At 44.7% G+C, this 144,179-nt stretch overlaps 2 protein-coding genes across 2 annotated transcripts; one reads left to right on the forward strand and one right to left on the reverse strand.

Moving 5' to 3' along the window:
• Positions 1 to 11,289: 11,289 nt before the first annotated feature.
• On the reverse strand, positions 11,290 to 72,781 carry PLA2G4A (phospholipase A2 group IVA). Its single transcript, XM_032696988.1, has 17 exons — positions 72,645 to 72,781; positions 66,022 to 66,103; positions 53,380 to 53,528; positions 49,985 to 50,098; positions 47,110 to 47,147; positions 44,630 to 44,771; positions 37,075 to 37,211; positions 32,268 to 32,490; positions 30,779 to 30,893; positions 26,955 to 27,092; positions 26,558 to 26,650; positions 23,700 to 23,771; positions 21,744 to 21,998; positions 16,886 to 17,070; positions 13,776 to 13,971; positions 13,422 to 13,579; positions 11,290 to 11,631 (listed from the first exon to the last, which is right to left on the reverse strand). The coding sequence occupies exons 1-17, from the start codon at positions 72,675 to 72,677 to the stop codon at positions 11,500 to 11,502; spliced, it is 2,262 nt and encodes a 753-aa protein (XP_032552879.1). The 5' UTR covers positions 72,678 to 72,781; the 3' UTR covers positions 11,290 to 11,499.
• Positions 72,782 to 116,981: 44,200 nt separating this feature from the next.
• Positions 116,982 to 123,716, forward strand: PTGS2 (prostaglandin-endoperoxide synthase 2). The gene is made up of 10 exons (XM_032697067.1): positions 116,982 to 117,178; positions 117,548 to 117,664; positions 117,775 to 117,918; positions 118,366 to 118,509; positions 118,888 to 119,069; positions 119,869 to 119,952; positions 120,129 to 120,375; positions 121,289 to 121,575; positions 121,739 to 121,886; positions 122,030 to 123,716. The coding sequence occupies exons 1-10, from the start codon at positions 117,124 to 117,126 to the stop codon at positions 122,434 to 122,436; spliced, it is 1,815 nt and encodes a 604-aa protein (XP_032552958.1). The 5' UTR covers positions 116,982 to 117,123; the 3' UTR covers positions 122,437 to 123,716.
• Positions 123,717 to 144,179: the final 20,463 nt, after the last annotated feature.

Consider the following 144,179-nt stretch of genomic DNA (forward strand, 5'->3'; position numbering starts at 1 on the left):
CATGTGCTGAGATCAAGGAACCAGGATCCAGCATGGTACAGAGAACCCTCAGAGCAGAAAGATGTGCTGAGATCAAGGAACCAGGATCCAGCATGGTACAGAGAACCCTCAGAGCAGAAAGATGTGCTGAGATCAAGGAACCAGGATCCAGCTCTCACCGACCCCTGCAATCCTTGCCGCCAACCTTCCCAGGAACGAGCCACCTGAAGCCCGTGTTCTAGAGCTCTGCTTTCAACCAAATCCTGAGCAATGTCCCGTTCTCCTCTGCTTTACGCTTACTTTAATATTATTTCCTGCAAAATCCCGGTGTGCAATGAGTAGGGAGTGTGGAAATCACGAGCTTCCAGCCCGGCAGGAGGAACGACCAAGAGGTGGCGCCGGGAAACCAGCAGATGCTGCCTGTGGGACTGGTTTGAACTGGGGGAACCGCCCAGGATCAGGTGGAAACAGAGACGGCAACCTGGCAGATTCTTGGTAAACTATAAAAAGAGGGACAGCCCCTTCCAGCCTCGATTCCCAGCTTTTCCAACTTCTCGTCCTCCAGTCACCTGCAGCTCGGGTACTGCAGCCCTGACCAGCCCAAATAACCCATCTGTTCTTTCCCCACGTCCTCGTTGATTGATTTATTCAAGACAGACCCTCGGCTCCTTCTACTGGCCCCAGCTTCAGTTTTATCCACCCTTTACGAGAACATTTGGACCCAGTAAATGCAAAATTCCATAGCAAAAATTCCTATCACATTTTCGGTCCCTTTTTCAGTTTCATTAAGCTGAAATTTCTCAGCTTTAAAGTGAGAATTAAATATACAATATTCACATTTTGAGCACAGACTGCTGAATGGAGAAAAACCTTTTAGTCTATAAATTATAAAGCTAAAAAGACCCAAAGTGCAAGTCTGTCATGTCTTGATCTTTCATGATACGAACACAAGCTGATGATCAACAAAACATTGAAACAGGGAAAAAAAAGAGAATGTGGGGAGATACTGGTTAAAATTTGTCTATGAAATTCACTGTCAAGAGATTTCACTGAGGACAAGACATTATAAGCATTTAAAAACAGAGTTTTACAAATAAACACAATATTTGCAGCATTTTGAGAGATTAATAAGCCAGTTCCTCAGAGAACCCAGTCACTGACAGAGAGCTAAGACTGATACAGCTGGAAAAAAAGATATAAAAGTGTATAACTGGAAGATACATTTATATATATATATATATAATGTAATGTGAAGATATTATTGGCTGATTTTTCTATAGCTGAAGTATTAAAGCTTTTCTGAATGCAAATGAAAGATACCTCAAGCTTAACCCCAGTTAGCAGCAAGGAAAACATCCTGTAAATCCACCCCATGGTTTTATCAAGAGAAAGGAGCTGAAGATGAAGTGATCTTTTAATAACTATTAAATGGTATTTGTCTACATTTGTAGCCTGACCAACCTGGTCTAGTGGAAGTTGTCCCTTCCCATGGCCAGGGGTTGGAATAAAATGAGCTTTAAGATCTCTTCCAACCCAAACCAGCCTGGGATTCCATGATTACTCAGAGGTGTCAGAAAAAAATGGGGGTGGACACCACCAATATTTAAAGGTGTTTTGAGACAGCTCCGAGATTCCGTCCTGCCCTGAACTCAATGGACCCTCTTCTGTCTCTTGAGGAGGGAAAGGGAGCCCTGGAGGTTTCACCCTCTGGAATTCATGCTGCATCCACCTGCTTTAAAGCCCTGTTCCATCTGGAGTGCTGAGTGTTTTAATTAAACCATTTTCATGGCCCAACAACAGCAAGACACCAGAGCAGTGAAGTCAGACCCAGCCACGCAGCGTTTCCTTCACACATCATTCCTGCCAAGCCCACGGGTGGCTTTTCAGCCTGCTGCTCAGGCTTTTCCCCTGCCTGCATGGGGTACATTTTCCCCCTTGGATTGCTCTCTCCACTGAACAGCAGGATGACAACAGGCTCAAAGCCAGCTCAGGTGTGAGCAGCCAGTTTGCCAGCAAGGTGCTGGAAACTCTGCAAAGGGAAGAATATATTTATTCTCCCCGTGAAGCTTAACAATATGCTTAAATTATTTCACTTGAAAAGGGAGCTTTTCATGCATATATTAATACAGCAAAAGCCTGTTCCATTCCCCTGTTCCTCATAGCACATTTTTTTTGACTGATGTCTAAAGTCACCTCCAGCTGCCTTTGCAATTTGCTTGATCTGCTTACTAGCAAGCAATCAGTGGGAAACTCTGCCACTTTCTTTGTCTCCCACATTTTTCTCCTAAGCATAAATTACTTCAGGAGAGCCCTCTCCATCTTCTCCATAAGATTTTTCAAGCACAGGAAAATTAACCTCTTACCCAACCCAGTGCGTGCTCTGTATTTATTTACACCATTTATTGTGAGTGCCAAGCACTGGAACAGATCAACAAATTTCTTCAAATTACTCCCAAATTTCTTCAAATTACTCCCAAAAATGACTTTAAACACTGCTAGAACAAAAAGCCTGTACAGTGCCTGGAATGACATATCTCCTCCCACATCACTGTCCATTTTAGAGCTAAACCTGACTTTAATTAACACTTTCACTGCCACACCAGCTGTTGTCCACGTGGCTGAACCAGCCTCATCCTCAAGGACCTGTAAAAGTAACTCAGGAAAAAGTTCAATATGTTGTTTTTCCTTCCATGGTCTTCACTGTGGTTTAAGTGTTTGCAGAACCTCAACAACGTGGGATTTCAGCACCAGGCCTTACCCTCAGGTGCCTGATGTGCTCAAATTCCTACCAAGAATATGGAATTAAGATCTCCCAGAAGTGGAACTTAAAGTTACCGTTTTTTGCACCGACAAAACTTTCTCTGGAACCTTTTTCGCTTTTCACATCAAAGAAAAATATCCTGTATTAATTCTCAAACCAGGAAGCGTCAAACGAATTGTTAAAATTTCCAACCCTTACAAATTCATGGAGATATTTCAAGTAGGTTTTAGACAGTTCTGAAAGTGTCCCTAAATTCCAAAACAACCTTCAATATGGCTTTATGTGGTGAATTCCAAACAAATTTATCTACTAATTGGAGAGAGGTGATTTTGGATAAAAATACAGACCCTGGTGCAATTGTCTTTAATCAGAATCCAGGTGAATATGAGCCACAGTCTGATACAATATTTTAGTTGTCTTCCAGCCTCAGGACTTTGCAATTTGTTGTCAGGAAGACAAAATAAAGCAGGTGACTATTACAAGAGAACCCGTGAAATAATCACAGCCTTACTCATGTGGGTAAATATTAACCAAGAAGGAACTAAAAGTTTGTTTAGTTCTGGGTTAAAGACTCAAAACAATGCTGTACTCACGGGGGGCTAATTGGTGTTCCAGTGTGGCTGAAGGATCAAGGAGCTTGGAAGTGCCACCAGCCAGGAAAAGGAGGACTTTTGTTAGTGTTTTGATGGATGTGCAGCTCTTAGAGAGGGATGTCTGTGGCAATTGGAGGGGAAGAAAGGATGACATTTATTCTCTCTTGCTCGGTTGACCTCTATTCCTTTTGCTCTTCATGGAATCCTGGAATGGTTTGGGCTGGGAGGGACCTTAAAGCCCATCCAGTGCCACCCCTGCCATGGGCAGGGACACCTTCCACGAGCCCAGGTTGCTCCAAGCCCTGTCCAACCTGGCCTTGGACACTTCCAGAGATCCAGGGGCAGCCACAGCTTCTCTGGGCAACCTGTGCCAGTGCTCTTCCCTCATCCCTGCGTCTGTGGGACTCCCCTTACTATGGAATTCTGACAAAGTAGATATTTGAGATTTTCACTTGCTGCTTACGAAGTGCAAAAAGCCCCAGAAGCCCAAGAGGTGGTGTGTGCAACCTTGTGGCCTTCACAGGTTTTGAAGCTGGGGGAATAAATGTGGGAGATGAGAGTAAGCAAGTTTTGGAAATAGTGGCAGGGATTTTTGGGATCAAACCTCCCATCAGATTATCAGCGCGTGTAAATAATCTACACTGCACCTGAACCGACCTCTAAAATAACAAACAAGAGATCTTATCTGGTGGAAGGTGTCCCTGCCCAAAGCAGGGGGCTGGAATGAGATGAGCTTTAAGGTCCCTCCCAGCCCAAACCCTTCCGAGATTTTTATGGATAAATGTGGGGAATGCCAACAACAGCGGTGGAAGTACTGAAGTAGAGCACACCCAGAAAGCATTGCCCAGGAGCCACAAAAAGCAGAGTTCCTTCACTATCTGCTGTTAAATCTGGCATATTTTGAATGTTTTGTTTGATCTGTCCCTTTTAAACAACAACTGCTATAAATATATGTATATTTATGTTGCATATAACACCCTTACATGTCAAAATTAAGTCCAAGTACAGAGTCTCGTTTTCTTTCTTGCCTACTCAGACCAGAGTGATAGATACATAATTTATCAGCTATTTATCTTACTTATTTAGGTCTTTATAGCTGAAAATACCTCCGGGCAAGAAAACACTAAGGCACAGAGCAAAATATTGGAGACACGTGAGGCTCACACACTGCAGTTTCCAACCACAGGGCCAAGGTCACTCTCCTGGGCAGACACTGACTTACTGTAATTCCTACGAGATAAAAGAAAGGGCCAACACTTCTTCCTTGGTTTGTCAGCACCACAAAAGCGTTGGAAATCTGAATTTTCCTACTTTTAGAAGCAGAGGTTGATTTTCTTTTTGTTTTTACACGCTGTTGTCCCTGCTCATTACATGAGCTGCAGGGCTGGCACAGGGGTTTATAGCCACAGAACCTCTAGGAAGTGGATGGTCTGATATGTAAATCACTTAGCAATTAACCATGAATTAACTAACTAAACTTAGGGTCTTGAACAGCAGAACCAGGTTAAGCTCAGAGGCTCAGGGCATGGAGGCACTGACAGTGTCTTCTCCATGTTTTCCTTTACCTTACCTAAAGAATCCTAAAAACACAAAGCTGCTCAACAATTCATTCATTACTGTCCTGTATCCATATACAGAATTATACTACAAAAAGAAATGAGTAGACTTATAATTATCTTTACTGCATTACCTGTGAAAAGTAGAGAAACAGAAAAATGAAGTTTTGGGGGTGAGATTGATGAAAAAATCTGGTGACAAATTGGCAGCCATTCATTACTTTAAAGGAAGACTGAAGCCTGTTCAGTTCTGCATGTAAATAATTTCTGTCCCAAGGTTAATTAGCCCTTTTGCAGCTTGATGGGCTGATTGTGTCTGATGTGACTGATTTGGTCACAGCTGGGGGACAACCAAGTTGCTCAGAGGTTTTAATGTCCTGCAAAAAGTGTGTTTGTGCACCCAGGAGGAATCTCAGGAATCATTAAATCCTCATTTAGTGAGCTCACAGATCACAGCATTCAGCACCTGGGGAAGGGCTTGATCACCTCTGTGTGCTGGGGGAGGCTTGAACTTGCCCAGGTTTCAGCAGAGCAGCTCATTGATCCCTGGCACTGCCCTTCCTGCTCTGGGTTCCATTGCTCTGCTAAAGCCCCCCAGCCCACAGGAGCGAGGGGGAATTGGGTGGGATGTGAACACCCGAGGACCCAAAGCATTAGGAAGGCACTTGAGCACTGTTTCTTCCTTCTCCTGGGAGATAAAGCCGGATTTTCAAATTATTGTTATTTTTCCTAAGCAACCCGTGTTTATTTAGACGCCAAAACACCGTCGCTTGGCTCTTACCTGTGGATTCATAAGATGAAGTTTTGTGTTTTGCAAGAGTTTTTTCCTTGGTGTCCCACCACACAGGGAACTGGGAAAATATGAGTAAAGGCTTTTTCCACTGCAAGGATTTGCCATCAGAAAACTGTGATTCAGTAGCATCTTTTAAGCCAACACAGTTTTGTTAAGTGCATCTTACAACATCTGAGCAATCATGAAAAGCCATTTCAGTGCAGTTGAATCTTTCACTCTGACATTTATTACATTACACAGCAGAGCAGAAGAGTTTGCTTTCGTCACACAAATGTTGGGATTTTACATTGGGGTAAAACATTAACACTTCACCAAACTGAGCTGTTTAGACCCGGTCCAACTACTGGGCTCTGCTTCCTCGTTCTGATTTGAAAGGAAATCAAATTTAAAATAGCAAATTCTCTTCAAGTCCATATGCAAGGCTCAGGTTACCACCTTCCTGTGCACTCTGTGCATGTTTGTCCAGCTCAGCCACCACTATTTTTGCAAGAGGAGCTTCGGCAAGGACAAAAAAGCATCAGTTCAAAACAGGGAGAGGTTACTGGAGGCAAAACTACTTAACTGGTGTTTTCCACCAGCTTTATTGGACCGAGGGGAATGTGCTCACCCTGCACAGGCTGCTGGGGGCTGATCCTTCCCAACCTCAGTCCTCAGCAGTGAGCGGCAGGGTGGGACATCAGGAACAAGCTTTGGGGACTGCCCAGAGCACAGGTCCCATTTTGGGTTCAAACCTCCCTCCCTTCAGCCTCTGCTCCTGCCACATCCCTCATCCCACCACACAATCCACTGGCTAACAAGTCTCAGTTCACAGCCAACAGGGAGAGCCCCGGGGCTACGGATGGGCAGAGGGACCTTCACACCCACACCCACCGGCTCAGACCCCACCTCAGCTCTCTAAGCTGGGTCTGTGTCTGTCAGGATTAGATAAACAGGGTCTGACCGTCACACGAAAATGTCCTGGAGCAAATCCCTGGGGTTTCATGAAACCAGACCAGAAGGAATGGCATTAAATCCACAGCTGCAAAGCATCAGTGTTTCTGCTTCCCAAACACTCTGGCAAAACACTCCCCCCGCTTTCTTTCAGAGGCGTCACGTTGATTCCGGTTTGTGTTTTCCAGCACACGCCCTGAACTAAACGTCTGGAATGTGTTAGGCACAAGTGGGATGCAGAAGGTGCCTCCTCCTCGTCTTCAGTGCTTCCTGACCTGACTTACACAAGCCCCATCCCCTGCACTCAGTGCAGGCCCAGCCATCCATCCTCACCATTCCATCAAAACCAAAACTGATGGGGAACAGAAATAAAGCTGAATTACAAAATGACAGCAAACTGTATCACTTTAGAATCATAGAAACATGGAATGGTTTGGGTTGGAAGGGACCTTAAAGCCCACCTCATTCCAACCCCTGCCATGGGCAGGGACACCTTCCACTAGCCCAGGTTGCTCCAAGCCCCGTCCAAGCTGGCCTTGGACACTTCCAGGTCTGCGAGATGCAGTCTTAGTGATGGAGTTTGTTCTGCAGTGGCAGAAGTTACAGTTTCACACCCAAAATAAGATCAGAGTTGCCTATTTCTTCCCTGCTCACTTTTGACTTGGCTAAAAATACATATCTGGATGAGAATTTGAGGGAAACCCAAAAGCCAAAATCACCTCATAGTCCTCAGGTTTCTGTGACCAGTTTGGCCGCAGCCTTCAAGGAGGATGCACTGGGAGAGCATTTTTCTGATTAAAGGCAAAAGTACAAAGTTGGGCTGTGTTAAATTCACTGAGGTTTTCCTGGCAGGTCTTGGGATGGCCTCAGGAATGGGGCTGCTGCCTCCAGGTGAAGATGGAACCATGGAGAAGTCCCAAGCATTGCTGAATGGTCCCCCACTGTGCAGACATCAGACACCCCTCCCACCCAGCGGCCTCATCACAGTGGGCTTCCCCTTAGAGCCCCTCATTTGCCCCCACCCATTCTGGGACCCAGCTGTACTTGTGCCATCCCTGAGATCCAGGTCTATCCTCTCACACCAGGATCCCCCCCAGCTCATGCTGGGAGTGCCTGCTTTGGCACCTCTATTCCCAAACATTTCCTGATAAAACCTAGAGACCAGGAGTCTTTTAGCTTGGCCTGTGCTGCCAAATTTCTGCTTGAGCCAAGTATGTGGGGCTTAAATGCCCACATAAGGAATATTCCTGTTCCTATTGCATCCAATCTCGTGGGTTTGGGTTTGTCTAAAGGTTGTTAAGGATTCTCCCTTCCCTTCCCTGCCCCAGTGCCTGCCCTTCGCACGCACAGCGGTGTCATGTTTGTGTTGCCATGGGGAATTCCTGACAGCCTCTCCTTTTCACCTCTCGTGAGAAGGGCTGGTGGATGGAACTTAATGGGATGAGTCACATCCCTACCCAAACCTGTCCCAGTGAGTGCCACAGCAGCAAGAGTGATGGGGGGGATTTAAAGCTTCAGGAAACACAAGTTATGTAAATACAAGTGCTTCTTTCACCTTGCAGTTCATGTATTGGAGGAGTCTTTATAACATATAGCAAGAAAATTTTTCATTTTTTAAATTATATTTTCGGGGTAAGTATAAAACTCAACCGAAACTCGTAACCCAGTTTACAGTCCAAGTGTCCAAGAAGACACCTGGGAGACGCTGTGGAACTATTATCTTTCCATCCCAAACGGGGAGTAAAGACCCCAACAAAAGGAGTGGGGGAGGAATATCCTTTTTTGGTTGCTAAACAAGGAGAATGAACAGGAAGCTGTGGAAAACCTGAGTTTTACGGCACATTGCATCTAAGTTCTTTGTGCTTATCTTTTAAGACTAAATAAAATAGTCTGGAGACATTATTAAATTCACAATCCTTCTGGGACAGGAATTGTTCCTGATCAATGATAACTGACAAATTCAGCAACTGAGCAAGAAAAATGACACACGTTGGGAGCCCTTCCACAAACTGCTCTCTAATATAGCCTTGGAATGGTTTCACCCTTTGAAACTCCTGCTTATCCCAGCAAAAAAATAAATCAGCATCCACAGAGAAGTAGGAGCCAACTGGTTAAGTTTCATCCCACAGACAAAACATGCCCAGGGGAATGAGGAAGAGCACTGGCTGTGGAACCGTCCCCTGCCAAAAGGAATTTTCTTCTCACTGCTGCAAGCACGAGGTCAATGCTCCGGTGCCCTCACGCTTGTCAGGTCAAGGGGATTTTATTCTGAGCATCTGCTGGTGAAGAAAAAGGCAAGCAGAGATTCCCAACGTCTATCCCAGCAGCTGGAGCCTGCCAAAGGTCCAGGGAAAGAACACGAGCTCAGGGCCAAGCTTGGTGTGAGACAGAGCTCAGCAGAGCTGAGCTTACCTACCACGCTGAGTCCTTCCCACTCACTCCAGGCCTGCCTGGTGGCACTGCCATGCCCTTCAGGCAGAAAGCACCTTCCACATTCTGCACCTAAAGTCAGGTCTGACATCCAAAATAACTCATTCTCTAAACCCACCTTTTACTGCCTCCTAGGGAATGTACCCTTGGTTGGAAAAAAGTACTGCAGGAATAAACCAGATGGACCAGGGACTGAAGGGAGGGAAATGAGAAATGAAGGACTAACTCTCTAGGCCAAGGGAAAACTCTGTGTGTTTGGCTTCACATCATGTGTCAGAAGAGGTTTTTTCTTGCATTATTCCTCTCTTTTCACGTTATTTTTAATATAAAGTATGGCTAAGGCTGTAAGGCCCAGTGTTCTGCTCTGCTGAAGAACAAAATAAGAACCATTTTCTATGTTTCTGATCATACAGAGATGGATTTTTTCCATTTGAAATTTATGGATGCAGATTTAACAGAGGCTTTTTTTTGCAGACTGCAGTGAAATCACAGCTATTAATTTACAAAGGAGCCTCTGGGGAGCCCAAACCACTTCTAATGTCTGAAAAATCACAGAATCCCAGAGTGGTTTGGGTTGGAAGGGACCTTAAAGCTCATCCAGTGCCACCCCTGCCATGGGCAGGGACACCTTCCACCAGCCCAGGTTGCTCCAAGCCCCGTCCAACCTGGCCTTGGACACTTCCAGGGATCCAGGGGCAGCCACAGCTTCTCTGGGCAAAACCTCAGAACGAGGGGTTTTGAATGATTTTAGCAGAGGAAGGGGGGCTCTGGCAGACAGACAAAGGGGGAACCCCCACACCAACAACCCCCCGAGGTCCCAGCAGTGGTGGGTCGAGAGTTCAGTGCACGTGGGGACACTGTCACCCCTCCACAGACAGTCCAACCACGAGTTTTGATGTACCTGCAACCCACAGCAGCACCTGCTCCTGCTTTTCAGCGACCAGAATCAGCTGGTGGATCCAAACAGGCCCAGAGGAACTTCCCTTCTTCCCCTGCTTTTTAAGAAATCCAAGATGAAAGGCAGCAAAGACCCACCACCCATTACCCCCAGTGTCATCTGCCCCACACCATCCAGCTGTTCCACATCTCTTCACAATGACAGTGCAAATATCACAGAAATTATCAAAATAAACTGCCTGAAAACAGCAGGTGGCAAGTATAGTTTTATTTGTTATCATCTGATAACACTGTGATAATACAAACTGTATAAAGCATGATAAAACTCTTCCATAAAATAGAGTAGGTACATATTATAAAATAAAAAAATACAAATATTACATTCCCAAAGGGAAATATAACATTAAAAAGAAAATATTACAATAATATAATGGTACCAGTTCCTTCCTGTATTCCAAAATTCATGGAAAATGTTTAAATTATGCAGCACTAAGATAAGTTACTTTCATTTGCTTGCTTGATTTTAAACATGTGCTAATTCAAACAGAAATAAAACCTATTGATCAATGCAGAAAATGTTATTTAATCACAGAACACTGCATGTAGACTTAGAGCAACCTGGGATAGTGGAGGTGTCCCTGCCCATGGCAAGGGGTGGAATGATGGGAGTTTTAAGGTCATCCAACCCAAACCATTCCAGGATTCTGGGATGCAGTGGCTGTTCAAATAAATGCATTTTAATTACTTCCCTTCCCGTGGACTTACAGATTTTAGCAATTAAAGTCTTTGGAGATGCCACTGCATTTTCTGTGCATTTGCAGAGTTACCTCAACACTTGTTGAGATGGGACTGAAACAATCTGTGGCTCTGCACCATCTTTCATTATTTACAGGACTCAAAGATATTCTTTCAAATAACCCTTAAGACATGAACTACTTCACATTCTTACCTGGGCACATTTTATCCACCCCCAGTAAACATTCCCACTGTCCCTTTGCAGAAATGTGATGGTTCAATCATGGTCAAATGCAAAAATCACTGTCAAGTTATGTATAAACATTTTGGTCAGGAATACACAAACTAACAATAATTTAACACACAGGTGCCAGTAGCTCAAGGAGTCAAGCAACATAATTTGGAGGATCAAAAAAGAAAATGTAAGAGGTTTGGGGCTTTGCTAAGTGGTACAGACGTTGTTAAACAGCAGAAAGGTGGATTTCAATCTTATTTTTTTTCTAATCCCATCTAACCTTTCAAGCTACGCCCAGTTTACATCAATTAAAAATCAATAACCCCCCCCAAAAGAAACCAGTGTTTACAATTTTATAACGGGGGGGGGGGGGGAAGACCCTGAACTCGATGATCTCAAAAAAAACCCCCTAACTGCACAGCTGTTAAAATCAGGATCTCAGCATACTGAAATGTGTTTAGTTTAAAAAACTAGCAGTACAAAATGATACCGAAACTCGAGAAGTCCCGAGCAAACGTGTCGAGGGGTGGGTGAGGAGCTGCTGGAGGGGTTGTGGCTCCAGCTGCAGGGGCAGGACCCGGGCACGGCCTCTACGTGTGGTTGTTGTTGAGGTGGCTCTTGTTGAAGAACCTCCTGGCCTCCACACTGCTCAGCGACACCGAGCAGCGCGACGGGTTCTCCCTGCGGTACTCGATGCTCTCCAGCACGGCCTCCCTGATCACCTGCAACACAGGGACAGCTGAGTTCAGGGAGTAAGTTATGGACCCACAGAAAAACCCCTGCCTCTGCTCCACCACTGAGCAAAGGCACTGATGAGTTTTATTAAAAATGCTATTTGCTGACTGGATAAAACACTCATTTTAATGGGGTCAGTAAAGGTATGAGGTCCAGTCACACAAAAAATATTTATTAACTGACAGGAAAAGCCCCTTCTGATGGGAACAACTCTTGCTTCCATTTCTAACTCTGCTCCACCATTGAAAATGATGAGTTTTATTAAAAATACTATTACCTGACAGGATAAAACACTCATTTTAATGGTGTCGGTACAGGTACGAGGTCAAGTCACACAACAAATATTTATTAACTGACAGGAAAAGCCCCTTCTGATGGGAACAACTCTTGCTTCCATTTCTAACTCTGCTTCACCATCGAAAATGATGAGTTTTATTAAAAGTGCTATTACCTGACTGGATAAAACACTCATTTTAATGGTGTCAGTAAAGGTACGAGGTCAAGTCACACAACAACGTCAAGTCACACAACAAATATTTATTAACTGGCAGGAAAAGCCCCTTCTGATGGGAACAACTCTTGCTTCCATTTTTAACTCTGTTTCATCATCGAAAATGATAAATTTTATTAAAAATACTATTACCTGACTGGATAAAACACTGATTTTAATGTGGTTAATAAAGGTACGAGGGAGGCCACCGATGTCAAAGCACATAACAAATATTTACTAACTGACAGAAAAAGCCCCTTCTGATGATAACAATTCTTGCTTCCATTTTTAACTCCACTGAAAATGATGAATTTTATTAAAAATACTATTACCTGACTGGATAAAACACTGATTTTAATGTGGTTAACAAAGGTATGAGGGAGGCCACTAATGTCAAAGAAGCCACACAACAAATATTTATTAACTGACAGAAAAAGCTCCTTCTGATGGGAACGACTCTTGCTTCCATTTTCAACTCTGCTCCACCACTGAACAAAGTATTTTTAATAAAACTCATCAATCCCTATTACTTGACTGTATAAAACACTGATTTTCATGTGGTTAATATAGGTATGAGGGAGGCCACCAATGTCAAAGAAATCACACAAAAATATGTGTGTAAAAAAAATAAATCAGTGTAAATACAGCATTTACACTTGAGTCCCAATGAAATTCGGAAGGGTAAATCAAAGCATTGAGAAAATCCATATTTAAAGGATATAAAAATAATGATAGAATATAATTATTATTATTTTAAAAAGGATAAAGAAAAAAATAAATATTGAGAATGATTAAATCTTTACTTTTGCTTCCTTTGTCCTGATGTAACCATTTTCTTTACTACATTGATAACCCCCTCCCTGTGTCTTTATCTGGGGTGATCATTTACACTTGTCACTCTGCAGATGTTGGGATCACTATGTTGTGTTGCACCTACCATCAATTACAAATAATTATTATTGAGTTAGAAGTAGAACTGATAAAGAAATCAGTAATAAATCTTAATCAGCAACTGATAAAGAAATTTCCAATTTCCTCTTTTTCCAGTTAGAAAAATCAACATGCTTAAAAATCTGAGTATAAAATCCTGAACATACTATCTCCACCCCCAAAGTCCCTTTTGCTCAGTTACTCTGAATGGTTTGGGATGGTGAAATGGCAAAAACAAGACAAGAACCAAATGAGAAAGTCAGGCAAACACTGAAGCAAAGGCCTGTATGGAATATTTAGGGTTTTACCACATCACCCACTCCCCCACTGAACAACCTTTAAACCCTCCCAACATACATCTATGTTATTGAGGGTGTTGAACTCCATCAGGTCATGGAGCCTCTTGAAAGCCTCGTTGGGATACTGGAAGTTGAAGGTAGAGAAAGGTGTATTTGGATCATCAAAAATGTCAAAGTCTGCAAAATCCTTCTCTTCCTGTGTTTCCCTGGGAACGCCTGCACAGAACAAACACAAAAACACCACCGAAATGTTAGGTCTGATCATCCACCACCTGATTTTGGAATGGCTCTTTTGGATTCCCTCAGGGCTGCAGACGCACTTGGGAGTTATTTGAGAGCCAAAACATTTGTGGTGCATAACTACCATGTCATTCCACAGGAACAGGGATTCAGCAGCAGGAACTGTGCTCACCTGGAGCTTTGTACTTCCTGAAGTCAATGTTGGCCAAGACAAAATGGATTATGGTGGGACAGTCCTTCTCTGAAGAGGTGTCCTTTGGTTTGAACACATAGCACTCCTTCAGGCCCTCTCTGTCAAACACATTGGGGTCTATTTTGGGGAAAGGCAGCTTGTTCATTCGAGCCCATTTCTCAGCCAGCAGAATTTCCTGAAGAGATACAAAGATTCAGGTGCATGAAAGCATCCACTGAAAAGTGAGGAGGTTTGGAGAGAGACGTGGGGCAAACTGGTTGGTAGAAGCAATTAAATAAACTATTCAGGGCCCAGGAAGGACAAGGGGCTGTTGGGGAAGTCCAGAGGAGGCACTAAGATTATTAGAGGGATGAAGTATGTCTCCAATGAGGAAAGGTTGGGAGAATTGGAATTGTTCAGCCTGGAGAAAAGAAGGTTTAGGGTGACCTAATTGTGGCCTTGCAGTGCTTGAAGGGGCTACAAGAAACATGGAGAGAGATTGTTTACAAGGGATGGAAGGACAGGATAAGGGGGAAAGGCCTCAAGCTGCCAGAGGGCAGGGTTAGATGGGATATTGGGAAGGAATTTTTGGCTGTGAGGGTGGGGAGGCCCTGGCCCAGGTTGCCCAGAGAAGCTGTGGCTGCCCCTGGATCCCTGGAAGTGTCCAAGGCCAGGTTGGACGGGGCTTGGAGCAACCTGGGCTAGTGGAAGGTAGGATGGAGTGAGATGGTCTTTAAGGTCCCTTCCAACCCAAAGCACATCATGATTCTGTGATATGAAGGACTGATCAAATCAATCTCTGATTGATGACCCAGAGTGGCAAACTGAGCACCTCCTTCAGCCTCTCAGCCTCCACCACCAGCGCTGATTCATGGCAGGCAAAGAGCTGGTCTGGCCCACAAACCTTGGAGTGACTTTACAGAGGGAAAACCATCCCTAATTTGACCTGCAACTGGAGTATCAGCACTATGGAAACCAAGGAGAGTTCACAAACACCAGGCCATGCATTGTTGTGCTCGGAGTCACATCACAGCCCAGAGCGGTGGTTGAAAGCACACCGAGTGCAGAGAGCTGGAAAACAGGCTTTTTTCTTCCTCATGACAACTCAGTAAACAAAATAATTTGTAAACAATGACTCAAGAGCATGCAATGAGGGCGTGTGAGAGGGAGGAGAGGGAAGGTCAACAACTTTAATCGTGGTTTTCAATGAAACAGGACCCTTCTTCGGGCGACTGTCTGAGATACGCAGGAGATTAAAAGATAGTGGGTGTAAAATGATAAACCAAGAGTGGAGTCACTGAGCTCAGCTGGCTAATTTCCCCAGCAAAGCACAATATTAGTGCTACCATAGAGACAGGCCCACTCTTGAAGTGGCATTTGCTCTTTGCAATGCAAGCAGAACCAATGGGACACACAGCCAGCAAACACAACTGGTTCCTGGCCTTGAAACCATGAACACAAAGCCTCTGCCTCTGGACTACATCTCTTCTTCTAACCCACCTCTTCGTGCCTCAGGAACAACACTCCATCCCCTTCAACAATGGCTTCAGGAAAACAAAGGCACTATTTCTTTTTCCCATCATTTTTTCTTGTATCAGAGGATTTTTTTGCCTTTTTAAAACTACAGTTTAGAGAAAACTCCTCAGGACGCCACTTGACTTCCAACCAATCTCTCTCCATGGTCCCCAAAACGACACAAAAAATTTCTGCTGATGAAGACAATGCTCAGTGTGTAGGGTAAGAGTAACAGGGATGACCATACACAGCCTTTTGCACAGGGTCTACGTGTGGAATGTTAAAAAAGGGAGGAAAAAGAGATTTCAGAGAAGATGGCAGCGCTGTGTCAGCAAATTTAGCTGATGGGTAAAGTATTCATGATAAAAAAGGAGATATATTCTTATGCAAATGGAATATTAAAGGAAGAAACGCTCTGGGATTCAGTGAATTAAGAAAAAAAGGAATTAAGGATCTCAGCACTAGGAAGAGTCTTCTCAGTGCTCTGTTTTTCCCAGTAGCCCCAAGAGACCTAGAGATTACAGAAATTACTCCTTTTTATTCTCCTGAAACTTGTTTGTCTTTGCATTTGACAACACTGATCTCGAGCTCATTTTGCTACTGCTGTTATTTTCTAACATCCTCAATATTAAGATGAAGGAAAAAAATAATCTGTTTGTTCTAACTGGAATTTGTCTGTAAAGCAACAAGCAACGTCAGTTGTTTTTCAAACAGAAATGTTTTCTGGGTTTCCTTAAAAATTCTTTTTGAAATCCTCTTTGAAATAAATATTGCCTCTTTTTTGAGAATCACAGAATCATTGAGTTTGAAAAAGACCTCCAAGATCATCAAGTCCAACCTTCAACCAAATCCCACTGTGCCCACTAAACCGTATCTCCAAGTGAGAACCTCACAGTAGCCTCTGAAGTGCTGGTTTTTCTGTACCAGTTACCAAAATGATCCCATGTTAAGCCTTTGGGATGAGAAGGAGTTCTGTGGATGCACAGGTTGTACAGACACAGCTGTGCTTTCCACACCTGCTACACAAAACAACCGTGTCATTTACTCCCTGTTTTTCTGGTGCCATTTTGCTCTGGCCTGAATGGATTTAAGAATCCTGCTGACACCAGAGCTGGGATGATCCCAGTGAGATGTAAATGGACAGCTAGCCCAGCTTCCAAGAGGTTATTTAGCAATACTAGAGTGAGTAAGATGATGCATTTCTGCAGGATGATGACATTCATTTACATCACAGCACACAGGGAGCAGCTGGACAGAGTTAGAGCAGCAGGGCAAGGACAACTGACTTCATTGTTTAATACTGACATAAAATAAAAACTCTGCAATCAGCATGAAAGCAAAATTTCCACAAAAACAACTACTTCAAATGAATTTCCTTCCTTTGAAATAGCCTTCTTTGTGTTAGTTGTGCCATGCAAGTCATGTAAACAGGAACTGAGACACAGGGCACTATTCTGCTTGAGAAATATTCCAGTGTTGTAGCTATAGTAGCACCTTCTGGAACCATGAAATGTGGGAACAACAAGACTGGAAGAATACAACTGAGTCAACTTGAGCTCCTGACCCCAAAGGAGGGGATGGCCTGTCTTACTTACCTTGAAAGGAGGGCTGGAATCACTTGGCCTTGCTGAGAAATCAAAAGAGATGATGAGATCTACGCCTCTCTGAGGCCTCAGGATGAGGGGGTATGGCAGGTTAAACGTCAGCCCACTGTCCACAATGTGAATCTTCTTGCTTTTCACATCCAGTGGCTCATAGATCCTCTCAAACTCATCAGGATCTGTGCAGAACACAGGGAAACAAAAAAAAAAAACCTCAGGACATACGAGTTAAGAACTCAAGTTTTGATGGGCTTTCCAGTGTTTCCCCAAAGACTGGAGATTGCAAAGGATTTAAAATGTACAGGACATCCCAACTAAACATACCACAAACTCAAGTGTAACTCAAGCTCTTAACAACTGGAGAATGAGGTGGGAAAAAAGGAGCTGGAAAGGCCCTGTCCCAATGCACAGAAATGGCTCCAGGCAACACTGAAGGGGACAAATGACGAGGTTTGATCCCAGCCTTCCCACCTTCACCCCATCAGCTCACACACAAAGGAAAGAGTTTATGGGATGTTAAGAGACAGAATCCAAATGCCCATCTTGCAGTGCCAGGAGAGTGGTCCCAGACCCTTTTTGGGTGGTGCCCAGAGATAGGATGAGCAGCAATGGACACAAACTAAAACACAACAAGGAAGAACTTCTTTCCGTGGAGGGTGGCAGAGCCTGGAACAGCTGCCCAGGGAGGGCCTGGAGTCTTCCTGTCTGGAAACATCCCAAACCCACCTGGATGCTTGCTTGTGTCCCCTGCTCCAGGTGACCCTGCCTTGGTGGGAGGAGGGTTGGGTGGGTGATGCCTGAGGTCCCTTCCAACCCTAACAATCCTGTGATCCCCTCAGTGTCCTGTAACCCCTGCCCAAATCTCTTCCCCCAGATTCCCTCTCCCTGTCCCTCATCCTCCCTAGGTCTTCCTCCTAAGAAGCCTCAGCATGGCTCTGCTTTGGTGTGATGCCTGTCCACCACCTGCTTCTGTCCATTACATTGGGACTATCAAGTCTTGTTTTCCAACTACACCAAATCTGATGACCTGACACTCACTACTCCACCAGGAACAAAAAGAAATAGTGACCTATATCCATATCTCAGACTGCAGCAGAATTCCCTGTGAGCCACTCCCTGCCAGTGCTGTCCCAGTCTGGGACAAACCAGTCTCCTCTCCAAGCCCAGCTGAGGGCTGAAGGAGATGATGCTTCCCCTGTAACCCCAATATTCCCTGGATGCAGCTCAGGAAAAAACAATCGATTTTTCTGAAGTCTCTTTGCCCCTAAACAATCCCTGCTGGGCTTAAAACTTTTCCCATGACAGTCTTTTCTTGCTCTGGATCTTTTCCAGTGCATGGGTTTGCTTTTTGATTGAAAACTAATGCTCATATCTGTAGAGGGCAGTGTGATCTAAGGAATGCTGGATAGGATAATATAATTATTTCTGGTGTAATTAAACTTCCCAGCACCTGCTTATTTGCAATGGAAGTAATCTGGAAAAAAAAAAGAAGACATTTTAAAGTGAAGAAAATCCATCCAAAATAATTCAAACTCTTATTCCTATCACTTCAGGATCCGTGAGAAAAATTTACTGCTACGAGCAGCAAAAAAAATCTCAGAACAGATGCTTTCACTTTTTATCTCTGTTGTTATTTATTAGAGGACATTTTTCTAAGAAATGAGGCCCCATTGTTCTACTATTTGCCTTGATTTCTAAGGGAGAGAACACTTTTAAATCATTGCCTATTGCAAAAGGGCTGTGTTTATAGCCCTATTTTAGAACCAGATATATTTCATAATAATGACTTAGCATAAATCTATGAAAATAAATTAGTATTTATCAAATTCACCATAATTAAAAAAATGGTAAAAATACACTTAATACATTTCCTTTTAGCACACGTAGAGAAGTTCTGATTTCCTCTTCTTGTTTAAAGACATTTCAAAAGTAATTAAATCCTTGTTCTCTATAGAATTTCTAAAAATTGTGGAAACATTTTTGTTCATGTTTTGCCTTTTCTCACTTTACAAAAATTGGCCTTGGACGCTTCCAGGGATCCAGGGGCAGCCACAGCTTCTCTGGGTAACCTGTGCCAGGGCCTCCCCACCCCCACAGGGAAGAGTTTCCTCCCAATATCTAATTTAACGTCATCAATAAATTTATAATGACCACAGAGTGGCTTTCGTGATTAAGGGAGAAATTAAACTTATGAGTTTATCTCATACAGAGACAGATATTAAGAACTGTTTGGAAATAAAAAGAGAGACCATGTTCTATAGAGACCAAATTTGTCCCAAACAGCAGCTCCAGTGGAAATATGGGAGATGAAAAGGGCATTTGCTTCTGACGTGCATCTGCCATAACAGTTTCCATAAACACTGAAATAAAGGAGCAGAGATTAGGGGTTATTTTTCCCTATTGTTTTCACGTGGCATTTGCTCAAGTCACTTTGGTGTGTTGTAACATCAAGTAAAGCAACAGAATAAACTCTGAGCTCACAATGAAATCATTGAAGGGGGGTGTAAAGCTTTGAAGTGCATTTGAGATGAAATAAGGAAATATCCAGCATAAATAGAATCTACTGAAAAGCAAATCCAAGTGTTTTACTTCCAGACCAAGCAGCTGGGATTTCTGCTGCAGGCACTGCAGCCCCTAAATTCAATCTCAGGAATGACTGTAACATCAGCTTAGGCCAGCCACAGTTCATCCTCTGGGAAGGTCTGGCACAACTGGAGACCTAAAGTATTATTTATATCCTTTTTGAGTCACTTATTTCTCCTTTGGAATGTCTGGTAATAAAGGAAAGTCAGTCCTAAAGCATTACAGACTTCTCTCTGTACTCAAGCTGACAGGTAAACTGCCAGTGGTAGAATAAATATGCAAAGCTTAAATGCATCCAGTGCCTTGGTAACAGAAGCATTTTAAATTTACACCAAAGTTTCCTTTCTATCTATCTATTTCCTTTCTATCTGCTCCTCTGGGCTCCTCAGCACTTGCAAGGAAAATTCACAGCAATAAAGTGCAGATACACTTATCACACCACCGAATGATTAAATTTTACAGCAACTGCTGAAGCTTCAAGGGGTTTTTAACTATTCTTGACTATAATATTGCAGCTTCTCGTAGCTGTCGGATTTGTGTCTTCAGGTTTCTGAGCGTGGGCTTCAGCTGACACTAAAACAACTGCTGTTATGTGAAACTTTTCCCGCACATTTTAACCCCAAGAAGTTTCAGGCCCTCCAAAGTAATTGTCTCAGAGGTGCAGGCTTGTTTTGTCAACCCAGAATTTTATTTCCATTGAAATTAAACCCCAGGAAGTCAACAGTTGATTCCGAACATTATCCACATGTCTTAATTATGCAAAATTCTCATCGACTGTCATTTTTTCCAACCATAAAATTTCCCACCCGCTTTCCTGCCTCTTTTACAACTACTATAAATATTAAGACTACTCAGTTGTAAACATCTCTGAGATGATAAAAATATTTAGAAAGTGGAGTCCAGATGGAAATGACTATCCAGCCACTCCGAGGGATTTGTTACATTAACAAATACACATCAGAGCGCGGCTGCCACTTGAGCTTGTAAATGACATCTGGTATTTACTGCTGCAGAAGGAGCAGTTGGGACAATCTCTGAGCAGAAAATAAGGGCTGAAGTGATGACTATTGTTACTGGGGATGGGTGGGAGAGCTGTGGTGCTATAGCACGGAAGGAACACGACCTTCAGAGAGCTGCAGTTCCTCAGTTTGATGGAACACAATCACGGAATGGTTTGAGTTGGAAGGGACCTTAAATATCATCTCATTCCACCCCCTGCCATGCCCAGGGACACCTTCCACTAGCCCAGCCTGGCCCTGAACACCTCCAGTGAACACAACAGCATCAGAAAAATACTAGAAAACTAACTGATTGTCACTGAGAAGGCTGCAATGAGCACTGCACAGCAAAGCTTCAAAAGCCAAATCAAACACAATCCCTAATTCTTCACATCAGAGCTACTGTCCCAAACACCACGTAACCCGTGGAGTGGGGGAAGACTTTGAACTCCTATGGCAAATTAATATTTTTCTGAAATTCTTCTCTTCCATCTGCATTCCTACTTAAGCCAACATGAAACGTGGATGCATCTGCACGTCACCCACACTGAACTGTGAGTGGCTGGTCAGGTGCTTCCACACTGGGAAGAACACGGTGTCAGCAAAGCAAAGATCTACAGGCTGTGTCAGGGGAGGTTTAGGTTGGATCTCAGGAAAAGGTTCTTCCCCCAGAGGGTGGCTGGGCACTGACCAGGCTCCCCAGGGCAGTGGGCACAGCCCCAAGGCTGCCAGAGCTCCAGGAGCTCTCAGGAACAGGGTGGGATTGTTGAGGCCAGGAGTTGGACTGGATGGTCCTGTGGGTCCCTTCCAGCTCAGGGGATTTTATGATTCTACAAGTGCAGCAGTGTGTTGCCCCCAGAGATTTTTCAGAAGACAGCTACAAAATTGTGGCAACAGGGAAGCCCCGCAGGAAAACAAGGAAAGGTTTTATTTTCATCAATAAGAGACACGGAACAACACAGGACACCCTTTGGAGAAGGCCAAGAGAGTGAGAAAGTGGATATAATGAAGGGCACCCTACACAAAAGCAATTTGGTCACCTCTGCCAGCAATTCTTTCTAAACAGAGAGCCACTGTCCCTCCAGAAGGGACTGGCTGGGGACAGGGGAGGGAGGCAGCAGACACAAGTCACTGCACGGTGCCCTTTGAGCCCCCAGGTCACCTCACAACCTCTGCTGTCGGTCAATCCTCACAGGAACATTCTCCAGCTCCCAGGTCCACGCTTTTATAAACCTCCTGGTGTGAACACCCAGCACTGTCTGTGAACTGACCTGCAACGGCCGCGTCGAGCTCGTCCTCCTCCACGGACTCCTGGGTGAGCAGCTCTGCCAGGGGGGACAGGGGGTAGCAGCTGTTCAGGTTCAGCCCCAGCATGAAGTTGTGCACCTTGCCAGCACGGCCCTCCCGGGTGTTGAAGAGGGCACTGTCCCCCACCAGGGCCATGAGCATGCGCTGCACCCAGCTCTCCTGGCTGCTCTCCTGGCTGCTCTCCGGCTGCTCCGGCCGGGCCTCGGCGCTCCCGGTGCCTGCAGGGGCAAGGACAACACCAGAGCCTGGGTGAGCACAACACTGCTGGGGCTGCTAAAGCAAAGGACCTGGAAAAACAATGTCACAGCATCCTTTCAGCGAGCTGTGGGCTCAGGGAGGGAGCTTTGCTGCAACCATTTCAGAGGAGCAGAGAGAATCCACCCTCGACTGTTCATCTGCAGTGTAACAGTGTGGATGTGCCCCCCAGGAAAATACACTGGGAACATGTTAGATGACCTGTCTGGACCAGGACAACGAGGCTTCCTCTGTGCTAGCACTCAGAATGCAACTCTCCTGGGCTCAGGGACAGACAGACCTAAGTTGCCAAAATCTGTGCTCTGTGTAGACGTAAATTCTTCTGGATGTGCATTGACAGCCTTCCCCATCCTTTGCTGATAGCTAGAAAACCATTTTTCCTTCAGAAGGCATGAAAGAACGCATGGAAAGGCTAAAATAATTAAAATTAAAAATAATTAGCATGGGAATTCTAAAATATCTGAAAATACACTTACAGTAAACTGCAGACTACAATTAATATCTGGTTTTAATTAACTGAAGAGCACAATGAAGCAATCAGACTTTGATGTCTGCAGCTAGAGCTCACAGTAAAAATTACCTGGATTGGCACCACCTTGCATTCCTAAACTGTCAAAACTTAAATTTTTGGGGTGTTTTGTATAAGAAGATAATTCAGGCTCAAGCTTGATACTTTAAATCCAGCTTTTAAATGTGCCTCTTTAATCCATGCCTTAATGGAGCTAATTTTTTATATCAGGAGGGAGAAAACAAGCACCATAAAGTGTAGAGGTTCAGTATCTGTACAACATTCTATGGAAGTGAGAGGGATTGCCAAGGGTTTGCAATCACAGATTTGTAGGTAGTTCACTATGGCTACAAACTATGAGGGAAATGGAGTGTTTGGTGCTGGCTGTAATGATTAAACAGGAAACCCACAAATAAACACAAAACGTGGTACCACCTACAAAATTATTTTACACATAGGGAGAATTGAAGAAGTAATCATGGAACTGAGGTAGTGACATAATTCCCTGTCTCATGACACAGGATTTTCTTTTCTTCCTGAAGATCCTGAAATCACAAACAGCTGCATTCCCATCTTTGTTTTGGTTGTTAAAATTATAACCAGGGGGTTTTTTTCAGTTGAAAATCATTGTTGGCCCCAAAAACATCATCAGAAAGCATTATTAGGCTGAGACTGAGCCCCTGACTAAAACCACAGAAATGCCCAGCTGGTTTAGATACTTCAAGATAATTTTCAATCAGATCTTTTCTTCCCACTCCCAACACTCCCTCTGTGGTTGTGGCTCTCCTGGGAAGCTGGATTTGGGCACTGTTACAAACACTTGAGCCAAGCTCTGGGAATTTCCTGTATCAGATATCATTTCTACAGATGCTAGAAGACACCTGTGAACGCTGGAACCACAAATTAAACCACTCTCAGGTGAGTGTTTGATCAAGAAACCCTTGAGAACAATGGAAAGTTTCAGTTTGCTGGTGACAATTCCAACGTGGCTCTGAGCTCAGCTGCTTGCTGGGAACACACCTCTGGAGCTCACTGGCTCAGCAAACCACATTTTGGGGTGGATGTGGAACTCCAGAGCTCTGGGAAGCCCTGCTGGGCTACACAAAAGCTGCGGAAAAAAAGGAAATTAGGAAATGAAAACTGATAATTTCTTTACCTTTTGGATGCTGTGATTCATCTTCACTGTCTGAGCTGTCATTGCTTACGAGGTGCTTGAGCCTGATATTTTCTGTTAAAAGAAATATAAAATTCCTTTAAACTGCTGGGCTTTAACTCTCACAACAGCTCAGAATTTCACAGCAATCTGAGTCATAAAACTGGCCCAGTCTTTGCAATAGAAAGTACAGCTGAAAAGACTGGATCTGCTGTGGACATTAGAGCAGAAGATATTGGCTTTAGCCTCCAATTTTGGGGCTGAGAAAACAAAATGTAATCCCAAAGCAGTACCTCTCACCCCCCTCTGCACCACGTGTCTGACACACTTCATTCCCAGTGATTAAAAGTTAGATGTTTACCTTCTGTCCTCTCAATAATTCCTAGTGAACTAGGAAGAAAACACTAATCTCTGTTAAGTATCTGCTTTTTTTTTTAAAAAAAAAAGAGGAATGCTTAACATCATTCATACATATATGAATGGGTACCCTTAGAAATAGTGGGAGAACAAAAGCCAAAATAATTATGAAAGTTTTGTTGGAGTGTGTGTGAAAAATAAAGGCAGTGCAGTTGAACAGGTAGAAAATATGGTTTGCATCTCAGAACATCAAGTGAGAGAAACGAAGCCAAAAATGAGTGAGCTTCCCTGGCAAAAATCTGCATTTTGGGAGGTTAATCTTTGTTTTTCAAAGGCAAAATGAACACTGAAACAACAGCACATTCCACTCCCCAGGTCAGCTTTGTGGGGGAGGTGAAATCAGGTGAGAATGGATTTTAGATTGGCAATATTATAATTTTCATTAACTGTGGAGGGCAGCCTTTCTTGAAATACAGTAGATTCCCAGTGTTTTAGGAGTAGCCTCATCTTGGAAGCTTTTATCCTACAGAGACTGGAGCCAGGCACTGAATTCCAGTGAGGAAAATGTATCCAGGGGAAGACTTTTGAAGACTAAACCCCTTTACTCCCTAGTAAAGTGTATGTTAGGAATCATCTCTAATAGAAATGTCACAGAATCATTAAGGTTGGAGAAGAACTCCAAGATCATGAAGTCCAACCACTTGAGGCCAGTTAAAATAAACAGAATGTGGGTTGTTTCCCAATGAAAGTATTATCAACTACTTGATTTTTTCCATTAAAAAATGAAAATAAAATAACACCTTTTTTTCTCTCACAGAAGGATAAGTAGATGCTGGTGGCATTCCCATTCTTTGGGCTGCAAATTCCAATACAGGTTGTAATTTCTACCCAGTGTAGTATTAAAGCAATGGCAATTACACTTTGCACTTTTTTGCTAAGTCTAAATTTAATTCCTCAAAGGTGGGAGAGAAAATTGAAGACAGAGTCACTGTAATATCAAGTGTATAAACGCACAGCTTCATTATGCTTGGGAATGAATATTGGATACAGATGACCAGCACCTGAAATTATTTTCTAAAGAGGGTTATGCCCCCTTAGATTTACATTCCACACTCCAAAAGTCCCCACAAAAATCACAAAAGCTGAGTCATTACATTTTTCCTTCACTAATTTTACTTGTCAGTACTCAGTGGGTCCTCAATGACTATTCAAAAACACCCTTGATGGACAAACACCTAAAAATTCCTGAGCCATGGCAGAGGAAAACAGGTCAAAAGAAAAATTCCTGACCAGAAATGGAGGCTAACAAAGCCAACAAATGCATTTTTTGGATATCAAATCATCTCTTTACAGCAACCCCCATGGAAAATTCATTGTTTACCCTCCCAGGTGTGATTTACACATCATCCTGGGGGCAGCACCAGCTCTTCTGACGTCCCCTGGAATTCTGGCCTTCACTTTGGTGGCCCCAAGGTGTCACTGGGACATCTTCAGCCACATTAATATTTTCAGAGCTGGTCCCACTTCCCAGGGTATTTTTAAACTGAGATGTGAAATGAGTCAGAGATGACAGGTAACATTCTGTCTCTCGATATCTTTAAAAAGCAGGAACACACTTTTCCATGATCACATTTATGGACAGGGATCCTCCAGGAGCAGGTGTTAACACTCATCACAAATAGGAACCCAGAGGTCTTATTTTCATCCATAAATAAGGAGGTTATCAAACAGCTGAATTCCATCAGTTAGGAGACACAGACACCTAAGGGACATGTGTGGGCTTTTTGTTGGGTTGGTTTATTTGGTTTGGGTTTTTTTTATAAATCATCTCAATATCCATTTTTTTTTTCTTGCTCTTCAGAAAAATCTGGCTGTCAAGTGCAATTTATTTATTGGTCAGGTCCTTCCTTGTAATGCTGCCCTCTGAATGGGAAACAGAAGTGTAAAAACCTTTCACCATTAACTACATTCTTGAATGAAACACAGTAAAGTCCATCTAAAATTCCAAGTTAAAATTCTTTCCTTCCAGTCATCATACCATTTGTGTGTAGAATGAAACCAAAATCACTTAATCAGATACCAGGAGGTTGTGGGCAGAATGGAACATTAACAATCCAGAGATGATAAAATTTAGGACTGTTTTAGTAATCCCTTGATTAAACAGTGCAATGTCAAGAGACTACATAAGTGACTATTGAGTCCTTGCCAGCTTCTGATCTCCAAAAATCAGCATAACAACATAAAAAGAGGATTTGGATGCTATGAACTTCCTGTGGAGAGCTGGATATGTGTGTGTAATGCAGCATCACTGAGCAGAAACACAAGTGAAAGGAAAAAAAGAACACTCCTAACCCTCCTTCCCTACCCCTGCAGCATCTTGCAAGGTCAGCAATTAAAGGTAATTAATTAAATGACTCCCAGCAGTGCCATCCTCCCACAGAGAGAGACTGCACTGAATCCTGGCAGTAATTGCTTTGCACAGCAGAATTATTTACTAATATTACCTAATTCTTCTTCCATGGTGGGACCTTTATTCTGAGAGTTGGAGACACCAAGCACTCTGTTAAATAATATGGAAAATGCACTGCCCCAAACACCTGGAAGAGGGAAATAAATAATGAATGGAGGTCAGTAGAAGAAAAAAACCAAACACATATTTTAATAATCTAAGCAGTTGGTTTCTCTCTGAACTCACCTCTGATTTTGGAACATGCTCAGATGTCCAAACCAGAAACAAAACAAGAAATGCCAATCCATGTCTGTGAAACCTTTCCAATTAATCTCTTCCAACAAATTGAGAACTCTACTTCTTGTCTCACACTTTGTGTGACTGCATTTAAAAGCCCTTGTCCATGAACTACTGAAACTATTTTTATTTTTAAGCCTCTGTCACATACTCACCCATGAGGAAATGCAAGGGATTTTCATTGTACTTCTTCACCACTGTCCCCATAAAAAACTTGCTGCCAAACAAATCAGGAGACATAAAAGTGCCATATTTGGCCATACCAATCTCATAGGGACTGAATTCCACCCAGTCTGCAAAATCAGAAACAAAATTGGCCTTAGTCAGCAATCTCAACCTGAACAGAACTGAGAAGGAAAACACAGAAATGAACGAAACCTCTGTGCAAGCAAAGAAATTGTAGTGAACTGAGAAGCTAAATAACCAACAGGAAGGCTTTGAAGAAGCCAAAATGTTGATTTCAAATGCAGGGCAGTGATGTCTCAACAGGGAAGGAATTCTCAGTCTCGTTTTCTGTTATCACAATCAACCTGGTGAAAAAAAAATGAGGCTGTAAAACCAGAAGCATTAAAGCAGTGATCATGAGTGAGAAAAACACAATGACATCTGGTTTCCATCTCAAGCCTCACCATAATTCCCTGCCACACCAAGTGTAACGTGGGTCTGAGGGCCAAGTTTCTTTTCTTTCAGTGTGATTCTATCAAAAATGTGAAAAGCAGGGATAAAAGTGGCAGAAAAATGATTGAGTATCACAGAAGTTGTGAGATATTCTAGGAGAGGTATTTGGATTCCACTCAAACCTGAAGTTTATGGTGAAATCTAAAATGCAAAGGCAAAGCTGAGAGGCAGCTGATAAACTTATGAATTCTAACACTGCCAAAAATATTTTTTTTAAATCCTTTTTTATTGAACAGAGCTCAAGAAAAATATGGAATATTTCATATTCAATGCATTTCTGATCTTGGCAGAAAATTTCAGAAGTGATTTACGTTCTACTGATGTAGGCCTTCTTTGAAAATGGATTTTAGCTGACTTGGAAATACTTTCTTTGATGCCAGTAGAGTCACTTACATCAGAGAATTCATTTCAAAAAAGCAAACAACAACCCAAATTTATCCTACATTTTTAGTCTTTCACCCATTCATCTGTTTTCCTTTCCCTATTTTCAGCAGTGATTGATTTGACTGCTCGTGTAAACAACTCAGAAATAATTCTGCAATGGAAAGGCAAAAGAGACAGCTTTGAAAAATCCCCCCACGTCATGGAATGCCATCCATCCCTCAGGATATTCCCACTGAACGTGAGGTGGACACTTGTCCTGAAAAGGAAAGATTTAATCCCAACTGCAGCAAGTTTCGTTTCACAGGGCAGTGTTGATCAATGCTAAGTCAAACACAACACAGTGTCTTCCAAATAAATCACCCCCAAATCTTCACACTCGCTGGACAGAAGGGAATTCCTTTGAAGAGCCAGTGCAGGAATGTCACAGTACTTCCCTTTAGCTGTATAAATGGGCCAATATTTAGATATTCAGAACCAGGGGGCAACAAAGCTGAATGGAAACTTAGAATTAATTTAATCTTTGAGAGTCCACCTTCAGCTTGAAGAGAATTTCTGAGATCCCACACCCTGCTTAGGGAAATAAAGTCTCTGCCTTAAAATTAGAGGGCTTCAGCATTAGTTTCTGCCATTCCAGAAGCTCCTTGAGACAGTGGCCACTAACAGAGACTGGAAGGTCCCTCTGAAACCTGGAATTTATCCCTCAAGGCTTCCCAAATTAATTCTGTAGCACTTAGAGAGCAACAGACTCACTCTCAGAGACATAAATTTACTGTAATAACTGTCAAGAACAACCCCCCCCAAATCCAAACCAAACATTCAGCTCCACTCCCTCTTTAACCCTGGATACCAGTATCTTCAGGTAATTTTTTTATCATTACACAAGCTGTCGTAATTAAAGAGCTGTCTTTAACTAAATTACTCTAATTATGTTCAGTTAAAATGGTGAGTGCAGTTCTGGGTAGGCCACACCACATGGGGTCACAAATGCTCTTGGTGAGGGAAACAGGAGGTCTTGTTATGTGATACAATTAACACATCTCAACAGGGAAGGGCTTGCCTCCAACCATAATCAAGTAAATAAGGAAGTGTAAAATAAATATTTCTGCTCAAAACTTACTGTATCTTTCACATCAGGAAAAACTGTTCAGTTCTATAAGAGGGGGGAAAAAAGCCTAAAATAGAAACAATAAAATCCAGCATCCTATAGAATGATACAGATGACAGCCCAAAAAAGCAAACCCAAGACCCACTGCCAGAGGCAACACCTTTTCTAGACCAAAGTAAGGCCTTCAGGTGCTTCTGGTCTTGCTTAGACAAAGTCATTCTTAACTAAAGATGTTTTTAAAGCAGTAAATAAGTAATGTAGAAAAACAGCAGCTCATCTAAAACTCAATATACTTCTATTTTCCAACAAAAGGTATCAGTTTCTTAAGCAGGAAAGTTAAAGACATTTTCCCATGACAAATTTAGCCTAATTTACACCTCATTTTCCATTACAGCCAAAGCTTTGAGAGCAACTGTTCCTAATAATCATTTTAGGAAACACAATGACTTATAAACCTTGGGCAAACCACTTGGTATTTCCCTTCTCAGTCCTGTACAGAATTATATGTAGACAGACACATCCTTTGTGTAGCATCTTGCACAACTGGACCCACTCTAAACTGAGGTTTCTAGATGGGATTAAAACCTATGGATTAAATAAGAGCAAAAGTCCCTTCTGCCCCAACAGCAGTTGACACTGGGCAAGAGGTAAAAAACAGGCAATATATCTAAATTGTTTGTTCCATTTTGATCACAGCATCATTCAGGTTGGGAAAGACCTCTAAGGTCATCAAGTCTAAGTGTTACTTTCACCCTTCTTAGAAAGGGGATTAATCCTGTATGACTGAAGACATTTCCCTTTAGGTTTGTGATACATTAATGTTAAGCAGTTTTTCCCTGTTGGAGACACCAGATTCCTTTTTATCCTGACTCCTGCTCAGCTCCTTCAAGGAGAAGGAATATTCTTTGCAACTGCTAGGAAATCACTTTTTTAACATATAGAGAACAAAACCTGGCCACCACTTCCCGCTTCTCAGGGCTGTTATGGTGTCAGACTTATTCTCAGGTTAAAAAAACAATAGTTTTCCAAAATGGTCTAAGAACAAGTCTCCAAATCCAAGAACGATAGAGAAGTGAAAGATTGTGGACCCAAAATACAGGCTGTGTTCTCTCCACCTACAAGAAAAGATGCATTTTAAAAGCAAGAAAAGGGTCAGTTCCATGGTGTGCCACAAGCAATCCATCCATCTGATGCCTGTTTTCCACAGCCCTGTAACCTTGGTGCAAATACTGCACCAATCCAGGGAATATCCACCTACCCAAGTAAGTGATCCCGAACCACAGAATGGTTTGGGTTGGAAGGACCTTAAAGCTCATCCTGCCATGGGCAGGGACACCTTCCACCAGCCCAGGTTGCTCCAAGCCCCGTCCAACCTGGCCTTGGACACTTCCAGGGATCCAGGGGCAGCCACAGCTTCTCTGGGCAACCTGTGTCAGGGCCTCCCCACCCTCACAGGGAACAATTCCTTCCCAATATCCCATCTCCCTGCCCTCTGGCACTGGGAAGCCATTCCCCCTGTCCTGTCCCTCCATCCCTTGTCCATAGTCTCTCTCCATCTTTCTTGGAGCCCCTTCATGTCCTGTAAGGCCACAGTCAGGTCACCCCAAAGCTTCTCCTCTCCAGGCTGAACAATCCCAGCTCTCTCCCCTTTCCTCCCAGCAGAGCTGCTCCATCCTCTGCTCATCTTGGTGCCTCCTTTGGACTCTCTCCAGAAGCTCCATGTCCTTCCTTTAAAAAAGGAGCTTTTTTTTGTGATCCACACACTTCTCTCTTCTTCCCACAAGTGACCCAACACCCAGACTGGAGCCATACCTGCAAACATCAGCTCTGACACGTCTGGTTTCACATGGAGACATGTAAAGAGTGGCAGAGCACACTGGGCATTATTGGTTTTCTCTCTCATGTTGCTCAAAGTGGTGTCCATTCTCTGCAGGAAAGAAAGATCAGTTCCAAACAGATCCTATAAAGGCCTTTATATATTTTTATATATATATATATTTATATTATATATATATTTATATAGGGATATATCAGTATATATATGTAATATATCTATAAATATAGCCTATTTATAAATATAGTATAATTATATTATATACTAATACATATTCTAGATAAATATATAAAATACAGAGAATAGAGAATATAGACAATATAGAATACAGAGAATAGAGAATATAGACAATATAGAATACAGAGAATAGAGAATATAGACAATATAGAATATATATGTATATATTATCTAAACTACATTTATATATTATATGTTTATATAAACGTATTTCTATTTTTACATTTATATGAAGACTTGGGAGACTCCTCCTTTCTCTGAAATTTGAGAAGGAAAATGGACAAACTCAGTTACTTCTAGGAAAAACAGAAGAATTGGTACAAGGAAATAATTTGCCTGAGTACCTTTTGGCTGCACAATTCAGGAAGGAGTGGGAGAGGACACAGGAGGAAGATGAAAGAAGGACACATTACAGAAGCCAAAATAACATGGCCAAAAAGCAAACAGAATTGCTGGACAAAGCAACATCTGGGTTTTTATTTAATCCCTTAGTAAACAGGGACTTCTAACCAACCTCACACCATCATCAAGATCCCTTCAGCATCAGAATTCTGTATATCTGTTACTAAGAGCTGTGTTGCCTGTTTTTCAGTATTTTAACTGTTTAAAGCCTAATAACAATTTACACTCATGAAAGACACAAGTGTATAAAACACCCCTGTGACTCTATTTATACATTTTAATCTTGCCATAAGAGCAAATCCAACTGCTGCTCACCTGACACATTTGGACTTGCAGTCTGTGTGCCTGATTTAGCCAAGAGTGTCCAACCCTAACTGACCCAAGCAGGATTGTTGAACAATAAAACACAACAGTATGAAGCTCTCCTGTTGTCTCTTTTCTCAGAAAAACACATAAAAATAGACAGAGATGTGGATCGTTCACCTTGAAATTAGTACTTTGTTAAACAAATGCTGCTTTTTTTATGGCAAACTGTGCAGGAAGAGGTCACACCACATTGTAAATTTTGTTGAAATGGTTTGAGCAGGAATTTTAATGTTGATACACAATGTCAAGAGCTTGCTGTAAGTACTCAGAGGTCGAGTTCATCCCCCAGAGCAAGGAAAGCATTTTACAAGTGTCTTATCCAGTATCTGCCTGGCTATAACTTTAAATATTTCTATTGTTTTGCCAAATGTTACCAAGGTCATTTAAAAAAAAAGTAGTAACAGTGGTTACTATGCAATAATTTCACAACTCTAACAGTGATAAGAAAAGCCCAGAACTCACATCATGGATAAGTGTTTCCCCTATCAGCATTCCAAAGATATCTGTGAAGGTGACAGGCTGCCCTGAACTCTTCTTATTCCACAGGGCTTCGATGTAGCGTTTGACTTTCTGAGGAGTGAGCAGCAGGAGGGGGTTGTGGCTCACAGAGTTCATCAGCTCTTCATTGATCTCTTTTGGGCCCTTTGCTGGAAAGTCTGGGTGTGAATACAAAGTCGACATGTACCTGCAATGGAAAGCAGGCCAATGATCAAACCTGCTTCAGTGGCAGTTGCCTGAAAGCTACAATAAACTCATAAATAATTTGATACAATTACTGATCAAATCAGGTTAATTTACTTACCATTTACACAGTAAATTGTCCCTTCTTTTTCCTCCAGGCACAGAAAGCTAAACCATTTGTTCTACATGTAAGCACACAATCCAACATTCAGCATACACTGCCATATGTGTATGATGGAAATGACTAAAGTGTCCTCATTTATCTGTTTAAGGGATAACAGAAAGAATCCTCCTAAGCTGTAGTAGGAGCTCCTCAAGTCAGGACACTGAAATTTGGCAGACTGGAGGTCCCAGAAGTAGACACACACAGTTCTGTCACTGTAAGATGTCCCTCTCCAATTCACTATCATTATCCAAAAATTCCTACAATATCTCAGTATATCACGGAATCCTGGAATGGTTTGGGTTGGAAGGGACCTGAAAGCCCATCCAGTCCCACCCCCTGCCATGGGCAGGGACACCTTCCACCAGCCCAGGTTGCTCCAAGCCCTGTCCAACCTGACCTTGGACACTTCCAGGGATCCAGGGGCAGCCACAGCTTCTCTGGGCAACCTGGGCCAGGGCCTCCCCACCCTCACAGGGAGGAATTCCTTCCCAATATCCCATCTATCCCTGCCCTCTGGCAGTTTGAAGCCATTCCCCCTTGTCCTGTCCCTCCGTCCCTTGTCCATAGTCTCTCTCCATCTTTCTTGAAGCCCCTCCAGGCCCTGCAAGGCCACAGTCAGGTCACCCCAAAGCTTCTCCTCTCCAGGCTGAACAACCCCAGCTCTCTCCCCTTTCCTCCCAGCAGAGCTGCTCCATCCTCTGCTCATCTTGGTGGCTCTCTGGACTCTCTCCAGCAGCTCCATGTCCTTGCTGTGCTGTTCCCCAGGGCTGGAGCAGCTCTGCAGGGGGGTCTCAGCTGAGGGGGCAGAGGGGCAGAATCCCCCCCTGCCCTGCTGCCCACGCTGGGGGATCAGCCCAGGGCATTCAGGGCTGCAACACTGCACTGCTTTCCAGGATCTGGATGCTTCCAGAACAAGCTGAAGCACAGTAAGTACAACCTGTGCAGAGAGTTAATTGACTGGGAGGATTCAGAAGAGACCTATCAGGCAAATCTTGATGTGTTACTGAGAAACAAGTTGAGTTTACTCAAAAACAAAGTTTAGCCACACGTGCAGGAAACCGTGGCTTTCACCTGGTTGGATTAAGCAACACCAAGGCTCAAGATAGGCTGTCCTAATCTCCCAGAGGCTGATTTACTATTATTTACTCAATGACCTGGCTCAGGTACACATCCCATACTGCAGGCACAGCTCAGACACACAGAGTCAGGCTGGCCCTGAGGTCACTGCCCAGCAGTTTATCTGTCCCACGTGTGATGCAAGAACTTGACTCATGGTTCTGGCCCAGGCACCAAAGCTGAGCATGCACGTCAGCTCCTGGGAGCAACAACAGCAGCAGCTTCCATGGGAGCAGGGAAAGGGAAGTGCAGGATGGAGAATCAGCACAAGGTTGAAGAGAGATGGCAGAAACACCCAGGGAGGTCAATGCATTGCTCCAAGGTTAGGCATGCAGCTGAGGGGACAAGCAAAAACCTGCCTCTCCTGCCAGGAAAGGAATTCTCCACCCTTCAGGAAAGAAAAGAAAAGAGCATTAGTCCCAAGTACTAGATTGCATGGAAAAAAAAAAAAAAAAAGAAAGGGAGTGTCAAAGTGTCAATTTATTTATTCATCAAGCAAGGAAAGGCTGAAGAGGTGACATCAGACAGCAAAAGCAAATTTGTTCAAATACAACAGTTTCCAATATCTGTTTCTGACTGAAGCAGTTCAGATAATCTATTTTAACACAGATTTTATAGGTTTACATTAGATCAGCTACGTCTTCCCAACTGGGTTTTCCCAAAAGGAGACCTCAGAGCTGACGTCTGTTCAGAGTGTGGACTACAAACCCTTCCCTACAAACACACTCCATGTTTCTCACACTCCATTGCTCTTCATCCAGCCAAATGATGTCTTCTGCTTTTCACAACTCTGAACAAAGTACATCCAGGCCTCTCAATGGACAGTGATAAATCTGCCCCCACCACTAGTGACAGAAAACCCAGATTCCGGGATGCCAACCTTTTATGGTCCAATCTGAATGAGAAAGTTACTCTGGTTCATAGACACTCCTGGCATTTCAAGACCTCCTGGCATTCTGAAAGCTTCCATCTAGTCTGGAACTGGGGAAGCAACCTCCAAACAGTGGAAAATAACTGACAAAAAACCTCACAAAAGGAACAGGACTGGTCACTATCTGTTTCAAAGAAGTTGGTATCTCTTGAGGTTAAGATGTGCGGAACCAAAATTCAGGTGCTTTCTTAGAGTTAAACCAGGGGATAAAACCCATCCCAGGCAGATTCCCTGCTCCCTTATACTGGGCTATTCCAACAAAAAAGTCTCTTCCTTTCAAAGAAAACACACATTCACATAACCTTACAATTTAGACTGGCAGGACCCTCGAGGTCTCTACTCCAACCCTCCTGCTCAATCCAGAGCCAACTTAAGTCAGCTCAGGTTGCTCAGGGCTCTGTTCAGTCAAGTTCTGCTCTTGTATGAGCGTCCCCTGAGTCAGACAGAGAGAGGCTGACACCAAACCCAGCCTAGTCAAGTCAGGATGGGTCAACACATTCCAGTGCCTGGACACTCTCACTGCAAAATGGATTTCCTAATGTTCATCAAATTACTCCTTGCCCTTTCTCCGTGTCTCCAAAAAGAGTTTCTCTTCTTTACAGCTCATCAGGAAGCTGAAGATAACAGTGAGATCTCCCCCCAGCACTACCTTTGCCTTTAATCCAGCTGCCCCACTTCCTCACATGCTCCAGTCCCCTAATTAACTCAGTGGTACTCTAATGGAACTAATCCAGTTTTTCAATACCTTTCCTGTACTAGGTGGCCCTAAACTGGATTGAGATGCAGCTCCAGTTTTCAAACTGGTACAGTTACAATAAAATCCCGTTTTGTGACATTTGGGACACGTTTGACACATATTTTTGCCTTAAAAAGTTCAAAATTTTCTTAGGATGCAAAATCCTCTACTGCAAACTGGTCCAGTGGCATTAAAACCAAATTTTACAGCTAGTCAAAAAGAAGGCTGCCATTTTTCACTGAATGAACAAAGTGTGATGGTAAGGAGTTGAAACTGAATTTGTCAGATGTCTTTGGCTGATGAAAACGACACACCTTTAAAATATGTTACATCATTTCAGCTCAGAAACGTCCAAACAAATAGTTTCAATGTTTGTAATAAGATGCTTGTAATAAGTGTAATTTGGGATCGTTTTTGTAAGAGCCAAGAAGGTGAAAGGCAACAGGTTCATAGCACTGGGCAGGGAGAAGAGAAACCTTCTCAGTCATTAGTGGTTGAGGCAGACAGGATTCTGGGGTTCAAAGCATTTTGCTGCCTGCAGGCCCCTTTCACACACTGACATCACTCTCATCTTCTCCTCTGGATGTTATTCCTGTAACTGGGCTGCAGCACTCCCTGAGTCAGACACAGGGACATCATACCTACCTCATTAGGGCAGCCTGATTGAGGTATCTGGGAAGATCTTCACTCCCATCTGACTAAAAACCAATGTAATTTCTAAATTAAACAGTGACGATGGGAGTGAGACAAGGCAATCCATAGTGGGATGCTCTGAAGCACAGCAGTCAGATCCTAGGCATTCCCAGTAAATCCACTAAGAAGGGGACTATTGGGTCTGAAATGGAGCAAAAGACCTATCAGAGAAGCTCTGAAAAGCCCTCCTGAAGTATACAATCCATGTTGGATTGACTGAGTCATCAGCTTCAAATCATAAGGGATTTTTTTCCCCACATTTCATCAGGAAAATAAAACAACACACAAAATACAATCTGGGTTTGTTCCAACAGCTTGAATTCCTAGTATTTTGGTTATGGAGGTGAATGAACCAGTTACACAGTCCTGGTACATGCAGTATTGGGGGCTGACACAGAAATGGGGGTGTTTATATGTGGCACCTCTTTCCATCCATTCCTGCTCTCAAAGCTCTTAGGAAGATCACCTGGATCCTGAGATGTCCTCACCTTTCAAGGTATTCTGAAACACTTCCATACTTCAGAGAATCCCAGACTGGTTTGAGTTGGAAAGGACTTTAAAGACCATCTTACTTTACCCCCTGCCAGGGGCAGGGACACCTTCCACTAGCCCAGGTGGCTCCAAGCCCCATCCAACCTGGCCTTGGACACTTCCAGGGATCCAGGGGCAGCCACAGCTTCTCTGGACAACCTGTGCCAGGGTCTCCTCACTCTCACAGACTAGAACTCCTTCCCAACACCCAATCTAAACCTACTCTCTGTCAGTGACTTGCCCCACTGCCCCACTCTGCTGCATGAGAGCTGTGTCTCTACCTCTTTTCCACACTGACAGTGCATGTTTAAAATTTGCTGTTGATTTTAACCACAGAAATAAGTCAACCCTCATGAAAATTCATTCTTGAACCTCCTGAAAAAACCTGAAGCAAACCAAAAGACAAAGCCCTTACCAGGTGGATCCAGAGAGCCCAGCAACATAAGTGGCACAGTCCAAAACTCCGGATTCATAAAGTGCTTTCATGACTCCAGCAAACCCCACCATGGCACGAAATCCACCTCCCGAGCCCAGGATTGCTATGACTGGGACCTGCAGAGAGGAGAGGAACAGGGTGTCACCACAGCAGGTCCTGTAAACACTTACAAGTGGTAAATAAACATTATATGCCACCGAATCACAGAATATCCTGAGCTGGAAGGCACCCACAGGGATCATCCAGTCCCACTCCTGGCCCTGCACAGACACCCCAACAATCCCACCCTGTCCCTCAGAGCGTTGTCCAAACCCTCCTGGAGCTCTGGTAGCCTTGGGGCTGTGCCCACTGCCTTGGGGAGCCTGGGCAGTGCCCAACCACCCTCTGGGGGAAGAGCCTTTTCCTGAGATCCAACCTCTGTCCTGACAGAGCTCCAGCCATTCCCTGGGTCCTGTCCCTGCTCACACAGATCAGGGATTGGAGCTGCCCCTCGGGAGGAGCTGCAGTCCCTGGTGAGCTCTGCCCTCAGTCTTTTCTTCTCCAGCTGAAGAAGCCAAGTGCCCTCATCTGCTCCTCCTATGGCCCCTCCAGACCCTTCACCATCTCAGTGTCCCTTCGCTGGACACTCCCCAACACCTTGAGATCTTTCCTACACTGTGGCACCCAGAAGTGCACCCAGCCCCTGACGGGAGACCACACCATGAATGTGTATGTCATTAACTCACAGCCCCTTCTTCTTCCCAAATTGCTGGATGACAGGAACACTCTTAGACTGTAGTATGGGATGAAAGCTCTGCTGATCCTGAGCAAGGGGAGCCAGGAACCAGCCAGCAGCAAGGGAGGTTCTGCCAAGCTGGAACAGTCCGAGAAGGGCAGAGCAGACTTCCTTCCAGCTCCCTCCCTGTCTTGTACCAGCAGCACCCAGGAGGTGCAAACACAAGCAGGGGAGACCCTGAGCAGATGAGAGGGGCTTTGCCCCTCTTGGAGGAAGAAGGAGGGGCACAGGTGCCCAAGGCTGCAGCCTGAGGACTTGGAAGAGCAACAGCTCAAGCAGATGCTGTCAGGCTCAAGTGGTGACACCAGTGAGACCCTGGGCTTCCTGACCACGAAGCCTAGTTTGCTGATGGAGGTGGTCCATGGGAAAATAAAGAATCCACCTGACCAAACTGAAGAACACCTTCATGAACAGACTTGTCTAATTTAATGAGGAAGATTTCAGACATCAGGATGCAACCAGAGACACTTCTTTTGGGGAATATCTGGGTCGTGGTCAGAAAGAAAATATCATGAGGGATTTGTGCCAGTCGGATTCAGACTGTGGGATGAAATGGTTTTCTCTGAAAACCAGAAGTTATCTCCTGATCTGCTTATGGTCCTCATAAGAGGGATTTTAATCCCCTGCTGAAAGGGGAAATCCCCCTGTGCAGACTCCTCCTATTTAGGTTCCTTACAGGTACACAGAAGTAATGTCTGATTCTTCTGGTCAAGGAGTAAAATACATGGTGAGAGCCAAATACTGTCATTCTGACCCTCCTTAGCTTCCTGTCTGCTGCCAAAACATACAGAATTTCAAGTTCAGTTCACTTGTACAGATTTGTGGCACTGCTTCAGACCTGAAAATACTACCTACAAATTGAGTGACTAACCACATCAGGTCTCAGCATCAGTAAGTTGTTGCCCCCACAATGTCCTTTTACTTACAACTTTAATTGCCTGGTATCTGAAGAATTAGAATTTATTTGAAGAAGTCACCACTTGTAGCAAGATTTCTAAACCAAAACATAGTCAGAATTTCTTTAGAATGTCTGTCCTCCTTATCCATAATCCAAAATAGAGAAGATATTAAATTTAGTTATTAAATAAACTATCTGGTTACAAGACCACAAACACTTTAAAAGCAATTCTAACACCAGCTTTAACCCAATTCATATCTTTCTGACAGAGCCAAAAGCAGTAAAAGTTACTAATCAGAAACAGAAGACAGACAAATATTATTTTGGCCAGGAGTTAAAAAAGACATTTTGTAATAAAAACATCTGATATTACTGCATAGCATGAAGACAGTCTCAAATTTACCACTACCTTGCAAAAAACTACCAGAGAATTTACAGGAATTTATGTGGATTTGTACAACTCCTCAGCTACCAGGAGAGAGACAAGCAGACATGGTGACACCATATTAAAAATGTATCTACAGGGGTTTATTTTCTACTTCTTTCCTTCTTCCTTCCCAGCCTGACTGCAAGGCTGTTCCCTTCCAGTGCACAGTTTCCCCAAGGATCTAAAAAGAAGCAAAATCAGACAAAAATTCACTTGCTACCACTATCACGTGTTTTGGCCTGAGCAAAGGGCCCATCTGGTTCCCAGTTTCCAAAACCCAGAAGAATTTTCCACTCTTCAGTGGTAATAAAGTAACAACCTCTTGGTGGTTACTAAGCATTAAAAGAATGGCACAGCTGGGCAGAAAGGCCCTATCTGATCAAACTGGTAATCTGTCAAAAATCTCCCTGAAAGGCAATTTAAGGTGCCAATAGATGGGATTAGTTATAAGAAAAGATCCACGTGACTCCTGAGTTCTTCTGGTCCTTTCTCCAGACTCCACACTCCAAGCCACGACACTCCCTGGGGACTGACAACACACTGTCACAAGGACATGACCATGAACAACAACTAAGGAAGTTGAGAGGCTTCCAGTCCCCCAAAACTGCTTATTCTTGATGCAGTAATATCATTTGATCACCCTCATAAGTGTTAGTAACAGAAACCACAGGTATTCCCTGGCACCAGCACTCATCATCAAGCTCCAGAGATAAATATCTATCCAAAAAATGACAAAGCACAGGTAAGGATTTAGGATGTGCCTGTTTTGTTAAGCCAACACCCCAATAGTGGAGCAGTTGCTTTGAACAGAGGAGCAGAGTCAGTAATCACACCTTTAATAATGTACCTTAGGCTCTGAAAGCTCTTTACAACCAACCACTGCCCACTCAACCTGACCAGACACATCCCAACAGGATGGAAGATGTTGGTTTGCAGGTGCAAGCCTGGAAAAACCATGTAAGAGCACTTCCAAAGCACTACTGCTCCACCACTCTGCTCATGGGTGAAGAGGCACAGGCACAAAGGAAAGTCTGAGTGTTCTTCAGGATGCAGAGAAATCCGTTATGGAGATGAGCAATGAACGGTGGGTGAGGAGAGTCACCAACATCCTGACTGCAAACACTTCCTGGAAGCTGGATCCAGAGGAACCCTGGGCACCACAGAGCCCTGCACTGGGGAGGGTGGGGATACCGAGGGGGACGTGGATCAAAGCACCGTCACAGAATTGTTAAGGCAGGAAAAGACCTCTAAGATCATCATGTCCAATGTCAGCCCAGCACCACCACCACCTTCACCACCACACCATGTCCTCAAGTGCCACGTGGTTTTTGAACACTTCCAGGGCTGGGCACTCCAAACCTCCCTGGGCAGCCCCTGCCAAGGCCTCACCACCCTTTCCAGGAGGAAATTCCTCCTCCTGTCCAACCTGACCCTCCCCTGGCACAGCTGGAGGCCGTTCCCTCTCCTCCTGTCCCTTGTTCCCTGGCAGCAGAGCCCGACCCCCCCCAGCTCCCCCCTCCTGTCAGGGGGTTGCAGAGCCAGAAGGTCCCCCCTGAGCCTCCTTTGCTCCAGGCTGAGCCCCCCAGTACCCTGGGCTTTGCACAGTAAATAAAACTTTTAAATGAGGAAAACAAATAACTGAAGAGATGCATCTCCTGCACATTTAATTCATTTATTTCAGCCCACTGAATAAAGTTCACTTACAGAATAAGTCAAGTGATGAAGGTTCAGAGTCCTTTCCTGCTTTGCAGAGGAAACAGGAAGGTTTCTTAAGGTAGCTTTTTAGCTCCAATTCAGTTTCCAACATGTTTAAGGGCATGAAATGGTAACATTTGAAATCAAATACACCAAATACAGGTTGCCCTCTAGGACAAATAGGGCAGAGGCAGGGGGAAGTGGCTGCAGCCAGAGCACACAGGGCAAAGAACCAAGAAGCCACCTCACAACTGAAGAAGGGAGAAAAGAGAGGATACCAAGGCACCCACACTCCTCCACAGACACGCCCTGAACCCCAAGTCCCTTGTACAGAACCAGTGAAACTGGGGCAGAGGTACTAAACCCATTCCAGCACATCAGTAAATCCAAACCAAAAGGGTAAATGACTCATGTGAAAGTGATGCCATGAGTCAACAGCAAAAAAGGGAATTGAATCCAAAAGTCTTGGAGACAAAAGCCCAATGCTCTAATTCCTGGCCACACCACCACCCCCCATTCTCCATGGCTGTGCCCATTTGGGAACCACCAGAACCACCGTGTTCTACAGCTGCTCTGCACAGCACAGTGCTGAGGGACACAACTAGTTCTGAGCAAAGCAGCTCAAACAGCCTCCAAACACACTCCACTGAACATTTTGACAACACTAAATGTTTTGTCAATACATCTGCACTGTTTTGGGATCCAGGGGACAATGTACTGCGTGGACTGGCTGAGCACCACACATAGGAACATCAAATCCTGGAATGGTTTGGGTTGAGAGGGACCTTAAAGCCCATCCAGTGCCACCCCTGCCATGGGCAGGGACACCTTCCACCAGCCCAGGTTGCTCCAAGCCCCGTCCAACCTGGCCTTGGACACTTCCAGGGATCCAGGGGCAGCCACAGCTTCTCTGGGCAACCTGGGCCAGGGCCTCACCACCCTCATAGCCAATAATTCCTTCCCAATATCCCATCTAACCCTGCCCTCCTTCAGCTTTATCACAGCCCTTGTACAGTTCCCCTTCAATCAACAGGCACCTCATCTCAGGTGCTGACTGCTCCACCACCAAACTGGGCAGCAAAATGGCAAGGATTGGGAAACAACTTATGTTTTAAGAAAAGCAAGCCCTGAAAAAGGCATCTCAATCTTATCTTCCAGTAATGGAGCAAAAAAGCTGAGCCATATTAAATCTCATTTTGGGAATGAGTGATGCAGATGTTTTTATCCAAATACCCTGGAAACACAGTGCACAAAGTCTGAATGCCTGTGGTGGAAAAAAATGCCATAGGGCATAGAAATGATTATTAAAAAATTGTTCTGCATATCCAGCCACAGAGAACTGTATGATTCCTTCAAATGATTACAGTATCTTTAGAAAACTGCTCAAAGCAAGAAAAATTATAAAAATAAACTGAGCAATAACACAGGTACGAGAAATTTCCTCCTCTGTGTTTGCAGAATGTGCCTCAGGATTAAGGAAGGAAATCTGGAAGTAGTCACTTCCCCATCCAGGGATGTCTAATTAATTGAGAGGTACTGAAGTCGCTCAGCATCCCTGCAAGGCACACATGGAGCTACTCACTGAGGAAGCAACTGGGGTGAACTTTGAATAAGTGACTTGTTTAAGATTCATCAAGACTCACAGACAGCTAAGACTACTCAAAATGTCCCCTGACTTCATGTTAGGACTCCAAACATCCTACAAATCCTCCTGCTATCTTCTACCTGTAGCAATAAAAGTAAAACTACAGTTTAATTTGAACAAAAAGAGGTTTTTTCATTGCTAGAAGCAGTTAAAAATTCTGACAAGTCAGCTTCGAAATACAGGCTTGGCATTTGAAAAATGGGAGGATCCCACTGCCTCAGTCCTTCCTGGGGTTGATAAACCTACAGTTACTGCCTGGGAAGATGCAATTTAACTGATAAAACTTCAGTATTTGAGGCAGTGAGGGATATCAAGGGAAGATGAGGACAAAAAGAACATGAAATCTTACTCGGCCTTTACAATAATTCACACACATCACCTGAGGCCCCGAGTATCACTCCAGTTCTAACTGGATCCTGGCAGAATATCCACATCCTTTCTGAGAAAGGGACTATTATGCTATAGAATAGACCAGTGTCACATTGACAAATACCTACTCTGGTAAGATCTGGATGTGTTAAGATAAAAATAACTGAAGTGAAAATTAAGAAACCTTGAAAATGTTCCTTCACAATACAATTTATCTCACTACAAATAAAATATGCCCAATACTTGTTAAATTCTTTCATCTTCCTCAGAAAGCTCACACAAGCACCATTTTACAAAGCAAGATAGAGTTGGCAGTTCAAAAGTATACAACAATAAACATTTACCACCTGCTCAAAACTTCATAGGAATTTAAAAGTAATTTTTTCAGTGTCAGCTGCAAGACTGTCACATTCTGCTTATATTAAAATGCACAATGGCAATGAATTAGTCAACCCAAATTAATTCATGGACTCTGTTCATTGCTTGACATGCCCCACATACACACGGTGTTCCCATCACAATTCTGGGAGTAGAGCAAGGAAGAAAGAGGAGGATGGAAAAGGTGCTACAAAATCAGTGGACCTGTACCAGGTGTCTCCTTAATTAACTCTAAATAATGCAATGTTTTATGAAATCACTGAAGACATCAGCAGGTGCTGGCACTCTCCCCCTCACTGTGATGTGAGGCCCTGGCACAGGTTGCTCAGAGAAGCTGTGGCTGCCCCATCCCTGGAAGTGTCCAAGGCCAGGTTGGAGCAACCTGGGCTAGTGGAAGGTGTCCCTGCCCATGGCAGGGGGTGGAAGGAGTTGGGCTTTAAGGTCCCTTCCAACCCAAACCATTCTGGGATTCTGTAAGTCTCTAATGTGACCCAACCCACCATCATTAAAGCTGCAGTTCCTCATGTTATCGAGGAAATAAACTTCACAATCCTAATCCAATGAAACAGGCTAAAGGAAAAGAAGAAAGGAAGAGAATAAAATGATTTCTAAGCTGATTCTAAAATTAAACCAGCTCATCTCCTGCCTAATCTTTTAATATGAAGGTCATAGAGCACAGGCTGGGTACTGAGCATGCAGGGGCAAATTCTGCCTTGGGTGAGTGCCCACAGCCATGCCAGGCTTCTGGAGCAGCAGATATTTCACACACCCTCAAGGCATTTTGCAGATGGCAATCTCCCCTCAGAGCCAACACCTTCACAAAGCATGGAATTCCAAAGGGAAAAGTTAGAGCAGTTTGTTTAAGGTGCCAGTGCAAATGAATCACAGAATCTCAGAATGGTTTGGGTTGGAAGGGACCTTAAAGCCCATCCAGTGCCACCCCCTGCCATGGGCAGCAACACCTTCCACTAGCCCAGGTTGCTCCAACCTGGCCTTGGGCACTTCCAGGGATCCAGGGGCAGCCACAGCTTCTCTGGGCAACCTGTGCCAGGGCCTCCCCACCCTCACAGGGAACAATTTCTTCCCAATATCCCATCCAAGTCTCCTTTTTTAGTTTAAAACTATTCCTCCTTGTCCTTAAACATTAATCTATAAATTTAGAGCCAAGAAAAAATTACTGTCCAGCCTAAATATCGTATGTTCATAGCAGAAAAAGAGGTTTTTCCACTTCTATAACTTGTCTTCACATCAAACCCTTCCACCTCACACACCTCAGTCACTCCTCTGAAAGGTAAATGCAGCATTCCAAAGGTGATGCTAAACTTGGGGTGAACTCTCCAGACTTACATCACGGGCAGTGGTCAAGTTCTTGCTGTTTTCCTCTCCTAGGAATGATTTGAGGCTGTGCATGATGTTATCTCTCCTCTGCTGCCGAAATTTCTTCTCCTCATCACACAGGGCCATGCTGAACCGGAGATCTGTGGAAGAGCTGGTTTGCAAAAGAGACAGGCTTCAGCAAAAGGCATAATTCCAGAAAAGAATTCAAAGTATCACCCTGGGAAACGAGTGGAAGTAGGCAGAAATTCCTTATCGAATTTAATAAGATGAAATAAATTATATTATTCGTGCAATAATTATATTATTCATGCTCAGCTGTTTCCATGGAGTGACGGATGCAAAGTACAATGGAATACTGTGTCTTTAAAATATCAATTTTATATAGAACTCATTAAAAAACAAATAAATACAGCAAATGAATTCATCACTCATATACAATTATAAATCTACAGCACAAATCGTACTGGCAGGCCACAGGAAAAACTCAGCCCTTTTCCCCAGCTTTTTCCACACTGTGCTCTCAAACATGTACACAAGGCTGTGTAAGCACTTCAATGCTGTATTTAAATAAAGCTGCAACTTCAGCTCCCACTTCCCATTTCAGGTATCAAGGCAGGACAAACAGTCTGACACCCCAGTTGGACCAGTGAACTCCTCACTGAGCCTGTGTCACTCCAAGGGTTTGAACCCAGTCACCTCCCAGCAGAGGAGAGTGCATAAACCCCTCCTGCTCTCCACCTCATTGAACTTCCCATCCTTGTAATCATGGAATCACAGAATATCCTGAGCTGGAGAGGACCCACAGGGATCATCCAGTCCAACCCCTGGCCCTGCACAGACACCCCAACAATCCCACCCTGTCCCTCAGAGCGTTGTCCAAACCCTCCTGGAGCTCTGGCAGCCTTGGGGCTGTGCCCACTGCCCTGGGGAGCCTGGGCAGTGCCAACCACCCTCTGGGGGAAGAACCTTTTCCTGAGATCCAACCTGAGCCTGCCCTGGCACAGCTCCAGCCATTCCCTGGGTACTGTTGCTGTCACACAGAGCAGAGATCAGAGCTGCCCCTCAGGAGGAAGCTGCAGACCCTGATTTACCCTTATTTACTAAGCTAATTATTAGTCCTATTAGCTTTATTATTTAGTAAGACAAGCTAAAAATGCTTGCTGTGCCTACTTTGACACATTAGGTACCAGGCAGCATTTGCCCAGTGCTTTATGAAAAACATACAACAGTGAAATGGATCCATTTAGGCTCAGATTTGTCAGACTCCTAAAAAACTTAGGTAAAAAAAGTCATGGGATTAAGAAAAAGAGGGAAAAAGGCTGCCTGGAAGCAACATTCCACAAAGATATATATGATACTCTGACTCCACAGTCTCCATGTATATCAGAATAGCAGCAGAACTTGATCAGATCCTTTAGTTTAACATATTCCAAAGCCTAAGAGCAAATGGAACCAAGCATCTTCTGCTTATTTAATGTCAGAGATAAGAAATACTTGTAATGTTCAAAGCCTGGATGGTTTAGGGGTGGTCTCAAGGCCCACCCACAGCTGCATCTTTCCCAGTACAAAACAAGGAGCAGAAATTATCCCTGGGGGATGTTTGTCAGTCTCCAGAGTCATTAGGAAAGAGGGCAATGCTTACAGTGCTCAGTGCTGCTATTTATAGTTACACATAAAAAAGGATTCTTTAAATGCCTTGCTCTCAGAAATTAGTTTTTAGACTTAAAATATATTTTTTCTGATTATGCCTCAATGTGGTTTTTGATCTTTTTCATCAGGACAGGTGAAAAAAGAGGGAGAAAGACAGCTGGAGAGGGGAAAAAAAGGGAAAAATAAAGGTAGGCATCTGCTGAGCCTTACATGTGATAAAATCCTGGCCCTAAATCTTCACTTTTGCCTTCAGCACTGTGTGGTATTAACATTTAAATAGAATTTAGGGGCAGGTCTGTAAGGAGTAGCCATATAGGCTGAAAGTTCATGTGGGATGCAAAGTTCCCACAGAAGGTAAAACAATGAGGATAAAGCTGAACCTGAGGTCTGTGGGTTTATGAGAGAAAAAGCCGTTGAGAAGGAAGGCATTTAACAGAAACCAGGGTGAGAGATTCACACAGGATGGCCTTGGGCCTGCACATGTTTGGAAAGGTCACACCTATTATTCCAAATAATGGTGTTCAGCCAGTGACAGAATTACAATGTGAAAATAAACCTGGTTTAAAATCTCCTCACTTTTACTTGGTATTTCTATGCTAAAACAAGGAGGTTTTGCCCTCTATCTAACATGTTTTTAAGCAAATCACACCAGGTATATGTGGGATTCTTGGGGTTGTCCTGTGCAGGACCAGGAGTTAGACTTTGATGATTCTGTGGGTCCCCTCCAATTCTGGATACTCCAGGATTCTCTGAAAATTCTAATGAACAGATTAAAATAAAGAATAAAAAAAAAGTGCTGCTAATACATTTTCCACTTTTTTTAAATAGGAGATACTCACCATACTTCAAGAGACAGTTCCAAAGTCATTTCTGTGACCTAAACAAAAAAGATTTAGATACAGTTACACCACTTAAGAGTTAAAAAACCACAAATACACTTGGAACATAATCTATTGCAATCAGAATATTCCTTTAAATCACTTTGTTAAAGGAAGGATACTTCCAACATACATGAATGAGTTTCTTTTCTATGGATTTTTTTTGTTTTAAAGTACACAGTGTGTTTCCAAAACACACCACTAGCACTGAATACAGTGGAAAATGTTGCTCAGGTGCTGACTTCTATTCATCAGATCCCGTTGCCTTGGCTTTCTTCCATTGATAATCCCTGGCAGAGCTATTCATCTTTGGCCTGAAGGGATCTAATTCTCTTCACCCACTTGGGATTCTTTGTTTCTCCTGCCACTGGTGTCCCAGTTCTGAGCAAACTTCATACTCAGCCTGTGTCTCAAACCCAGAGCTGTGAGGGCTCTGTGTTCCACATGAGCCACCAAGTGCCTTTCCACAGTCAAATATGCTTTATTTATCCATCAGGCACATTGCATACAAGTTTCTGAAAGATGCAGTAAGTGTCACTACATAATGATTTCACTTGCTATGGCAACCACAGGCTATGGCTTGGTCTGCTCTGCCTTTCACAGAGCACTTTAAGGGGTTGTCTGCAGGCAAAAGGCTAAAAAATTGTTATTGAAGCATGTTAGGCACAATCCAAGAGTAGGAGCTGCTCAAAGTAGGACAGAATGGAGAGGTATTTTCACCTCTCTGAGCAGTTTCCTATGCAGCAGCCACCTCAGTGCAGCCTTGTAGTAACAGACTCAGTGCCTAATTTCACTCTCCTCCAGCTCTACATGGATTATTCTCCTTGTTTGTGGCATGTGGTCACCAGAAACAGAGCTAGAACCCCCCAGACTGAACATCTGCATGCCACTCAGAGCAGGGAAGGGTCTGGAGTGCAAAGCTGCCTCTGGCTCCCACATCCCAGTACCTGCCCAAGGGCCAGGAACAACCTGAAACAGGAATTGCAAATGAACAGGGAGGTGGGAGAAAGAAGAGGCAAAGGAATAACAAAGGGAGGACATGAAGGAACAGAGTGAAGAGTCATTTAGGAATCACTTCAAAGGCAGGGTAACAATTACATTATTCCCCCACCTGACATTACTAAGTTAGAAAGCACTTCAGGAACCACACAGTGATCCAATGCTTAAAAAATATGTATGAAACAAACCCTTGGAGGGAAACATTCCAATAGGGAATATCATGCCATTTTCTATAGCTTACACAGACTGCCACAGAAATCTCAGGAATACATGTTATGTATTCATTGTCTCCATCAGGCTCAATCTGACTTCATGTTCCCTTACTATTTGTTTATAAATTTCAGAGTGTATCATTGGCTTTTCTTTACACTGATTTTCCCCCCTAAAACTCTCTACCAAGCTTTGCTGAACGCTGATGAGAAGTTAAAGCCGATGTGTAACGTGGGAAGGCCTTGTATTACTGGAATGAGCTTTGTAAACTGTCTTCAAAATATATTCATCAGCTCTTTCTCACCACCTCACCTCATGCCTGGCAGAACCAGGGCCTGCACTCAGCTCACACCCTGCAAGTCCAAGAGTTACTGAAGCATTTAGTTAAATAAATATGCAGAAACTTCCAAAAACGCAGCGATTTTAAAAAGAAAAAAGAAGCAGGGTATCAAAATTCCCACCACCCTAAGGCTAAGCTAAATTAAATGCTAAATCTTCTATATTGAAACTCTCTGGTTTCCAATAAATAGGCCCTAAACCAGTTATTTGCTGTAAGCACACTTTTAAAGTTATGTCACATGGGAGAAAGCAGAGCAGTCACAAATCAAGACCTCTGATCACGTAATAAACCCCAGCCCAAAAGAGAAATGCAGACAGGATTTGAAAGGTGTCCCTGCCCATGGCAGTGGGTTGGAACTGGAGGAGCTTTAAGGTTCCTTCCAACCCAAACCATTCCATGATTTTAACACATGCAGAACAAGCTCAATTCCACATAGATTTGACAACAATTTCCAGGAGTTACTGTGCAGGCAGACAATTCCTGTTGAAGTGATTCCATCTGGTTTGCAGACATGTTTAAGGAGAATAATCCAATTACTGCATTGCTGTGTGTTAAGCAGGGCTGTGTTACAACAAGCCACTCACAGAAAGTGAAACATGTAATAATGAAAGAATTCCTGACAGCTTTGTGGAAGCCACAGGCATCAGCAGGAGGGGCAGTGCACTGACCAGCAAACCCTGAGTAACCTCTTACACTAAGGCCACAAAACTAAACTGCATCAAGTGGAGAAGGAACTGGTTTAGCAAGAGAAAGTTTCAAACTAGGCTTTTAAAGAAGATTCTCTCAGCAGGGACACACAAAACAGTGGCATTGTTTTGCTCAATTCTGCTCTCAGCAGGGCTGTAAAAAGATAAATACAGTGCCTTTAGGGTGACAGTGAAAGCTTAGAAAACTTCAGACCTTTCAGCTTCAGAGCAGGGTATGAAGAGGACAATCCTCACCTCAGATGCCTCTGTGTGCCCCCAAATTCTCAGCTATTTCCTGACTGAAAGGCTGCCACCCTTACCCCATGAGATATCCTAATCCCTTCTGGAATTCATAAAATAGCTGGGTATTAAGAAAGAACATACATACATAGTACTGAGGGAGACTGACAGGAACAGAAACAGCCCTGGATCTCCTTCCATCCAGGAATGAACATCAAGAGCAGGCCAAGGGTTTTCCTCACACTCCAACAGAAACATTCTACATCCCAGTCTACACAACAGTTCAGGTGTTCTTTGAAGACCCTCCCACCCTGTTCAGAGCTGCCCCAACAAAAGCAAAGCCACGAATGTCCCAACTTACATCATTGAAAGTCAACTGGACCTCCTTCTTTTCTCCCAGTTTCAGAGAAGAGATGGGAAATGTGGATGTGCCAAGAGTCTCGTCCATAACGTAGTTGGCATCCATGAGAGTAACCTAGAAAAGACAGCTGGGTATTCAATTCTACTTCAATAAATCCCTTTTTAATGCCATAAGAGTAAAAAAAAATTATATGGAAAAAGAATGGGCTTAACCCAAGCCAGTCAATGCCCAGAGCCAACAGACATGTTCTTTAAAACAGAATAAACTCATGTCCAGTGTAGGTGGCACCTCCAAGGTATCCAACTGCAGGAGTACACCAGGACTATCTCCAAAGGGTTTTTCATCCAAGCACCCTTCTGTCAATAAATCTCACCATCTTTCTAAGCAGACATAATAACTTCACATTCTACGCATAAAACACACAATTACTTCAAATTTCCAGTCAGTAAAACTTCCCTATGGAGAACTGTCCATAGTTTTCAGTGTGATAGACCAAAAAACAAACTTTTCACTGAAGAGAGAATCCACACATCCCAGCCTTGGATGTACAGACCAAGATTTTTAGATAGAACCCATACAGAATATGCCAAGTTGGAAGGGACCCACAAGGATCATTGAATCCAACTCCTACATCCCAGCCTTGTGTGTACAGACCAAGATTTTCATAGCACTGATTTGGCAAAGTGTGCAGCATTCCAAAAAACACAAAGCTTTCCTCTGTATCCAGCCAGACCTTCAAGTCTCTTCTCCTACTCTCCATGTCAGAGCACATACCCTCCAAAATGTGATCATCTCCAAAGATGTCTGGGGATACCACAGAACACCATCCCATGCTTTTGCTCTAATCCATGTGGATCTAGGTCTGGCAGTCTGGTTTCTTCCCCAGGGGCTGCCTTCCAAGTCCTTAAGTAAGTTATTCAGAAAGCATTTCAGTCTCTATTAAATGAGTTCTTCAGACTCCTTTGACTTACAGTTTTTTCCACTTTGTGGAATTATATCTTTTAAAATATCATATGTTTGTGGCTTGGATCATATCTTTTGCATTAAACAAAAGGAATCAAGATACAATCACTTGATGTTGCTACATCTGAGTTCAGCCTCTTCTCAGCTACAAAGAATCTTCTTCATCCTGTGCCACAAGCAACCCTTTGAAATGATGAACTGTATTTTAGGACAGAACTTATTATTTTAATGGCATCTACATCCTGTTTCCTTGTAGAACTTTACACTCTGAGGAACTGCCTCTTAAAACCAGCAGGAGAAACTTCTCAGTGGGATTTTGAAGAGCTTCAGAGGGAAAACGGCACTTGGGATAGAGTTAAAGGTGTAGATTAAAATAATCCATGGAGTCACAAAGACTGTGGAGTCTCTGTTAGCCTGGGAATTCACAAAGAGGTTTTGGGTGGGGAGGTGGCTTTACAGATTGGCATTCTGACACTGCACTCCATGCAGAATCCAAAGGGTCTTGCCCACACATCAGCAGAGCCATAATTAACCATTACTACATGGTATCACCTGCTGTTTGCTGACCAGCAAACAGTTATTGTAAAGTTCCATTTCCAATTTCTACTTACAATCAATCTTGTTGTGTTTGTGACTTCAACAATTTTATCCTTTCCAAACCCTTGAACGAAATTTTGTACATTAAATTTTGTACAGTAAATTCCAACCCTGCCAGAGAAGCTGCCTGAGGGTAAGGGAGGGGGCAGAGGATGGCCCAGGCTCTGCTGGGGGGGCCCAGCAATGGCACAGCAGGAACGGGCAGGAACTGATGCCCAGGAAGCTCCACCTGGACAGGAGGAAGAACTTCTTTGCTGGGCAGTGACCCAGCACTGACCAGGTTGCCCAGAGAGGGGCTGGAGTCTCTTCCCTGGGGATATTCCAGACCCCTCTGGACACAATCCTCTGCCCTGTGCTCTGGGATGGCCCTGCTGGAGCAGGGAGGTGGGACCAGATGAGCCCCTGTGGGCCCTCCCAGCCTGACCCATCCTGGGATTCTGGAACTACAAGCACAGTCTGACCCAGTCTTTATACAGTGCAGTAAACCCAAGGAATTTTCTTATTTTCTATTCCTCAGTTTACCATTTTGCTCAACTTTTGAAGATCTTGAGAGCTGCTACTGGCCACATCAATTATTTAGCCAGCTGTAGCTCCTGCAGATCCTCCAAAAAAGCACAAGATCTGCAAAAAGAGGGGTAAAATTCTTTGCCCCAGAGATTCTGTCAGAATCCATAAAAGTGGAATTGAAACAATTTTAGTTCCCATACTGCAACAAAGGCAGATGAACCCAAGTTCTTTTCTTCCTGGCTGTTTCATGAAGAAGCCAGAATCATTCCACTCCTTTCTAATTCCTGCTGTCTATTTGCCTGACTTGTTCTTAGAAGAGATTTCAAACCTTTCTCAAGTTTTCTGTGGCCAATTTGCACCCCTACAACCAAAAAATCTGGTAAGAATGCCCTCAGCTGACTGCTGCACCTGACCCAGCTGGTGGCAGCTGTTTTGGGTGATCTGCTTCCTGCAGAGCTGTGGTGGAGCCATTGGGAATCCCCTCAGATTCCCTGTCCCTGGATGTATATGACAGTCCTTCATGCTCCACTGAGCCAGCCACGGGATTGTGGAGCTTATCCCTCTCCCCAGAACATAAGGAGCTTGGAGGAAGCATAATTCCATTTCAGATCCAAGAGATGATGGTCACAGGGCCAAGGAAAACCTTCACAGGCTCCAGCTCTGTCCCAGTTGGCCAATTTAGACTGAACTCCATGAGCTTGGCTCAGAAGACTGCACGTGTCAGGGCCATCCCACAGGAAGAACAGAGCTAACAAAGGACCAGAGACAACCTTAAATGCTTGCCATGCCCACTTATAAAATACTCAGATGTAACACTCCCCTTCTGTACACAGCCTGGAAAGGTTTAACACCCTGAGATTAAACGGTGGCTTAACCAACAAGCCTGCACATGGAATGGTCCCCAGAACAGCACTGGGTGGGCTCCCAGCCCTTGGCTCCAGGCATGGAGGAGACAGCAGAACCACACTTTTGCTTTCTGTCTCCTCAGGGAGAAGCAAAGAATGGGCAGAGACTTGACTTTAGCCCCACCTATTCCCTGCCTGTAATAGCTGAATCAGTGCAGGAAGCAGGGAGTAAATGATGGCTGAGGTGAGGAATAGCAGGTACTATCCCTCAGGAGCAGTCCAAGAGGTGACTCACAGGCATGTCTTATAATGACTCTCAAGGCTACCCCTTGAATAACTCAACTTATACACAACACCAGGGCTAAAAGAAAAAGGGGGGATCTTGAGACAACAGATGCCACACATGCACAAGCTGCTGTGCTTCACCTTTCCAGGCACTGCTCCCTTCCACCTTCCCAGCTGCAGCTCAGCCCTGGGATTTACCTCCAGGACATTCTCCAGGTTGGGGTCCAGGATGAACTCAAAGGTCTCGTTCCACACGGGGTTCACGTCGTTGTTGAAATGCTTCGTTCTCTTCCTGCAGTCGGGGGCGGTCGGGATGAACAGCTCCACGTAGGGGTCCGGAGTGTCAACTGCAGGGCAAAACACACGCTCAGGGCAGGGAAAACTCAGCTTTGGGTTGTAATAGTTGTTGGTACAATGATGTGAAATCACAGATCACCTCCTGGTCTAGGACAGAGAAGTGTGCAGCTATATAAGTTACATAAATATAACGACAGGAATGATACAATGATATTAATCTCCCCAAAAGAAACAGGAATTGGGATTTAAGAGAGGAGGAGAAAAGCCTTGCACAAACAGAATGGCACTAGGGTCGAGTCAAGTTCATCGGGAATATACAAACAACTGCCAGGCAAGTTTTAAAAGTTTTCATTTCTTCCTCTCTTCCTAGCCTTTAATTTCTTTGGCTTGTGCCACACAAGTAAGTATTCCACAAAACAATGAAAACAAGCAGTTTGATCCAGAGTTTTGGATCCTCTTTAACCTTTGCTGGTTTGGGAGTGATGGAGGCAACCAGTGTGCTGCAGGAGAGCTGTCCAGATGGGAAACCACTGCAGTCACCACAGCTTTGGGGAGGTCACCACAGAACCAGGACCTTGTTTACACAGGATATTGGAATAACAACTGTGCACAACACTGACTGGAAAAGGAGATATGGCAACTACAGCTGAGCAGAATTATCAGGGGGAGAAAAGTACACATTGACAGAACTCATCGGATGTGTCTAATAATAGTCATCCCTGAGGGCAAGGAATGCATTCCTGGCAGCCCTAAAAATCCACTTTCCAACAAGTCAAAGCTTGTAGTTTCTTTCTCTTCAATGAGGGTTTTTTCCTGTCAAATTAGGCCAAGGCTCATGATGTCCTTCATGGTAGATTTTTCTAAAACATTGCTCAGATTTCAAATCAAACCAACTGTCTTTGGGGGGAAAAAAACCCCATAACCAACCAACCAAAATAAGGGCTCTCTGAAACCACTCAGGAGGTTTGGAATACGTACCCAGACAAATTCTATTCAATTTTATTCTAATTAAACTTCTCGAGGAGTTTAATTAGCCAACTGCTGCTGGTCACACTGCTCCCTGAATAATGAACAAGCAGCTCTTTACAGCTGGGGATCAGTGTGGGAAGCCTTAAAATAGCAATCCTTGTTACCTCCTATGGAATTATGGCTGATCTTGTCTCCTTTTTAATGCCGGGGGAACAGGGGGATCAACACCCAGTCACCTCTCCCTGGCAGATGTTACAACCTGCCAACTTCTACATTCTCTCTTTTCAACCACCACACAAAGTTGTGCCAGAAAGAAGGGAATCCTTCTTGGAACTAAACATCCACCAAGTCAGAAGTGACAAGGTCTCATCTGCTAAGTCTGGACATCAAGCATCACTTTCGCAATAAACACACACACTTGTTCTGCCAAGAGACTGAACTTGGCTACAAAAACTTGGGTTTTTACACAAAATCACAGTGCTGAACAGAGCTCTGGGCAAAACATTCCTCTCCATTCAGTTTTTCGTGTCATTACATGAACCGCCTTATGTTATAAAAATCTAATTTTTTCTTACAAATACAATCCCCAAATGGTTTCCTCTCCATATTCAAAACCCCAAAACACATGGAAATCTCAGACCTCTGGCACAGAGATGCTATTACTAACTTCCTATCAGGCTAAACGTGAGGCAGAGAACAACTAAACTTAGAAAAGTCAGCCTTGGTAGTTCAGCATTGAGAAGCCACCCCCTCACCTCCATGCCTTTATTAGCTTTTAACCCAAGGCAAAGATTTAATCATCTGCCCTTTCATGTTTCAAAGTTTATTTTGAGCTATTTTCAGCTAAGAAAATGAAAATCTATTCTTTTGTAACTTCCTTCTTCAGATGAAGAGGAAAAAATACACTGGAACACTGCATGCTGTGATTAAGATATTGCTATAAGCTATATTATATTAATCAAAATCTTAATCCTTATTATTGGATGGGGACCAAAAAGCTAGATGCCAGCAAGCAGACAAGTAACAGAAAAGTTCACTTCATGTATTTCAAAACATTAAAGTTGTCAAAGGCAGATTAAACAGTGTGTGCCCTTTTCCATGGATGTTTTTATTCCTGTTTGTGCACTTGCCAATTGATTTGCCAGGTAATGTTAAAAAAAAACTTATCTGAAAATGCAAGTAAAAACAGCTTGATTACTGCTGTTGTCACAGAATCCCAGACTGGTTTGGGTGGGAAGGGATTGTTAAAGCCCATCCAGTCCCACCCCTGCCCTGGGCAGGGACACCTTCCACCAGCCCAGGTTGCTCCAAGCCCCGTCCAACCTGGCCTTGGACACTTCCAGGGATCCAGGGGCAGCCACAGCTTCTCTGGGCAACCTGGGCCAGGGCCTCCCCACCCTCACAGGGAACAATTCCTTCCCAATATCCCATCTAACCCTGCCCTCTGGCACTGGGAAGCCATTCCCCCTTGTCCTGTCACTTCAGGTCTTGTCCTAAGACCCTCTCCAGCTCTCTTGGAGCCCCTTTAGATACTGGAACACTGCTACCCATATTTTGATTTTAAAAGGAAGAATCTTTGTGGTTAATGGGTCAACAGCTGATGTTTTGCAAGTTTAATCAAGACAAGAGAATTATCTATACCTGATATATATCTATATCTGGACTTGATGATCTTAAAGGTCTTTTCCAACCTTAACAATTCCATGTAGGGACAACCCTACCAGGGAACTGCTCTTTTTTTCCAGCTCCAGTACTTGAAATAGAACCACAGACTTAAAAGCAACAATATGTAAGGATTTGTCCTTGTTCCTCAGGACACTTCTGAGGAAAATGAGGTTTTTGTACACTAAGCCTTGCTCCAGGCTAATCCTTACACACGTGCTCTCCTGTGATTCCTCTGCCACAGCATCCCAACGTTAGAGCACAGGGAACCCTTGGAAGGATTTCCAATGGCCACATGCATCCCCACAGGATGGGATAATTCCATATCCCTCTTTTCCTGGCACTTTTTGGCTGCTTACAATAAGTGCAACTGAATGTCCTGGAGAGCTTCAGAGGGAACAGCACAGGGAAGGCTGGAACACAAGGGACCAGAGGGATTCCTCAGGAACAAACCAATCTGAACTGACAATTCAATAGCTAAAACCCCACCTGCACACTTAAAAATAAACTTAAGAGTTCCAGCACTGCTGCCAACGAGGGTCCTGCAATTAGCAGCTGAAAGCTGTACGTACCCTAAAGCTAATTAACAAAACATCCATAATCATGTCAACTCCCAGCATCCTCCAGGGGCTGAACACACATTTCCAACAATAAAAGCAGACTCAGGATCTACACTGCTATTTTTAAACAGCTCAGGAAATGGCTGAGAGGTAGAAAGTAAGGACTCCATGACTTTGCCTGGTTTGATTTATCTCCTGGTTAAGTAATTGCTATAGGATTTTCCCTTTAAATTACATTATGAATCACCAAGTAAAACCCACAAGGGACAGTAATTAGGGTCAAACACTCTCACATTAAAAAATGAGTAATGGTTTAACAATCTGTCTGTTAAAGAAACCTGTAAAATCTTCTACACTGACTGGAAAGCATTTGATCTTATGCTATTAATTTGATGAGATGACTGTTGGCAGGCCCCTATATTAATATAATTAATATTTCAGATATATAATTCATGTTTTAGTCATTTCAATTATTTCAACAGCATAACAGTCATAAAGAAACTATAGAAAGCCTGTTCAAATATAAAATACCAAGGATGAAGCCAATACCATCACACATTAAAATTTATCTTATTTGTCCATCAAAAGTCAAAAGAAAAGTTCTTCAAGTATCTCAAAGTCTGTTTTGCTGTAAAAAATTCCACACCATAAGGATTTGACTCTTTTTCCACATGAGCACGTCACAGACACCCGTGATCACAATGGATATGAAATAAAACTATACAAACTTTAATTCCACTTAATATATGCACCACCATTAGAGAAACTTCATCTGGATCCACATTTTTTGGTCCCGTGATCTCCAGATATCATTTTTAAGTAATTATAGGAATATTCCAGCAAGTCCATGGCAGAACTTCTTTAAAGAACTGTGTTAAGTTTGGTTGATTGGAGCATTTTGCTTTCTGGGTAACCATTATTATAATTAATACATGCCAATATATTTTATATTGATATGGATTATTACATATATACCAGTTACCATATATATTATACAAATACCAATACAATACATCAATTATGTGTAATATTGGTGTGTGTATATATATATATATAAAAATGGTAATAACCATTAATTTATCCACCATTAAGTGCAATCCCATTCATAAAACCTCACTAGGTCCCAAATGACCATCTTTGTCTATTTTCCACCTTTTTTTTGGCTTCCTGCATTACAGTACAGCTTGTTTAGCACAAAATCACACTGCAGCTGAGCAGCCTGACTGAGGCCAAGCTAATATTGAGAATTGCTGGATGACCTCTCCCTCTTCCAAGGGGGAAGAAGCTAAATAACAACTGAATTGTTATTCAAATAGTGAATTTTACAGGGCTCACTGGACAAGATGCTTCACAGTGGCTTGAAAATACAAGTTCCTCTCTCTGCCACAGTCAGGTGAAAATGTAATGAATTGTAAAATCATGGGGTTTCCCAGTTTCATGTGACTTTCCAGTTTTAAAAAAGGGAATTCTTAAAAATGGTACTTACCAATAATTGTCAAGTACCAATGATTAACATTTCCCAAAAACCACGTTAACAAATCAGTGAGTTATTAGATTTGGCTTAGCCTTGCTCTGTTCCACCCCAGTGAGAGACTAACAGAGGCCTGAAAAAGATGTCTCCAGTGTTCAGGAGAACACAGGCACCAGGAACTGATTAATCAAAGAAAGGAATGGAAAGAAGGAATGGAAAAAGGCAGAGCCACAGGATCCCACACAGGGACCAGGAGCAGGCCCCCCATTCTCACGGAGCAGATACCTGAGAGGCTCCAGAGGAGGGGGTGGATTATTTGCTGCCTGTGTTTCAGGTATTACAGGGACTGCCAAGCTTTAGGCTCTGGGGATTTTGCAAAGGGGATGATGCAGGGTGAGATTTCACGAGCGGAAGGTGACTCCAAGTGAAGCAGCTATGCCATGGGAAATCCTGGCATTAGGTAACACATTCATTAAAAATCAGCAGTGCCTCTATTGCAGTGCTTTGCAGCCCCAGCATTGCTGCAGTGAAGGGGAGAACTGAACTCCCAGCACAGGCACTGCATCATCCACCACCCAGTGTGCTGCTGGGGGACATCACTGGTTTCACTGATCCAGCCTTGAAAGGGGAAAAAAACCCTAAACAGGTCAGCTGAATGCTGCATAGGGCCACACCAGATTTGTACAAGTGCCAAGAGCAATATAATATTCCTTACTCTACATTATTTCTAAGTTCCTTTTGCAGACAGATAGTGAAAAGTGACTGAAACACTGATCTTGCAACAGCCCAGAGAAAAATAACATTTTTCTCTGTAGTGTGCCAGAAACTAAGGGGTTTGGGGTTTTTTAATTAATTTAAATGCCTAGTTCTCAGTGAAACATCTCACTCTACCACCAAGACACATGGGAGAGAAGGTGGCCTGGCTCAGCTCCAACTGTGGGTCCACAGCAATGCCAGACCTGGACAGGGATAATTTGGTCTACAGTAACTTTAGGTATATCATCACATTCCTGCTAAATTGCTTCAAAGCCACAAAATGACTTTTAGTCCAGATTTATGTTAGCTGATGGAGTATAGATTATTCCTAGCCTGGCATAAAGTCTGCTAATACAAATTTACACTGGCAAGGTTCTCTGAATCCACAGAACAAGTTTACACTGGATCTGTGCTTGGTATCAAGAGGTTTTAGAGGTTTTGGGTCTCTACCAGCAGCCCTAGAGCTTGACTTACTATATTGCTGAAGTGCAGCCTCAGGGCCTTGATAGAGAAGAGGTTCTTCCCTTGACTTTTTAATTCAGACAATTATAAGGAACGTTTTTCAAACACGGAGCTGCCCCAACTGGAGCAGAACCAGAGCTAAGTATAGGCTCAGGCTCCTGCATAAACATCACATCTTTGTAAAACCATCATCACTGCCACTGCAAGAAGCTCCAGGAAACCCCAAACTGAAGTGACACCTGGGAGTTGTTCCTCCTGCTGTCCAACCTGAGCCTCCCCTGGCACAGCCTGAGGCCGTTCCCTCTCCTCCTGTCCCTTGTTCCCTGGCAGCAGAGCCCGACCCCCCCCGGCTCCCCCCTCCTGTCAGGGGGTTGCAGAGCCAGAAGGTCCCCCCTGAGCCTCCTTTGCTCCAGGCTGAGCCCCCCCAGCTCCCTCAGCTGCTCCTGCTGCTCCAGCCCCTTCCCAGCTCCCTTCCCTTCCCTGCACACGCTCCAGCCCCTCCATGTCCTTCTTTCATGAGGGGCCCAACACTGAACCCAATTCAGATGCTTCAGATCACACCTTTAAAACAAATTAAAGGTCTTTTTTATACAGCAGACAGCAACCTGCAGAACTCCTTACCAATGGAGCTGTGGGTGAAAAGACTTACATGGATACAAAGAAAACAAGTGAAGTTTCTGCAGGAGAACCTCAGTGAGATCTAATTACACCGGGAGCACATCCAGCTCAGAGAGTCCCTCACTGAAGGCAGTGGTGGAGAGGTGTCAGAGGAAAGTGTCACATGCTTACCCTGTTCATATTTTTCCTTTATAACTCACTATGACTGATGTTCTTCCCGATTATCCCTTAGGATCAGGCATTAGACCAACCCTAACACAACTTCAAAGCACTCCTGGGAAGGGGGATGAGAGGGGAAAGAATAGAAAGCAGGAAAAAGTCAACTTATTACAGAGGATAAATGGCACAAAATAAGGGAGACTCCTCCTAAATGGAGAGAGCAAAAGGCTCAAACTGGAGAAACAGTGGTGTGCACAACTCCTGGAGAACAGCCCCACCACAGAGCTCTGCCTGGAGACAGGACAGCACGTGAAGCAGGAGCACTTCCCAGCCACCAGCAAGCTCCTTTCTCCTGGGGCTGCAGCTGGTCCCAGCCTGGCAAGGGCCTGGAGCAGAGGGACAAGGAGGTTCTCCAACCAGAGTCCCAGGAAGATGGATCCCGGGTCTGGGCCAGCACGACTGCTCCATGTTCTCAGTGCAACAGTCATGGGAGAGCCCTCCCCTGGGATGAGAGCAAGTGTTCACCAACCTTTGACAGAAACAGCCCCTGCCTCAGTAACTACATGGCAAGTACTCACAGACACAGTTTGGTTCTCATCAAAAAGATATTTTTTGCAACTGAAAAGAGCAGCAATTCCTGGATCAGCTTCACTGTGGAACACACGAACCTTTTTCCAACGTTGCTGTCCCTCTGAAGCACTGGCTAAGCCTAATCAGGGAAAGAATACTGGGAAGGAAACAAATCTGGCATTTAGTTGTCTCGATGATCTCCCTGAGATCTGCAGCAGACACCTCTTGAGCAGTTGTTAGTAGCATTGTTCATTTTTTAAGAGCCACATGGACACATATTTCAGTACCAGCCCTGGCTCCTGATGCAGAGGCACCTGCTGTGGTCAGTGGTGGAGCTCAGAGCACTCCAGGCCATGGCAAACAGCAGGGCCAGCACAGGGGCTGGCAGAAGGCTCAAACCTTATGGCTCCTGGCCACGAAACCTGCATGTGCAGCTTGTAGGATGGGGAGGATTGGCCAACGCTGACCTACTTCTCCCAGGCTGTTGGAATGGAAAAGGGAAGGAGTTTGACTTGTTTTCCTCTTGCAACTCCCTTGCAAAAATCAGAACCTGCTCCAGGGCCTTGCAGGAAGAGCCTTAGCTGATGACACTTCAACAGGTATGGTAGCTAAGCCAGGGGCAGGAGCAGCCAGCTGTGATCCTGAGAACAGCTGGATCAGTCCTGAGCCAGCTGCTGTAACACCAACTCCAACACAAGCAGGCAAACCTCCAATTCCTCCAGTTGTTAGGCCAGGTTTAAAACCCTGCAAACACCTACCTAGGCTGCTCTAGACTGCTGTGACTTGGGTTTTAGCTAGGCCAAGTTCAACCTCAGGAGCTCTGGTTGATGGTGAACAGCCACACTAGTGGCTGACACCACACTAGTTCAGCCTAACTGCAATGGAAATGCATCTTTTATTCCAACAGGGAAGACAGCAACTGGGATGGAAGCTAAGTACCAGTGTCATAAGCTGTCAAACTTTAAACCTTCTTGAGAAAAGATTTTTTTCCCCTTGAAATGGCCCAGAATTACAAATGTTCATTATCAAAGCATCAAAAGTAGCTGAAGTAAGTAAAAGCTGCAAATCCAAAACAGGATTAAGGAAGATTAGCAATCATTAAGAACAGTCATAAAACTGGTTCCCTCTGTAGATGCTTCCATTTGTTTTGAAAGCCATTATACTGAAATGGATCTTTAAAGATACAAGACAAATTTTACAGTGCTTCCTTTGACCAAATTTTCCACCAAGCTCCCTGAAAATCCAGAAGGGGAGAGATGCTATGGAAAGAAATGCAAGCATTTCTCTTCTACAATATTGCAGTTTGGGATTCTGGTCATTTTTCTGCAAGTTCTTGTACTGTCATGGAAGAAAGGAAAGGCTCTACAGTTTGGGTGGCATCTGAGTAGACTCAAAACTAAACATCTACTATATAGGAACACACTAGACCAGAGGCAAGATCTTTTCCAAGAGCTCCAGTTAGAGAAGTGATTTTACAAGGTCTGGAATCAGCAGAAAGCTAAGCATTTAAGATAACTAAATCCTCACCAATGCCACGCAGATTCTGTGATATTTTATCTTGTAATAGGTTTGTGTGGCAGGTTTTGGGCAGCAGGGGAATAGAATCCCAGAATGGTTTGGGTGGGAAGGGGCCTTAAAGCCCATCCAGTCCCACCCCCTGCCATGGGCAGGGACACCTTCCACCAGCCCAGGTTGCTCCAAGCCCCGTCCAACCTGGCCTTGGACACTTCCAGGGATCCAGGGGCAGCCACAGCTTCTCTGGGCAGCCTGTGCCAGGGCCTCCCCACCCTCACAGGGAAGGATTCCTTCCTAAGAAATTTCTTTGCCTCTTTTTGTGTTGAACTGTTTTTCTGCCAGTTCAGCTGGCTCACCCCCATCACATGTGTCTGACAGGTGGTACAAGGGTTGCAGCAGGAACACCAGAAAGAAGGAAAGGTCTAGGGGATAAAGTGAGTTTAGTTGTCTTTCTAACTATCCTACTCTGTTACAGTTAACTGGCAAAAAATGGCAGGAATCTCCTCAAATTGAGTGTGTGTAGCCCATGTCAGTAAGAGGTGAATGATCTCCTCTCCTTATCTGGACCCAAGAGAGCCTTTCATCATATTTTCTCCCCTGTATTGTTGATGGCAGGGGAGTGATAGAGAGACCAGCCAAGGTCAACCCACCAACATCTGCTGCAGTTACTCAGCTCATAAATCTTCCTGTAAAAGATGCAGCCAGAAGAGCTGAGCACAGTGAACAGAGCAGTCACTAAACCAGAATTTACATCTGGGCAAAGCTGCATCACCTGGATGTTGATGGGATGATGGTATCTTGGACTGACATAATCACCTTGACAGAGACACCAAAAACTGAAACAAGTTAAATCAGTACAGAAAATACTTCTATATTAAGGCAACAGTAAATGGGCAGATACCTTTAATAAGAAGGGATATGAATGAACTTCTGGAAAGAGGGTCTGCTCTCAAACTTCTTTTGCCCCCTCCCAACCGTGCTGGGTCATTTCTTACAGTAAATCTCATTTATCACCCCCAACCATGCATTCACAGAATGACAAATTGGTCGAAGTACACCGACTTCCTTCACATATGAAAAGCATCTGGATGGAAAATTTCTATTATGCAATTATTGCCATTTTGGTTTATTTTGATGTGCTCTATCAGTGAGTAGCAAGAACAGCTACTGTAGCTCAGCTACTCAGATCCTGGGATGACCAAGATTTAGATTTGGTTGCTTGTCTTTGTCAGATCACCTCCCAGAAATGTTAACTCACAGACACAATGGGAAACCACAGCCAAACAGAGAGGGCTGGAGGCTATCCCAGCTCCAGCTTCCTCTGCTGTTCCACCACAAAGAGCAGCCAAGGCACTAAAAATAAGTCTTGAATCAGCAGAGCTGCCTGTGTGACCTGGTCACTCCTAGAAACACACTGCCTCTGGAAGCTACACTGTAAGTGGGCACCTGTGACCTGAATTTAAGGATAACACAACCATTTACACTCCTTATTAACAAAGAGCTCAATAAATCTTGAAAAACATGCTTAAAATATTGCCTGGGCTTAAGGAGACAGAATTCAGGGCCTCCATGCCCATCCACACCACACCTTCCAGCTACAACTCCTTGAGCAGAGGCAGAGTTCAGAGCCTTAAGATGAAAATATCACACCAAGCACTTCAGTATATTTAATAAACTTAGATTGACCCAGATTTTTCAGAGCAAGTCTTGGAAAAACTGACACGGCAAAAAGAACAGCAAAACATTACACAAAATCCCTCATGTTCCCCCATCACCACCACAATGTAAAATTAACTCTCTTGACCCCAGAACAATAACAGCAGAAAAAAAATCAGGGGCAATCCACCAGAAGAGCCAACAGCTTGGTAGTGTCCATAGTGGGACAGTGTCCATGAAGGGTATTCAGGTACCCACCCCAACCACGTCACAGCCACCCTTCCTGGCAGTGATTCCTGTCCTTGAGACAAGGAAAGTTCAGAAATTCCTTCCACAAGTTCCAGTTTTGGCAAATCAAATTAAAAAATAAACATACATATATACATATATATATATGTTGGCACAATCAACTGTAAAGACCCTTCAGCACTCACAGCTTCAAGCATCTCTCCTCAGTAATTAACACGATCACTGATTTGATCAAAGAGCTCCCAGGCTCCAACACACCAAGCTTTGTAAGAGCCCAGGAAATAAAAACGTTGTTCACTTTCCCAAAATAAAAACAGACACAACGATCTGTTTCTCTCACTGTGGGGGATTTGCCAGGACTCCAAGAACCAGCCCCGGGAACTTGGAAGCTCCCTCAGAGATGCCCCAGGCTACAGAGCTCTGGTAGCTGCCTCAGACAGGAAACAAAGCAGGTTTTGGTAGCCCTTAGTTCTGACAGGTTTTATCAAAATAAAATCTTCTTCCTGAGCAGCTTTTTGGTTTTGATGATTTGCAAAGATAACAGGGTGGGGGTTTTTCGGAAGGAAAAAAAAAAGAAATTACATTAATGGATTGCACTTGGAATTTATTCTATAGGAATATAGTGGACAAAAATGCCATGGTCTTCTGGCTTTCTTCACCCTTTCCCCACTCCCTTTAATATCATATCATGGGGTCCTCTCTTCAATCTCCTTTTTTTTCTTCCCACATTCCCCACACTGTCTCACAAAAGAGAACTCTGAGTCTGAGAACCTGTGTTGTCCATCTTCTCACACACACAAACCTGTGGGCTCCTTCTTCCACTCTTCCAGCACTTCTCCTGAGGTTTTTTGGTATAAAGATTATATAAATATGTATATACACACCCCACTGCATCTTCTCTGGGTGTTCTATCCTTTACCCCACAGGAGATGTTAAACAGATTCCCAATTCCCTCTTTTTCCCTTCACCAGGGCTCCCCTTTCTCCCCTCATACTTGGGGCTCTTGAACATTCCCCTTCCAAGTGTCCTTCCCCCAGTTTTACTATCAACAGTAGACTTTAACTCTGAAAACCCACTGTTAACCCACTGAAGTAAAGCTGAGTGTCAGAGCAGGAATTGGAAAGCATTTGCATGTCCAAGGAGCCTGATGAGAGAGCAGGAGCAGGACACCACACTCACCCTCCCAACCCCAGCCTTGGGCTATGCCAGGCTCTGCACAGAGTGCCAGGGAAAGGGAGAGATGACCTGGCAGCAGAGCAGTTAGACCTGAGGAAGTGGGAATATCCTTTCTGCAAATTCAGCCAATATTCTCTCCCTCTTCCCTCCTTTAGAGCAGAGAAGAGTTTTCATGGGTTGTTCTTCCTGGTGGTTTCCTGTTCAGCTACACAGTCCAGCAGCCTCACAGAAAGGGGAAGAAGTGCTGGTGTCATGTATCTCCCCACCACAAGATCTGCTGACCCATTTTGGGTTGGTTTTTGAAATGGCTTTTATTTTTTTCTCCTTACTGCACTGACTCAGCAGAGCTCTGGGCTCCTCTCCTTTGACGTGTTCCCACCAGCAAACCACAGCCTTCTGAGGCAGCAGCAACTGCCAGTCCCACAGGACTCACACACTGAGCCAAAAAGCTAATTGTAGGTGTTGATCGTTGTAGGCAAATCGTTTACAACTCACTCAGCTCTTCTGGATCAGTGGAAAGAAGGAGCAGCAAATCTGCTCCGAGTGAGAGTGAGCAATGACACGGGGACACTGCCCTGGCTTTAACAAGACAGACAAAAAACCACCCCCAGCCCAGGAACAATCATTTAATGCACGACAAGCTGGATGTGTCATCACCTCCCCCTGCCTACGGCAACAGCCTCATGGAAGAAAGAGCAAAATAGAAAGAGAAATACTCACGCATGTCACCAATGGCTCCCTTGGTGACATTTGTGGCTTTCCTTACTGTCACAGTGAATATGTGTGAGTACTGGTGCTCCACCTGGAAGTCAGAGAGTTAGAGGTGATTAAGCTCCAGAACAACAACAACAACAACCAAAAATCACCTATGAAAATAGGGTTTCGTTTGGTCCAAAAACAGAGAGAGGGATATCACCCAGGCAAAACGTAAGGGAAACTCATACTGGATAGAGCATCTTAAAGCTGAACTGCACCCTGCAGCTTTACTGGGAGGTCAGACCTTGCACTGGGGCTGCTGGATTTTCCTGCAGCCACACCTACTAATCTCAATGAATAACACTCCTCCTCTCCACACAACCTGCTCCAAGGCATTTAGTCAGTCAGGGACAACTGGGTACGGTAAAGAAAAAATAAAAAAGGGGTTATTTTACAGTTTGTCTTTGTAATTACCTTCCCCTGGTACAAAGAACAGGAGGAATTATTTCCAAGTATGCGTTCTGGAGCAGATAAAAGCACGCTGCACGTGCAAGGGACAGAGTCAGTGATACTTGGAGTACACCTTTTAGCACACATCAATATTCAGTGGGAAAGCATCCTTAAGACAATGGAATTTATTTAAAACCCAGCTGTTAAAACATTCCCCAGCAAGTTCTGTGCAGTTTCTGGGGGTTCCTGTTTCCTGCAGAGCCCAAGCACACAGCAGGAGCAGGTCTCTCCTGAACAAACTAGGGAAGTGGGAAAAGATGCGAAGTTAAGAAACAAAAATAAAAAATTTAATAAAAAGACGTCACCAACTCACATCTACTGTTGCTTTATCTACATAGCCATAGATTTGACCAACTCTGAGACTGACCAGTGCATGCTGCAGGGCAGACAACACTGGCTTTACAGGGACAGAGCACAGAGATTGTGGGTATATCTGATGTGCTGGAGGCAGGATCAGGTCTCCCACAATTGCCTCCCAGCCCTCACACCTCCACTGCTATGTTAAAAGCCTGTCTTAGGACACTTGAGCTGTCTGGCTGCCCACAGTGCCCAGACACTGACTCACACCCTGCTACAGCATACCTCAGGTTTGCATTTCCAGCACTGAAACAGGGATATTTTCTATCTTTTCCTAACCCCCTATTAACTTTGTGATATATTTGGCATATCAGTCATTGGGGCCAAAACAACCAGCCAAGTATCAAAGGTCTTACAATGTATTCCAACCAGAAGGAAAAGGGGGAAAGACCAGAATCAAGAAATTCACTGGAATTTATTTAAAACCACAGACAATACCCTTGGTATGGGACATGCTTTTCAGGCTGTGCCTGGTGCTTTCTTGCTGTGTTTTCATCTGGACACTTCCTTTTTTCAAAACTGGTTGTTCCAGCCAAGCCTCATTATTTCTCATCTACAACTCACCTACAGAGTCTAGAACCAAACTGGACCCCTCTAATAAAAAAAAAAATACTATCTTATAGGTATCTTACATATCATTTCCTCAAAAAACCCAAAAAAAGCCACAACCAACTACAGACAGCAAAAGTGGCTTGTGAGTGTTTAAGTAATAGTTGTGTCAGGATACATTAAAAAGCAACTCAAACGATACCAACCCAAATCCCTGCACAGCCCCATCCCCATGGCAAAGCATCCAGGAGACACTGCCCACAGTGCCACCACGGGATGAGTTCACTGCAGCCACTGCCTGCCCCAGACACTGCATGTGGCAGCTGCCTTTGGCTGTGATCACCCCCGGGTTGGGACAGCCAGAGGCTCCATCCATGACTGTCTGTCTGTCCAGCAGCACATTGCAGCTCTGGGATCCCTCCCCTGTCAGCTGCAGGAGCTGTCAGGATCAAAGAACAAGGCAGCAGGCAGGGGGAACTGTGTAATGCCAGCTGTTACCTTACAAGTGGTGCACTGAAACCCTCATTGGTTCAGTGGTTCACCAACCATAGGAAAAGTGGAATTCAGACTCTGCCTGTTCCTCCCAGTGGGACTGTTTGCTCACCTCCAAAGCACCAAACCCAACAGAAAGGGTTTAGGTGTGGGAACCCACAGCTGGTAAGAGCCAATACCTACTGAACAACCTGCCCTGTGCTGGCATGGAGACATACCCAGGATTCCATGACATCCATCACCACCTGCACTGCAGCTTCCAAGAGGACATGGATGAACGGGAAGGAGGATGTGACTTCTCCGTGAATAAATTTCTGCCCAGAGTTTTCCATCACAGTGGGGTAAATGGGGATTTTAGTGACTACCTGGGAAGAGCTCATTCTATGTGAACAGTTATGTGAAGTTCTGTCATTCACCCTGCTCCAAGAATTTTCACAAGCTGTGAATCTCCCAAACCCAACAGCTCTCGCTGTCCCCTGTTTTCAGTTTGCTGCTTAAAAACACCCAAAGCTGCTTTATCAGTGTGTGCCACCTTCACACAGGTCAGGTTGATGAAGGGCTGGTTTCACAACACGGCACTGGCCTCAGTTTGTTCACAGACTGATGTATTTCCTTTGTCACATACAACCTTATAATTAAGAGAAACAGCCCAAAGTACAAACACACCACCCTTCTCCTTTTTCTCAGCTCTTAAGAAAGAGCTTGTCCTCACTGGAGAACACAAATCAGAGATCACCAAGCATTTAGCAACGAGGAGGAGGATGGAGTTATAATTAAGTGACAGGGATGGGACATGGGTGTGCTGCACTCAGTTCTCAGCTGATACATGAAATTCATGTGCAATTCTGGTGCCTCAGAGTCCTCGGTGGAAAACGAGGAGACTACACGATGCTTCCTGACAAAAAGCACTCTGTAAAGTCATCTTCTTGCATCTCCCAGTCCTACTCATGAAACTTATATGCCTAAAAAAAATGCCTACCACCAAGCCACCACTTACTAGTGCATTCTCATTCCAGCAGGACAGAGATCATCACTATTTCTACTACAAGTCAATAACTGTTTTGCTAAACAGTTATATTATCATAAAAACTGCTTTTTATTGACTTAAACAGCAACCCCCACCATTCCAGCTGTTATACTGCCAGGAAAGTTAAGTCTGGTTTAAGATCTGGGATCCTTTGAAAGGAAGGCATGTACACAGAGGCCTGGCAAAACCAGAAAACATTATATCCTTTCCCCATGCCTCACACTGAGGATTATAATTATAAAGAGTTATTAATATTTGGCCATAATGACAGACTTGGAAGAAATTTGTAACTACTAAAATAAATGATCTCCCTGTTTGTAAAAAGAAAAATATACAGAGATACACAGGAACCTCCAAAGTCCAGATCTCTTCTTACACCAAAATAAACGTTTTTCACGTAACTTAAGTACAATAGGAAATTAGGGCAATTTTCCACTTAGGATCCAGCTTCTAAGGGGATTAAAAGGATTACATGTCCACATTTCAGAAGCATTTTTTGGTTAGTTTTTGGAGTGAGTTCTGAAGTCATCAGATGCCCCCTGGAAACACCACAAGAAATGTGTTGATTCCAAATACCTCTACAAATCCAGCCCTTGCTGCTTTAGATGACTAAGCTGCATTTTCTCAAGTGACTTATGTTCACCTTAAACCTTGATAAAAATCTGTACATTGCCAACCCCTCGAGTACTTCTGAAAAACAGAGGATGGTAAATAAATCACTTAAACATTGCAACATTGAGTGGAGCAACATCTGCATTCCTTTAAAAATTGACGACAGGTTACAAATTTCAAAAGCTCACAACTAATTCTAGTGGAAGGTGTCCCTGCCCATGGCAGGGGGTGGAATGAGATGGGCTTTAAGGTCCCTTCCAACCCAAACCATTCTGGGATTCGATGAATTTAAAAAACTCAAACCTACCATCCACAGTGGCCTCGCTTTACAGGTGCATTTCATCTCACTTCCTCTTTGTCCAGACATTTAGAGAAGAAAGGAGAGAAAGGTTTTCAACCTGCCCTCTCTGAGCATGGGGTTTCTAAATTATGGGACTCCTGTGGGCAGTATTCTACTCTACTGGTTCAATACTGGTTTTCACCCAGCTGGGCACTGCCCAGGCTCCCCAGGGCAGTGGGCACAGCACCACGGCTGCCAGAGCTCCAGGAGGGTTTGGATGATCCTCTCAAGCACATGGTGTGACTCTTGGGGATGGGCATGAGCAGGGCCAGGAGTTGGACCTGATGACCCCTGTGGGTCCCTTCCAACTCAGCATGTTCTGGGATTCTGGGATTCCAGGTATCCTGCACAGTCACGATTCAATATCTCCCATTCTCACACACCTTTCCATCTCTCCCAACTCCTCTCCTGCCTCCTTTCTTCCCCCCTCACCTTTGCTTGCCTTCCTCCCAGTAAAATTTCCCTAATTATCTGCTTTCCTCCCTTTAACATACTTTACATCTTTTACATATTTGTGAGCACACAAACACCATCACCTTCCCACTCTGGGGCTGGGAAACAACCTCACACCGAAGTCTCCCAGAACACAGGTGGGTTTTACCTACAAACTTTCCGGACTTGCCAAGAAGGAGGAATTTACATGTCTCCAATATCATATTTGTGTATTCCAGAATGCTGAGTCACAGAACACAACTCCATCAGGAGACTGCCTTGCACACCAACCCCAATCAGGAAGCTCTGGCACGGGCAGATTGCATAAGTATTTAATAGTTTTACTTCCTCAATGTTAAGGTCACTTGAGCCCACAATTGGGCTGGAAAAATGACAATATTTGCCTGTTTACCTAAGTAATAGATTTTCAGAGTCCATGCTCTTCTTTCACAGGGTATTTCAATTCAGACAAACATTTGTGCACACACACACACAATTTTATCTTGAAGCCATTTTTCCCACTGTTATAATATTTACCTCCCATATCATTGTAACCAAAGATGTATTACATATCTTAAGTTTCTAAATCTAAAGCTTTTTTGGCACAGACTGCACCTCCAGTAGCTTTTTATTCCTCAGAGTCTTTCACAAAATGTGAAAAAAAGATAAATAAAAAGATCAGAAAACACACAAATCAGCAAAAGGACTTTTAGGGAGAATACTTTTGAGTCTTTTAATGCCAAATGTTCTTAAAATCCAAGATTTTTGCATGGATACGAGCCTGCTGCCTTCCAAATTCCAGTAAAAACTTCCGTGGAATTTCAATTTTCAAATTAAGAAACCTCAAAAGAGTTCCATTCACTTTTCAAGCAATTAAAAGATCAGCTCTCGCATTGACAGCGTTTACTACAATATATACTGGTATCAGAAGATCTTTCAGGGGAATGATTCAATGAACTAGAACCGAGTGCCTCAGAGACCTCTCCCATAAAGGTACAGATCATTCCAAGCATTCCAGCCAGGAGAGGGCAGTGATGGCAAAAGGAGCAAGTCAGGGAATTGTTGTAACACAGTTAGAGACATCAACCCGCAGTTGGTCCTTCCAGCTGAGTTCACAGGCCTGTGGAGGAGCAAAGCCGAGAGCGGCACGTGCTGGCTGCAAACTGGAGCAGAGGATGTGAGCGTGTGGGGTACAAACCACAGCACTGATAAGAGATCACTTCAAGGAAGCCCAGGGTGTATTTTTAGCCATGCTTTAGAAGCACAGCACTCTGACAAGTGTGGTTATCTCTGGGTACACGTCACTGTTCCTGCTGGGGGATCCCGGGGCTCTTCCGAGAAGCCCGTGATAGGAACACGCCCGGTGTGGCTCCAGATTTCAGTCTGAGCAGGAATTGCCATTTCATGTTTACTCTGGAAAGTCACTTCCAGGAGGGCTACATGGGAATATCCCAGTGTTCAGTGAGCCACTGCCTCGCCCCACAACGGGCAGTTCTGCTCCCCTTTCCCTTCTCCTTCTCTTGTCCCTGCTTCTCCACTACACAGGTTGTGCTCACATGGCTCCACCCTCCCCCTGGGCCAGCTCTGACAGCACAAAACGGATTTTCTAATCATTCCATGAAATCCTGGAATGGTTTGGGTTGGAAGGGACCTTAAAGCCCATCCCTGCCATGGGCAGGGACACCTTCCACTAGCCCAGGTTGCTCCAAGCCCCGTCCAACCTGGACACTTCCAGGGATCCAGGGGCAGCCACAGCTTCTCTGGGCAACCTGTGCCAGGGCCTCCCCACCCTCACAGCCAAGAATCCCTTACTAATAACTTTTTTTGGTCTATTTTTGTATTGAGCTGTTTTTTCTGCCAGTTCATCAAGGTCAATTGTCTCCCTAAAGACATGGGTTTGATAGCTGGGACAAGGGATGCAGCAGGAACACTGGGATAAAGCAGGAAGGCAGAAGCAGGAGCTTTCAGTGGCAGCTGCTGTTGAGTAGCACAGACCATTTCACTCAGACCTTGAATTTGCAGGATGTATTCTGAAGATTATCTTTGAACCAACATCATTGATATACACTAGTTTAAGATTTAAATACCCAAAATTGTCAACTGACCCCTCTATCCATACTAATGAAAAGGGAAAGAGTTAGTCAGTAAATAGAATTGTACCAAAAAAATTGTTCTGTAAGAGATAAAGTTACACACACTATTTCTTTAAGGAATTAGTAACAACTGCAATGTTATGTGCTTATTTAGAGTACCCTTTAGTAGAACACATTATACAAGACAGGATATATTACAGAAGACAGTATACGCAGAAGATTCAGAGCTACTTACCACAATGTGCTGGTAAGGATCTATGACAGACATTTTTGCTTAATTTTTATTCAAGGCAACTGTCAAATATCTATTTCAATTCCACAGAGGAGAGGCTTTCTCGTTTTTCAGAGCAGAGTTAAGTATGAAAGATCCTTTCCCTACTAAATAAAGAAAAAATATAATTAAAATTCTTATGTTCCTTTTAAACTGTATTTTGTAACAGCACAAATCAGTTCCTCTGCTCTAGGAAGGTTCCCAGCACTCACTTGTTTACCAAGCAATTAATTTCAATAAACTATGGAGATACAGATATTTACTTGCCTGAGCTGTAGAAATTTCTCGTGCTTATTTCCTCTACCTCAGGGTAAGAGCGGGAATCAAATATCTTGAATTCCAGTCATCCCAGTATTCTACAAACAAATAAAAGAAGAGAGGCATCACATTCATCCCTTACATACATTCTAATATATATGCTTCCATACATTACAATCCTAGTTAAAACCAGGACTGAGAACTCTAAAGGAGCAGCAACAGTGCCCTCTGTAAACCCAGAAAGGCAATTCCAGCCAGAGCTGTGTGTCACCTCCAGGCCACCCCAGCTCTCTGGAGATGCTCAAGAGGCTGTGACAGGCAAACTGCAAATCAGCTGGAAGGATTTAAACAGACTCTTCATAGGCCACTGCTTTCTGAACCCTTGGTGAAGATCAGGGGCCACCAGAGACCTTCAACTTCAGAACTGTTTCCAACCATCAAAGGGAGGTTACTCCTTTCTGCATCTAAAAGTCCATGGGGACTGCTGCACAGGATCAGTTCTCAGATCCAGCTGGACCATGATCAGACCTGAACCATCACAAAAACGTCAGAGTGAAAAGAAGCAAAGCACCACATGGTCCTTGGTCCCAAGGAAATGATTCCTAATCCTCAATTCTGAAACGGCAGGATAAGCCCTAAAGAATGATGATTTATATCACTCCCAAACCCCTGGCTCTCAAGCAATTATGTGCAGGCATTACAATAACAATCTAGTTTTGTTATGATCACTGGAACATTACAATATCCCTTCATTAACCACTGAATCATTAAGGCTGGGAAAGCCCTCCAAGATAATTGAGTTCAACCATTAATCCAGCACAGCCAGGTCCACCACTAACCCACCACATCTACGTGTTTTTTTGAACATTTCCAGGGACAGTGATTCCACCACTTCCTTGGGCAGCCTGGGCCAGTGCCTGCCCACCCTTTCCTGGCAACTCTAACAATAGCTTGAGGCTAGAAATCACCCTGGGCTTATTTATTTGTTTTTATCTAAGGAAGTCTGAATAAGAAAGACTTCAGCACTGGAGTAAATGTGCCCAGCCATATCAGTTTTGGAGGAACTGCTGGAATTCAAAGGCAATCCAGAAAAGGGAACAGCAAGTGCTATCCAATCACTGTCATGAACAGGAATTTTTTAAATCATAAATCAGAAAATACACATTTCCCCTAAGTGCACAGGCAACTACCAACAAACACCACATTCAATTTGAGAGGATACACAAAACCAAGCTGAGGATACTGCTCTGTCCATGGAACTAAGAAAACAGGTTAAGCCTGGTTCGAGTTGTTTGTCTTGCATCCTAAAGGCAGAGTTCCAGTTCCCCAGATGATCACTGGACTGGCTTAGACATGAGATCATTCTCTCTTTTCCTATAACCCCCCACCTCATTTATTTCAACATCGGCAGGAAACGCATCTGGGATGCTGCAAACAACAGCCTCTTTGACTACAGGGCCGGGATGAATCCCCAAGCACCACCTGCCCTCCATGTTGGATGAGACAAGGATGGTGCAGACAGACAAAAATGCGATCACGTCATCACCAACTGCCTCCCAAACACACCCGCGCTCACTGCGAGGGAAGGACACACGGACAGAGCTCTCAACAGGGACAAAAAGGGAGCCTTGATGTGACAGACAAAGCCCAATATCCTGGTTTTCTGTATGGCACATCCCACCCCAACTCCTGCTGGTGTTACTCCAAATAGGAACTCTTGCTTTGCTGTCTTGTCAGTCTTTCAGGATGCACTAAACAGAGGCAGGTACCCAAACCCAGGCATCCAGTGCCATCTCAGACATGTGAGTGCACCTGGCAGACAGACACATATTCATGCCCTTCCAGGAGCCAACATCTGAAGCAGCAGCAGACATCTATGTTTAAGTGACTCGAATACTTACTTATGTCCTTTACATTGGACTTCATTCCTATCAGAGTTACTTGACCCTGCCATAATTACACCACACCCTCTGCAAGCTCACGCTACATTATCCATAGAGTTTGGGTTAATAGATTCTATACCTAAAAATTTTATTGTGGCAGAGGAGCCAAATACAGCACTACCAGAAGGTCCCTATTACATCCACCAAGAGCCATGAAGAAAGTCTTGAAGAATTTTTGCTTCAAACATCTGCAGTAAAGAGAGCAGCAATCCCAAAATTATCTCAATGCTGCCCATATACACTGTCCATCCCACAAAGCCTAGTGGAAGAGTCTTCATACCATCTCAGATTATCCTGAGTTGGAAGAGACCCACAAGGACCATCCAGTCCAACCCCTGGCCCTGCACAGACACCCCAACAATCCCACCCTGTCCCTCAGAGCATTGTTCAAACCCTCCTGGAGCTCTGGCAGCCTTGGGGCTGTGCCCACTGCCCTGGGCAGCCTGGGCAGTGCCCAACCACCCTCTGGGGGAAGAACCTTTCCCTGAGATCCAACCTGACCCTGCCCTGAGCCTGGGTACTGTTCCTGGTCCCTCCAGAGCAGGGATCAGAGCTGCAGCCCCCGCTGAGCTCTGCCCTCAGTCTCCTCTGCTCCAGCCGATCTTCAGCTAATTAAGGGCTGCAGCACAAGCACACACAAAGACCTGCACTTGAGCTGGAGAGTCCAACCCTTGACAGATGCAGGGGAAGCCTCTGAGCACATCTGCAAGGACACACTGATATTACTAACACAGATTGTTTTGTTTCCCTGATAGCTGGTGGTATCACATTATCTGTGAGTGTGCTGTTCCCAGGGCTGACAACATTCCTTCCTAAAGGAAAAGCACCTCACAGGCCATGCTGCTGCAGCAACATGAGCATACATCCTGTGTGGACAGGGCTTGGAACAACCTGGGCTAGTGGAAGGTGTCTCTGCCCACGGCAGCAGGTAGAACTAGATGAGCTTTAACGTTCCTTCCAACTCAAACCATTCTGGGATTCCTGTTGTTTTACTGACGAGTGTCCAAGTTTACAAATTACCACACCAAACAGCCTCTTGAACAGGCCACAGTTCAGCCAGGTCATCCAATACAGAGACAGCTCCCCTTTTAAGTCCCTAAATCTCACTCTCATCCAAAACTGAACTCTACTTTCATCAGTCCAAGAGTGTTAAATTGTTGAACACAGTTTCAGACATCATGAGTACCAAGTGGATAGGTGGATCACTGGTTAAATCAAGAGTCTTTGGGGATCTCAGCTCACTTTCACTTGTGGTGACAGACTGAAATGGAGAGGGGATTACTGTCTGAGGAGACTGACAACAGCAGAGCTACTGTACAGAAAGAAGTTACACACACATACACACAGATTATTACAGGAACATTTTCATTCTCAGTGTTGACATAATAAATTCCTACAGATAGCTCAGTTTTACAGGATATATCAAGGCAAAGGACAGGAAGAATAATGGGATTTTCCCAATTCATGCTGAGCATGAGCTTACTCCAGAGTTAGTGTGACTGAGCAGAAAAGCTCTGGAAGTGAGTAAAGCACAACCCAGTATAAATCTCATCACCAGAATACGTCCTCACAACTGTAAGAAAAATCGTTAAAAAGAGATTGTTTATATCAACCTGGCCAATTCCTCTTAAAAAAAAAATCAAATACATGGACAATTTGAAAAATCAGAAGTGATGACTCACCAGTACAGTCACTAACGTTCAATCTATTGTGATAAGAGTAAGGGGTACAGAATAAGCTAAGTAATGACTCAGGTTTTTTGTATGAATGTCAGCAGCCATTTATATCAAATCAGATTATAGCATTTTATTTGGTTAGATTGATCCTGTGATTGTATAGCAGAAATAACAAATAATCTGTTTCCACATGACTTTTCCCAGCATCCTGGAAAATCACTGTAATGCTATTTCTTAATTTAGGGCTTCCCACACGAGAAGGAAGGATTACCTCTGACTCCATGTAGAGCACCCATCACCTCATTTTGATTACAAATGGGAAAGTATTTGCTTTGCTCGTATGCCATGTGGATCCGTGGGTTGAGGCCAATGGTGTGAGGGACAAGGCCAAGTGTCACCCTCAGGTCACAACAACCCATGGAACTCTCCAGGATGGGGTAGAGGGGCAGGAAAGTGCCCAGTGGGAAAAGCCCAGGGGGTGCTGGTGCTGGACACGATCCCAGAGGTGCCCAGGGGGGCAGGAGGTCAATGGCCCCTGGGCTGTGCCAGCCATGGGGTGTCCCAGCCCCAGGGCAATGCCCATCCCTGTGCCGGGAACAGCTGAGGGACCTCCAGGGCCGTGCCCAGGGCTGGGCCCTCAACAAGGGACACACGGAGGGGCTGGAACGTGTGCAGGGAAGGGAAGGGAGCTGGGAAGGGGCTGGAGCAGCAGGAGGAGCTGAGGGGGCTCAGCCTGGAGCAAAGGAGGCTCAGGGGGGACCTTCTGGCTCTGCAACCCCCTGACAGGAGGGGGGAGCCGGGGGGGGTCAGGCTCTGCTGCCAGGGAACAAGGGACAGGAGGAGAGGGAACGGCCTCAGGCTGTGCCAGGGGAGGCTCAGGTTGGACATCAGGAGGAATTTCCTCCTGGAAAGGGTGGTGAGGCCTTGGCAGGGGCTGCCCAGGGAGGTTTGGAGTGCCCAGCCCTGGAGGTGTCCCAGGAAGGCCTGGCCGTGGCACTCAGTGCTCTGGGCTGGGGACAAGGGGGGCATCGGGCACAGGGGGGACTTGATCTCAGAGGTCTTTTCCAACCTCAATGATTCTATGGGTGTTCTCCCCATGCCTTGCTAAGGAACCATGGGTGGAAGGATGGATTCTGAGCAGAAGAACAAAGAAGCTCAACCTTTGTGCCACATTTTTGAAGGACACTGTGGGGTGAAGCTCAGCAAGGAAGTTGAAATCAGCATAAACAGCCAAACAGGAGATTTTAAGATTGGGAAACCACATTGGACTTCCTGCTATAGAGGATGTAATAGATGTAATAGATTAAATCTTTTTTTAAAGATGACCTGTCTGCCTGTAAGCAATTACTGAAAGTATAGGTGACCCAGCACCAACTGAAGGAGAGCCCTATAAATAACCCAGCTGAAACTCTGGAAAATTTGCAACAATCACTACCAAGGTGCACTTAAATCCTATCTAGTGCTCCAGGCAACTTTACATGCCAAAAGTGAGGAAGACAGAAGTGGCAAAGTAATCAGGCCAGTTCTCTGTTGCAGTCCATGTTACAGAAACCTCCTGGAATAGGAGACAAGGCTTGGTGAGCCAGGGGCATCACTCCAACAATAAACTTTGTTAGGTTGGATTTAGTCCAAGCAGAAAAAAACCCAAACAAACCTTATCTTCCTTTCTGCAAATAATGGCCTCACCAACAGGGATATTCAAGAGGCTGGAAGCATTTCTGCCTGAATACCCACACCTGTGTCACGTTGACCATGGAAGTTCCCATTTCCTATCCAGCCAAGTGCTGTAGTTTCCCCAGGATCACCAACCACAGGTCTGAGGAAGAGGCAACTGATTCAGGGCACAATGGTTTATGTCACACCAATCCTGCTTACGTTAAAGGACAGTTCACAAGAAACTCACTGCAACAGCCTACAAGAGATTACAAGAAAAATCTGTCACCATATGTGAATTCACCCTATGGCAAACTCACAGAGGTATTGCACAGTGGAACTGAGTAAATTCAAAGTAAGGAGTTCATTTATTCCAAGAATTAAAGAGTTCCTTGAGTTAATATGTCTACATAACTGTTCTCCAACATCACATATTACTTCAACTGACATTGCTTTAGAAATAAAAACCAGTCTTGAATGGGAAAAAAAAAAATTCAGCTGAGAGATGCCAAGAATATTCTTGAAAATTGCCAATGATCACTATCTTTTTCTCTGGAAATTGAAGAGCACAAGGCAGAGTCTCAAAATTTGTCAAAAAACCTCAAGCAGTTGATGAGTTGGTCAGGCTCTCCATAGCTAATGTGGGAATCAGCCAGCTGGCTTTTCTAGCAAGAAGGCCAAAAAACAAAGAAGAACATGAAAAATCGAATGAAAGTTCCACAAAAAAGAAGAATTATTGGATTATAGATCCTGTAAAAACAATTACAGTGTACTACTCAAGTCCACATATTATTTATGTCATTTCAAGATCATCTCTGCAGGTGATTTGTTATATGGCACAGTGCCACTGGGGAAAGCAGATAGAAAAATGCCCAATATTTCTGTACATTAGGATTTTGGAATTTATTTATGCCACAAATAAACTTTTAATCACAGAATCTCAGAATGATTTGGGTTGGAAGGGACCTTAAAGCTCATCCAGTGCCACCCCCTGCCATGGGTAGGGACACCTTCCACTAGCCCAGGTTGCTCCAAGCCCTGTCCAACCTGGCCTTGGACACTCCCAGGGCTGTCTGACAGTCATTTAAGGGTAGTCTTACTTTTGGAAGCCCAGCTTAAGGCAGCAGAGAACAAAAACTCACCCTTCAAGATCCTGGGTGCCCCAGGCTCTCCAAAATGGAAAAACTCCCAACCAGTGGTATCTTCCAAAGTGTTGCCAAGAATGCAAACACTTATGCAATAATTTCTAAAATTAAATGATACACATCTCTACTGCAACACCTGACTGCACAGAGTTGTTTGTTGAATATATTCCTTTAAAACACGGGTGAAGGGAAGGGAAGGAAAAAAATCTCCCCTTGCTTTAAATTCTTACCTGGATCTTTGGTAAAACTTTCCACTCTGGGAGGTGCTGGTCAGGAACTGCTGCCTGCCAAAACCTCAGGAATCCCCCTCAAAAAGCCTCCTTGGTGCTGTGGAAAGAACTGTTGCTGAAAGTTCTAGAGCACTAGATTGAGCCTCCAAAAGTCTCCCTTCCCTTGGCCTTAGTTGCAGCAAGGAGCTCAGCCAACTACTAAATATTTCTGGGCCAACGCCTTTTAAAGATTTTATTACAATCATGAGAGTTCAGTTCTTACATATCTTTAACTTTTCCACACCTTCATTCCTTCTTCTGCTTCCCTGCTGTGGAATAGGAATGGGTTTAAAGGAGAAACTTCAGGGGAAATATTAGAATAAGCTTTTATTTGAGTATTACAGCACCAAGGTTGTGGGTTTGATCCCCACATGGGCCATTCACATAAGAGTTGGACTCAATGATCCTTGCGGCTCCGTTCCAACTCAGAATATTCTGTGATTCTGTGTATTTATATTTTTGGGGGGAAGAAACATGCATGCAAAGCTGCCTGACGTGCTCAGGCTTCAACAGCAGGTGACAGTCCTTCTGCATTACAGTTATGCAGTGGTTTCACACAAAAACCAACCACAAAAATAGCTAAAAACACAAAGAGCTGCTAAAATTAACAGCTAGCTTCTAGTCAGGTAAGGCATGTCCACAACGAAATTTAGCTGAAAGTGAGGCAAATATTTCCTTTAAATATCTTTTTGATTCTTTTTTCGATTAGTCTCGTATTTCTCAGGATTTCCTGCCCCTTCAGCAGTCAGAGCAGGGCTGGAGGAAGGGCTGCACACACGCGGTGTTTCATCATCTCCCACTCGTCGTGTCTGCACAACGTGACTCAACATTACAACTTTCACGTCCTCGCTCGACATACGAGCCCTGCTCACTGTCTGCAGTGAAGGGACAACGAGGCAGCACTTCCTTTGGTCTCCATCATCAGAACACAAAGCTGTGACTCAAGGAAATTAGTGTGGACTTTCTAGTAAAAGCAGTCATGAGCAAACTTCTGGCGCTGACATTTTTCAGTCTCTTTGAACGCTGCGAGTAAAATTTATATGGAAATATTTTATGGCTATTGCCAAGCTGGAGTCTAAGTAACAAATATATGTTCTACACACAAGGACACAGACAAAGGCAAATACAGACATGCCTGAGACATATTTTTGAGGGGAGAGATTAAGTGACAAACACTATGAAAGATTTTGCAAGTACAAATAACTTTATAACCAACTGATTTAATAAATCAACTGCCCAACGCATTTCCTTGAGAAGTCTGTGGTTGGACACCTTTGTAGCAGAAAGTACACCCATGCCAGTGGTCTTTTGTCCTGTATCCAAGCTCCAGGTAAAGCCAGGCAGCCTGGAGCAAAGCCCACCTGTCCCCACACAGTCTCCCTTGGCCAAGGAGATGTTCATCCCGGGATCTGAGCTCTCACAAAGCATCCCAGACTGGTTTGGGTTGGAAAGGACCTTAATCCCAGTTCCACTCCCTACCATGGGCAGGGACACCTTTCACTAGACCAGGCTGCTCCAAGCCCTGTCCAACCTTGCCTTGGACACTTTCAGGGATGGGGTAGCCACAACCTTTCAGGAGGAAGAAGCTCCTGAGTTACCAGCTTGCATTTGAAGCTAAGCTTAAGTTGGCAAAGCATTTACTCAGGGGTTTTGATTTTCTGTACAAAGTCAGTGAGGCTTTGTTGGCCTGCCCCAGCTGGAGAGGGCAAACAGCCCACTGCCGTGCTGCTCAGAGACAACCCGAGGGAGGGGCACACCACTGTCCCTTCCTGAGCTTCCTCTTTCAGTGCCATGGCTCTCACAACTTCTCTGCAGCTCTGCCATCCCTGCCCAGCCAAGCAGTTCCTGCTCCTGCTCTTTTCCTGGGGCTTGACTTTTCCATTCCAGCACTTCAGCTGAGGTCAGAGTAACACCCGCAGTAACTCCAAGCTGTGGCACCAGCTCTGCCGATTTAGGAAGTAAGCTTTGAATTGGGTCACACTTCATACTTAAACAACTACCTGAAGTGCTACTGTAACCAACCCAGCCAAGCCCTGAAAGGATAAGGGGAAGGACCTAAGCTGCTATGAACTGATCCAGAACATTCCCAACTAAGGCTCTGGAGACAGGTTAAAACTGACAACATTTTCATACAATTATTGGAAAATTTTCCCTTTATCATAAGAAAAAAAAATAATTTTCTCTTACTGCAATCTGATACTACCAGTACCAAGAGATTAATTACATCCATGGTTACACCAAGCAAACCCAACCCACAGAACTAACAAAAAAGCAGTAGTTTCTGGGTACCCAAACCTTCAGGAATGTGATACAATCTCAGTCATTAAGGAGCTAAAAAAGATGACCTCAGAAGTAAAAGGACAGCAATCAATGTCATGAAGAAACTCCAAATTTACATAAGAGCTTTGCAAAATAAGAGACATAAGGGGGACTTTCATGAAGATTGGTTGAGAAAACTTAGGTGAGCTATGACCACTGTAACTGTGAACTCTTACCAAACTATCTAAGTTTGGGAAGTTCTAATTCAACTATTTCTTAAGACACCAAGGGTTTACTGTCTCTCCTGTCAACTCAAAGTCTCTCTCAGCATATTAAGACACTCACTGATGTGCCAGCTCTGTGGTGAAAGCCAGCCTGGCCTTGGACACTTCCAGGGATCCAGGGGCAGCCACAGCTTCTCTGGGCAACCTGGGCCAGGGCCTCCCCACCCTCCCAGGGAACAATTCCTTCCTAATATCCCATCTAATTCTCTCTATGTCAAAAACACCCTTATAAAAATTTAACCTACATTCACTAGGCCAAAGTGGAGTTGAAGAGCTCATTGGAGTGAGTCTGAGTATCATCACTGAACACAACCCATAAAAATACACTGGATGTAAGAAAAGCCAGGATTTGCTTCTGAGCATCCTCTTCTTAGGTGTTGTACCAGCTGCTGTTCTCATCTGCCTCCAGGTTTTTCCCTGGCACTGCCTTTGATTCACCGTTGGTTACTTGGAAAAACTACTCTTTCTTTGTAAAATAACAATCCAAAACCACCAGGGTTGTGAAAACTTAGCAGAGTCCTGCCTTTATCAGAAGGGGTGCTTTGGTTAGGAACTCATCACCTATCCTCCTTGTATTCAAACAACAGCACTATAAGAACAGTTAGGTTTGTATTTTATCAAAAATGCCTAGGTCAAGAGATGACCATTATTACAGATGTTTATTTAGGCACACATCCATATTTATGAAATTAAAGAACAGAAGAGTGCATTTTCTTTTACAAATCTCCACTATAGTCTATTTCTAAAAGGCATAAGACAAGAGGAACAAGCAGAAAGTTTCTAATTAGTTACATCCCCCAGGGCTACAATCACCTTCTCCCCAAAATGTAGTTTTATGTTTTTCCTACGGGGTCAGGCAGCAGCTGCTGATTTTGCATGGAGCTCCAGTTTTGCATGTGGAGTCCAAAGGTCCAGTTTTTCGGAGGGAACATGCAAAGTGATGGTCCAGGCCACAGCCAGAGCTGCTCCATGTTCAGTACAATTATCCACAGGTCCTGTTTGTTTTCCTGCTGACATGAACAGGTTTTAGGATGGGCCAGAATGAAACCTCTACTTGGGGGCATTTATTTTTAGCATCCATTTGACAATGCAGCAAGTTAAATGCATGAGAAATGCAGTTCTAGGAGTTAAACCCTTTTTATAATCTCAACCCTTGAGACACAAGGGAGGGGGGTGGAAACAAATCAAACAATAATTCCCCAGTTTAATAGAAAAACCTGGCCTTGTAGTTTAGTAGTCTGGCATCCAATGCCATGGACCAGACAGGATGAGACAGCCTGTACATGTGCATCCAATTATTATCCCAAATCTCCATCTACCACAACATTCTACCTGTCAGTCATGTCCATCGTGCATGTTTTACAAAATGCAGTTCCTCAGGGGCTGGGACTATCCAGTTATCACAAGAAATACACACTTTTACAGATCTTAAAGTGTGATCTCTGTGTGTGCACAAATAAACACACAACCTTCTAATCTTGGTAAATCTAAAAGGATAATTCATTATGAAAGTGCACATTCCTACAGATCTTAGCTAAGGATACAGGCACTGATAATAACAGTATGAGAAGTTTTACTGATTTATGTTGAGATCATTCTAAGGAAAACATCAGATAAATATCAAAGATGAGTCAGTTCAATGGCTTTACTATCAGGTAACCACAAAAAACCCCCACAGATGTGAGTGAGACAAATCAAATATAGTTCTGAACTTGTGTACGTGGAAGCTCTTGACCCTGCACTTTCTGTCTCCTCCGTAAATATCCATATTTAAGGAACCTGGAAAGATGGAAAGACAAGGATTTTTGTTTGCAGGCTACTTTATATTTTGAAAAATATGCCTGAAAAATAACTTTGTTCTCAGCAGACACAAGCAGCACTGGATCCTTCTCTCCAGGTTCTAGGATGCACTGTTATCAGAGCTACCACTCATCTGGAAGATTAAACATCACAATGCACAAATTTAAATTAAGTGCAAACAGAGCTGTGCAGCCTGGCCAGCAGTTCAGTGTGCTCAGAGACACACCACAGGTAGGATCCACCTCACTTAACTGTGACACCAACCTCACAAGGGTCTGCACCTTGCAGACAGCAAGGGGCACTCCCAGCACATCCCTTCTGGGGCCTGGTGGGTTATCTGTGTAAAATCACATTGATTTTATCATGGAAGCACCTGTTTTCCCTCCAGGGATTACTTGAAGAGTCAGGAACACTCACACACTGACTCCTACTCCGGGTGTGTTGTCAACCCAGATCCCAAAATCATCCATCACTACACGGCATTCCCAGCACGCAGCCTGAGCCGAGATGGAAAGTGTCACGTCAGCAACCTGCTTTCTGGGAAAGGAAAACACCCTGGGAGTAAAACTGCAGTGTCTGTGTTCCCTGGCACACCTGCCAGCTGAGACAGGACCAACCCAGTTTTAAGGTGAACAGAGATTATTATGGGCATTAGAGAAAGTGAATAAAATCTGTACATTTATCAATACATGTCTGATATGTCTCCTTGCCAACACTGAGGTCTTATTTTTTACAGACACTGTGTCATTCTATACAGTATCACAGAATTCCAGACTGGTTGAGGTTGGAAGGGACCTCAAAGCCCATCTCCACCCCCTGCCATGGGCAGGGACACCTTCCACTAGCCCAGGTTGCTCCAAGTCCTGTCCAACCTGGCCTTGGACACTTCCACAATATGTTCACACTGAAGAACTAACTGATATTTTTAAGTCCATAAAATCTCACTTGCAGTATTGCCACAGTGTTTTCCATTTTTAAAAATTAGGCTAAAGTAGAAGTGTTCACTAGTTCCTTCCCCACAATCTGTTTAAAAAATAAAAGAAAAAAAGTACTGGGGGCTTCTTGGTGCTCTGTTTGCTCCTTTTTTGGGGACCACTTTCCCCTGTCCTAGAGATCACCTCCTGTCCCTGCCCAGGGCCTGAGTAACTCTGCCCAGACATTGACACACAGCCTACTGGAAATTGGTACAGTCAGGAAACTTGGATCATCTGAGGTAAACAGTAAATGAAAACCCTCAGGAAAGTCTGAATACCAAGCTGGTGAGGGGCTGCCTTTTTTTTTTTTTTAAAGAAAGAATTCTTTTGAAAGTATTCTGTTACTACATCACATTATTATAACCTAGGGCAGTGATGAGATAATTTCCATTACCAAGGCAGGTTCTGGGATTTGTTTTTCAGACTACTGAGGAAGACAGTTATATCACTGAGGCATAGCAAACACAGACATGAGAGTTCATCACCTCACAGCAAGATCCTGCTGCCCCCAGCCATGAAATCAAAAAGAAATCCTTCCACAAATTATGTGGAGTTTCTGTTTAGAAACAGATATATGAACCAAAAACAGACCAGCTGTAATCTCAACTTAAAAGTGTGTCATGACTGGCTTTACCCTAGTGAAAGGACTTGGTTTTATTGCTTAAATCTTGCCCAGACTGTAAGGCACCGATATTTTTGACATGTACTTGCCCATTAATGTCAAACAATTAGTCAAGAATTCAGTTTTGCTCCATCAAAGTCACTCCCCTTCCTTGGATACTGCCCTGAAGGATACAGAGACTTTGATCCACAGCAGTAGCTTGTATCAGGTGAAGAATAAAATGTTTTGGTTTGAAATTTGAATTTCATTTCCCATCTCTCAACTCCATCTGTTAACATAGGCCATATCATACTCTGAGCTTTTATCTCTTGAGCCAGAAAGTTTCCATGGAAAACCAAGTATTTGCTCATGTTTTGTAGTAATTTTTCATACACTTGAACCTCTAGGTACAAGCAGGAGACCCCTCCTTCTCTGGCTGCTATGTGAGTCTGTCCCCAGTATTTTCCAGCCCAAGCCATTGAATCAACTTAATTCCATTTGAATTCACAGTTCCCAAGTCTCCAGAAGAGCACCAGTTCCACTGCCAATGCTGTCCCCTTCCAACTTCTACAGCTCCAGTTCCACTGCCAATGCTGTCCCCTTCCAACCCATATGGAATTCAGCAAAGTTGCCACATCCCTGAATGTTGCACATCAATTAAAACACTCAAACAGAGCCATTCCTATTATTCCTAAAGCAATGTGCACCTGGCACTGGATTCAGTCCCTTGGCAAAGGAGAGCAGAGTTTATCCAAAACATCAGTGAAGTTGCTCAATGGCTTTGCAGGAACTCCTCTGAGGGAAATACTCAGGGCTCAACCCCATTCTTCCCCTTTGTATGATGAAAATTCACAAACTGAAGGGAAAAGTTAAGGCAAAACCAGGTTGGTTGAAATGTTTCCCATTCTAGCTGGTTCAGGCCAGCTGGCAAAAGTAACCTATTCAAAGTGGCATGGAAATTATGCTTCTGATAACTACATTCAATGAAACACTCAAGTTAAAATGAAACCTTAGTGACGCAGCAGCACTAAATAAGTTTCCTTTTTTTCCCCTTTGTTTTTGGCTTTTTGTCTAATTCTTCTAAGAAAAACAAGTCATAAACAGTGCTCAGTTTCAAGAGTCAAACTGGTGCTTTTCCAGTGCAGATGAACTGGCCATGCAGGAGGAGATTAAATTCAAGCATAAATCACTACTTGCATTTTTCTTTTGTTATGGATCCCTGCCATAAGGGAGCAAGAGAGTGTAAAGAGGTGGGCAGGGATAACGTGGAGATTTGAAGAGACAACAGTGGTAGAGGAGCACTCTATACTGTATATTAAAAACTTTCTTGTTAACGGAGAGAAAATAAAATATACACATTAGTTTTAAGTTCATTGTTCCTCTCTGGAATTCTTAGCAGGCTGAACAACCCTTGGTAACCACAAAGAAGCTGATCCCATGCATCAATGGTTTTGTGTAAATCTGACCCTACTGAGCTGCACAAGAACATCTTTCTGCAGGAACATCTCCTGCAGATACAAGTCCTACCCACAGCACTGCTCCTCCCTTGGGATTGCAGACAGGAGCCTGTAAGGAGCCTCCACGGGGGCAGAGTCACACTCAACAGTTCAGGTGGCCCAAGGGATTTTCCCCAAAGGAAAAGCACAAAGTGCCTACGGACAAGCCCTGCACAGCTCCAGGTCACAGCAGTTCAACCCAGGGTCAGCTCCAGGGAAGGGACAAAACTAGTGCAAACCCTGAGCTACTGGGGGAGCACCAGCACAGGAACTGGTCCTACCACGGAGGCAGCAGCTTCTCGGGGTGATACAGCAGGACTGGGGAGAGGTCAGACAGGAACACAAATTAACCTCTACCTGTAATGGCCACTTCGGTGCCAAACAGACACGGATAACCCCAGGAAAACCAGTGTCCAAGGCCAGGCTGGACGGGGCTTGGAGCAACCTGGGCTAGTGGAAGGTGTCCCTGCCCGTGGCACGGGGTGGAACGAGGTGGACCTTTAAGGTCCCTCCCAACCCAAACCATCGTGCGATTCCAGTCCGTGACCAGACCCCGTAACTACAGACCCCTGCTAGAGTCACGGCCAGCAACTCCTACCGGCACCTTTGTGCCATCGGACCCAAAGCAAAGTCGCTGTCGGAGCCGTTTTGCGAAACTCTGCCTGCCTTGCCCCGTCTCCCCCCGCTGTCCCCGCACCGCAGCGCCGGGCGGGGGGAGCCCGCGGGGCCGGGCACGGACCGGAGCGCCGGGACCCCGCTCAGCTGCCCCCCGGCCCCGCTCGGGCACACGAGCGCTGCGCCGCCCGCACCCCCCGAACCCTTCGCTGTGCGGCACGGACCGACCGCCGCGCCCCGCGGGGGCTCCGCTCCCCGGGCTCCGCTCCCCCGGCCCCGCTCCCGCCCCGCGCTTACGGCTGCCGGGTCCGGCGGGCTCGGTCCGGGCTCCGCGCTGGGCACGTCCCGCTCCCGGTCCCGCTCCGCGGGCGGCTCCGCGCTCCGGGCGGGAGGTGCCGCGCAGCCGCCGCCTCTTAAGGAGGATCGAGGAGCCCGCCCGGGGACAGCGGCCGTGGGGGAACAGCTGTGGGGCGATGGCGGCTGATGGGCTGAGGGCCCGTGTCCTGCAGCTGGGGGGCCGAGGGGCTGAAAGGCGGCAGCGGCTGAGGGGCTGAAGGGCCGCGTCCCTCCCGGGACGGCGCCGAAAGCAGCGGAGGGAGCCCCGGGGGGGCGGGCGGCCTTAAGGGCTTGGCCGTGAGGTGAGGGGCGGGCGGCAGAAAGGGATAATAAAGTAAATGGAGTTCGCGTTAAAATCACTCTCGTTTGAAACATCCACACCTGTCGGGGGATCCTGGGCGTGGCTTTGCCCGCCGCGAGGTGTTGGATTCAGCAGGTGTGACACGCACGGTCTGTAAATACCTAATTAACAACACCTGCGTGTATCGTGCACAACACTCTCACTTGCAAACTCTTCGTTTTGAAAGGATGAATGATAAAACAGCGGTAGCTGTTTCAGGAGAAGGCAACAGCCCACAAAGTTCCGCCAGCTCCGCCAATGTGCAGCTCTGTCATTTGGTTTTCCTTTGGTCCCTTTTTAATCTAAAAGGTGGATTTTTAAGTCAGATTTTCTGGTGTGTGTGTGGTCACATTAACGTTTCTAAAAAGCACCCACAAAACTTACCAGAGCAAGTAAGTGCAGGGACAGTGCCTTGACCATATTTGGGCTGGTCTCTCCTAGAGGAAGGGGAAGGGGCAATTAAGGGCTGGTCTGGATTGGCTTTAATTGCAACGCTGTCATTTTTATTAATTCTATCACTTTTGCCCTTTGGGACGCTATAAGATGACCTTAAAATTCCCTTCCACATCTTTTCTGTTCTGCTTTAAAGGAATTAATATTCGAGTATTTTGAAATATACATAAGAATATTTATAAATATAAAAAGTATACAAACATACCGAAGAGTATTTATAAATATTATCTGCTGCATTGTTTGCTGCTCAAGGGGCAGTGGCCCTGAAGTGAAGGAGGGCAGAGTCAGATGGGATATTGGGAAGAAAACCTTCCCTGTGAGGGTGGGGAGGCCCTGGCCCAGGTTGCCCAGAGAAGCTGTGGCTGCCCCTGGATCCCTGGAAGTGTCCAAGGCCAGGTTGGACGGGGCTTGGAGCAACCTGGGCTAGTGGAAGGTGTCCCTGCCCATGGCAGGGGGTGGGATGAGATGAGCTTCCAACCCCAACCATTCTGGGATTCTGCGATTCTTGGATTAAAACCCAAAAAAGTATTTCCCACCTGGAGTTGTGGTGTTCACGGTGAGTCAGTGGGAGAACCTGACAGGCTCAAATCTCGGCTGCTGCTCACCCACAACTCGCCCTCTCAACATCACAGGTCTCAAAGAAGCCAGTTCTCCTCTGGACACACCGGAAGATGAGACTGAGTTTCACTTCAGTGTTGATGCCAAGCTCTTTCGAAATACCCACTTTTGTGTAAGAATTTGCTGGGGCTTTGTACATGCTTAGTGCCTAAATTGGAGCTCACTTCTTCGAAAAATGTGGTCGTGAAAAAGCAAAGATGAAGGGGGGAAAGAAAAAGGCTTCGATGACACGACTGGGACCTCCTCAAAGTGTGGAACACCAAAGGATTCTCTTCCACAAGTGAAGGGCACATAAGGACTGCTCATATTCCTAATGTCTGGTAAAGTGGTAGCCACAATTAGAGGACAGCAAGCCAGAAACCTCATTTTCTACATCATCTTCCTGCTCCCCTGCTGTGCTGCGCTGCAGGAGCTGAGCCACTCTGGCCATTACTTTTGGCCTCGTGGTCTGTCTCATCTCGTAAGGAAAAAGGGCAGGGTAGGAAAGCGCCGTGCTCTGAGTGCTGTCACAAAGAAGGGCGAGTTTATGTTTAGAGAGCAAACCAAGGACTGCCAGCTCAGAAAGCACTTGTTTGATGTGGACACCCACATTCTCATCATGCCTATTTGAGGGAACATTAACCAGAAACATGCAGCAAGCCCATGACAGTGCTGTTATTTGGGTCCTTTTGTCTTCCACATCGACCGCTGTCTGAAGATCACCTCATCTTTGGGTAGGAAAGGACTCTAAAATGTGTCAGAAGAGCTCATTATCGGTCTTGGAGACATGTGGAAATGACAAAAGATGTGAATAAACCAAGTTAGTTTGCTTGTCCCCTTTGACTGCTGGTTGATTGGCAAGGCTGAGGGTCTGACCACCTTGTCTGGGCTCTAAATCCCCCCAATATACAAATTTTAAGCATCCAAGACACTGCTGAGCACTGGAGAGGCAGTTTTCAGAGCTGCCTGTGTCTCAGAGGTGACTGTAAGCACCCACAGCTCCAGTGCAGGTATGATCCCTGTTCCTGGAGGTCTTGTTGCTCCACTTTCTCCCTGGCACAGTCCTGCTCCAGCCACAAACTTCTGTGGAGCCACATGTTGCTCACAGGCTTGATCAGCTGCCCCTGAACTCTGCCAAGGGAGGGTCATCTGCAAACCGAGGGCTTATCTCCAACTCTCTTTCTTGGCATTTTAAATTTGTCCAAAGCACGATTCCCAGGGTTGTATTTTTTGTGGTTTTACAGATAGCAAATGCTGGAATAAACACAACCCCCAGGAAACAGGGGAACTCCAGTATTTCCATCATAATTCCCAGAGTTACTTCTGATAAGCAAAACTCTAATTTTTCTCTCTGTCCAAGGAAACAACTCAGGAAATTTTACATTATGACTGTTCCTGTTATTTCATTTAATTATTTTTGATCTTAATCCTACTTCTTCTTGAAAATTATGAGTGGGGTTTCATGATTTATTTATTTTTTCCCGTGAAAAAGGAAGTTTAGCAGCTGTGTCCCCCCATCTCTCATTCTTCCACACACACTGCAACTCCTTACTCACTGTGGGAGGTGAGTGTGGGTTGTGCCTGTGGGAGGTTTTGTGGGGTCCTCATTGACTAACCTTGGAATGGGTAAAGAAACCTTTCCATTGTCTTTTATGTGAAGTTTATTTTTCTAATTTCGGGCGATTTCGACCCACTAACAACTATCTTGTGCAAGCACACAAAGGCCTCCTCTGAAGCAGAACTGTAAGGGAAGCCACGACAAATTACAGAGGCCCTTTTGATGTGCCCTCGAGGGCATCAAAGCTCAGGCTCAACTTTAGGCAAACCATGGAAAAGTGAGAGTGGAATACCAGGACAAACACGCAACTAAGTAAACAAAAAGGGGTGTTTCGTCAGATCCTTAACACAAACCCACTATTTTCTTCCAGACACTTCATGATGTATCAGAAAAAGATCACTCTTTAATCAGGCTTACAAACCAAGGTATTCCATGGAGGGCATCCTCCTGCTCCACATTCCTGAGGCATTCCTCAGATACTGGCTCTTGTCAAGGTAAAATACCTCTCTTTCTGTGGTGAAAATCATTCAATCCATTACCTATAACACCACAGGGGGAGAGGAAATTGTCAATCCTGCTATTGAGATTTCTCCTGGTGAAAAATGGCCATTTGCTTACCCATTGCATCACCTGAAATGGTGTAGCTGGGGCCCTGCCTGGAGCTGGACTTTCAGGCTGCTGCCTCCTGCCATTGACAGCTGGCAGAATAAATGCACCCCTAATTTCCAGTTTGTTCCTCTAAGACAATGTAACAGACATATATGTCACAGAAAAGTGACATTTCCTCTAAGCCAGTTTGCCTCTGCCCTTCCTCCCCCACACCCACATGCAAACATTTCCCCTACCACTTAAAAAATAATTAATAACTCCGGAGGACTTTCCACTGTGAAGGAGAAAACTTTGCACTCAAAGGGACTCCTGAAGGGAGTTCTCAATCAGGTGTCTGATTCCTTGGTATCCCTTCCCTTCTTTCTCCCCCTCCTTCCACCCACAGGGTGGTTGTCTGAGGTTGTGGCCGAGTCACCCATGGAAATTATGGAAACAAACACGAAGGGCTAAAATAACAGCAGGTTTCAGACACAATCCTGCCATCCTGAAATATCTTCTGAGAGCCTGAAGTGCAGCACGTCGGGGAAACCTTCACATTACGGAAGAAGTCAGTGTCTGTAATTGCCTGCTATTATATCTCTGCTGCCACGTGCTTGAGAGGAAAAATCATGTGATTTTTTTAACAGATTAGCATAGTTATACACTAAGGCTGATCTTATTTATGCAAGGACATTTTAAAGGAGATGAGTACAGGATCCAATATCTTATTAAATTATACTCTGGAGTACCAGTTACATTATAGATGTAAATAAAGTTGCCTCAATTTAAACAAAAATCAGTCACAGAAAGAAGCAATAGACAAAAAAAATCATGAATGGTATGGAGTTCAGTATTCTGAAGATCTGCTGCCCTCACTGTAACTCCTCATCTTCCTTCTTGCCCAGGGGAAAAGTGCAGGAAGCAGAAAATGTGTGAGATGCTCCTTTCCCTGTGCACACCAGGAACTTCCTCCCCTGGGGGTTGCACCAGGACCAGGATTTTTCAATAGATGCCTGTGGATATAACTCTTATAATTACTAACAATTATCAAGAAGGACTATTTACAAGAGTGTTCTAATGACAAGAAAAGGGGGAATGGCTTCAAACACAAAGAGAGTAGATTTAGATGGGATATTGGGAAGGAATTGTTCCCTGTGAGGGTGGGGAGGCCTGGCCCAGGTTACCCAGAGAAGCTGTGGCTGCCCCTGGATCCCTGGAAGTGTCCAAGGCCAGGTTGGACAGGGCTTGGAGCAACCTGGGCTAGTGGAAGGTGTCCCTGCCCATGGCAGGGGTGGAATGAGATGGGCCTTCAGGTCCCTCTCAACCCAAACCATCGTGTGATTCCATGATTCTGTGATTGTATCTGTCCAGTCTTTTTGACAGACAACCTCCAGTCTCTGTACCATCCTATGTGCAAAAATTCCATAATTTGAGTTGATAAAAAGCATATGTTTTTCTTCCCTGAATGAACACATTAAGTAACAGAGATTCCAGCAAGGGTTTCCACTGGTTATTGCTCTCAGTTACAAAATCTGAACACTCCTTCCTACTTTCTTCTCCTCCTTTTACCAGTTATTAATCCATGAGAGGACTGTTGATATTTACCTTCTTTTTCAAAAATCACAGTTTTTCCAGTTGGATCACTTAGTTTTGTTGACATCTTCAAAGTGGAGGGATGATTTCCCCTTGAAAAAATTATATCCCAATCTGTGCATGTTCCTTCTGACAAACCTTTATCCGTGGAAGTTGTTCAAATAAAGAAAACATTACTACTGATGGGAGAAATATTTGCAGGACTCACTGTTTATCCTGTTTTTGGAAGTGTTTTGGGTGCAAAGAGACTCATGGAAAAACTGCATGATTAAAAAACAATATGGAGTTATTTCCTGAGAAATAAGTTTCTGCCCTTGGCAGAAAGGAGCAACTTGACCACTTGCTGTGTGTCCTCTGGAAAGAACTCACCCAATTATCACAAGGAAACAAGAAAGGAACCCAGAGATTTTATGAAAGACATTTTTCAGGAGATAAATTTTGGTTAAATAGCTGAAGGTAGTGTTTGGACAACCTTGTTTGCCCTTTTGAGAATAATGGCACCATAAACATTCACACACTATTATTGACATCACGGGTCACAGGTTTTATGCAGAGTTCATCCAGTTTCTTCAAAGGCAACACTACACCTAAAGGGTAACTTGCACATTTCCTCTCCTAAATGAGACCATTTCTGTACTAATGTCTTCTTTTTTTTCCACAATTACCATTATTCCTCTGCTTCTCTCTCTCTTAACTAAAATCAGTCTGATTTTGCTTTGCTTTGCTTTGCTGTGACCACAAGAAGAGACTCAACACCCACATCAGAAATTATAATGGGAACCCAGGAGTGTAAAGAAGTCCAGGTGTGACAGATCAGAGTGAAGAAGCTCTTGAGAAATGTGTTTCCTGAGTGTTGCATCTTCTGCTTTCAAATCTTTGGGTTATTTTGTCTTCATTCTGCTGACTGATACTTTGTTTTTCTCATGTCCACAAGCTAGTTAGATATAAAACCCCTACACCAATGACATGAGACACTGCAGAGTGGTGGGTTTATTTTTAGTATGTCCTAATATTCAGTAAAGTTCCCAGATATTATCAAAGGGTCTTTGACTACCAGGAAACCTTATTCCCTAATGCCCTAAATCTGCTATATTGTTATGACAAAACCAAAGCTCATAAAAACATTCCCTAACCACGAAGAAACACCCTGTAAAACAATCAACTCAAATAGGACATTTTACTAACCAAAGAGAGTTATGGACCCTCAGTCTTTTTCCATCACAGGGAAATAAAGATATTTTTGTGTGCTGAGGCTGAATCTGAACTTTGAAAATACTTCTAGAAGAGCAGAACTACAATGTACAAATGCAATCTGGTTCCAAGCATCAAATAATCAAAAATAGGTCTTATATGGAACCATCTCTCAACCTGCAGTTTTTAAACTTGGGCAGAATTGAGCCCAAATTTGCAGAATTGAGTATTTTTTTATATTTGCAGAATGAGGAAATTGTATCTTTTTCTGGCTTTGTTTTTGTTTGGCACTGTGAGAAATAGGTCAGCTGGAAGTTCAAAGTGTCTGAAATGTTTGCCTGAATATACAAATAAAAACAAGACAATCAGGAGCCAGCTGTTTCTCAGGGACTGTACAGACCTACACATCTCTTCTGAGAAACTATGAAATTCTTTCTTTATCTTACAAATGGTCAAAGGTGAGAGCAGACCTGAAGGTTTCTCGCCGAAAGCTGAATTTTTGAGGTGCTGCTCCTTATCAGACTGATGCTGGCAGTTAATTAAATGCAGCCATGAATCCTTCCATGACTTATTTCGAGTGAAGGATTCTAATGATTAAGGACATCTGCTCCCAGAAATGGCTGGAACACATGAAGAGGAAGCAGAGATCACCCACATCACCCCACCCAGCAGCAAACCATCATCACTCTCCCCAAAGGAACAAACCGAGAGCTTTGCACACAGAAGTTAAGAAACAGAAGTAAAACCTGGAAATAACCAAAGCCACCAACACAGAGATCAACAATTGCTGAGAAATGCGTGATGCACTCTTATGTATGTTTTTACAATCCTACTGACAAATCTGGGCAACCCAATATAGCAAGAAAAAAATGTGCATTTCGTGCCCCAGAACCCGACTGTCTCAATTAGCCTTTTTGCACACTGCTGAGCTGCAAAAACACTCTGGGTAATTTTCCTGTACCTCCCCTCACTCTCTTTAAACTCCCCAGTGCTGCTGCTCAAGGCTGTGAGAGGCAAAGAAAGCCCTCCAGCCCTGTGACCTCTGTTCTGCAGCTCCACAGACATGGGTTCTGTGCTGGGGCAAAGTGGGTTGGGGGCATCTAATGCAGCCAAATTAATAAAGAATTAACAGCTCTGGGATGGATGATTCCTAAACGTGTGCTGTGCCTTGGGCTTTTCACTCATTACCCTTCACAGGAGTGAGAGGGACCCTTCTAGAATCAGGGAATGTTTTGTCACATAAGAAAATGAAAGAGAGATTGTAAAGGTCCAAATACAATTGAGCTGAGGGATTAGGGGGATAAACAGAACCACCAAATCACAGGATGGTTTGGGATTGGAAGGCACCTCAAAGCTCACCTCATTCCACCCCCTGCCATGGGCAGGGACACCTTCCACTAGCCCAGGTGGCTCCAAGCCCCATCCAACCTGGCCTTGGACACTTCCAGGGATCCAGGGGCAGCCACAGCTTCTCTGGGTAACCTGTGCCAGGGCCTCACCACCCTCACAGCCAGGAATTCCTTCCCAATATCCCACCTGACCCTGCCCTTGGCAGTGGGAAGCCATGAAGGATATGTCCACGTGCAGCTGTTAAATGCAATGTTACAGGCATTACCTCAGGCTCAGTGAGTTCTTAAGCCATTCCTCCTGAATGCTGGACAGGATATTTGGCCTTTCCTTGCTCTCTTTTCCCCAGGGTACACTAGTGACCAATGCCAAAGGGGTGACAGTGAGCAAAGGCATGACCACCTCATCAAATGGACTCGATGACCTCAGAGGTCTCTCCCAACCTAAACAGCTCTATGATTCTGTGAATACAGGGGCTTCCTTCCCACAAGGGCAGCAGCTCTCACTCTTCTGGGAGGGTCTCCCTCCACAATCCTGCCTTTAAACTGCAAGTCTCACTTACCCACTGCCTCAACTGCACACCAGATTGCAGAAGACCAGAACAGGTCTTGCCTGGAAAAGAACAGGCTGCAACCCCCAATTTCAGCACATACACACCAAACATATCAGAAAATAGTGTTGCAACTGTTGAAACACCCTTGAGCTTCATGAAGCTCTGTCAGGGGAGGTTTAGGTTGGATCTCAGGGCAAGGTTCTTCCCCCAGAGGGTGGTTGGGCACTGCCCAGGCTCCCCAGGGCAGTGGGCACAGCCCCGAGGCTGCCAGAGCTCCAGGAGGGTTTGGACAACGCTCTGAGGGACAGGGTGGGATGTTGGGGTGTCTGTGCAGGGCCAGGAGCTGGACTGGGTGGTCCTGTGGGTTCCTTCCAGCTCAGGATATTCTATGACCATATGATTCATGCTTAATCTACTCACCCTTTACAAGTATCATTATCTACTGGAAAAGAATACACAATAATTTTCCAGATAAAACAAATCTTATACAGGAATTAGTAGAGGATGTTATTATATGATAGAGCATAATCCCTTTTATTAATGACTAAACGAGTGCAACAGCTTAGTCCTCAATGATTATGCTTCTTTACATTCCTGGATATTCCCAAAATAAATTCCCTGAAGGGACTTAACTCCATATTTACCGTGAGTACAACAGGGCTTACTCCACTGAAGTTGCCAAGTAAAACAGCTGAAGAAAAAATACAGATTAAACTATAAACTGTATTTCTGTTAGTCCATGACATTGGAATGTTCCAGTGTGACAAACGAGCCCATTGCTGGAGACAGTCCTGTGCCAGGACACTTCCAGGAGCAGGCAAGTGAATGAAACCCAGGAGAAAAACAGCACACAAATGATTTTGGTAATTTCATGGAGACTCTGGTGAAGAATGATCATGGTAACAAGGAACTCGAGCATGTGAATTGTTAGAAATGGTAAAGATGCAGAAAATAAGGAGAACAGACTTCTTGTGCTTGAGACACTTCCGGAATTGATCTTTGTTCCACCTTTTCTTTGGGAGAATTCTGCCCTGTGAAACAGCCCTGGCTGCTGCAGGGGCCTCACCTACAGCTGCCTTTGCCCTTCTGGGTTTGCACACCCCAACCCTTCTCCTTTTGTTCTCCTTGCCTTTTTTTGCAAACTCCAGCAGCAACATGAATCCTTCCAGCCCTCAGCAAGTGTTGTCAATCCCCAGACCTCAGCAAACCAGACTTGACCCAAGTTCAGCACAGTTTACATCAGCATTCCCTCTAATTTGATGCCAAGCCCCCAGAGCTTATTCCAGCATTGTGCTTATCAGAATAAACCCTTGTTTCCTTGCTGGCTGCCTCTTCCCTTTCCATGTGGCAGGATGGCATTTATTTCAATGAATGTAAAAATCTTCCCTGCTGCATTTTCCCTAATCAAACACATCTCTCTGTGCCCCCAAACAAAGCATCCTCTGGAGAAAAATTGTGCACAAGCTCTACAAATTGTTGCCATAAATAACCTGGCCCTCTATGGTTCTGAATAGGACTTGTCACTGCATTTTTTATTCTGTTGTGCACATATTTGCCAGTGGAATTGAACACCACATGAAAATGCAGACAGGATTAAGGACTTCTATCTCAGTCCAGTTTTGAATCAGCAGAACTAAGAGGTGGTGGAAGCTTCTCTAACCAGGACATCACTGTTGAAGTCCCACTGATGCCAAAGAAATGTAAGTGTATGCTTTATTTCAATTGTGTGTTTAAAGGCTGCTCTGAAATGGGTCATAGATGGTCACCTTCTCTATTTGTTCAGAATCCTATGGGATCATTTCCATCAGGGAAATTCACTCTTGTGTTCACACGTTCATTTTTCCAAGACAAAATCCTTTCTGCATTCTGGGTGTGGAAACCATTCTAAGCCTAACCAATTCTAAAGAAGAAAATTCTAAAGGAGAAAATTCTAAAGCACGAGTACATGACAAGAACAAACTGCTTTTTGTATAATAAACTGTTGAAACCAAACCATTACTGTGCTTAATGATTAATTTGCTACGTCTTTGGTTTCAAGTTTTGCCTAAGGCTGCAAGCTGCTCTTCCAGGCCATTACTTGTTACAGACATCCAATTTCCTTAGAATTTATTATAACACTACAGAAGGGTAAAGGTCACCAAACAAATCTAGAAACCTTTTCCACCCATAGTCCTCCTTTCCAGTTTGGTTCTCAAGCCTTCTGATTCCTGTTGGCCCTCTAGGAATATAACACATCACTAAGGAATAGATGTGAAATGTTATCATTTATGAAATAATACAACCATAGAATCACAGGATGGTTTGGGGTTGGAAGGGACCTTAAAGCCCATCCAGTGCCACCCCCTGCCATGGGCAGGGACACCTTCCACCAGCCCAGGTTGCTCCAAGCCCCGTCCAACCTGGCCTTGGACACTTCCAGGGATCCAGGGGCAGCCACAGCTTCTCTGGGCAACCTGTGCCAGGGCCTCCCCACCCTCACAGGGCAGGATTCCTTCCCCATATCCCAACTAAATCTATCCTACTTTAGCTTAAAGCCATTCCCCCTTGTCCTGTCCCTCCATTTCCTCGCCCAAAGTCCCTCCCAGCTCTCCTGGAGCCACTTTGGGCTCTGGAAGGGGCCCTGAGGTCTCCTTGGAGCCTTCTCTTCTCCAGGCTGGACAGCCCTGACACTGCCAGGCTGTCACTGCCAGGCAAGGACTCCTGGTTCCTTGGTGTCCCTGCAGGCAATGGGCATTTCTTGCTCTGCCTGCTCAGGGTGGGCACATCCCCCTCTGCTCCCAGGCCACCCTGAACTCAGGCTCTCAACACCAGAGCTCTCTGCTCCCAACTACTTGAGAGAAGGCAACTAAAGTGTGTGCTGCCAAAAGCCCACTGTCATTGAGATGGAATGTATGTCCTAAGCAGGACTGAATGAATTCCCAGTGGCTGAGATAAAACATTCAGATCAGCTGGACTTGGAGAGGCTCTACCAGATGAAACCTCCACTGCTCAGCAGGATGGTTTTCTTCCAGCAGCCATTCCCAGTGCAGTAACGGGAGGACTGGCCAAGTATTGCTGGGAAGAGGAGAGAACAGGACAGTTCTTTTTCCCCTCTCTCCTGCCTCTTGTTTGTACCTGCTTTGCTTCTTTCTCCCAGGCTTCTTGCTACCTGCCCTTCTTCATGTGCTGCTCAGCACCCTCTGACGTTTCCTCTGCTTCCCGGAGAGAGAATGGGATGATCTGCAAGACATTATTGTCCTGGGATCCCTCCCTTGTATCCAGAGGAATATTTCCTCCATTAGTTTGCCTGCTATTTTTAAAGACACCTGAAACTCTTCTCCTGTGTGGCCATAGATGGTGAGTTGTCACTGAGCCAAGTTATGCTGTATATTTACCTCCTTTTTACCCTCTCATAACCTCAGCCTTCCAGGCACTTACCTGTTTTATTTCTGGGTCTGAACTCCTTCCAGCTCTTCTCTGCTCAGAAGGGAATGCCAAATAGAGATGGATTTCCACTAAAACCCACCATGTCCCACTCTGGTGTGGGATGGGAACAACCTCAAAGTCTTACTGGGTTAACTTACTCATAACTGGGTGGTTCCCTCTGTAGGGAAACCATTACCATTGGGTATCCCTTACTCAGTGTTCATTGTCCCATTATCAGTCTGCTGGAAATTTCAAGGAGTTTGGCACTTGAGATGGCAGAATTTTTATTCCTTTTGGCAATGTTGCAGTCACACTTTGTTTTATAAGAAGCTATCATCCCTCCAGTGAGCAGTTTTGTAAAACTCCCCTAAGAAGGGATGGTAGAATTTTGGAGGGGCAGACTCCTATTCCTGGGAGTAAAGTGGCACTTTTAATCCAAGCTTGAACAAAACAACACCTGAAGTTTTGGAAGTTTCATTCACTTTTGAAGTCTTAAAAGCATATCTTGTATCAAGACCCTTTCTTTCCAAGATTTTTATTTTTCAGTGTAAAACACCCAGATATTTTTCTGTTTTTAAGAACTGGGCAATAATTCCAACGTTTTTGAATGTCCCAATGGTTGCAGTTCTAACTAAGCTCAGGTTATAAATCCAGGTTAATAGTGCTCAGTGACTCAGAGAGAAAATCCCAAGTGGTCCAGCTGACACAGAAGGTCATTAGCAAGGAAAGATTAGGTAGAAAAAACCAACCTGTTCCTTTCCTAATGGAAATTATATTTCCAATTTAAACTCAGCACAGCGGTAAAAGCTCCACAGAACTGAAAGAATTCCAAGGATGAGATCCCTGCACTGAGATTGACTAGGGAACAGTTTGTTCTGGCAAAGGACACTGTTTCTCCTCGATGCCAACTCTGACAGGCCCAGAACAGCTCCGTGTGTTTGCAGGGCAGTTCTGCAGTGCCTCAGGTTGTGCCCAGTGCACACACACAGTCTTCAACTCCCTTCCCAAATCAGAGAAATATCTGTGCCATTTCTCCATGCACAGCCTGCAGTGATGGAAGTGTAGGAGCAAAGGGTGATAAAGAAGACCAAGAATTCCATCTGCCATTGTTAATTTTACCTTTTTTGAGTGGAACAGGCCCCTGGTGCAAATGGGATCCACGGAGTGTGGTGAAACTCTGAAACCATCAGCACCTCACAAAGCCTCTGCATCCATGTCAACCACCTGGGTTATGAGCTTGAAATAATCTACATCTAAATTGAGATGATCTCAAGTTCCTATAATGGTTAATTAAGATTTGATCTGCCTTTTATCTAAAATTTTATCTACCAGTAGACCTTTCAGAAAGTACATACTATAGCTTTCTTATTCAGTGTGGAATTAAGTCTGCAGTTTCAAACATACCAAATAAATTGTTCACAGTGGGCTCTCAGAGTACCCTCTAAGTACAGATTTCTGTGGCTGGATGGCACACAAACACCCCCACACCCAGTCTGTGTCTGTGTGAGTGCATCAGTCCAGGATAGGATGAGCCAGTAACACACACAAAAGCAAGGCCAACACAACCTGCATCATAGTGGATAATATCCATTACTCCCAACCAAGACAAACCAAAAGAGAAATACTCACCAGCTGAGGTTTTCTCTGTAAAACTGGACCTGCTCAAGTTTAACAAATTCACCGAATTCCAGACTGGTTTGTGTTGGAAGGGACCTCAAAGCTCATCTCATCCCACCCCCTGCCATGGGCAGGGACACCTTCCACCAGCCCAGGTTGCTCCAAGCCCTGTCCAACCCGGCCTTGGACACTTCCAGGGATCCAGGGGCAGCCACAGCTTCTCTGGGCAACCTGGGCCAGGGCCTCACCACCCTCACAGCAAAAATTGCTGCAAAGGAAGCTGGAATATTAAGAATGACAATTTCTATGGGGATGTTCATCACTCTGGCAGCCAGATGCTTTTCCGTGCAGCAAAGACGTCCCTGCATGAGCTGACTCATCATTCTCCAAGTACCTGTTGATTCTGGAGTTAATTTCTCCTTATTAATGTTCCCCAAATGCTGCAGTTTTTAGGTATTTCCCCAGGACACAATCCCATCCATCTCTTCACTGTGTGGAAAGAGGTTTTGACCGGGTTATCAGCTCTAATTCTCTGCTCTTCTCAGATGATTTTTCTGCTGATTTGTCTTGACCACTCAGAGCCTTCCAGCTGTGACCCTGCTCAGCCAATCCTGGGTCTCTGTTTGCTGGGAGGACTGGGAAATTTGGATAGTGACAGGCACATACCTAAGACATAAATGCCACTGTGTGGTGGCTTTTGCTAAAAGAGGTACAAGATACGGCTAAAACATTTGCTGGGTGTGAGACATTCTTTAAGTAGATAGTTAGGGATCAACAAACAGGATCAGGATCATAAAACTTCAGTTGGAAAGATGCTGGCTGGGAGAAAATTGAGGTCACACCCAGTCAACAACACACGGAGCAGCAGAGAGCACGTGGGTAAGTCATCCTGGAAGGAGAGGTGGATTCCTGTCTGGAAAGGCAACAAGCTGGGGCTGAGCATGGATATTACACATTCGTATTATACATTAGTATAATACTTTCATATGTAAGGCATTTAATTAGTTTTAAAACCATCCTCAGCTTTTTCCCATGGCTTCCAGTGTTCAGAGCCTGGGAGCCCCACGGTGTGTCCCTGGAGGAGCTGGGTGGGATGGTGGCACAGCACACCCAGACGTGCCAAACGCTCCTGCACAGAGGTGCAGCTGTTCCAGGAACAGTTCGGCATCTCCTGGATTTTGCAACAAGCTGAAAGGGATGTTCAGGAGGCCTTGGGGTGTGAGTCACAGGCTCAGGGCAGCCATTCCACCTGCTGAGCCACGGGAGCAGGTAAATCCCGGCTCCTGAGGTGAGGAGCTGTGACCTGGCCGTGTGTGCCACCTAGTGCTGCCATTGGATACCAAATCCCTGCCTTGGGCACAGCTGGGGCATGGGACCACACCCACACCTGGCACAGGTGGGTACAACAGCCAGGGATCGGGCACAGCATTCACCTGCATTTACGTTTAGATTATCTGAGCACTTCCCACAAAATGTTCTCCAAAGACAGTTGTGTTTGCAGATCCCTCCTCAGCACTGAGTGGTCTGAAGATTCACCTTAATTGAAAAGGATAAAGAGGGCCAATCCAATAAGCACAAATCACACCTAATGCCCAGAGTTTACAATCACAAACCTTCAGACCATCTCCTTAGGGGGATTATTTGCAGTTTATGACACAGAGACTCCCACTGACACTGCAACCCCCTGTGTTGAGTTTGGGAGGAACTCCCAAGGGTGTCCCTGCCCAGAGGACAAGGCAAAGGTCACAACCAGTCCTGTCCCTCTGCCCTTACACAGGAACTTGAATGATTCTCACCAGGCTACACACGAAGCTAATGGCAAAAACCTAACTTTAATATCAGTTACCCTTCTTCTTCCAGTTTTGGAAGAAATGGTTCATTGGTTTATTTCTCCAGGGATGTCTTGGATAAAGCTGAATGAGGTAATAGAATGTTCACATAAAAAGGCCAGCATGGACATTTGTGACACACTAGAAACATGCAAAATAAACAATTATTCCCTTCTTAACACTATGCTTTATTTTAAATAACACCCCATATCCCCTCCATGTTCTGTTAGAAAAAGTGAGACCTTTGATCACAAATACAGAAGCTTTGAGACTGGGATTAGGGCAAGAATTGAGAACATTCCTATAATCTATAATATCATTGAAAGAGAAGAGAGCAATGGTTTTGCTCTTAAGAATACACATCACCTTACATAATTATCTCTAATCCTAAGACAAAACAGAAATACTTATGGTTGGTGTATGGAAACACACAAGTGGGTCTTCACCCTCCTCTAAACCCAGTGGGTCACATGTTGGAACAGCAGCAGAAGCATCACACAAAAATCTGTAACATAATACACACACCTAAATTGTCTGTGTTCTGGGGGTTGTGCTAGTAGCTTAAACCCCCAACAACCTCCCATCCAATTCTTTCCAGGTTTAGCCACTCAAAAAGCTTTTCCAGTAGGGTCCCACTTGTATTAACTCCTATTTTTTTACCCTTAGTGAGATTTCATGGCTCTTTAGAGCTGACTATGTCAGTTTGAGCTTGCTTTTCCTCATAATTCTGTGTATTAAAGCCTGGGGACAAGGCTGTGCTACTCTCAATGTAAATGTTCACTGGATGGGATTAAATCACAGTCCTTCACAAGCCCAGCCTTATTTTGCCTCCATCTTTCCCATTTTTAAGTTGTAATGAGACAGCACAAAGAGAACTCCTATTTCACAGAAGAAGTTTGAAAGACATTGAAAGGCTTTAATAAGCAAATTGGATAAGTACACAAAACATCTTTTTCTGACAAAGTTGGAGCCTAATAGAGCCCAAATCACCCAAATAATAGGGATAAAAAGCTGCTGCCACCTTTGAAAAATGAAGTGTGAAGGAAAGAACATTATAGTAACAAAGCTCAGTGTAAGAGCTCACAGAAGGGGAAGGTGACTTGGTTTCAAAGCCAGGTTGATTTAATCTACTCATATCCACACTCCCAACACCCCCAGGACCACAAGCCCCAGGATGTGTGTGTCCAAGTGGCTGATCAGCACCAGGAATGTGTTTCAGGGTTGTTGACCAGGTGTCCTTCAGTGACACAAAGGACAAGGGATGAGAGCTGTCAAGTCCCCGGGTGGGCCATTCACTTAAGAGTTGGATTCAGTGATTTTTGTGGGTCTGTGAGACTTGGGCTCTTACAGGGTGCATAATATTCTGACTCACTTCCAAAAAAGTCTGAATGGGAGCTCCTCTGTCCCCCTGATGCTGACAGGGGTGTGCTGGATTTTGGCTGCCTCCTGTACCTTTGGGAGCTGCTGGTGATGAGTCTCTATCCTGTCAAATGTCTGTGAGTCTTTAGGATTTGCTCATTCTCCTCTCAGCCTGGTTGCCCTGAAGAGTTACAGACAGATGTGCTGGGCTCCTTATGACTTGGTAGTCTTGGTGTTCATATTTTTAAGCTCATATTTATAGAAAAGTGCAGAGAAATACACCGAGCTCTACCCAGAGTGTGTGTACAACTCACACCCGTGCAGTGGATCCCCAACTACCTGACATTATCAAATGTCATCATCCTCTCAAAGCACAAGCATACCAATGGAACACCTTCGTATTTTTATTTAGATCTAAAATGAGTATGAAACATGTAAAAGGCTATCCCAGTTTAAATTAGACTGCACTGCTCCATAAAGGGGTTGGCCACCTCATGTAGTTTGACCCTGCTCCAATCATCCCTCTCTGACCATATTCCCAGGCAAGCAGACCACTAATCTCTACGTGGGTAAACTTTGTGCCCTCTCCCAAAAATGTTGATCTGTTAACTATAATTGATTTTTGGTCCTTTTTTTCTTACAATTATTTCCATTTTCCCATGTTTAAACGTACTTTATTATGCCTCACACATATTTATCTAGTGAAGTACATAAAACATAAATACTGGAAATCTGGCAAGGAGAATGTTGAGCTCAGAACTGGGAGAGGAGATAGAAGAGGGCACATATGTACATCACTGCTCATGACTTTCATACTCTCACAGACTTCAGCAAAAGGTTGTGGCTGCCCCTGGATCCCTGGAAGTGTCCAAGGCCAGGTTGGATGGGGCTTGGAGCAACCTGGGCTAGCGGAAGGTGTCCCTGCCCATGGCAGGGGGTGGCACTGGATGGGCTTTAAGGTCCCTTCCAACCCAAAGCATTCTGTGATTCTATGATTCTGAAATACACCCTGAATCATATCTGTGTCCACACCCAGCTGAGGGCAACTTGCTGAGCGTTTTCAGCTGGCAAATATTTTGGAAACCAACTTTTTTTCCTTTTTGAAAAGGGACCGGGAAGGCAACAGGAGGATAATGTGCAGATGATAATTTTTGGTCTTTCTAGGTTGTCACCCTGATTCTCTGGGCTGTCAAACAGACAGAAGAACAACAGCAGGTCAAAAATGACCAGCTAGCCATGCCCAGTGTTTCCTGAGTTCAGTCTCTGAACTGCAGACACTGTCCCACTGGCACAGGAGTAACCTGGTGTCTCACCCTAAGCCCCAGTTTTCAGGAGGTGAGGTTTGTGACACCCTCAGTGAGCAGAACAGTTCTTGTAACTGGAGAGGGCAAACAACCCTCTGGCACAGCTCCCACAGCGTGTCACGTCATATGGACAAAAGGAGGTGGTGTGGACACAGAGTGAGAGCCGTGGCAGTCGCTGCCACAGAATGTGTGTGGATTATTTCAGGATGCACGTCAATTCAAATTGGTAATCTAATTTGCCTAATGGCACTTTATTGAGTAACTAAACAAACCATTTATTTCTGTTAGTTTGGCTACCTTCTCGTTAATTATTATCTTTTATTTCTGAAGGCCTGGCCGTGGCACTCAGTGCTCTGGGCCGGGTGACAAGGTGGGGATCGGGCACAGGTTGGACTTGATGGTCTTGGAGGTCTTTCCCAACCTAAATGATTTGGGCTTCTAAAACCTCTCTGGGAAGCCACACTTGTGATTTACCACAGATGCATGGAAAGGGCAGGGGGGTGAGTCCCTACACCACGCTGGACTGAAATAATTTCAGCTCTTGTCCAAACAAAGCCCTTTGTGTATACTCAGGAAAAAACATCGTGCTGGATTTTAAACAAAAATTATGCAAATATAGAATACATCGTTTGCCACAAGCTTCAAATATACCCTTCCAGACCTGGATATGAACGTGGATCAATATATTTAAAGACATGCTCTCTAGCAGTGCTCCTGTTCATGCATGTCTGACCTCAGCTGGGATTAGAGCTCAGGGATGAGCACTCCATCCCCAAAACAGGACTGATTCCAGACACTGGTAATTTAAAAAGATGTTAAACACGGCTCTGTGAAACTCAAAGCAAGGGAAAAAGATTCACCTTAAGACAAGGACATGGTTATGCCAGGTGGAAAAGCCAGTTTTTAACCCACAGGAGATGAAAACTTTATTAATATTTTGGTTAAACATCAGAGGAAAAAGGAACAGCTTAGAAAGAGGAAAATTAAAATTACCCTCCTAATGAAGTTGGAATCAGAACACCTGGGAAGGGGAAGTTTTGCAATGTTCACCTGGATGAAATGCAAACAGCCTTAGGGTATGAAATGAAACACACTACCCCAATCAACACTATTTTTGACGACTGCAAGCCTAAAGTCATGTAGGGATTTTTTCATAGGAGCTGGTTCCGAGTTAGGTAACTGTTATCCAGCAGTGTAAGGAACCTTTGGATCTGAAGAGTTCTGCAAACAGGCTTGTTTCACTCCTGTTCACCATGAAGATTTAACTGTCCAAATTCTGATGTTATGCATAAGTTCTTTATTTCACACCGATCTTACATTGCCTTGTGCTCAGGAGGACTTGCAGGTAATTGGCAATCATGAAAATATTCCACCCTGAGGATAAGACCTGTACAGTGTCCAAATCACTGCAATATAAATCTCCATGGAGCTGCAGAGACTTGTTGGGGAGCAGGTAACACATCAACTGATATTAAAATATTTTATGCACAGTGGATGCAGCACACAGAAAAAGATATTACCTGGTGATTCCTGCTGTGCTTTGCTTTTCTGGGGATTTTCCTTCCCTGTTAAGCTTTGCTCAGAGTGTGACAATAATACAAAACTTCTTGCGGTCCTGCCTTTACTCATTAGTGCTAAACAGCAGGGACAAGGAGCCTTGGCAAGAGGCAAATCATTCTTACCAGTCAACTATAACAAAAATGTTCTACACGTAAATACTTCTCTTTCCTACCCTCTGGAAAGTCTCTAAACATTGAAAATCCCCACGAGCTGAGTTACAACACCTAAGAACTGCCGTGCGTGGAACTCCCCGTATTTAATGGGTGTGGGCAGGAGCTGCAGCCACTTCAGAGGAGTTCAGGGAATGGAAGTTCACAAGGTCTCACTTGCCACATCCCCATTTCCATTCCCAGCCGCCCCGAGCTGCACATGGGCCTGACCCAGGATCATCCGAGTTCACCGAGTGCGGGAGAGAGGGCGGAGGAGTCGTGTTTGTGGTCAGAGGAGCTGTTTGCATGGGAGCTCTGGCCCTTCCCATCAAAATCGAATCAGGAGGAAAGGCAAGGCTGCAAACCATCAGGTGTTTTCTCCCCGGGAAGAGCTGGAGCTCTCATGGAGCTGCAGGCACAGAAGAAAAGCTCCCTGGGACAGCAGGGAATGGCAATTCCCACCGGCCCCGCCACCAGCCACTGACTCGGGCACCACAAGGTTGTGAGAGCCTTTGTGATGGGCTGGAACGTCACACAGAGGAACTGGTGGTGGCTCAAAGAAGCACCGGCCCAAAATTAGCTGCCTAGACAGAGCTCTAATGGTGACATAAACCCTGCTATTTCCACCCAAACCTGGCCTCCAGCCAGTGCCGGGTGCTGACTGGCCCCAGGTTGCTGCCAACTCTCTCCAAAATAATCCCAGGAAAAATGCCATCTGAAATGAAACCCCAAAATAACACTCACTGCCAGGACATGTTGCAAAGCCCTCATTTACTTAATGAACTGCCTATAAGGAGAGCACAGTGAGGCACAGAGTGGCACCAGCACAGAATTTCCACAGCTGGTGGAAACAACTGAACGAGACAAGCTGAAGTGTTTTCAGTTGGGTTTGTATGATTTATCTTCACTGAGGGTCACGATGAGAAACAAATCCAAAAATATTTTGGAGGCTGTCTCTGGATAAGGAGAAAAACAGAGGAAGAGAATCATGTCAATACGAAAACAAATTTATAACTGCTCCACCAAGAAACACCATCAAAATTCCTGATGTAGGACGAATTACGAGGACAGTAATAAGAACCATAAAATCATACACATTGCTTGTGCAAACAGTAATCCAGCCCGACAGGAGTTAGTCCTTAACCTGTGTGCTGACAATTCAGCACCTGGAGCAAACATTCTTTTCTGAGAACACATCCTCTCGGGAATTATGGTGGGACTCGATGATCTTCAAGGTCTTTTCCAACCGTGATGATTCTGTGATTCTATTCCCCAGATTTTCTCTTTGGAAAGTGTGTTCCTGCAGACATGTGGTCTCTGCAGGAGTGCAGCTGGCTGGGTTCTGGTTCCCTCACACACACAAATGGAAATGATAAGTGGATGACGTTCCTGACACGGGATGAAAGCACTAACACAGCTCCAGCTCCAAAAGGAAACATCACATGTTTTCCCTGGCAGATCCTAAACCAGCTGGGCTGTGGGTCTGATCTCTTACAGCCACTGCAGGGTTTCTATCTCCTTAATTATTTTCTATTTCTACTTTTGTATTTATCATTATACATTTTCCCTCACTGAAAATTCTAAGGAAAAGAAATCAAAAGCAGTGAGACTTTATCCCCTGATGAGTATCTCCATGGCACAGTTTCCCTCAGAGGCTGGATTTTAAGCCCAGCAAACCAGTCAGGTTCTTATGCCATTACATAATTGACTGTCTCAAAAAGCAGAGATGCATTTGAACAATTTCTAAATGATGTGCCTATGCTTAGAGTCATAGGTCTTGACAAGACATAACATGATGTGATGTCTCCTTCCCAATCATCTAATTTCACTTTGAAGAAAGTGGGAGTTTCTCCAGATTCTTTCTCCTGAGATGTTTATTGTCTTGGCGAAATCTTTCTGGATTAAACTCGTGTTCTGACCTAAGTAGTTTAACTCACAGTATTTTCTAAAGTGTCTTCAATTCCCACTGGTAACTACAAATAATTTGAGTTTCTAGAGGCCTGTTAAGGAAAAGGGTTATGGGACAAGTTTTAATCGACTCTCTGTGTCCTTTTCCCTCCCCAGTAACCAGCTCATCTAATATCACTTCATTCCTTTTATTTCTTAATTTCTTCCTATTTTTTTAACTGTAAGAGTATGGTGGAAGTGAGGCAAGGTGACAAGCCATTACAAAAACACTGGAAAACACTCCTGATTTCATTGTGGAAACGGAGATGACTCGAATGGAGACTTAGGAGTTTGGGTAGCCTGCACTGGGCACGACCTGCTCCAGGAACATCCCCACCCTGGTGTAGCTACAACTGTAATTTGTGCAGGCCCTGTCCATCCCCAAGGGCTGCCACGGGATCTGTGTCATGGAACATTTTTCTTTGGCTGACACCAGATGACTCCTCCAGCCTCCCCACTGTGAAGAGCTGGACTCGGTTTTAAGGAGCCCAATGTCTTTGTGCCAGTATTTTAACCCACAGCTGGTCCCCAGTGAAGGATGGACCTTGGTGGCACCTTCTCTGGGGCACTGAGGGAAGGTTCACAGCAAATAACTGCAGAGTGGAGCTTCCCCCTTCTCAAAGTATTCCAAGGAGTCAATAATGCACCTTCCAATGACTAAAGGGGCTCCAGGAGAGCTGGAGAGGGGCTTTGGGCAAGGGAATGGAGGAACAGGACAAGGGGGAATGGCTTCCCGCTGCCAGAGGGCAGGGATAGACGGGATACTGGGAAGCAATTCTTCCCTGTGAGGGTGGGGAGGTCCTATGGATCAATGCCCCATCCCTGGAAGTGTTCAAGGCCAGGTTGGACTGGGCTAGTGGAAGGTGTCCCTGCCCATGGCAGGGGGTAGAATGAGATGAGCTTTAAGGTCCCTTCCAACCCAAACAATTCTGTGATTCAGTGATTATATGGAACTCTGGATTCTCAGAAACTTTACAAACCCCTGCAAAGCAGAGGTCACTAGAGGGAACACCTGTAAATTGATCTGGTAAATGCTCTTGTCGAAAGAAAAAAAAATCTTATTTGCAAGAAATAATGTTTACTTTCTGTAAAACAAACAACAAAAGGGTTTAATGCATAAAACTAAATAAACCTCAGTACCTAAGGATGTGTTTTATGTAAGAAAGCAATTTTCTACTCAGTAAAACCTACTTCAGTTTCCTTTATCCAGTTTAATGTGCACAAAGCGATGGAGAAATACAAACAATTGTATTTGCAGCTTTGAGCTGCATAACAAAAGAGCGTGAGGCTGGATGACAGATTTCACTGAAAGTTTAGCAGGAAGTCATTAAAACAAAATTCCAGCCTCTGCAGTATGGAATGTAATATTTAGAAATGTCTCCAAGGAGGGATTTTCTGTGGAGGCTCCCCACAGAAATAGTATTTTGATATATGACCCTTTCTATAAACGGTGTAGCAGGAGCAATTACCCTCCTATGAGTTACAGGCAGTGACAAAAAGCAGATAAAATGTCAGCTGACGCTCCTTTATGGAAGGGAGTTACAAAATCTCCTGACGTATTTTGGAGCTGTGATCAAATGTCTACATGGGAAATACAAAGCATATGGAGACTGTGTGGGGAAAAAACCAGGGGCTCTACTAAAACATCCCAGGATCACAATAAGTTCACGGTTTAGGTTTGGTAACAATTGCCAATAAAGGAAATTTGATTTTCTTCGTTCAAGAAACAATGAAAACTATTTTCCATTCTAGTAGGTGCAGTTTAAATTGGGGGAAAAAATACACCCAGAGATGAGTGTATACAAAAAAAGGTCTCTAAAAATTATTAGAAATGAAAAAAAATCCCCAGATTTTCTCTAGAGCGTGGCTGCCAAAAGCTTATGTTTATAGAACAGCTTATGTTTATGGCCTTTTACTTCAAATTCACCATAAAAAGGATTTAAAAGTCTCGTGACCTAAAAAAACCAAAAGGGACAGATCATAGCTAGGATGAAATTTTCAATCAGCCTCTGCCTCAAAACTACCATACGGGATAAATATGTTTGCTTCATACTCCATTCATCCACACTCCTCGGAAAAACCTCGTCCTAGAGTGCTTCGAGCTGAGTTCAAGTCATTTAGGGCTTGTTTGTCAGGAACTGGTCAGGCAAGACTGAATTTGTGACTACAAAGAGAGCAAAGGAGGAAAAGAATAAACTTGTCTTACACATTTCATCTGAAAAACAAAACCCAGTTCTGGAAGCCATTTCTGCGGGGGCTTCATCCATCCACCCTCATTTTAAATACCATGAATTCAGCCTCCAGCCACCTCCCGAGGAAAGAGCTCAGCCTTAGTTTGCATCACTTCAGCTGAGTTAAAAGAAGCAATTCTTATGTTCTTTTCCTCTCTGGTTTGGTATTAAATTGATGTTTACCACATATCAACAGTGTGAAGATGCCCTGTAGTCATGATATAATACAGGGATCTGGCAAAGGATTTGCAAAGCAAACAGACCTGCCTGGGAGAAACCTGCTCCCCACACAGCACTGTACAGGTGTCTCATTTCACATCTCATCTCAACAGGTACATCTGCTGTAAAGTCACTCTTTTAGTTTCATTCATAGAATCACAGAATGGTTGGGGTTGGAAGGCACCCTAAAGTTCATTCAGTTCTACCCCCTGCCATGGGCAGGGACACCTTCCACTAGCCCAGGTTGCTCCAAGCCCCGTCCAACCTGGCCTTGGACACTTCCAGGGATCCAGGGGCAGCCACAGCTTCTCTGGGCAACCTGGGCCAGGGCCTCCCCACCCTCACGGCCAAGAATTCCTTCCCAATAGCTAATCTAAATCTACCCTCCTTCAGCTTAAAGCCATTTCCCCTTATCCTGTAACTCCATGCCCTGGTAAATGATTTCTCTCCAGCTTCCTTGTAGGCTCTCTTTGGGTACTGGATTGGTACCCAACCCTTGGCTCATAACTGAATCTGTCAAGAATGTCAGAGGATTAAAGCAAGAACTTGGAGACTTCATTAAAAACAGAAGCATGGAAAGAGTTTGTTGAACTGGGTTTTGTCTACAAAAATGCAGTGTTTCATATTGGAAAGCATTCCTCGGAACTCTCACTGGCTTGCCAATAAAACACAAGCTGTGGATTTATGTGTCTTTTTCAGCAGCTGCAGTGCAAAGGGAAGCTTCTTTGAAAAAAGGGGAAAAAAATGGGGCTCAAACTTGCTCAGGTCTTGCCTAAGTCAGCCATAGTTTTTTGTGCCATCTGCCTATTTTTTTTACACTGTTTGTGTTTTGGTTTTTTTTATAATTCCAGGACGGAAAAAAAACCCCAAAACACACAACCCAGCCCAAACTGATTTGGATAAAAAGGTACACTCCCATTTTGATATGCAATGATCAACATTCACAGTTACCCCACTGAACTGAGCTCCCACCTCACCATCCTGCTCCCTGTCTCCCTGGACCACGTGTATGCAGGCAGCCCCAGCCTGTGCACAAGCATCCCTTACCACTGTCCATGGTAGCTTTCCCAGGCCAGCTCCCAGCTATCCCACCCTCTGTATTCATACTTATTTTTGCCTGGAACAGATGTCTTTAGTTTTCCAGACAATTCCAAAATTGCAATGGTCTGGAAACTCCACAAACAAAGCACCTTTTTGCTGCGATATTCCTGGAAAAATAAGTAAACTTCCCTTGGTTTAAAAGTAGATAATGAGTACTTTTGTGTCCAGCAGAACTCAGGGCTGCCAGTGAAAGCAGGACCCCAGTGACCACAGCATTCCAGGAGGACATGGAATGAAGAGACAGAGAAATGCAGCCCAGTTGCCTGATCAGCCAAACCAGTGGATGACCACACGAAAGCTCAAAGCACTACATAACCAAACACTTCTGTTAACACGTTCCTGATTAGCAGAAGGCAGAAACAGGAGCTTAAAGACATCAACTTCCTCCAAAGGTCCTTCTATTTTCCAGTACATTTTGGAACATCCAGAATTGTTCTGATATCTCTGCACCCATCAGCCTTGCAGTGTGTTTGCTTCGGGTGCAATGTGTCAGAATGCTGATAGCAAACTTCAGATTGAGCTCCTTTTGCAATAAGAGAGCGGGGAAAAAAGCACAGACTGAAGAAATAAAACTGATTTGCCTGCCAGGAAACTACTGCACTATAAAACATGACGAGACTGCCACAGTCACAAAGGAAGGGGAAACACTTGAAAGATGTTAAAAAGGCTTGAGGATAAATTCAGTGCTTGTAAACCTGGGTTTTCATGACTCAGTGCAAAATGGAGCAGCACCAGTGCTGGGGGACAACATTTTCACTGCTGCCGTTCCATGTCCCCTTCTTTTGGTGGCATTACTGGAGCACGTCAATCCTTTCATTGGATTCTTCTGTCCTGACCCCTTGCCTTAGAAGAGGTGTGAATTTATGTAGCCTTTCACATGCAGTTAAACCTGAAATAGAAACAGGAACAGCTTCGGGGAATTGTTTCCTCCAGAAACGTCAGCGAATGCAAAAGTGCTGAGGGTGACGGAGGTTCTGTGTTCCACAGGCTGCTTTCACCTGCACCAACGGGGACCTCGAGGGGCAGGAACAAAAATACTCATTTTTGGCAAAGAAGATTTATATGCTAGAAACCAAAAGAGCACTTAGTTGATGCATAAAATCTCCACCTGGTGGTGAACCTGCCACAGCAAATTATTTTATTTTTTTAAGAAAAAATCCCGTTGCAACATATAAACAGTTCTTTAGTAGATACAACCCCAAAGCAACAGGTGGGGAAGGGCAGCCTTCAGAAAAACAGCACTGTCCTATCTCCCTGCTTTTCCATCACCTTGGAAAGCTGAAGAATCCCCTCAGCTGTACTGCAGTTGGCAGGCACACAAGAGACTTTCCCCAGGCAAAATCAGACTGAAAAGAGCTCATGTTGCACCATATGCAGGGTCAGGTGGAAGGTGGACTGTGCTGACTGGTTTCCCAGCTGCAGAAAATGCTGCTTCCCAAGGAGAAACGTCCTCTCTGAAGTTCCACCCTGTTTCTTGGCTTACACATGGGTTAATTACAATTATCGATTACAATTATCTGCTCTTTGTATCTCCAAGGTCCTCCAAATCCTAGCACAGTTACTTTTGCATTGTCATTTTAGGGGTAATTCTCTGGCTGCACACAATTAATTCAGTTCTCCCCTCAAGGTTGCCACCCTAGAAACATTTTCTGGATTTACATTTTCCTATGCACCTTATTAAAATGTAATATCTCACTCGCCTAGTGCTTTCAGTACAGTTTTATTATCTAACAGCATCAAGAAAAGCTCTGTGAGATGGAATAAAATCAGTGTAAGATGGACATATAAAATGTACAAAGCCAGGCCCTTGATCTACAGCATAGTGTGTACCATGCACTGTACCCTGACCCGCTGGACATCACCAGAGTGCCATAATTAATCCATTTGCCTTATGATACCTTGGAATGCAGGAACAAAACATCCCCCTTTCAAACTTGGTAAGACTGAGCAAGACATGGACACAGCCACAACCTGCAGGATCAGGCTGCCAAGAGCCATCCTCTGCTTCAAGTGTGTGACCATGGCCAGTGGTTTATGCATGCAAATATATAAATATATCAGTAAATAACATGTACCTTTTCCTATGCCATAAGAATAATGTGATCATAGCCTTTAGTGCAACATTCCCTAAAACAAGCAGGATGTGCCACTGCTGATGCTCACAAATTATTCACTTGACCACAATAAAATTCTTCAGGATCAAAAATAAGATTTCGTTTAAACTGGCCCGAATCCACTTTCTGTCAAGTCATCACTTTGCAATTTAAACACCACCAGCATCGAACCTCACAAGGTATCTTAATTAAAGGAGTAAGGGAGGGGGGGGTGTTGTGTTTAATGCTGACCTCGAGGGCGAAAGTGTGAGCCCTCAGCTCCACACTGCAGAGAGTTGCACAACGGCATGACATCCTCTTGGTTTCATAATTTTACACACGCAACAGAGATTAAAAATAGTAGTAGAGCTTACTAATTAGTAACAAATTATTATGACCAAAAGATAGAGCATCCTCAAGTGGTAAAAGCTCTGTGGCACTCGAGGGAAATGAGGAAAAATTTGTTTACAGGATGACTCTGTGGACTTGGGGGGGGGGGGGGTGTTTTAAAGCAAAAGCGCTGTGGAAAATCACTGGTTGCTTCAAAAATGCCAAATAACGGGATTTGCTCTCATCAGAAGCACAAATATATAGAAATAAAACTAAATGCCTTCATATTCTTTGCAGCAAGAGTGCTCTGCAGTGTGTGTGACCCTGTGCCTGTCTGCTTAATGAGCATATTAAAATTAAATCATTAATAAGCTGAACCCCACATTCCCAAGAGCTTGAGGGTGAATGGGGAAAGGGGGCAAAATCAGTGGCATTGTGGTGGTGCCCGTTTAGTCTGCAGTCACAGTGTTCACAGCACTTTTGCAATCGAAACATTTACTCCAGAGGTTTTAAAGTATCCATTGGAAAAGGGGCAGTTTGGGGGGTCTGAAAAACGGGGGGGGGGGTGTCTGAAAAAGGGGAGCAGTCTGAGAAAGGGGGCTCTGAAACATGGGAAGGTGAAAAAGGGGGAACTGAAACATGGAGGGTCTGAAATCTGGGGAGCTGAAATATAGGGGGCTGAAATATGGGAGGCTGAAACCTGGGGGGCTGAGACATGTGGGGTTGAAATCTGGGGGCCTGAAACCTGGGGGGAGCTGAAACCCGGGGGTTGAAACATGTGGGGTTGAAACATGGGGGAGGTTGAAACATGGGGAGGCTGAAATATGGGGGCTGAAACACTGAGAGCTGAAATCTGGGGGGCTGAAATTTGGAGGGCTGAAACATGGGGGGTTGAAAAATGGGGGGCTGAAACACGAGGGGGGCTGAAACTTAGGGGTTGAAAAAGGGGGGAGAACTGAAACATGGGAAGCCGAAACATGGGGGGCTGAAATATGGGGAGGTCTGAAACATGGCAAGGGCTGAGAGAGGGGAGTGTGAACAATGAGGGTATGAACATGGGGGTCTGAAATCCGGGGGGCTGAAATATGGGGGGGGCTGAGAAAGAGGAATGTGAACACTGGGGTGCGAACACAGGGGGCTGTGAGCACTGAGTGTGAACTCGGGGGGTTGTGAGCAGAGTGTGAACACGGGGGGCTGTGAGCAGAGTGTGAACACGGGGGGCTGTGAGCACTGAGTGTGAACACGGGGGGCTGTGAGCAGAGTGTGAACTCGGGGGTTTGTGAGCACTGAGTGTGAACACGGGGGGCTGTGAGCAGAGTGTGAACTCGGGGGGCTGTGAGCACTGAGTGTGAACAATGGGGTCCGAACTCGGGGGTCTGTGAGCCCTGAGTGTGAACACTGCGATGCGAACTCGGGGCGCTGCGAGCCCTGAAGAGCGGCAGCCGTCCGGCGCCCCCGAGCTGCCCGCACCTCCCTGCCCTGAGGGGGCCGGCCGGCCGCCCCCGCCAGGCGCCTCCTCCCGCCCCTCACGGCGTTCCCTCACGGCGGCCGCGGTGGCGGTGGCGCGGCAGCGGCCGAGGCTCGATCGGGCGCGGTGAAAGCTTTCGTTCCGTGATGGCAGTTTCCGGATGGGCGGGCGGGGGGTGACTCAGAGCCGCGGCTCGGCATAAATACAGCGCGGCGCACCTGGGACCGGCACTGGATCGCGGCGCTGCCGAGCCCCCGCCGAGCCGAGCCGAGCCCAGCCCGCTCACAGCCCCGCACACGGCCATGCTGCTGCTGCCCTGCGCCCTCCTGGCCGCGCTGCTGGCCGCCGGCCACGCCGGTGAGTCCCGCCGGCACCACCCTGCTCCGCGTTACAGCCGCGCTGTGGATTAATTCACTGCTTTTTCTTTTTATGTTTCTTGCTCTCTTGTGATCGCTCTAATGTCTGATCTAGGGGTGGCAGGCCCCCGTTGGGCTGTGAGGGGTCATCCCCCTTTCCGGGGGGGTTTATTGCCGTCAGCAAGCAGAGGCGAATTCCTGCGCTGCTAAAAGCTGTTCCCTGGTAGCCCGAAGGCTGCTGCGGGTGGATGCTCCCTCTGATGCCTCCCCGATAAGCGCTACACTCCAGGGCGCTCTCCTTCCGTGTGTAAAGCCCGGGAACACCGGTGTGGCCGCGTGAGGTGCTAATGGAGCTCTGGTTCCCTTGCAGCCAACCCTTGCTGCTCCCACCCCTGCCAGAACAGAGGGGTCTGCATGACGACGGGACCCGATCGGTACCAGTGCGACTGCACGAGGACGGGCTTCTACGGGGAAAACTGCACGACACGTGAGTACCTTAAATCTCCCTTCACAGGAGTTAAATTGATAGCCCCATTCCAGCACTGCAGATTGTTTTCAGTAGCTGGTTTGTAATAACCTTTCCACTGTTGCTCGCAGCGGAATTCTTCACGTGGCTCAGGCTCACACTGAAACCATCACCAAACACTGTCCACTACATCCTCACACACTTCCAAGGAGTCTGGAATATCATCAACAACATTCCCTTCCTGCGGGATGCTATTATGAGATACGTGCTAACGTGTGAGTATGAATTCTCTCTACCAGTCCTCCTAAAACTGGCAGAATTAACTCATGGGACTCTAGAATATTGCTCTCCATTAGTCTGCATATAAAATAAACGCCCTAAATTGCACTAGGGTTAAAACACAACCCAAAACTTCAGATTTCTGCATGATGCAGACCTGTATGAAACATGCTAAAGCGCAGTTTGCTCTAATTTCTGCTAGAATCCAGGATTTTGCCAGCATAAACTTTACTCCAAATTGTTCGTGTTAACAGTGCGATCCAGCTGATAAGCCAGGACCCAGTCCTGTTACTCAGTAACTGTAATCCTGTTTAACATCAGTGCCCGATACTTGTGGAATTTACAAGTGCTGCCAAGTATATGGAAAAGATCTGGCTTTGTGATTTACTTTTTGAGACTAAAATGTACAGTTGAAAGTAATCAAATACTTCTTTGTCTTTCAGCAAGATCACACTTGATTGACAGCCCACCAACTTACAATACTGATTATAGTTATAAAAGCTGGGAAGCTTATTCCAATCTTTCCTACTACACAAGATCCCTTCCACCTGTAGGACTTGACTGTCCAACACCAATGGGTGTTAAAGGTAAGGAATAAACCAGATGCATAATGTTCACTTTTAGTATTTTCTAAGAGGATAAGTAGAAATTCCTATAAGACTTCCTTGTCTGTAACTTTTTTCAGTGTAGGGGACTTTAAGAATAGCCATGTTTTGGATACATTGTGTGAAGACCTAAAAGATAATTCTTCTGGTTCTCATTACTGAGTTGCATGCTAAAAGCAGGGAACTTAAAAGTTTCTAATAAAATCAATAAAGTGAGCGTAGAAAAGCAGATATTCCCTTTATTTCTATGCTACTGTCCTTCAGTATTACATTGCAAGTCTTAAGCCTTTTTGTTAGGAACAAAATTAAGGATGACATAAAGAGTTGTCTCGAATGTCTCACTCTTTCTTTCTCTCACAGGTAAGAAGGAGCTCCCAGACTCGAAGCTGATTGTGGAGAAGTTTCTGCTAAGGAGAAAGTTTATTCCTGACCCACAAGGCACAAATGTGATGTTCACATTCTTTGCCCAGCACTTCACTCACCAGTTCTTCAAGACAGACCACAAGAAGGGACCCGGCTTCACCAAAGGCCTCGGCCACGGGGTACGTCACAGCTCTGTAGATAACACAGCTCCTGGTGCTCAGGAGCCACTGAGCAGCTGGAATGGCATCCTGCAGGTTGCCAGGGCACACAAACACCTGTGCACACACACGTGTGCCACAAACCCATGGGATTGTCCCTCCTGGAACTTCTCCTTAGGCCAGATCCCAGCACTCCATAGCATCTCTTCTCGGGTCAGAACCGCATGCTTTGTGCAAGTGGTTCTGTTTAAAGTACCTGCCCAGTGATCTCCATGACTCTTATCATTCCCAACAATCTGCTTTCAGCTAAAGCTAGTGAGTATCCAAAACTTCCCTGGACTCTGTCACTTCCGAAGAGCTGTATCCAGCCCTAAGGCATCTTGTGTACTGCTAATAGGCTTAGTTTAAAAATAACTTCAGAAGCAGACTTGGATTTAGGATCTTCACCTAAAAAACAGGCAGCCTTTAGACAAAGTTCTTCACTATAAGGGTAATTTCTGTATCTACACCAAAGCTGTAAACTGTGTCTGTATATACAGAGAGCTGTCTGCATAATAGAAAGTTGCTGACACTTTAAACAGAGTCCTTTTAAATTGGCAATTTCACAACCCCCTCTTACGCAGAGATGGCTCCAGTTGCCAGGAAATAATTTGGCTTCATCTTAAGTATCAGTGGTTGATACTTATAAGGTAGCAGCAATATAATTAAAAGGTAAACATCTAGGGGGTGAGCTCCTATTGGCATCCTTAGAAGTGGGACCTATCCTAAAATAGCAAAAAATGCAGGTTGGCTTCATGTTCCAAATGCTTTTCTTTTTTAGGTTGACTTGAACCACATTTATGGAGAGACTCTGGAGAGGCAACTTAAACTGAGACTCCGAAAGGATGGAAAGCTAAAATACCAGGTATGTCATACCTCAAAATTCTTGCCTTTTTGTTGGCTGATGTATTTCCTAAATCAATGCTCTGTGCGTGGTTGATCTGAAGTGCAAGACTAAAGTCAGTGCTAACAGAGCGCAGCTTAACTCCTAAGCGTCATAGCTCACAACTCTTTGTTTTATTCTTCCTCCCTCCCTGGCAGATGATCGATGGAGAGATGTACCCCCCAACAGTGAAGGACACCCAGGCAGAGATGCTGTACCCCCCCCACGTGCCGGAGCACCTGCGGTTCTCGGTGGGGCAGGAGGTGTTCGGGCTGGTGCCGGGGCTGATGATGTACGCCACGATCTGGCTGCGGGAGCACAACCGCGTCTGCGACGTCCTCAAGCGGGAGCACCCCGAGTGGGACGACGAGCAGCTCTTCCAAACCACGAGGCTCATCTTGATAGGTGGGTGTCACCTCACCTGAGTGCAGCTGAACCTCCTCTCTGAGGTGGAGTAAGAGGGAAGCTATTGCATCAATTGGCGTGTGAGCGGCGCCTTCACGGCCCGTCACCGGGGCTGTGCTGAGGTACAGCTTCCCCCAGCTCTGCTGAAGGCAGAACTGAAGAAAACTGAGCTAAGGGATACTCCATTCCCTTATCTAAGGGAAGCAGAACTGAAAGCAGTGAAAAGGCAGTAAATGAAGGTTCCTTTCTCAGAGAAAGCGTGTGAGGCTACATGACCTCAGGCTCTCAGGTCTGGGTTTTTCCCCCTAGGGTTGAGTCAGTTCAGGTATGCTTTAAAAGAAAGGCTGTGATTGAGTCTAAAGTTCAGGAGGTTATGTAAAACATAACTCCACATATTTCTCTTATCTAATTGTCTGCTCAGTGGTATTTCATCCTGTGTGAGAGGTGATGTACTCCAAGCTTGAAAAGACCTTGCCCAAACTGAAACTGTAAACCAAGACAGTTGTATGACATGGCTCAGAAGCTGAGATTTGCTTTCAGACATCAACTTTCTTCATTATCCCCTCCCTCTATCCTAGAGAGTGCTGCGTGACTGAACACAGTGTAGATACTGCTGTGTGCTGTTCTGGGGAGGGTACAAGGAACTGCATCTTGGGTGGGAGTGGGAAAGCAAGCTATAGAAAGCACTTCACTACCACAGCCAAAAACTCTTGGGATTTTAGGTACTGTTCCACCCCTTAGTCACATAAAATAGATAAATTACTCTCTAGGAGAGATTACAGAATGTTGAAGTGTTTGTTGTCCTGATCAATATAGCATTTTTTAGAACAATTCAGAGAGGGTGTTTTCTCCACCACCTGAAGTTTCTCAGGGAACCAGTGCCAATATTCTCTCCTGTGTCTTTGTCCCACAGGAGAGACAATCAAGATTGTCATTGAGGACTATGTGCAGCACTTGAGTGGGTACCACTTCAAGCTCAAGTTTGACCCCGAGCTGCTGTTCAACCAGCGGTTCCAGTACCAGAACCGGATCGCAGCCGAGTTCAACACCCTGTACCACTGGCACCCGCTGCTGCCCGACACCTTCCACATCCATGACCAGGAGTACACTTTCCAGCAGTTCCTCTACAACAACTCCATCATGCTGGAGCACGGCCTTTCCCACATGGTGAAATCTTTCTCCAAGCAAAGTGCTGGCAGGGTAGGTACTTCCTCAAGTTGCCGGTGAACCAAGAGAGGCATAAGCTGGGGGTGGGACAAGGGAATAGAATAAAGCTATTTAAAACTAACCACAGACTGTAAAGGCACAGCTTCCTCGTGACTCTTATCAGAAGATCTTACTACTTTTCATCTTGATTAACCAGGTTGCTGGTGGGAAGAACGTTCCTGCTGCAGTAGAGAAAGTGGCCAAGGCTTCAATTGACCAGAGCAGGCAAATGAGATACCAGTCCCTGAACGAGTACAGGAAACGCTTCATGCTGAAACCATTCAGATCCTTTGAAGAACTTACAGGTAACAGTTCTCATCCTTCAGAGCAAATGAGGGCCACTTCCTTCAAAGGCTCACAGGGTCCTGCAATGTTATTACTGGACTTGAGCAGGATAGTCTTGTGAGTAAAGTAGGATTTTTCCACTAATGGTTTTTACTCGTTACAGGAGAAAAGGAAATGGCAGCTGAGCTGGAGGAGCTGTATGGAGACATCGATGCCATGGAGCTGTACCCAGGCCTTCTGGTGGAAAAGCCACGCCCTGGTGCCATCTTTGGAGAAACCATGGTGGAGATGGGAGCCCCGTTCTCCCTGAAGGGACTGATGGGCAATGCCATCTGCTCCCCTGAGTACTGGAAGCCCAGCACCTTCGGTGGCAAAGTGGGCTTTGACATCATCAACACTGCCTCCTTGCAGAAGCTCATCTGCAACAATGTCAAGGGCTGTCCTTTCACTGCCTTCCACATCCTAAGTCCTGAACCCACAGAGGCGACCATTAACGTTAGTACCTCAAAAACAGCCATGGAAGATATCAACCCCACACTACTGCTGAAAGAGCGCTCTGCTGAGTTGTAGAAACCCACCTATTTATTTATTTAACTGTGTTATTTATTCTATTTATGGCTTAGTATTTAAAAACTAGGAAAAAAAAACACTTGAGCATCTTCATTGTGGGGGTTGCCTTAGATTCCTTACTCAGGTAAGGCTTCCATTTACAAAAAGGGATTTTCTGTGTATGAGCTGGACAGTGGTGAATCCCTTGTTTAAAATCTTCTGTAACAGAACTATGTATTCCAAAGTGGACAAAGGTTCCAACTCTTTTTTTTTTTTTTATGTTGTTTTAATACTTGATGAAGCGGGGTGGTGGTGGTTTTGTCTGCTTTGTCTGGTGGTTTTCATAGGTCACATAACACTACGAAGGCAAGTTTTTGTCTCAGCAGCTTAAACTTGAAAACAGCTGTTGACCTAAAAGAACAAGAAAAATCTGACTTAATGAAAACTGCCAGAAGAGATTATGAATTCAGTATGAGAACTCAAAGATTAATGAAAAAGTACATATACTTGAGACTCACTTATGAAAGGTCAGAAAATGCATTGCATTTGTCATTGATGCTACCTCTCCTTCATTGCTGATAAGGCACTTTGTATCATAATTTATATGTTCCTTATGTGTAAATCCACTTCTGGGTTTACATGAAAACTAACTATTTTTAAATACTTTTTTATTATTTAATTTTTTAAAGAAAATAGAGCTTTTCTTGACTTCTTTTTGAAGCGTGTGTCACAGAAGTATTGGTTGTGTGAGGGGATGAGAATGAGGTACTGAGCTTAGCAATAACTGACTCTTAGGCTGCAATACAAGGCTGCTTGTGTTGGAATACAGATGTTTTTATTGTGTAACTTTGGGGAGGTCTTAAACTTAGCCCAAGGTACTGGTATTATTTTCATAGCTGTAGTTCTCTGGTTTACTTGATAATTTGATGTCTGTCCCTCCAAGGACAGAAGGACAGTGTAGCTGTAGTTAGGCTGTGGCTCTGGTTTAGCTTTGTGCTCCCAAAACAGGGGGATTATTGGGGAGCAGTGAAAGCTGAGCAGTTGTGCAAACACACAGAAAGCAGAACACAGAGTAGATTTAGCAGCAGTTCAAGGCACAGAGCCTTGAAGGTGCTTATGTCTGTGTACACAAGTTGTACGTGCAGTTTGTAGTTCTACTTATTGGGGGGAGGAGAGGGATAATGTTTTATTTATAATTTATAAACAGAGGCATTTTAAGTAATTGGCTTAAGCTTCATTAAAACTGGCTAGCACAAAAACTCATATTTGTCCTGATCCAGCACTAAAATATCTAGTCTCATCTGGGCACATAAGTTACACAGGATCTTGTACCAGCACTTCAGACGTTGCATGTAAGGGTATCTTTTTTTAATTTCTAGAGAGGAAATGTAGAAGATGATCTTCCCATAAAAACAGCTGGGGAACTATAGGGAAAAAGAAAATGTCACTTCAGACTGGAATAGAGCAGCAACCTGGTACTCTGTGCCCCTGCCCAAAATTCCTTGACTACTTGTGGAAAAGGACTTGAGTTTTCTGTCTCATCTGAATCTCTCACGCACTTGTAGAGGCTTGTGCACTGTAAGGACTCTGGCAATAGTGTAGTTTGTCTGTGACTTGTGTTTCCATTGGTTTGTGTAGAGGCAGTGCTGACCTTTGGCTGTGTAGGTCTCGTTGCCATGAACAGCTGAACCAAGATCTCCTGCAGCCATCGATACCAGGGACTGACTTGGGCTGGTCTTTGGTATGGATGCTTTGGGAGCAAGAAGGGCATTTGTTTTCCTTTTTCTGTTTGAAGCATGAAGAAGGAAAAAACCTTCAATCACCTTGTACCCAAAGGTGGTCGGTGCTGCACTTGCTAAAGAGTGAAAACTGCTCGGACTCTTGTTCACCATGTGCCTGTCCATGAGCTCCATCTTTGGAACACCCTTCAGAGCACCCTTCTGCTGTTAACTGAGGAAGAGTGTTGGGCTCACAAAGGGAGGCGAGTCTGGACAGATCTAGTTGTTTTGGGGTAGGCAAAGAGGAAGTCCTCAGAGCGTGTCACTGGAGTTAAGTTACAAGCTGCTTCAGCAAGGAATCCTGTTCACTCTGCATTTTGTACTCTGCAGCCACATTTCAACTGTCACTGTCTGTGAGGGGACCCAGCCTGCTGGGTTTGGCTGGGTTCAACTTGCTCATGATAAATGTGTATGTTTGAGATTATTTATTGAAAATTCTGTGAATAGTTTTTCACTTTATTTTTGTAGGACAACAATGTTGCTAAAATGCAATTGTTTATATAAATAAATTGAAAACATTACTTTTGTGGGCTCCTCTGCTTGTGATTTCCTTCAGCACTATTTAGTATGAAACAATTCTTCGATTGGTTTGCCACTCAAGATTAAATGGAGGATTACAGGGCATTACTAACAGCATTAAATTCTTTCAAGGCATGCCTATCATCCACATACAGCAATTTTTTCCCCTTTGCTCACCGGTGAAAAGGGATTTCACTGTACCATCCCTGGAGAATCCAGCTCCTCTTATCCATAATGGAGATGCTGAAGGTGCTTTACAGGGAAAGTGCAGTGTTGGGGTTGCCCAACACTGCCTTGGTGTATCTGACCTCCCTTCTCACTTCCCTTTCCCCAGCAAGCACAGTCCAGAGCTGTTTCCCTTCGTGCTTGGCATACTCCAGAGGGGGAAACTGCTTTGGGATGCAGCTGACCACTGGACCAGAGCAGGGCTCTGATCCATCAAAACAGGGACAGGGGAGCAGGAGCTGGTGCAGTGTGACCCTCTCCTACAAAGAGCACCTTTGAGGCCACCCACCCTCCTCCCTGTGTTTTCACCTCTGATAAGAAATGTGGGGAAGGTGGGAAGGAGACATCCCAGGGGATCCTGCATCTTGTACTGCCTCAGTCACTCACCACCCCATGACCCACTGTCACCTCAGGCCCCTTCTGTGCTCAGTCCCCCACTACCACCCCCTTTGCACTGCCTCTGGTGCTGCCCCATCCCAGTATTGGTGCCCTGTCCTCTCACAGCCTCTGTCCTTCAGCCAGAGCCACCTTCCTTCCAGCCACCCAAAATCCTTTTTGGTCCAAAGCTCCTCCCTGTGTCCCCCAGGTCAATATTTCTGACCAGCCTCCGTCCCTGAGAACATGACAGTTCTGCCTCTGCTCTGGAGCTCCTTTCCACCTCCACCACTGTACAGTTCCTTCATATTCCTATTGCACCCAGGCTCCCAAACACCTCCAGCAATATTCCTCAGCTTAAAATTCAGTCCTCCTCGCTTCAGTGACCATCTTCAACCCCAAAAACACAACGTCCTGAGGACCCTTCCAAAAGCATCCCTCCAGTCCCTCTGCTGGCTGCAAGCAGAGGCTGTGGGTGAACAGAGACAGGTACAGACCACGGATGAGCAATGTGGGGCTTTGTTTCTCTGACAGCCTGTCAGCTCATTCTCTCTGCAAGCTAATTAATTGCTGACATGTCCCTGTTGTGAGGGGAAGCTGAGCAAGGGAGTGAGCAAAGACAAGGCTGGTCACTTCAGCCGCCGAGGTGCTCACAGGGAAAACCCACAGCGAAGAGGCAGCAGCAAGGTCACCTGTGGAGAGGGTGTTTTGGGTGCCCTAATTAGGGAAGGGCCAGTCTGGATGGATTCACCCATGCTGGATGAGATAGTTTGATCACGGAGGAGCTCCTCCTTCCCTCTGAGCAGGGGCATGTCCCGATGATACAAAAGACAAGAATGTTCCCCAGAGGAAAAAACCTGCCCTGCAAAATGCTCGCTCTCCAGCCTGGGCTGAGGGAGCTGTTTCACCCGAGGCAATGTGGTGAAGGAGGGAAACCCATCCAGGCACACGAGAGCTCCGTGCTTTGGGAGCAGGTCACCAGCAGCATCACCTTCACCCAGGGCTGTCCCACACGTCACTGGCTCGTTCCCACTGCGTAAGAATTCCTTACGGATGCTGAGTCGGAGCCCTGCGGGCACCTGACCAGGTTTGCTTCTCCACACTCGCTGAGGCATGCTGGCCTTTAGCTGGAGCACAGTGCTCCCAAGGCAGCTGCTTTGCCTGGATTTTGGGAGACATTTCTGTCACAAGCAGCTTCTCCACTGCAAGAAAATACTTCGATTTTCAGCACCAATCCAGAAAAGTCAACAGGTAGTTTGGCCAAGCTGCAGGAAGGGTAGGAAGGAGAGAGGGAATGGATACATCACTTGTTCCCTGCCTATTCACAGCTACTGAAATAAGGGAAAAGCTCTGGAAAAGCTTATTGCAAATGTGTGCTGTTTCCTTCAGAAGACCAGGAAGGAAAATACCTAAACGTTATAAGAATATATATATATAGGACAGAAAGGAGTAGGCTGTAGTTCTATATACTAAATATGGAAAAGGAGGTGAAGGGAGAAATTCTAATATACTCTAAATATGGAAAAGGAGGTGAAGAGACAGATCCTAATACACTCTGACTATGGAAAAGGAGGTGAAGGGACAGATCCCATCATCATCATGGCTAGGCTTCGCAAAGGAAGATTTGGGACAGATCCCAACCCCTTTGCTAAAAGGCTAAACGGCTCAAAAAGAGCCACACAAGGCAGAAATGCAGCAGTATAACAAAGAAATATATGGAAAAAAACTCTCCTTGGGAAGAGCTGAGTGCTCCTCTTCCTTTAATATGGAATTTCAGTTTGGATGTAACATTATACTGATATATAGATATACATGATTGCTTTCTAATTGTAATTTTTTTCCCTCTGATGCTTTTTGTTTTTTTTAAATTAGTATAAAATCTCCAGTGACTCCTGTGCTCACTTAATCTCTAAGTCCAGACATTTTCATTAGTATTGGCAAGGGATTGATCTCATCCAAAAGAAACCCCAACTACTGCCTTCCTCCTCTGCCATTGAGAAGCGAGACAAACAAGAAAGTAGATGTCAAGAAAGTGAGAAGGGAAAAGGTAGCCCAAGAAATTCACCAGTTTTCCTTTCTGGGATTTTCTTGTCTGAAAATCCCGAGCCCACAAAGAAAATCTCGGCGTTCACTTCCAGACACACTAAAGCTTCAGAAAGCAGAGTCAGAGGTGACCTGGGCAAGTTGGGAGCTGAGCACCTTGGGGAGAGGGAGCCTGTTAAAGCTGGTGAGATCTCACCAGTTTGCTACTGGGAGAGGGCAGGGTACAAAGCTTGACTCATGCTGGTTAGTTGTCCTCAGCTCTGGGCAAGCCGAGCTGTTTCATCCCGCGGGAGTTCCCCACTGGATAGGAAGCAAAGCGTGGAAACCCCAAATCTGGGCAAAGAAGGAAGAAGGAAAATAATGTTCAAAGCATCTATTTTCAAACCAACTCTCTGCATACCCATGAGGATCTATGGATCAGTGCCCCACCCCTGGAAGTGTCCAAGGCCAGGTTGGACAGGGCTTGGAGCAACCTGGTGGAAGGTGTCCCTGTCATGGCAGGGGGTGGCACTGGATGAGCTTTAACATCCCTTCCACCCCAAAGCAGTCTGTGATTCTATGATTCTGTCTAGCCCAAGGCAAGGCATATTTACAGGAAGTTGAAAATACCTTGCAGCTTCCAACCGACTGTAACTCTAATATCTTTTTTTTCCTCGTTAAATTAGTGGTACTTATCTGAAAGGCACTGGGAAAACACAAAGTGCCACACAACTGGAAGCATCCTGCTTGCAAGTGTCTCAGATCTTTAATCAACGCAATCATTAAGGTTGGAAAATACCTCCAAAATCAGAGTAGTAGTCCAGGCTTCTGTCTTAGGATAAACCCCAAAATACTCACAAGACAACGGGGGAACTTCATTCTTGCTGTGTATTTTATTTTTCCCAGTAACCAGGTGTAGCTCATTACTGCAGGCTTCCACCCTAACCCTAACCCTGTCCCAACCTGCCCTGCTGACAGGGAACTTTAACACCCATTCATTTTCCCCAAAAGCACTACATTTGTGGTTGACTTTTTCTGTGGGAGCACATGAAACATTTTACACACACACACACACAGCCCAAGATGGGCCAAGGAGTGAAAGCAGTGCCCAAGCCCCATGGAGGTTGGAGAAGGCGTGTTTCCCTCACCTTCCTATCCCTAAACCATGAAGATCTACCCAAAGAAAATACTTTTGTGGACATTCATCAAAGAAACACTGCAGGTCACACAGGCTTTGGCTAATAAGGATATTCCTGAATGTGTGCTGGTGGGTCTTCAGAGGCAGGAGATGAAACCAAGACCCCAGGAAGCATCACGACTTTGGGGTAAAAACCCAGCTCTGTGAGCCTGCAAAAGTAACTTTTAATATGATTTTAAGCCCCAAAAATCATCAGCTAAAAGCCACGATGCCAACTCCAGATATGCTCTTCAGCACCTTCCACACCTTGCCCTGAGAACTGACACAACTCGATGGTCCTTCAGCTGTGGCTTTGCAGCCTGTTGCCCAGACAATATTAATTATTCCTGCCTAACAAACAATGGCAGAGTTGCAAAGGAGCAGTTGTAGGTGCTAATTAAAACAAATCTGCGTTGAGCTGGCTCGGATGTGAAATAGGAGTTCTTACATAAGGGGGGGATGTGTGACCAAGTGATCCGACCTCATCCCAGAGCACACGGTGAAAAGGGATTATGTCAAGTGAGACAGAGGAGGAGACACCATTCCAAGTGAATCAGGGCTGAGATTTTTATAGCACAGAGAATTTCAGTGAAAGCAGGGGGGGGGGGGAAAGAAAAAAAAATTAGAAAATGGACTGAACTTCCTGAGTGTCCAATGAATTGGTAGAATTTCGGCCAAATTCAGGACGTATTTCTGGCACTGGGACAATGACCCACCTTTTTTGACTGTTGGCTGGGTGAAGTGTTTCAGTGTTTGTCATCAGAACTGGCCCAGTGTGGACGGTAAGGATGAGATTTCCCAATCTGATCATTAAATGGATCAATTAAAATATATAAAACTGTCCCAAAAGCAAGCTGACATTGTTGTATAGTAACCTTGGGTGTTCTCAATAATCTTCACTCTACATCAGATGTGGTTTTCATTCAATTATAAGAGCTCTCCTGCTGAGTAGGTGGAGATAGGAACTTCAGTTCAGTGGTTTATCCATGTGTTCTTCCCCAGTCTGCAGAAAGAAAAAGAATATTTGCCTCATTTTGAGAGAAATTTGAGGAGCATATGAACACCCTCCATGAAGACCAAATTAATATGTGCCCTAAGTATAGAACAAACATTGGAACATTTAAGGAGAGATGGGACTTTGGAAAGCACTCTGCTTCAGCAGAGCCCAGGGGATTGGTTTCTACACCTCTTGGTCACTTCCCAAAACATCTCCTGAGACCTTCTGTCTGAGAGTGAAGTCCACACCTCCCCCAGAGTGCCAGCAAGGGCTCTGTACCCCTTAGGAAATAGGTGCCAAATGTGTGAGGCTTTCCAGTTAAAATATCACTTTAAATAGGAAAAAAACAAGGGCAGGCAATGGTTTACAGGGAGCCAAGCTCAATAGTGCTACACAGCCTGAGTTTTAGATGCAACAGCGAAAATAAAACCACTTCTCATATGAGGTTTTGTGAATAGAGAATTAAAATCCCCAGGGGTCCTGATTTTGTAGGAAGTTGATTTCCCCTTTGAAGTCACTTCCTCAGCCACCCTTTATTGTAAATATTTCTCATAACTCCCTTTAAACTTTCTTTGCAAACAAGTGAACGTTTACCACCATCTTCTTAAATATTTGTTTATTCAATAGTCAGGTGTACCATGACTTCAGCTGCCACATCCAACATGACATTGGTAAAGTTGCACATGATTTGAATAATGTTGGGCTGCTGCAAACACGATTTGCAAGGTGTGTGTCCTTTTCCAGGCACAAGGAGCTGTTTTAGCAGTACTTCCCACTCTCCATCTTCAGTGGGATGCAATGGCAAGACAAGTACAAAGCCCTCTCCCTGTGTAATTTGTTAAAGAACTGAAAAATCTGCAGGTGTCACTCAACATAAAACAGCCCCTCGGGGTGCTGAGTGCAAATGAAACACATTGAAAAAGTCATCTTTAACTGTACATCAGATTTAGAACTGGTTCTAGAAAAATTAAGAGATTATTTACATCTCCCGACCTTGCAAAAATGGCCAGGGAAGCTCCCCTGAAAAGGTTCCCACGAGATTTCTGTCACTTCTGATTTCAACCCGATACTACAAGACCAGACTGCAGGACAGAATTTTTAAGGTTTTCTTTTCTTCTTCCCTTACAGACCTGGAAGCAGGAGACAAGACTGAGGAACTATTGGCTTCAGCAATTTCATAACAGTTTTTCTGAGACCAAATTAGATTGAGAGGAGGATGTGCAACTCCTCATCACATTAAATCTGTTTGCTTATTGTCAGCAACTACAAAATTTACTGGAGGAACTGGAAGTCATGTAAATCATCCTGAGTGACTAATAAAATTTTTATTTATTTGCCTCTAGCTCCATTTTCACAGGCAGATCCTTCCTGTACAAAATAAGTTACCCTGCTCATGATTCAGCACATGAATGGGTAGGCAGCACGGGAGGTTGTGAATAAGATTCTTTATATTTAAATGGCCGTAAAAGCACCCACTTGAATAAAGCTTTGACAGAGCAATTCATCATCAGATTTTAGGCTAGTCTAGATTTGCTTGACTTGCACAAAGCCAGCCCCACCTTCCAGTTCACAGTCACACTCAATTCTTCTCAAATCAGGTTCTCCCCTACTCCATTGTTGGTGTTTATTCACAAAGAATTTAATGATTGCACACTTTCAGTTCCCTAATAAACCCCTTCCTCTTTTTCCCTCCTGCCTGTCCTTCTCATGACCCTTAGGGCACAGACTCCGGGGCACAGACAAGAAGAAGTGAATTTACTTAAGCGAATTTACTTAAGAAAGGAGTTTCATAAAAGTCAATTTTTTCTGCAAATTTTGCTTTTTGATTTAACTGAGCTGTTTTGTACCAGTATAAAATCTATCTAAAAGCTTGAAAATGTGAAAATTCAGAATTTCAGCCCGCTTTCTTTTTCCAGACAACTCTGGTATGACTTAGAGTGGTCTAAAAATGGCCAAGTCACATTTATTATCAGAAGTTGAAGGTGAGCAACTGGACTCTTCTGCAGGGGCTCAGACTTTGGGCTTGGTACCTCTGCCAATCCCAGCACAGGGCAGAAGACCTTGGAAGGCATCTACAAATCCAATTGTATGTTATAATAAACCTGTTCCAAGTTTTAATCTTTGCAATTTAAAATACTCCTCAGCAGCCTATGATAAGGTTTCTTTTAAGCTTCTTGATTAGTATTTAAACAAGAATATATTTTTTTAGTATTTAAACAAGAATATATTATAAGGAAAATAACATTTTTAATGTAGAATGGAGTGTAACATAGGAATGTTGCAATGAGTAAAAGCAAAGTTAATGTTTAAAAGAAATACAGACCTATTAAGATAAAGAAATACATATTAGGCAATAAATAGCTTCAGCCCTATTTCACAATGATATCAGAAATCAAAACAGGTGAAATGAAACCAATTTTAAAATAAATATATTAATGATAACAAGGGAACACAATAGGAAAAATCCATGGAAGGGCAGGGCTGAGGTTCCCTTGGCTGAGCGTAGCATTTAAATAAGAAATGTGGAATTTTACTCTCAAACTCATTTTTTCTCTTTATTTTCTTTTTTTTTTTTTAATATTTTACAATTATAATTTTATAATTATAGAGTCCCTATGTGTCTAGCCAAATTCTTAACCTGCCCATCAGCATGGTCCTTAATCAAAAAGTTATAGAATCATGGAACGATTTGGGCCGGAAGGGACCTTAAAGATCGTTGTGTTCCAACCCACTGGTGGAGTTGCTCCTTTCAGACGTCGTGGGCCACGGCCAGAGCTGCAGGAACTCATTTGTAACCTTTTCAAGCTGGGACCTGGACTTTTCCTGATCTCCCACAAAAGCATCTTTAAGGGCAAGTTTATTTTTCTTCATAATATTACGCACACAGAGTGGACTCATGGTGAGTAAGGAGTGGACGTGAGGAGCCACGTCCAGTCAGAACTGGAAGACACATGAGTTTGTTTTCACCTCTTTTGTATCCTGGGAAGCAAGGAAATGTCTCAGCTTGAGCCCATGGAAATTTTTGGACAAATCTGTCTTTTGTTGGAATGTAATACTTTCATGGAAACAAGCCAAGTTCAACTAAACTGTCCTTGGGAAGAATTTCTCAGGTCTAACAAGGAATGTCTTGATCAAAACACAGCTGAGACCTTCCCCTTCCCCTCCATCTGACAGATATAGGGGAGGTTTAACCTCTCATGGAGACTCTTGGACAAGTGCTTGGGATAAGCTTTTGCAATGCCTCAATCCTCCAGGTAAGTACATTAACTTCCAATAAACTCACTGTTGCACAGTCACTCTTTCCCCACCAATTCCTTCCTTTCATTTAAAAAATACCCACAACTCTTAATTTTCCACTTCTCTTCCATCATAAAATGGGAGAATTTTTGCAGGATGACGGTTCTTTTCCTGCCTACCACTAGCCCATGGAAAGGTTTTGGCACTTCATAATCGGGCTCGTACTTCTCAGAAAGGAATTTGTCTGCAAAAGGAGCTTTCCTGGAAGTGCAAAATATAGAGCTCAGCCTGAACACCAATTTTGGATCAGAAAGGTAATGAGACAATATAATTATAGAAGAGACACAAGGATGAACTGCTTGTCCCTTGCTGAAACGCTTTAGAGAGTCTCTGGTTATTGATGAACCTCTTGCAATCTCTCCACCCTCAAAATTATAACACATTTAGTTGCTAACCAGGTCCAGAAGGCAGCAGGCAAGCAGCCAAACGTGGCCTTTATTCTTCTGGTGACCAGACTGGCTTTTCTCATGCCAATATTCACATCTGGAGCCTTTCCTTCCTAGAAGGAGTCAGCCCATCCTGCAGGTCTTCGAGACCCACCTGCTGTATCCTGGCTTGCCTCTCCCTTTCCTGCCCTTCCCGACCCGCTGGAGGGTGGAAGGGAGCAGGGGAATTCTGCAGGTTCCCAAAGCAACTCTCCTACCTCCCATGGGGAAACCTGCCTTCGGAACAGAAGTGCCAAAACGCGGAGCCCGGAGCCGAGCAGAGCTTCCCTCTGGTCCTGCGAGAGATCAGGGAAACTTCTTGGCCACAGAAGGAATCTGAATGTTGTACAAGGAGAGCCTGTAACGGAGTTATGGGGGCCAGCTGGCTGAGACAGCAGTGTCTGGACTCTGTACTCCCAGGACCACCATGATCTAGAAGGAAGCACCCTGGCCAAAACACGTTGCACAGCTTGGATGATGTTACTTCAACTATCACAGAAAAAAGAAAAAAAAAGCTGTTTAAAATGGTACGTATAAGTTGTTTGAGGTACAAAAGCCTAAAGAAAGGTTAAAGATGTTTAATGTTTCCCTCAAGGGAACCAGGACAAGGAGAAAGCTTTTAAAATTCCCTCTCTATGCAAAGCAGAGCCATTATCAAGCACAAAAAGTCATGCTGCAGCACAGCAAAAGCGCCTCTGGGAAGCAAAACACTTATTTAAATTGGCTGGGGGGGGGGAAACACCTATTTTTTTGTTCTAGACTCTTACGTCAGCCTGTCTTACGTAGGTGTGTGACAAGAGCCACCAACCCATGCCCCGTTCACACCTGACCCCTCTCAGCCACACGTGGTGGATCTGAAACACTTCCCAGCGCACGGGAACAGGGGGAGAGGAGACAAACATAGCCATGGAATCACATCTCCCTCCTCTCTCCTGTTCCCAGAGGCTGACGCCAGACAGAGCATCGGAATGCTGGTGGGTCCAGCCAATTATGGACCCAAACCATGGAGTCACCGAGCAAAGTTCGGTCACAGAGTGTTTCCCGTGCAGGGAACTGGACAGTTTGACAGAAGATGGAGCCCCGGGCTGCCTGCATGGTCTGAAGTGATCTCAGAGTTAAGCCACACTTGGGAATGTAAAAATAAAACCTCAATCCTTTGTGTGGTGCCACAGTCCTTGGGGTTTCCACCCCGGAGCTGTGGGTGGTGGGAGCAGTGTGGTGTTACAACACGTGTGGGAGGGTCACTTCAGAGCACGTCCAAAGTGTAAGGACATCCCTGAGCCCTCCTATCCACCTCTCAAAGGACACCTGTAAAGGACACCAAGTTAAGAATGTCACCCGTGGGCACATGGACACCAGGGAAGATGGGGAGAACAGAAGTAAGAGCCCTGCTGCTGCCTGATGTCAGTGGGGCTGATCTCAGGTGTCACTGCAGCAAGACTGATGGTCTGCAGGTTTAAATGAAGTGCTTTGGGATTTGACTGCTGCTCCAGGAGCCTGGAGGAGGGAGGCACCTCCTGGATGTGGGTGGAAGAGCTCCCTGCTGCCATTTCCCTGTGCCTCCTCCCTCCCCTCTCCTCCAGCAGAGCTCTCTGCAGGCACAGAGACCTGGAGAAGTTTCCTATGAAGTCTGTGCACAGCAGACACAAGCCTGCATTGACCAGCATTGATCTCTTGCCTTTTGAAGAGTGCCACAAGTTCCCCTGGTGGGGCATCAAGACATCACCACAGTGTGCTGGAGGAAACCCAGAAATGCATCTTCTCAGGTGTGGATGTTTTGGAAGAAAGACCTGGGAAGGAGTGTTGCTCTGTGGACTTGTACATCTCAGTCTGCCAACAGATACATTTTGATAGACATTGCTGCATGGAAAAGCAATCTGGAATCCTTAAGGCCTTGTCTGGTACTAACTTTGGCCATGGGCCATTGGACAGACCTTGCAAGGACCTGGATTAATATCTGTACTTCCACCCGTGGTTATTGTTCATTAAACTCACTTATGCACAGACTCCTTCCACATTTAAGCCCCCTGTGCCTTGTGTGTTAATGGGTAACTCCTGGGAGTTTCCACCAGCCTGAAGTGATCAGTGCTTCCACAACTGCAGCAGGAACATCTCACAGCCTTCCCTTAATGCTCCCAAACATCAGCCTCATGTTGTCAGTGCTCCATTAATTATTGCTATTGATGTTTGTGGTGCCCAGAGGCCTCCACAGGGAGCAGCTTTTGTGGTCCAGAAATTAAAATCAATTACACAGACCATCATGTGAAGGGCTTCCTTTTCAGGAAGACACAACTCAGCAAAGAAACAGAGCCAGCTGACAGACTTCCTTGTGCAGGAAAAAAATATCCCCAGGAGGCAGAGTCGAGGGGAAGTGATGGGGTAATGGGGGGAAGAGCAGAAAGGGAGTGAAGAAGAGATAGCATAGGAAGAGGAGAAAATAACAAGATGGTGAGAGCAAAGGAAGGATAGAAACGGAGGAAGGGAAAGGGTCTGGGAAGGGAAGAAGCAGTGCAGACTCCCAGCTGTGCAAGGACATCAGGCCCGTCCGGGGGCAGGGATGACGTGACCCTCCGGCTGCATCCGAGGAGGCCCCACGGGTCAGTGGGATCCCCCGGCACTGCCTCCTCCACCCCCTGCCTTCCAGCCCTGCCCTGCCTTCTGCTGGCTTCTCCTGCCCCTTTCCGGGAAGAGCCCTTGGTCCTGATCCCTCTACCAAAGACATTCCTGCCCAGAATATGTTGGCTGAGCTCTGACCGGGGGAGTTGGACCAATAGGACCATGAGGAAACAATTTAGGAGTGCTTCTCTCAACAGTGGGGGAAACGAACACCCTAGATTATATGTATTAAAGTTTTTTGAATCCTGGAGGTGCCTGCACTGCCCCACAGAGCCATTTCCTCCTGGAGTGCTGTGTGTGGGACTCACTCTGCTCCGAGCCCACCGAGGCTGCCAAAGGATTCAAAGACAACTTACTTCTGTAACAGATGTGTCTGCGTCACAGATTAACCAAATCTCCTTCAGATAAAAACCACGTGAGGGGCCCCAAGCATTGCAGTCACTTTCCTATGAGCACAACAGGTTTTCCAGCTGCAGAGAACATCTGGAAGAGCCCTTCAACCCGCTGGGGACCGGGACCTCCCCGTCTCCATCAGCAGGAGCAAAGCAGCTGAGGGAGACAGGCTAGAAGAGAGATGTGAGAAAACCTGTGGTTTTGGAGCCACTGTGCCCCAAGACAGGACATAAAGGGACTCTGAGGGTTAGAAAGAGGTTTGTGGAGGTTGGTAGGAGATGTTTTTTACCTTCTGGGTAGAAGAAGCTGAAAATGTTAAATGGGAGTTTGCAGAAGTACATGGAAAAATTAATTACAGGTTTGCTGGTGGGAAACCACACCAAGCTGGGGGAAAATTGTTTGTGCCGCTCTTCCCCAGGCACCACCACGGGAGATGGGAATGTGCTGGAAGGTCTGAAATAGCTTGTCCATCCTTAAGTTGCACTGATCAGCTGCGAGTCTCTACTGGTTAAAAGGCCACATCCCATGAGATAAAGAGTTTGTGTTGGGAGCCCAGTTTTGGGACGCTCTGTGCTGCTGGCTGATGACCTCCCACAGGCTGTCAGGCCCAGCAGGACTCCTTTTGACAAATCCCAGGAATTTTTTCCCCCCAAGGAAGGAGGCAAACCCACGGTCCACCTTCTGTCTGATCCTCCTCCAGCTCCTTAGTGAATACAACTGAGCTGTGACTCAGAAGACCAAAAAGAACCTTTTCTCCCCAGTGTAGTCAGTGGACAGGGCTGTGCACCTACAGAGGATGATTCAGAGCATCTCAGATGTCTAAAGCCCTTTGATTTGTGGAAAATCTTCCTAAATTGTCTGAAATCGTAAAGATTCCTATGGCTGCCTAAATCATCTATGACTTAACTAAAGCAGAGGAGGGAGAAATATGGACTGGGGCACTTGGTAGAGACAATAAGATGAAAATTTCATGATTCCTCCTTACATTGCCTTGAATTATATCAAAAGTGGACTGCAATGAGCCTTTTGGGTCCCTTCCAACTCGGGATATTCTGCGATTCTCTGATTCTACATAATGTGGAACTGCAGCTTTCCTGGCTTTTAGAGGGATTTGAATGTCTAGAATAACCAAAAAAGATTAAAATTATGAAGTCAGAAACTGCTTCAGTCCTCTCAGGCATTAATGCTGTCATTCAAGCAGGAAGAAACTACCCAGAGTGAAACATTTTATGGGGAGAATAAAGAAGAGTGTAATCACATAATTTCAAGCCAGAAGAACTGAGAGAATCCTAATAAAGTGAAATACTCTGGTTTACAGCCAAAACATTGCAAAGTGAGGACTAGGAAGGCTTTGGCAAAGGCTTGGAGTTGTACCACGATGCTTGAAAAGCTTTTCACAGCCGTGTCCCTCTGTCCAGCTCCTGAGCAGTGGCGTAACACCACGCTGGTTCCAGCATTTGGGAGCAGCAGTAATGCCTTTTTTTTTTTTAATTCTTGGACTCTGACATCATCTGGAGATGTTTGGCAAAGAAGTGTGACTTCCTGCGAAGTGCAGTGGCGCAGACTGATGGGTTTTCCATTTGCTCTGCTCGGTGAGACGCGGCGCTGGCGCAGCACCCCCACACCTGGCTGGGACTGAAAACTGGAGGGTTTCCTTCAATTCAAGAAAAAGAAAGCCTTTAGTGACCTGAACTCATCGCAGCTGCCTGGCTTCCTGTCATCTGTCTATCTCACTCTCACCCATTACCACCCCCATCTGAAACACTCTTCCCTAAATGAGAAGTACAGCAATGCTCATAAAGGGTTTGTACACATTACAAACTATGCTGAAATTCAGACAAGCACCAAAAGACTTCTAACAATGACACCTGGAAGTTCTTTGAAGGCTGTAGCATAGTGGATTACACATAGAATGTAATTACATTGCATATGTAAATGTAACCCACTGCTCCTGACCCGTTTCGTTCCTATGCTTTGCGTATGTTAATAGTCTGAATTAAAAGACACTTCAACCTCACAACTGGTTTATCTGCCTGCTCTGAATCATCAGTCCCAAATCTCTCTCTTTTACCAGAAATGGACACCAGGTCTGGCCAGCAGACAGCTTAGGTGTGCGTAAGCAAGCTTAGCAGGATGAGGCAAGTCTGGATCTAGAGTCTGAAACCCATTCAAATATTCCTGCTCTCATTCCTGTTGGGAAACCTGGTTTCATTGGTATTAGTGTGGTGTCTGTGTGGTCATCCCATATGCTGAAATGGAATAATCTATAATTGCTTCTCCACAAGCTTAAATCTGTAAATAAAATACCAAGGTCTGGCTTTGAAAATGATGATAGAGGGGGGAAAATTCCTTTGGTAGATCATCAGGAGAAGCCACTGGAAACCTGAAGTGATTTACTTCCAGGCACCATGACACGGTCTGTGTCTGTGCAGTTCTCCAGGTGAGTTGTCTACATGAGCGCTGCCCACGTGAACAAATGCTCTGAGGACAGGACAATCCTTCAGAGCAAAGTCTGGGCAACAGAATTTCCCTTCATGAGCAATTTTGCCTCGTGTGCCTGACAGAAATACAACAGCAAAACTCAGGTTGTCACCTGAGGGCACCAAGGTTGGCTGCTGATCAACCTGCAGAGATTGTATGGATGACACATACCATGGGCAAAGTAACACCAGCACCTGAGACACTTGGATATATTAATTAAATTATATTGCATTATATTATATTTAATATATTATTATATTATATACTGCTTGGAGGAGAGCTGGTGGGAGAAACAGGCTCATAGGAAAACTCAAGCCAGAAGGGATCTCAGGAGCTCTCTGGTCCAACCTCCAGTTTAAAGCAGGTCAGCTCTGGGTTCAGCCCAGGTTACCCAGGGCTTCATCCATGACACAGGTATGACCAGGTGGCATTTGGGAGGTGACCAGCACTGGAGCAGTCACTGCTTCTCACTACTCAACTTGAGACCTGTTCCAATGATCTGATGCAATTTTGAAACAAAAGGGTGACGTTTCCCACATCACTTGTAAAGCTGCACAACACATTGCCATGGTATAATGGCAAAGCCTGAAATATAAATAGATGTAATAATTAGTGAGATTAATGGAAGAAGGGCCATTCATTGATTACTAAAAATAAACAGATGCAAGTCAGTATGGTCACCCCTATACTATGGAGGCCACATGAGTTACAGCAAAACGTCAGCCCTGGGCTGGGGACACAGGAAAAATCCTACAAATAAGAATTGCTGCCATAGATAAAGAACCTCCAAATCTGCAGCATCAGCTATTCTGGTCTCCTAAAAGCTGTTTTCAGGGCAGAGAAGTAAGAGCTGACATCATCTCCACACCAGTGCTGTGCAGGGGTTTTATTCTGGAAGGACACTTGTCTACTTCTTTGCAAACAGCTCCTCCCTGGGGGACAAGACTACACTCCAAGGAAATTCCATTTTATGCCACCGAGCTGTTACAGAACCCACATTAGCTCACACATGAGCTCACACAGAACTTTCACAAATACATATTTTTTGGGGCTTAACATGTTCACAAAAGCATTGTTCATGGTGACAGACGGTAAACTGTGCAATAACCTGCCAAGGGAAATTTCGGAAACATTCTCATCTGAGTCATCTCCATCGAGGGCATGAAATCAAGAAAAGCTTTGAAACCAATTACCAGCTTCTGAGAGGGAAGAATGGCCAACACCCCTCCACACACACTCACAACAACAGAGAAGGAGGATCTTTCACATCACTTGCTATTGTCTTTCTGTTGTTGTCACAGGACCACACTATTGACTCAGTCCTGTTGTAGGGCCAAGAGAAAAGATTGTCACATATGACACAACTGGCAGGGAATTTCAACATTTTCAACTTGTTTTCGTCCTGGGTTTGTTGCAATTCAAGGAAAAATAGGTTTTCAAGATTTCCCCTAGAGTAGAAATTCTGTAATGAGTGCTTTCAGAAATTTCAGGAATAATAAGAAATAACAGTGGCTGGGATCAGTGGAAAGATGAGTTTCATCTTCTTGTGGCTCTGGTCATGTAGCAGTGATGTAACTCTACACTCTCTCATAACAAGACTTGCTACCAAAAAAATGACTTAATTTAAATTTCTATTCATATTCATGTGTTTGCCTACAACTCACAAGGACAAATCATAGAATCCCACAATGGTTTGAGTTGGAAGGAACTTTAAAGATCACCTACCAACCCCCTGCCATGGGCAGGGACACCTTCCACCAGCCCAGGTTGCTCCAAGCCCTGTCCAACCTGGCCTTGGACTCTCCCAGGGATGGGGCAGCCACAGCTTCTCTGGGCAACCTGTGCCAGGGCCTCCCCACCCTCACAGGGAAGGATTCCTTCCCAATATCCCTCTGGCAGTGGGAAGCCATTCTGTGTCCTGGCACCTCATGCCCTTGTCAAAAGTCAAGATTTAGGGAGCTGTTCTAACATTGATCAAGACACTGTATATTTTTACACACAATTTGACCTTACACAGTATCTGTATCTCACAGATCTCCTCACTAGAATATATTTCAATTTTTCAGAGATCCTGAGCCATCCTCTAATAGCCCTAACATATAGTGATGGGTAAATGAAAACGTCCTAATTCCAATATTTACATGGCTAACTGTGCACATGGGAATAAGTTCAATTCTCTGGATCTGAGAAGCAAACAAATAAGTGCCTAGAAGTATATGAAAACATACGAATCAGTCCAAGCACCACATACTCAAAAACTCTAGGAACCAAAATCAAATATTTATAGGAACTCACTCCCCCTGAGAGGGAAGGTAACAAAACACAGAAAATCCTTTAATCCTTTAATCTGTTGGATGCTCAAACACGTCCTTCTTGCCCATACCTTCTTTCCATACAATGGAAATAAAACTATCACATATCCAGTAGTAGAACAAGACTGTTTACTTTGAAAAGGAACTTCGTGAAGCCATGGACTAATATCTTCTCTTCTCCCAAGGTTTTGGTGTTTACTGAGTGACTCACAGAATAAGCATGTAAACATGGATTAATCCATTATACCATGTATGCAAATAATGACTCTTTTTCTCTAATTTGCCATTAAACACGGCATGTAAAGGTCAACTTGGCCCTAAAAAAAATGTCCAGGGATCTGCCCAGGCCTGTAAAATATCAACAGCATTATGTAATCATATCAGAGTTAAACTCTACCTTCTAGAATAAACACTCCTGAAAACTTTTTTTCACATGTAAGCAAAGGTTCTGAGGCTTCTTCACTTCTATAAACATTCATGGCAGCTCTAAATACTCTCTCCTGGCAACTCATGGTTCATTAGCACCACTTACAAGCAGAGTCTCATCCTGATATCATCTTGATTATTTGACAGGATTAATAGCCAGGCAAGAAGCTGGCGACACGCTGCTTCCCCAGCACAGCAACAAAGCAGAAATTCAAGTGTCACAATGTGCTTTTAGGTTTAAAGAGAGAAGGAATTCTCTTCCTTGAGATGTTTTTTGTCTTCAAAACCGAAAGCAAGTTCTCACAAAAATAGGAAGTGTGGGTTGGGAATTGATAGTCCACGGCAGCCTTGTCTGAGCTGAGCTCCAGCCCGAGGAGGCAGCACACAGAGGTGGGAGAAGGGACAGTCTGCAAGGGGGAAACTTGGACACGTGGCCCAGGCGTGCAGGGGTGGCAGCAGGAAGGCCCCAGCTCACCTCAGGCTGACCCTTGCAGGGGATGTCAAGGGCAGCGAGAAGAGGTCCTACACCTACATGGGCGGTAAAACCTGGACAAGGAAAATGTGTGCCCGTGGCAGAGGGTGGAGGATGATTTAGTGGCAGGTGGTAGAGGTGGGAATGAGGTATTCAATGCCTCCTTTGCCTCACTGTTCTCCAGGAAGCTCTCCCAGGCTCCTGAGCTTAGAGACAGGCTTCAAGGAGGAGAGAATCTACCAGTGGTGGGAGAGAATCAAGTCAGGGTCCCTTGAGGACTCTGCCCCAGTAAAAGTCCATGGGACCTGATGGGTGGCATCCACTGGTGCTGAGACTCTGCCTGGTGTCCTTTCAGGACCAGTTCATCATCTCTGGAAGATTATGGGCTGCCAGATTTCTCCACAGCTGTCACCATGTGTGGTCCATGTGGCTGCACCCTGGCACAACTGGCCCCAGCATGGGCGGCCTGACCTTGGATGGGGGAAACATTTCACTCATGGCCCTGAAAACTGGACCTGCCCAGGTTGATCCTGGGAATACCTGTCCTCCAGTGGCAGCACGAGATGGGAAGAGAGAGGAGAACAATCAGTCCTTGACCCCCAGCTCTCTCCTGCTGCAGAGCAGGTCAACTGGTTTGCACAGGTCAGGGATCCACCCGTGAATAACCTCATGGCTCCAAAGTAGGCTCAGATTGCACTTCAGAGGTGAATTTATACTGACTGATGTTCGAGTTGTTGCTGTCCAGGTCCAGAATTCACGTCAAATATCTTCAGCTAAAATCCTTCATGAACATTAACTCATCCCTACCTTCAGCACTCAGTGCCTGCTGGGTTTCACTGGAAGTGAGCCACTGGGAAACCTGCTCCTTTTTAAGAAGAAAAAGTCCTAAGATTAAAATTAGATTTCAAGTCTAAAGTGTTTCAATCAGTTATGCTGACATTAAACCTGAAAAAATGCTTTTCAGATGGATCTGAAACTTTTCCCAACTTTTAAAAAATCCATTCATCTTACAGCTGTGCTGATAAACACATTCCCAGTGGCAACATTCCAAGGACTCTGAAACATCCACATTAGGAAAGCTGCCCAGCAGCCTTCCTTAAATATTACTCCAATTCAAATAGACTAATCTAAAGAAATTTAAATAGACTAATTTAATGAAAATACAGTCTTATTCTTAGCTGTCCAATTTTAAATACCTAGTTCAAGCCATTTAGTTGATTTTAAAAAAGGATTCAAACAGCAGAAACTTCACCAACTCTTTCACAATTTGATTAAGCAATGACAGCACTGAAAAAAGTTACAGTCAGAAGAATGAATTTTACTTTAATTTCATTGCCTTCAGACATTGCATGGGTCTTTTGCAATGCATTTCACTCTGTAACACTTCCTGTTACAGTAGCAAGTGTAAATCACTCCAGTTTTGTTTATAATGTGCATAAAAAACGTTTTTCATACATAATAATTCCACAACCGGAGGTGAAAACAGGTGGATTTCATTTTATCCCTTGTCCAGTCACTGATGACAATAAAACCACTGGCCATAAAAAAGTTTAAATAAAATTGCTGTGGCCATCCATGATCTTAGAGAATCTGTATTCTTTTACGTCCTGCCTAGGGCAAGGGGAAAAAATTATTTAATTCCAGTGTTTTTCCTTTAATATTTTAACAAGGACAACGGGAATAATGCAATGCAGTTACGGCCTCTGAACGTGCAAGCTCCCTAAAACAAACTGGATCTGTGCAGGGGCTGGGAAACAAAAGCAGGGAAAAAGAAGTGTTGTCTCAAGAAGGAGAAATTCAGCCCACAGGTCCTGTTGCCTGGCACAGAGAGGACAGCCCACACGCACAGAGCAGATCCTGACACGCTTCCCACCTCTCCTACCAACCACCAGTGCACTCACCAGGACCTGGCTCTGGGATTATCCTGGGGGAGTTTCATGTTGCTGTTCAGACACACCACAGAACATTTCGGTGTGTAGTTTTAGTTTTGTCAGAACCTACTCACTCTGCTTGAGAGACAAGATTTGAGGCCCAAACCTCGAATGGATTTGAGGCTCCCCAGTCTGAGCAAGGATTGTGAGGCAAAGAATTGACGTGAGAAATGGGCATTACCGTGGTGATTTGGAGGGCAGTGACTGGCCCTCAGTGCTCGCCCTGGGCAGGAGGAAGGGCCAACGTGCCACACGTGCTCACAAGCCCAGGGGGGCCCTGCCATCTCCACCCACAGAGGTTTTCAACACCCAGCTGGT

This window comes from Chiroxiphia lanceolata, chromosome 9 (genome assembly GCF_009829145.1).
Source record: "Chiroxiphia lanceolata isolate bChiLan1 chromosome 9, bChiLan1.pri, whole genome shotgun sequence".
NCBI lineage: Eukaryota > Metazoa > Chordata > Aves > Passeriformes > Pipridae > Chiroxiphia > Chiroxiphia lanceolata.

Excerpts from the sequence above, each read along its gene's own strand:
- PLA2G4A (XM_032696988.1), bottom strand. The coding sequence starts at position 72,677 with ATGTCTGTCATAGATCCTTACCAGCACATTGTG. Across the intron at positions 23,772-26,557 it reads CACCATGGAAGAAGAATTAG|AAAATATCAGGCTCAAGCAC; the intron begins GTAATATTAGTA and ends TTCTTTTAACAG. Across the intron at positions 11,632-13,421 it reads ACACCCTCAATAACATAGAT|GTGATCAGGGAGGCCGTGCT; the intron begins GTATGTTGGGAG and ends CCTGTGTTGCAG.
- PTGS2 (XM_032697067.1), top strand. The coding sequence starts at position 117,124 with ATGCTGCTGCTGCCCTGCGCCCTCCTGGCCGCGCTGCTGGCCGCCGGC. Across the intron at positions 117,665-117,774 it reads CGGGGAAAACTGCACGACAC|CGGAATTCTTCACGTGGCTC; the intron begins GTGAGTACCTTA and ends TGTTGCTCGCAG. Across the intron at positions 119,953-120,128 it reads ATGGAAAGCTAAAATACCAG|ATGATCGATGGAGAGATGTA; the intron begins GTATGTCATACC and ends CCTCCCTGGCAG.